The sequence below is a fragment of the Lactuca saligna genome, chromosome 7 (assembly GCF_052625555.1).
Source record: "Lactuca saligna cultivar CGN05327 chromosome 7, ASM5262555v1, whole genome shotgun sequence".
Classification (NCBI taxonomy): domain Eukaryota; kingdom Viridiplantae; phylum Streptophyta; class Magnoliopsida; order Asterales; family Asteraceae; genus Lactuca; species Lactuca saligna.
In genome coordinates this window covers 27,759,533-27,884,822 of record NC_136423.1, presented here as the reverse complement: position 1 = coordinate 27,884,822, position 125,290 = coordinate 27,759,533, and the positions used below count along the sequence as shown (strand labels likewise).

Here is a 125,290-nt window from a genome sequence, read left to right as displayed (position 1 = left end):
CCATACCTAGGATGAGGGAAGATGAGTTTGGAAACCAAGTGAGGGGAAGCTATCTCTTACTCTCTCCTTGATCAATATTTTTTTTATTTCTTTTAATATTTATTAATTTATATATATAATAAAAAATATATTAAAATTTATGATTTTTAATTCCCTATAAAAGAAGTATAATATTTGTATAAAATATATTTTTTAAAAAAAAACTAAAAATAGTAAAAGGTGACAGTTTCCTGTCTTTTAGTGAGTGAAAGAAGAATGAATAAAAAAAACTGCATTCAACTACGTTAAATGAGATGTGATATAAAATGGCTTTCGATTTCTCATTTGTGTAATGATGTGAATGTTCTCATTTTTACCATCACAAATAAAGCAATAACATACTAGAAAATTTGTGTAGTCTAATCGGTTATATCTTATGTAACAAATTGCGCAAAATATATCATGTTTAATTTGGTCCACATAAGACAAATAACATAAAGAGATGAACCAAAACTATAATTAAGAGTGACAACTAAATACCAAGGTAAAAGTAGTCATACAACTTCAAAAGAAATATTCATGAAAGACATTGAAGTACAAAAATGGTAAAAGATGGGTTGAAAGAATAGTCAAAAGCACCAACAATATTTTATACAACAATTGTGAAATCATTTGCCACTTACTAGGTTAAATTATTAATCTCAATGAACATCGAACACTAGAGAACAATTATAAATTAAAGAAAAAGTTAACCATAAAATTTATAATTAAGATGTCAAAGTCCTTGCTTCATATAAGCAAACATTAGTTTTCTTCTATATATTATGTATTTACCACCATCACCCACCTAAAAAGATATTTTGACCGAATTTTTCTAGGATCACTTTTGGAAATTTAATGTTTGTTTATACAATACCGTTCCAACTTTTCTTAATTTATGCACCAAAAATCGCTTTTTAAAATGAAATATGCAACCATACTTTATTTTATGTCCAAAAGTTACAACATTGTAAGTCATGACATGTCACTGGTTTTTCTGCTTATTTATACAATAATATTTCAAATTCTTTTCCAACTTATGTGCATAAGATAAGAATTATGCAACTATGTTTCAACCGATTAAATAAGTTAGAGCATCACTACACGGTTTGAGAAGAACTAGTGTGCAACATATATGGTTGTTTTGTGTTGCAAATATCATTAATATTTGAGATGTCAAATTTCACACATGTCACGCCTAAAGTATAACGTCTAGATACTTGAAAAAAATGATAATAAAAAACATACATGTATGTATATTATGCATCTATATTTTATACACATATGCATGTGTGACATAGTTTTCACTAGATTCCTAAGTGAAATTTGGTAGCATATTTGTGTGTACGTTGATTTTTCTCCAAGACGTCTTCGATTGTAACATTTTTTTTCTTCTTTTGGTAAAATATTATAATCATAAAGAATAATGCAAACAATGATTCTTCTCTTAACCATAACCCAATTTTTACACCCAAGAAAAAAACAAAAATAGTATTTTCATTATAATTCTTAAAAATACGCCTTCTATTTATTAGTTCTTTACAAATTTGTAGTAGGATCTTTTTGTTATAAAAACTTTACAAGTTATATAATTAAACAAATACAACCTAATAAATAATGATAATATATATATATATATATATATATATATATATATATATATATATATATATATATATATATATAGAGAGAGAGAGAGAGAGAGAGAGAGAGAGAGAGGATCGGGTGATGATTATTTTTTCAGTGAGGACATCTTAAAAATTTGAAAAATAAAAATACAAATCATAAAATCGAGCATAGAACTATATCGTAGAAAAAAATTCAAAAATAAATTTTGGATCATTAAAATTGAAGCATATATACATTTTTATGATTCATGCTTCAATTTTAATGATCCAATCTTTTTTTTCAAATTTTTTTTATCTCCGATATAATACTATGCTCGATTTTATGTTTGTATTTTTTTTATATATTTTTTCAATTTTTTTAAGGTGTCATCGCAGAGTCTTCACCGGAAAAAAAAAGGTAATCATCGGAACCGGACTATAAATATATATATATATATATATATATATATATATATATATATATATATATATATATATATATAATGTGAGAATTTATGTGAGTAATTCATAAATAACTAAGCAAACATAAGCATTTTTTTTATATATAATTAAACAAATATAACCTGATCTTGTGAGACATGCATCCGTGACCACCAATTTTTTAAGGCCCAAAAGACCGAAACATTAATATAAATTGGATACATGTTTGAGCTATGGATATTGAGGATTTGTGTTTTCTATTGCAATATTTTTACGGATATGAAATCAAATATGGACCAAAATCAACCTATTTTCAAGTAAACTATGAAAAAAGTTCGTGCTTTGTCACGGGTTTGTGTGTTTGTTAAGGTCGCGTGCTTGTAAATAAAAACAAGTAAATGCAGGAATAAGCATGCTATGCTCCAAGGGAGAAGCCGGTCCGTTCAATTTCAGTTGAAGTCAATTCACAAGGAAAAAAAAGTTGACGATATTCACTCGTCCATCACTCCCACTTGAAGTTAAGAGGTAGTACTAGCATGAGATGACGACTCATACAGAGACGAATGTTGTTAAAGATACTAAGGAATCAAAAACCCCATGAATTTTGTTCTTATTCTTATGGGGAAGAGAGAACACTATGATTGGTGGGTCCCCCTCCTTATTTGAGTTGGCACCTAAGAATCGTATCATCAAAAAGACATTGACTAGACTTGAGAGCATTCTCATTGAGTAGATATGATCGCCAATAACTTGACTTTGATTTCACTCTGTATGTTGTGTGTACTGCAAGGTACGCTGCGCGTATGCAGATATGGCCTCGATGCCTCGGATGCTTGTACGCCTCGCGTGCCTCTGGAGTATGCCCCGTGTATGAAGCTTGAGTCAACTAGGCTGAGTTGACTTGGCTGTGTTGGCTCCGCTAACTTGCTGACTTTGAGCAACATTGAGCAAGTTTGACCTAGGGGTATTTTGGTATTTTGGATTGTGTTTGAGAATTGGTCATTTGGATGGATAATGATGGTTAGAACCGAGATTCGGAGTTAGGACCTCATCAACAATTGTTCAGACTGTGAGGTGAGTCTTCTTCATTGTACTTGTGGGTCAAAGGCACCAAGCCCGGCCCATTAGATTGGATATTTTGTTATATGATAGTATGTGATTATGTTGTAGAGATATGTTAGATCGGTATCCTGGTATATAGGATGTTAGCATGCTGTAGTGATTTGTAGATCTACCTGTTGTCTGTTGGCTGGTTATATGTTTATCCATTATGTATATGTCAACATGTTATGGTTTTTTGGGTTGAGGCAGTCCTGCTTTGTGCTGAAGGCCAAGATACCCGAGGTGGTCTGGATAGGCTTTAGGCCCTGCTAGGCGGTCCAGTCATGCCGAAGGCTTGACGAGCGGTCCAGATATGTTGTAGACACTGCGAGGCGGTCCATATAGGTTGTATGCCCTACCAGGCGGTCCAGTCATGCTGAAGGCTCATTTTATACATGTTGTTGTTTGTTATGTTTATGTGATGGTACTTTGGGGAAACTCACTAAGCTTTGGCTTACGATTGTAGTTTATTATTTCAGGTAATTCTGATGATCGTGGGAAGATGAAGGTGTAACCGTATACATCCTACTGTTTTATGCCTTTATGATTTTGGGATACTCTGATATTGATAAACACTTTGAAAACAATGATTTTGTAAACATTTTATGATTATGAGTTGTTTTACAAAGTTTAAAAATTTTGTATTTTTGAGATGCTACAATTAGTGTAATTTCACCAAGGAGAATAATCATCATCTTCTCTCAGCCTTTCCTTAATCAGAAACAGACCAACCGAAATCCATGGCCTTAATCCATCATATAGCCTACCGATTTTAGAAACACAACAATTACCGATATTATGATAACATAGTCGACAAAGAAACATGAAAAATAAAATCCAAGATTCCATAATTTTCATAGAAAAATAAAGAGGATAAACAAATTACCTTTAATTAGGGTAAGTTTAACATCTCTTTCTATTCATCTTTAGAAAAACACAAAACCGACAATCAAAAACGAAAACCAAATTTTGAACAAATTATGCTGTAAAACTGAATTGTTTACCTTATTACGCAAGAAGCCAAAACAAACCTCGAAAAATGAGACTGGTAACACAGATTGTGGTGGGTTTCGGGTCTAATGTCGGTACATGTAAAAGCTTTAGAGCGTGATTGGTAGAAATGATTTAACTTTCCTTCAAAATCCTAAATCAATATGATGGTTAATTCATCAGTAAAAGAAGAGAGAATGAGGAGGGGCAGGGTTTCTGTCGAAAAACCGATGAAGGCGGTTGTGCGTACTTGAGCAACTAAATCTGTTGAAGTAGATATTTTTGATGTTGATCAAATATTTCAAAAGTGAAATCAATCCCCTCTGTTTCTAGAACTCATATTTGTTGGTGGTGGAGAGGAATAATCGGAGGAAAAGATTGGACTGAAGCACAGTCGGTTGAGAAATAGAATAGAAAGGGACATTTGATCGAAAAGGGGTGGTAGAAAATTCCTGAAGCAAAAGTCGAAGATTGGATGATATAAGAGGTGGAGGGATCAAAGTTGTGACATCCCCAAAATCTCGGCCAGAAAAGACCGATTTCATTTATGCTTTTTAAAATAATTTCAGAGTAAATCCTTTTGATTTAAAAGAGATGCGGAATTTGTTCCCAAAAACAAAATATGATAAAATAATATTTATCAAAGCATTTCATCAAGAGATGCATTTTCATTATATAATCAAAACTCGGGATGTCATGTTCCGAAATAGACCATGAAGCATAAACGATAACATTACAAGTCATTCAACAAATATATACATATACAGACTTGTAAACAAAACAACTTGATGATTCATCCAACTTATGCCCTCGCGCCACTTCCTGTAATACAAATAAACTGAGTGGGTCAGGATTGGGAGCCTGGTGAGCGTATGGGGTTTTCAACCCACGATAAATACTTATTTTTAATTTCACCAACCAACAATAATCCGATTACCCATTCCCGTTATCCTTACTTTATGTCCCTAAAACAACATCTTCTCAAGGGACCTAATCTATGATTTTCATCGCGACGAACATTACTACTAAGGGTTTCCTCAATAATAGATATCCTAAAGGCAACCATGAGGGGGATAGAGTACACCGGTGAACACATCGTTCACAACACCTACAGGTTATGAACCTGCTAGCGTTCCACTGGACTGTCTAGAAAGAGTTTGTGGTCGTCATCCATACTCCGCTAGATGACTAGGTCAACATCAACAACATCGAGGCCTCTCATTTGTTTATCACACATCAACTATCTACCCATGTTCTACCCAACATATTAGTAGATAAAAATATATATTTTTATACATAGTTTCAAACCAATATAGCATGTTCAATCAATACATATTCCATATAACAAATGAGGCATACACACATAACACGTATTTCATAGAGAATAAATCAGATCTATGAGATAGAAGAAATTGAATATATATTCACGCATATAACAACAAAATATACACCTAACACGTATTTCGTATAAAATACTTCATAATTATGTGTTAGTAGAAGGCAACTACATACTCACATGATCAGAAGATGACCGGACAGCACTACGACTTGCAGAAGTAGTATTCTTCAATAGATTTGGAAGATCTTCACAAAAACCGGGCTTCTCGCGAGCAGAGCTTCGGTTCTGGAATAGCACTTCTCGGGATCTTTGGGGCTTCGGGACTTGCTTCGGGGCTCGGGATTAATACCGGGGCTTCGGGATACTTCTGGCACGCAAAACGATGCAAAACGGGAGAGAAATAAGAGAAAAAGAGCAAAACTCTCGACTGCCCTCGCAAGCCTTTTATAGGAGGCTGAGGCATCGCATTACGCTGGGTGTAATGCTCTACGCGGGGCGTACGCCTCCGGAAACGTCACTGCATGCATCATCGGAGCACTCAAGTCTGAGGCGGTGCATGTATCGGGGTACGCTGGGCGTAGTTCAGATCAGACCAATGACTCCTTCGGATGTTATCCGAATTAAAGATTAAATAAATAAATATTAATCATTTAAAAAATTCTGAAATTCGTATCTTCTTCATACGAAATCCGTTTTCGACGTTCTTTATATTCACGCGTAGGTGAGACTACGCTCTACAACTTTCGTTTAGACATCGTCGACTAATTTTGACTTTTATTTTTATTATTTATTTTTAGTAGGCCGGGATAGGAAAACTTCGTTATAAATTCATAATTTCTTTATCCGACGTCCGTTTTCGCCTATCTTTTCATCGTTTCACTACAACAATTAACGAGATCTTCGATTCTCGTTTAGATTGTTTTGGCTAAAAACCGTTTGGTCTTAAATCGAGTATTCGGGCTGCATACTACTAAGTCGAAACTTAGAAAAATCATAACTTTCTCATACAAAGTCAGATTTGGGCGTTCTTTTTATGCACGCTCTCGGTTTAATGAACTCTACGACTTTCATTTAGATTACTAAGGCTAAATATCGCTCTAACGTAAATTTCACTTTTTAAGCCATTCAGCGTTGCCGGTTCTGTCGCGAAACTTCGATAGGTCATAACTTCTTCGTTATAACTTGGATTTTGGCATTCTTTATATATTCGTAAACCTCATTTCAACTACTATAACATTATCCATAGATATCGAGCTTATCTAACATTTCATTTTGATGCTTATTTTCATACTTACTTAAATTAAGTCACACAGTTAAGCACAAAACATATAATACTCAAATAATACATCTTTATTATTTCAAGATGGGTTACAAAGGTTAACCTAGACTATTACATCGCTATTAATGACAGGCCCAGAAACACGGGTGTTACAAAAGTTGTCAAACTATGGAAATTATCGTGACAAAAGTTTGAAGTACCAAAAGGTTACTGTTCCTATATATATATATATATATATATATATATATATATATATATATATATATATATATATATATATATATATATATATAACGCCCGATTCCCGGTACATATTTTTTTAATATAATTTTTTGCATTTTTATATTGGGACTCGACGAGTAAGGCCCCAAACTGGTTGAGTAGGGCGAGTCTTGGATGCGGGTGGAAGTGTCTACTCGACGAGTCGGAAGCCCCGACTCGATGAGTAGATCCGTCTGAATGAAACCCTAAATCTTGAGTTTTCACCATATTTAAACAACTTATATGGCCTCCACTCCAACCTCCATCACCCTCATACCCTATTCTCGAAACTCTAATTAGTTTGTAGTGTTCTTGAGCTTTTTGTGACATTTTGTGTGTTTTTGAAGCTTAATAATAAAGAGGAAGCTTGGAAGAACAAGAGGAAACAAGTAAATCCAGAGATTTTGTCACATTCCCAGCTCATTTGAGGTATAAAGTTTGTACCTTGTCCATTCCTTCATTAGATCTCTCCATGTGGTAGTTTAAGACCATTTGGAGCTCATTATGGAACCATTCATGGATGCAAGCTTGTTTTGGTGTTAGGACTTCGGATCCAGAGTCTTAGAGGGACTCCATGGCATAAAGGTGCCAACCTTATGGCCATGGGAGTCCCATGCATCTTATGGAACACTTTTTAGGACTTTATGAGCTATTTAACCCATGTATGCACGTAAAGTTTGTATTTTTACATGCTATATCGATCCTAGGAGGTCAGATCTATGTTTTGGATACATTAAGCCCGACTGAAATCGACCGGATAGACTTGGACTTTGGGGGACTCGACGAGTCGTTCATAGGACTCAGCGAGTCAGGTCTTGGTTCCCCAACCTTTTCTGTTTCCTAGCAATCTGGTTGAGTCTAGAAGAGGACTCAACAAGATGGACGTGAATATGGACTTGAAGATCAAAGAACTCGACGAGTTCAAGGATGAAATCGGCTAGTTCAAGGAAATGTCCCGACTGATATGAAGAAGAACTCGACAAGTTTAAGGAAGAACTTAGTGAACCAAGGGCTAAACGTTTAAATTTACATGAAGCAGGACTAGACGAGTTCAAAGATGAATTCGGCGAGTCATGAGCAAAAGGTCACGATTTTGTATGAAGGAGAGCTCGGTGAGTTCTTGAAAGACTCGATGAGTAGGATTGAACTTTCAGTACTTTGAGGATTATGGAACTCGATGAGTTGGTGGACTAACTCGGCGAGTTGAGTCAACCATATGTTGACTTTGACCAAGGTGTTGACCTTGACTTTGACTTTGACCTGAGTTGACCCTTGAAAGGGTTACAATTATGAAATGGTAATTAAGGAAGGTTGATATGTGTAGGATTTTGAGAGGAGTTGATCCCAGTGCTGAGGACAATTCAGTTACTGTACGACATTAAGGTGAGTTATCTTCCAGTAGAACTGGGTCTAAGGCCACAATGCCGACCCATTAGTAGGAGTGATTGTGGATGATTGTTTTCGTCATAATTGTCTGGTTTGCCACTATTTGTTATGTTTTATGTGCTAGTATGATATGACGTTATGTGATAGTAGTAGTAAGAGGAATAGTCCCCATATCCGATCGATAGGGCCAAGGGGTAGGTCGAACACCTCGAGGTGTCTGATAGTATGATTATGTTATGTTTTTATGTGGTAGTAGTAAGGGGTGAAATAGTCTCCGTAACCGGTTGAGACAAACCGGAGGGGTAGGTCAGACACCCCGGTATGTCTGACAGGGGTAGGTTAGGCACCTCGATATGCCTAGCATGGGTAAGTTGAGCACCCCGGTATGCTCAGCAGGGTAGGTCGGGAACCTAAACATGCCTGATAGTATGTATTATGTAAGGTATGTAGTATAATGAGGGAACTCACTAAGCTTCGTGCTTACAATTTTCAGTTTTGTTTTCAGGTACCTCTTCATCGAAGGGGAATGAGCCGACACGGTAGCAACACATCACACACACAGGATTCCATATTATGAGATTCTTGGGAATGTACTCTGACATTGTTACTATTTTTGTGATATGGTTTTGAGACATGCGATTATAGTTTTATGAGATAATGTGACTCGATGATGTTTTCTTGTAAATGTATTTCTAAATCGTTATATCAAAATAAAATTTTTGTTCTTGAAAATTGGGATGTTACAATATATACATATATATATATATATATATATATATATATATATATATATATATATATATATATATATATATACTAATTGGTTGAAATTATCACATACACAAGTTCTTCAAGTGTAGCATCAAAGTATCAACTCACAATCGATAAAGTTATAGAAAAAAAAAAGCTAAAGTGTAAAGTTTAAAGAAAACAGTAATTCTAGAGATACTATATACACATTACTTCATTCGCTAAAACTAAATGTTCTTTGATCGAGTATTCTTACTTAAAAGCACAATTTCAACGTAGCATCTTTTAAAACCATAATAAAGAACTTGTCAGACAACACCTTAAGAACTTTATAACGTAACAAAAATGTCATTTACTCATTTTCAATAACCTTGGAGCTGCCCAACATTGCTATGTTCTAAAAGTATCAATTGAGATGTAAATCAGGTATAAGTGGTCCGCTAGCTGGTTTTTATCCATATCTAAACAATAATATTTCACATTCTTTTCCAAACTTATACCTCTGAAATGAATTATGCAACCATGTTTCAACAAATTAAATAAGTTAGAGCATAACTACACGGTTTTAGAAGAAACATGGTGCAAAATATATAGTTATTTTATGTTGCAAGTATCATCATTCACCTACCCTTCGTGATTGGACCGTAATGTTTGAGGTGTCAAATTCCATACATGAGGTCCATAAGTTTGAACCTTGTTACATCTAAAACATTACTTCTAGACGTTACCTGAAAAAATAATTATAAAAACACATATGTATGTATATTATGCATTTATATTCTATACACATACGCATGTGTGACATAGTTTTCAATAGAAATCGCTTGATTTCTATGTGAAAATTTAAATAGTTGTAGTATATTTGTGTGTACGTTATTTTTTCTCCAAGACATCCAACCATAACATTATTTTTTTGTGCAAAAGTTATTTATAAATTACAAACAATGATTCTTCTCCTAACCATAAAGCACTTTTTACATCGAAAAAAAAGCCCAAAAACAGTCTTTTATTATAATTTATTTAGATTTTTTCATCCCTTCTATTTCTATTTATTAGTTCTTTACAATTTTGTATTGCATCTTTTTGTTATAAAATCTTTACAAACTATATAATTAAACAAATATAACCAAATAAATAATTCATATATAATACTATAATGTGAGAATGTTTGAGAGTTATCATCTATAACTAAGCAAACATAAATAAACAAAATGTATAATTAAACAAATATTACCAAATTAGAAATCATATAATTAAACAAATATAACCAAACAAAAGTTTCTTGCATCTTTCTCTTGAACACTTCAATACCACCATCACCATAAAAGACATCTTATACGACATGCATCCTTGATTGACCCACAATTTTGTAAGGCCCAAAAGGCCGAAACATTTGTATTTGAAATAGGGTTATATGCATATTTTTCATTTTCCGATACATGTTTGAGCTATGGATATCGAGGGTTTGTGTTACAAATTGCAATGGGTACATGTTTGGGCTATGGATATTGAGGATTTGTGTTAATAATTGCAAGGATTTTTAAGGATACGAAATCTGATAGTATGGACCAAAATCAACCAATTTTCATGTAAATTGGTGGAAATTATCTTAGTTCTTCAAGTATAGTATCAAAGTATCAACTCACAATGGATAAAATTATAGAAAGAAACCTAAACGAAAACCACAAATTCTAGAGAATATACAAATTACTTCTTTCACTATAACAAAATGTTCTTTACTTGAGCATACTTCCTTAAAAACACAATATGTCAATTTAATACAATTTCAAGTAGCATCTTACAAAACCATAATACAGTCAAAAATGATATTTCCAACAACCTTGGAGTTGACCAACACTGTTATGCTTCGAAAAATATCATGTGAGATGTAAATCAGGTACACAGTAGCCCACTAACTCGTGGCTCGCTCATAAGGACCTCAAATCCACATTAGAATTGAAACTTTAACCAGGCTCACAGTCAATATGAGAAAGGTAAATCACAGTGTCCCCACAACAAGATGATGCCCGAACTTGAACCTAAGATCACACTTATAGATTCTCACCTCTTTACAGCTAAAACAGCTCACAGAGAAATCTTTCCACATTCTACAAATCTTAGCATAATTTCATCCGCCTCACGTGACATCCTATAAACACACAAAATTTTCCTCAATTTCTCACATAACTTCAAATCCGGAACCAAATTTTGTCCAAACATCCAACATGCCACTTTATACGCGGACCCCGGATCGCCCTTTTTCAAATAACTTTCAATAAGCATATGACAACAGTCAACATCGGTTCTCGAACCCGTCCTCAAAACTTTACCTAAAAGTTTATACGCCTCATCAACCCTCCCAAACAAACAAAGTTTTTCAATAACTAGATTGTAAACATTCTTGTAGGGTTGCCTCGATACCATCTTATCGAGTAAAGATAAAAGTTCATCTACTCTTCCGTGTTGACAAAATCGATTTATAATAACCCTATATGTAACTAAAGTCGGGATTAAACTTTTTGCGAGCATTTTATTAATCATTTCTATCGCCTTTTCTATCAAACCCATTTTTCCTAATGTATCGATTATCGTCGTGTATGTAACCACATCCGGTTTTATGTCTTTCAAGTACATATCATCAAGAACCGAAAACGCGGATTCCAAGTCTTGATTTTTACAAAATCCATTGATCAAAGTTGTGAAATTTACCTCGTTAACCTCACATTTTTCAAGACATTCTTGGATCAACTTCTTGGCATCATTGGGTCGCCCGTTTTGACAAAAAGATTGGATCAAAAGATTGATTTCGGCTGGAGTAGGGGAGAACCCTTTTCGGATCATTTCACGGGTTATTTCATGGGCCTCGGGTAACTTTCCTTCGCGTATAAAACCGTGCATTAGAACACTATATGTGATGGAATTCGGGACCCACAATTCGTCTTCACTTGTGTTCAAAATCTCTAGAGCTTCTGATGATTTCCCATTACGACATAATCCGTTCAAGAACGCGGTATATGAAACTGTGTTTGGTTTGCAACCGAGTTTTGAGATTTCTTGAAGTAAAGTTTTGGCTTCTAGAACTTTCCCAACTCTACAAAGACCATTTATGAGATCGGTGTATGTCACAATATCAGGGGGACAACCTTTCATCTTCATCTCTTTCATAAGTTCTTTTGCTTTCTCTATGTCTCCAGATTCACAGAATGAATGGATGATTGCACTGTATTCGACTTTATCGATTGAAAAGCCGTGTTGTTCAGCTTCTTTTAGAAAAGAAATTGCAGAAACTCCATAGCCGGATTTAGAGAGCATATGAATGAGGGTATTGTAAGTAACTTGATCTGGGATTACATTACCTTCTTTCATTTTCTTCATCAAGCTCCTAATTTCTTCGATTTTATTATCCTTACAGTAGAAACCCATGATCGTATGATAACATACCTTATCAGGATAGCAATTTGTCAAAGACATGGTTTGAATCAGATTCATGGCGTCTTGAATACGACCTGCATCACAATACCCTTTAATCAAGCAATTGTATGTCACTTCATTAGGAGCGATCTCCACTAGTTTCATCCTATCCAATATCTTCATCGCCATTTCCAGTTTGTTAGATTTGACGAGAACGTAAATGGCGATGTTATATAGAAGCAAATTAGGGGAGATTTTAGCTTTTTCCATTACCGAGAAAACCTGCAACGCTTTTCTCCAATGGCCAGCACGGCTGTAGGATATCATCAAGTAACCAAACGCTTCAGGATGAAGACGGATTCTTCTTCGTGACATAAGACGAATAACCCTTTTAGCGCCTTGATACATACTAGTTTTGCTAAGGATCTCGAGCATGGAGTTGTAGACGATGGGGTGATGCTGGTATCGCCATTGTCGATCGGCCCAATAAAACAATTGAAGTGCAATTCGCGCATCCTTTTGATGCCTTAGCACGGCGGAAACTTGTTGAGGCTTCAAACTTCGAACCAATTGTTTCAATTCGCCTTCAAGGTTCGGAGTCCAATTTGAGCGTAAGTCGATCAATCTACAAACTTCCTTCACTAATGGATGTCTAATTTCATCTCCATCGTTTTCAACCCTTCTGAAACCCTCGATTTCCTGACCATTCGCATCGTAATTTCTCGAAAATTTGGAATCGATTTCCTCCCCTGATTCTTGACACGAATCATAATCCCTACGACTGCCAAAAAGATTTGAAACCCTAACGCTATTTGGCCCCGATCTTTCATCGCTAATATACCCATTTTCGTTAGGGTTTTTTGACGGCCATGAGTGGACGAGCGCTCTTCTACACACTCTTTTCGCAATGGAATCTTGACAATGAGTAGCATACTTGATTGATTTAAAGAGCATTTGAGAAATCAAGATTTGAACGCAAGAATAACAGTTTGTAAACGAAAATTCCTTGCTTGTAATTGCATTTGCGCTGCTTGTATTGACGATTAGTTGTTGCAGACCTACGGACTACAAATGGAGATGTAATCGAAGTTGGTCGAGAGATGAGCATCGGTTAACGAATACCCAAGAACCGAAATGCACTTTCTATGGGACCGAGAGCCCGACCGATTAAAGGGTACTGGTTCCGATATTCTGTAACCGGTTTCCGGTTCTAAACCCGGAACCGAAAACCAGAAAAATGGATATTTTGGAATCGGTAATCACCCGATAATACGTAATTTCAATCTGGTTCGGGTCCGGTTTGGTTAATTTTTCGGTGTGGTCCTATTCCACCGGATCAAATGCTAATCCATAGCCGAGTCATGTTCATTGTCCGAGTAGACATGTGCATAGATCGGCTTAAGATCAATTTGATTATGGTATTCAAAACCGATTTTTGTGATTTTCTTAAATCAAATTTAACTCTAATCAAGTCACATATAGATCGTTATTCAAGTGATGAAGGGATCGTTGTCCCAATCTCGAAAGGATTGACATCAAAATCACAGATGGATTAACGTATGAATCTCAAAATGATCGAAATCCAGTATTAAAAAGACCAACATCATTCGTTCGTGAAGGTGTTATAGAGTACTAATAACTTCCGTTGTCGAAGGGTTGTGTAATATGTGTTTAATAGTTAAAATATGTTAACACTAAAAAATGATCACTCATTGCCCATTGGATTTTCACCAATGATTTAATTTAAATACAATACAAGTGAATCCTAATCATATTAAACTCTTATTAAGATTCTCAATTTCTAAATCTAGTGAGTTCATAGATGTCTAATCAAAATCAAGCTTAAAACCCGAGCAAAACATCAAAAACAAAGTTTCAATTTCAATCCAATTGGAAGATTCAGCATTATGGCTTAGATTTAAAACGGATAAAATTATATATAAAACATAACATTTAACCTCGTTATCCTCTTTTAATTAATATCAATCAAATTTAATGGATATATAATCAAATTTCATCTAAAAAAATTAAGCTTCGTAATCTAAATTTGAGATTTCAACACTTGATTTGGACTTACTATAATTTGTGGTAATTCCCCTCTCCGTATCTTTCATTAATATGATGGATAATTGTTGGAAAACATGATGATCAAGTTGATCGAGACGTTGATGCCAAATGGACGGATGAAATGGTGATGAAAGCTTGAGGAGTCAGGGATTTGACATGATAGAGATCATCAGTGTTGTCACATCGAAGGAGGATTTGATGGGTACGGAAATCTTTCACAGAAAAACCAAAAGCATCAAATTCAATGATGCACATATTTTCACAAACAAATCAATGAATAGAGATAAGATTTTTAATAATTGAAGGAGTAATTAAGACATTCTTAAGATTTAGAGTATGATAGGGATTTGAAAGTGAATGGGTAGTGTGTCTCATTTTAGTTACAGGAATAGAAGATCTGTCCCCTACAAAAACGAATGAAGAAAAAATTACTATTATTATCAAAAACAGACTTGAATATACATGCATTTGAGTGGAGATGAGAGGTGACATCAGTGTCCATATACCACTCAGCTTGACCTGAATCATTTAAAGCCATAGTATAAGACATTAGCCTCAATATTGTGCTGTTGGGCTTGTGCCTATTTGGGCCCACCGTTGTCGAAAGGAAGAGATGTGAAAGGTGGGCTTGGTGACAAACCAGATTGATGAGTAAGTTTGGTAGCTTAAAATTTAAATACTTACTTTATGACTTTGATCCCTAAAATGGCATCCAATGACATTGCTAACCTAAACTTCCAATCTAAAAGCATCTCAAATGGAGATTTTTTTTATGAACTATTACTATTTTTTTAAATAAGAGTTTAACATAGTGTACAATTCATTTGTTTTTCAATATATATTAAGTGGTCAGTATATTATCTTGGTTTGAACATCTAACCTATTTTTATTTAGTAATATGCCATACTACCCGTTTAATTATATTAAAGTTAAAATATATTTGATTTTTTTAATATTTAATTATTTTATTAAATATCATAGTTGGCAATTATTATATATTACAAATGTTTATGTATTACAAATCATAATAAAGTTTAAAACAAGACATATTAAATGCATTAATACTTATAGTAACTTTTAATACATAAACGTAGGTTTATATATATATATATATATATATATATATATATATATATATATATATATATATATATATATATATATATATATAAATAGCTAGGGGACAAGTTAGTTAAATTTACAAAAAAAAAAAAAAAAAAGTTACATAAGAAATTAACCATTGAAGATGTTATTTAATTCGAGGTTAAAATTAAAGGGATGATGATGTGGCGTCTAGGTTGAGTTATAGTATATGTTAACGGTTGGAGATGCTCTAACTTACAAAATGTTAAAGTCTTATCATTTTAGGCCAAAAACCTAGTTTACTAAGTAATAAGGTATAGGAACAACCCATATACACCTCTTGGGCTAGCACAAGAGGCCCTATCAAGCCCACAAGAATTAACAAACACATCATATGAAACGTACTAGCAACGTTATCCTTTCCTACAAAGTAATCGACATTGTACACAAGAATAAATTACTCACTTGGTACAAAAGCAATATCCCAAAAATCCAAAAAAAACCCAAGAAATATTATTCTATAGAAACAACAACTGTGAGAGTATAATGTCATTAATCGAAAACACAAAACAACAAAAGTCCTCCCTTAAAGTATAAATGCTCCCCCTATTTAACAAGGAGGTATGCAACAAACAAACATCACAATACATTTTTAAGTATATCAGCATCATGATTCCAAGTTTTTGACTTTGGCATCGGAGATTATATGCTCGTGACCAAGATCTTCATTATTTTGCAGATGTGACGACTTATGAAGATCGTAGAAGAAGTCCACCCTTTGTCCATCCATTGACCTCATAAGAAGTCACTTAGCATCAATAAGTTAAGTCCAAGACAAGCTTACGTTTCAATAATTGGCGAGATTAACATTTCTAGTCTCTATTATTTTGTCTAAACCTTAAATAATAAAATTTCTTATAATTTGTAACGACCCAAAAACGATGCTAAAATTTTTCTTTTAAAAATTATTAATTTCATTCATTAACTGTACCAAAAACCATCATCCATTATAGTATTTCAAAACGTCAGAGTACAAATATATCAAGTGTAAAAATTATATGGGGAGGATGTTGTGTCATCACGCGTGCCATTTCTTTTTGAACTGGAAGTACCTGAAACCATAAACATAAACTGTAAGCATAAAGTTTAGTGAACTTCTCAAAATACCACATACAACATACATATAATATAACAACTCATGGCTGTGTCAGGTCCGTATTAACCCCCGGGTCCATATCAACCCAAAATAACAAGTAGCTGTGTCGGGTCCAAAGCAACCGTCGAGTACGTATCAACCCCGAGTCCATAATGACTTCGAGCCTAAACTAGCTCAATACATAAATCATACATTCACGTCATACAAAATCATACGACAGTGTTAACATATTGTCGCGCGCGTATTAAGCAAATAAAATTTTCACTGCTTGTTGCACTAAAATATAGCATAGGGAAGCAGGGTCGAATCCTAAGGGACACAGTCTAACGGTTAATATCTTTTTGAATCAGGCACAGTCTCGTCAAAGAAACATAGAATATAAAACATGGTTTTTAAATTAAACTAAAAACTAAAAATTGTTGTGAAAATAAACTAAACGAAAATCAATAATAAAAACATGTCCAGCTCTGTTGTGACTTTCCTAATCATGCAATCACTTCAAATCTGGTTATTTCGAATGCGTTCTATCTAAGCTGATAACGAGAAAAACTAACAAACTCTAATATAATATCTTTTACCTAAATTAGTTAACCGAAATAAGCTCTTTGAATTAACCCTAATTTTTTATTGTTCAATTAAACAAGCTCTTAATTAAATAAGAAAACTGTTAGTAAAACGTCTTCGATTTCCGTCCTTGAGAGGTTCCTGTAAAGAAAGATTAGATACAAACGATGTGGCTGAGGCTCAAGTTGGACTCGATTCCCTTAAACAGATTCGCCGTCTGTTCCCAGGGTACAACAACCTAAACAGTATTGTGTACTGCCGGAGATAACCACTTGCCTGAGAAGATCGTCGGAAGCAGGTATGCAGAGAAGGAAGAAAAAGAAGAGTAAATTCATTCGTGTGTCTGAATGAGAAGGCAATGGTCTTCTTTTATAGTCGAATTGAGAAACGGAAACAAATCACTAATTGATTGAGAAGCAGTATTGTGTACTGCCGGAGATAACCACTTGCCTGAGAAGATCGCCGGAAGCAGGTATGCAGAGAAGGAAGAAGAAAAAGAGTAAATTCATTCGTGTGTCTGAATGAGAAGGCAATGGTCTTCTTTTATAGTCGAATTGAGAAACGGAAACAAATCACTAATTGATTGAGTGTTTAATGACAATAAATGTCATTAATTACGCAATTAATGCATCCATTACAGAATTCAAAAAATAAGGACCAAAACTGTCAAGTTTAGCAAAAACAAGGGTAGCGCGCGCCCGAGTTTTCGGAGTTGCATTCGTGTCCGCAGGTCGCGCCCATGCATGAGTTCGGTGTTTTTGGTCTACGGAACCAAGATTTGCACCCCCTGCGCGCGGGTAGGAATTGTAGCATAACCATAGACACAAGTTTGTAAGCCTTCCATGCAATGAAGCTTATAAACCTTGTTGAGTTTGGTTTCTCTACCAATGTGGGACTCATTCCCACATTCCTCTCTTTTGCTAAACTTATTCTCAAATACCCATATTTGAGTATCGATATCTCATTCACTTATACTCTATTTTGGACATATAATATATCGTTTCGAAGTCCTCATGGAGGAGAACACAAACCCACTTAGAGTTCGTTATATGTACAACATATGTATATATTTATATATGTCCAAAGTTAGTAAAAAATATAAATATTTTTATTAAATTTCCAACAATCCCCCACATGAATTGAGATCGATTTCTGCACATCCAATTTCCTGACAAAATTTTCAACAGTTGAATCCTGCATAGGATAGGTAGGTATTACCCTTTGAACCTTCCCTTAAGAAGTTACAGTTAATCTCCTAGCAGTTAGTAGATCTCGATGTCTTTGAACTAACCTGCCATTTATGTAGACGACAATGTAAATCTCACAGGACTCTCCCTGACAAGGTCATATCCTCATAGACGTGTTCGTTTTGGTCATGAACACTAACCTGGTTCTGCAAGAGCTTTAGGAATTTTTGCCCCTATAATTCCCTTCGAAGCGACCCCACTTCTCTCTCACATAGGTGATTCCAAGAATCATTAAAAAACATATGTTTAGCCTAATTTGGTCACTACATAAAGGAATGGACTAGGATGAAAAGTTAACTTCCCCCACAGTGACCTGCCCCACTCATACAATTAGGTTATCCTTTTGAACCCAGATCTTGGGATCTCCAGTCTTCTGGGTAAGGTTTCCTTCGTATGAATTTATTCATTCATCGGCTTTAGTCTCATTCCTTTTGACAACTTATAAACTACATCTCTACTCAAGCCTTTTGTAAGCGGATCCGCAATGTTATCCTTTGACTTCACCCAGTCAACCGTGATAACTCCCGTAGAGATTAGTTGTCGTATCGTTTTATGTCTACGTCTAATGTGCCTTGATTTCCCATTATACATTGTACTTTGAGCTCTACCAATTGCTGATTGGTTATCACAATGTATACTTATGGCCGTTACCGGCTTAGGCCATTCGGGAATATCCTCTACAAATTGACGTAGCCACTTCGCCTCTTCAGCACAAATATCTAAGGCGATAAATTCAGATTCCATCGTAGATCTAGATATAATTGTTTGCTTGGATGATTTCCATGCTACAGCAACACCTCCAAGTGTAAACACATATCCAATTGTAGATCTGGAATCTTTTATGTCAGATATCCAATTTGCATCCGTGTATCCTTCGATAACTGCTGGATCTCTTCCGTAATGCAGTCCATATTCCCGTGTGTACCTCACATACCTCAGCAACCTAGTAATACTCTTCCAGTGTTCAGAACTGGGTTTACTAGTGTATCTACTTAGTCTACTCACAACATATGCTAAGTCAGGTCTGGTACAACTCATTAGATACATCAGACTACCAATAATTCTTGAATATTCCACTTGATTAACACTATCACCTCTATTTTTACGTAGATGGTGACTAGTGTCAATTGGAGTTCTAGCTATGCTAGTATCTCCCTTAGCAAAAATTTCAAGAATTTTATCCACATAGTGTGTTTGACTCAAAATCAAACCACTTTGGGTTCTTGTGATCTTCACTCCAAGAATCACATCTGCTAAACCCATATCTTTCATGTCGAACCTGGATTTCAACATATCCTTCGTGGATCTTATTATCTTGTCATCACTACCAATGATAAGCATATCATCAACATACAAACACAATATGACATATCCATGAGTGGTGTTTTTCACATAGATACACTTATCACAATCATTGATTCGAAAGCCACTTTCCATCATGACTTGATCAATTTTTTGATGCCATTGTTTAGGAGCTTGTTTTAATCCATATAGAGACTTAACAAGTTTACAAACCTTGTTCTCTTGTCCTGAGGCAATGAATCCCTCAGGTTGCTCCATATAAATTTCTTCTTCCAACTCCCCATTTAGGAAAGCTGTTTTCACATCCATTTGATGAACTTGCAAGTTACTGATAGCTGCAATGGCAAGAACTAATCTAATGGATGTTATCCGCGTTACCGGCGAATAGGTATCAAAGTAGTCTAGACCTTCCTTTTGTCTATAACCTTTGATTACTAGTCTTGCCTTGTATTTATCAATACTTCCATCAGGTTTCATCTTTCTCTTAAAGATCCAACGGTAACCTAGTGGCTTGCTACCTGGAAGTAGATCTACTAGTTCCCATGTATGATTTTGTAAGATAGACTCTACCTCGTTTTTGATGGCTTCTTTCCATTGAGGTCCCTCAGAAGAAGTTACCGCCTCTTGGTAGGTTTTAGGTTCACTTTCCACCACATAGGTGAAAAAATCATCACCATATGATTTTTCAACTCTAGCCCTCTTACTTCTTCTGGGTTCTATCTCTTCCTCTTCGGATTAAGCTTGTTCTTCCTCTCGAACAGCTTCGTTATTTGGTAAAGATGGGCTTTCAACTTCCTTGTTCAAACAAGGAAACACATCTTCAAAGAATGAAGTATTCCTTGATTCCATTATGGTATTCTTATGTATTTCAGGATTCTTAGAATCATGCACAAGGAACCGTTAGGCACTACTACTTTGTGCATACCCAATGAATACACAATCCACTGTTTTAGGCCCTAACTTTTGTACCTTAGGTGGTGGCACTACCACTTTAGCTAGGCACCCCCACACTCGTAAGTACTTATACGATGGCTTTCTACCCATCCAAAGTTCATACGGCGTTTCATTCTTTTCTTTGCGAGGTATCTTATTTAAAAGATAGTTAGCTGACAGAATAGCTTCCCCCCACATTGACTGGTTTACACCTGAACTAATTATCATGGCATTGACCATTTCTTTCAAGGTACAGTTCTTTCTTTCAGCAATTCCATTGGATTGAGGTGAATAGGGTGATGTGAATTCATGACGAATTCCATTTTTAGCACAAAAATCAGCATAGGGAGAAACATATTCCCCACCCCTATCACTTCTAACCATTTTAATTCTCTTGTTGAGTTGATTCTCAACTTCATTTTTGTACAAGACAAACTTGTCTATTGCTTCATCTTTACTCTTAAGTAAATATATGTAGCAATATTTCGTGCTATCATCGATGAATGTAATGAAGTATTTGTTCCCACCTTGAGTAGGAATTGACTTTAGATCACACACATCAGTGTGAATTAAATCAAGAGGTTCGGTGTTTCTTTTGATTGTTTGGAAAGACAATCTAGTATGTTTAGCTTCAACACATGTGGGGCATTTGTGATTTGAGTCAATATTAAGTTTTGGTATGTATTCTAGTTTAATTAATCGCTTAATTGAATTGTAATTTACATGTCCTAAGCGACCATGCCAAACATTTGAACACTCAAGCAAATAAGCAGAACTAGAACTTTCATTATTCATTTTGTTTGTCACAATTACATTCAATTTGAACATGCCATTCAAGGCATATCCTTTTCCCACAAACATACCATTTTTGGACAAAACAAACTTGTCCGACTCAAACACTAGCTTAAAACCAAATTGGTTCAACAAACCACCCGACACTAGATTCTTACGAAGTTCAGGAACATACAAGACATCCCTAAGCTTCACTTCTTTCCCCGAAGTCATTTTTAGAATGACATCACCAACACCTTTGATATCCGCGGTAGCAGCATTTCCCATGTAGAGCTTTTCACCATCTTCAACTTCTTTGTAAGTGTTGAAAACACTTTTTTCATGACACACATGACGAGTAGCTCCCGTGTCAATCCACCACTCCTTTGAATTTGTATTCATAAGATTCAATTCAGAAACCATAGCCGTGAGATCAGTTATCATGGCCACCAACTCCATGTTATCATTCACCATGTTTGCTTGATGGTTTTCCCTCTTAGGTTGAGGGCACTCCGAAGCCTTGTGACCCGGTTGGCCACGATTGTAGCACTTGAACTTCTTCTTGAAAGTTCCTGCCTTGGGGTCTAGGTTTTTGCCCTTTGCTTTCCCTTTGTGAGGTCCCTTGCCTTTGCTTTTGGAAGTTTAACCAGCTTCCACCATATGAACCTTAGAAGATTCAACTTCACTGCCTTTCTTCAAGGCCATTCTATTGTCTTCTTCAATGCGAAGACGCACCACCAGTTCCTCCACAGACATCTCCTTTCGCTTATGCTTAAGGTAATTTTTGAAGTCTATCCAACCAGGAGGAAGCTTTTCAACCATTGATGCAACTTGGAATGATTCATTAAGATCCATTCCTTCTGCATTGTTATCATGTATGATGACCTGAAGGTCTTGGAGTTGACTCATAACAGATTTCGAGTCAACCATTTTGTATTCCAAGAACTTAGCAACAACATGTTTCTTAGTTCCAGCATCTTCAGTCTTATACTTCCTTTCCAACGACTCCCATAGTTCCTTAGCAGTTGCAACTTTACAATAAACATTGTAAAGTGCATCTGTTAGCCCATTCAACACATAGTTGCGGCACAAAAATTCTGAATGCTTCCATGCATCCACAGATTGAGCATCAGCCTGCCCCTCAGCAATTACAGGAGCAGTTTCTGTTAGGAACCGAGCCAGGTTCAAGGTGGTCAAGTAGAACAACATCTTCTGTTGCCACCTCTTGAAGTTAAGACGGGAAAATTTTTCAGGTCTTTCAGCATGATTAGCCATGATGTTTGGAACCGGTGCATTTGGGTTCACAGCAGGGGTAGCACCAACAGCAGGAGTTTCAGTACCAACGGGAGTTGCAGACATTCTGAGAAGATCGTAACGACAATCAAATATAGTATTACAGGAAAAAAAATCGATAGAAACTCGATTTTAGAATAAAAGAACAGAAAAAATGAAGGTTTTTAGAACAAGTAATAAATCTGTTTAAGACTGTTAGTAAAACGTCTTCGATTTTCGTCCTTGAGAGGTTCCTGTAAAGAAAGATTAGATGCAAACGATGTGGCTGAGGCTCGAGTTGGACTCGATTCCCTTAAACAGATTCGCCGTCTGTTCCCAGGGTACAACAACCTAAACAATATTGTGTACTGTCGGAGATAACCACTTGCCTGAGAAGATCGCCGGAAGCAGGTATGCAGAGAAGGAAGAAGAAGAAGAGTAAATTCATTCGTGTGTCTTAATGAGAAGGCAATGGTCTTCTTTTATAGTCGAATTGAGAAACGGAAACAAATCACTAATTGATTGAGTGTTTAATGACAATAAATGTCATTAATTACGCAATTAATGCATCCGTTACAGAATTCAAAAAATAGGGACCAAAACTGTCAAGTTTAGCAAAAACGAGGGTAGCGCGCGCCCGAGTTTTCGGAGTTGCATTCGTGTCCGCAGGTCGCGCCCATGCATGAGTTCGGTGTTTTTGGTCTACGGAACCAAGATTTGCACCCCCCTGCGCGCGGGTAGGAATTGTAGCATAACCATAGACACAAGTTTGTAAACCTTCCATGCAATGAAGCTTATAAACCTTGTTGAGTTTGGTTTCTCTACCAATGTGGGACTCATTCCCACATTCCTCTCTTTTGCTAAACTTATTCTCAAATACCCATCTTTGAGTATCGATATCTCATTCACTTATACTCTATTTTGGACATATAATATATCGTTTCGAAGTCCTCATGGAGGAGAACACAAACCCACTTAGAGTTCGTTATATGTACAACATATGTATATATTTATATATGTCCAAAGTTAGTTATATATTTGTGTAAAATTCCTAGAAATGCCCAATACTTATCACAAACTCAGAAATGTAAGGATATGATTTTTGCAGTTTATATCAGAGTTAAACCCCAACACGGAACCAATCTGATACTTGTTGCTTTTTACCAGTTGACAAGAACAATTACAAATTCTATTAACTGATTAACTGGAATGATAAAAACCCTAGCTAGGTGATCAGACTAACAAGAATTAAAAATCAAACATTCATTAAGCTCAAAACTGAAAAATCCAAATAAAAACACAAAAAGAAAACCAAATATGAAACTAATCACATGAAAAGTACTAGTCTATGCACAACTGAAAACCTCGCACCAGTACGCTAAGCATACACACATGGACGTACTAGCTTCTCAGCTAGTACGCTAAGTGTACCTTATGGTATGCCCCATGTAATAACCATAAGTACCAAAAGTGAAGTGCTCATAAATAGAAGGGTTGAAGGGAACATACCAAATTCAAGTGTTACAATTCTCCCCCACTTGAATCAGACTTCGTCCTTGAAGTCCGTTGTTCCGAATAATTCCAGGTAGTGCTCCCTCATCTCCTCCTCCAACTCCCAAGTCCACTTCGAACCCTTGCGGTGCTGCCATTCATCTTCACTAACTCTACAACCTTGTTCCTCAAGGTTTTCATCTTCCGGTCAAGAATTGCCACCGGTCTCTCGAGATAGTTCAGGCGGTCGTCCACTTGAATATCCTCCAACGATACAACTGCAAAATCATCCACTAAGCACTTCCGCAACTGAGATATATGGAACATGCTATGAATATTACTGAGCTCATCCAAAAGATCCAAGTGATATGTAGCCCGGCCCACCCAATCCAAAACCCTAAAGAGACCAATATACCTGGGGCCCAAATTGCCCCTCTTCTTGAATCGGATGACACCTTTCCAAGGTTACACCTATCCCCCACCTGGAACTCTAAGTTTGACCGATGTTTGTCGGCCTAACTCTTCTGCCGACTCTGAGCTGTCTGGAGCCTACTTTGAACATGCTGAATTAGATCAGTGGTCTTAAGTTCCATGTCGGTGCTGCCTATAACCCGTTGACCGACCTCACCTTAGCAAATGGGGGTCTTTCATTTCCTCCAATAGGCATCTCGAAAGGAGGTTGATCAATGCTGACATGATACCTGTTGTTATACGAAAATTTTGTGTAACGTTCTGTTTCGAATTGACTTCGAGTATGAGGTTGTAGCTTGAAGGTCGGTCATTATAAGGATTATAGATTTTCGTAAGGTAAGATATAGGCCCATTTGGGTGTGGGTGATGTATTAGAAGTAATCCGGGTGTTCCGTTCGTGTTTTGGAGCCTACTGGTATTTCGATAAAGTGACAGTTCGGGCTTTTATGGAAAATGGAATTTTGTTCTGAAGGTCTCAAGAAAGGTTTGAGTTGTTAGAAGTGTAGGGCTTCTCTTCACCTTTTTGTGGATATAAGGATCGTCAGAATCGGGCTTATAACGAAGAAATTATGGCTTTCAGGAGTTTTGTGTTTTTCAGTCTTAGCTGAGTACACGGGGCATACACAACGAGTATGGGGGCATACTAGTGAAGAAGGTAGTACGCTAGGCGTACGTTGGGCGTACTGACCAGGATGATCGTGAATGTTCCCTGGAGTACGTTGGGCGTACCATATGTACATTGAGCGTACTCCAGTCAGATCAGAACCTTATTTTAGGGTCTTTGACCCTATTTAAGCTCCTTATCTCATAACCTAACCCTAATATCTTCAACCTCCACCCCTATAAACTCTAGAAATCGTCCTTAACCATTCATGGTGGCATTTTGAGCTTATGGAGTCCATTTTTGAAGTGTTTGGCCCATTTTCAAGAAAGTGGAGTTTGATGCAAAGATGGAGATCAAGAAGAAGCTTATGGATCTGGATTTTGTGACTCATTGTCAGGTTGATGAAGGTATAAAGCTCTGAACTTGACCATTGATATCTTAGATCTCTCATTTGTGAGTTTTAGTTCATTTTGGTCCCAAGGATTAAGCTTTATGGTTGAAATCCGATTCTTAGGCTTAGGGTTGCCGCCCTTGGTGTTATTTGAGCCCCTAAGACAGAAAGTTGCAATCTTGAAGGTCTTGATGGGTTCATGAAAGAGTTAAGACCATTTGTAGGGAAGTAGAATGCCATTTGGTCTTTTTGGAGCATGTAAAGTCATAAAGTTGCCAACTTTAAGCCTTAGGACTCATCAAACGACCTAGATCTGAGTTTGGGACGTAAAGTCTTCAAGTATGAAGCACTTAATAGATGTGGTGCATAAGTTGGTTGTACGTTGGGCGTACTATGTAGTACGCTATGTGTACAGCCTTTCGCTCAGTAATTTAAGCGTACATAGGAGATACGCTGCACGTACGCTCTTAGGAGGACTTGGGCTTTAGTGGACTTTGGACCTTTGGGCCCTAATGGTTTTGGGTCTGGATTTGTTGATAGTTGGGCCTGAATGTATCTTTGGGCCAGTAATAGAATAGTTAGGCCTATTGGGCCTTGTGGCCTAATATAGAAATGAACTTCACATTTATGGGCCTTGGTTTGGGCCAATTCTTGGACTAGGTTGTTGTGGGCCTTCGTGGGCCAGTTGGAAACATGATTACGGACTAGGGAAATTATTGAGCTTTAGGATAAGGCCCATTGGAAAGTTTTGGGCCCAATTTGGAAAGTTGGGACGTTGATGTTTTTATAAACATTATAGTGTTGGGCTTTTGTTTTAGGTTTGGGCCTTAGTTTTTGATCATACTGGACCAGGGGTAAAATGGTCATTTTACCCCATGCATGTATTAGGGTTTATGGTATGTGACCCAATTTCTAATTGGGTATATTGATTGATAGTGACAGATCGGGAAGTTGGCGGAGTAGCAACTAAGGAATTCATGCGAGAAGCTTTTGTAGTGCGAGGTAAGTCTTCTCACCATACCAATGGGTCTAAGACACCAATGCCAACACATTTTATGATATGTGGTACACTATCTGTAGTAGAGATATGTGGTATGATATTCAACTAAAGTTAAACTTGGGTCAACTAAATTCCTCGTTATTGTTTGGATTTTATTAAGGTTAGAATAATAACCTTTACATATTTAAAACTCTAAGAATATTAAGTGTTAAGAAAAGAATAAGTTTCCTTTGGATTGTACACTTCGGGCCGCAAAAGGCTCACGGCCGTGAACTCTTCGGACCATGAACCCTCGCAGTCGTGATTAACTTTGGACCACAATCTCGCAAACTGTCATAGGACCGCAAATGAGGTTCACGGCCGTGAACCCCTCCTGGTTGTGAACCCTCGCATGTATATTTGAGTGTTAACCATTTTCATCACCTTTCTCATCTTCCAGCCGTAATCCTTTTAAATCTCTCTCAAGTATCATTTTCCAAACCTTCAAATATTCTTGGATTATTGTTTGGATCTTCAAGGTATTCTTCATTCATTTAAGAACACCAAGAGCACACACAAATCTCCAGCCTAAAACACTTGAATCTTCATCATCCTTCAAGAACAGTTGGCCGTAAACTCAAGAACACAAGCTATTCTTGGGCCGTGAACACCTTCAGGTGGCCGTGAACACCTCTAGGTGGTCGTAAACCCTTCTTGCAGCCTTCAAACTTGCTTCTAACACTCTTTTGGTGAGTTATTCTAGCATCCTAGGTTGTTTCCTAAACACCTTTGTAGTTATATTCACTAACTATATACATACATGTGTGATAATATGCTAATTAGGACTCGTTTGTACCTCGGGATTTCACTCGGGAAACTTACCAATCTATACCAAATCTTCAATTGAATCCCTCAAATAACGTGAGTTCATACCCCTATATTTTCCAAGCTTTTTAATGTTTCAAGGGGGGGGGGGGATACAAGTAAAAGACAAGATTGCTTGTGTTTAAACACATAATTTACTTATTATGTTTTCTTACCGTTTAAATGTATTTGAACTTGAAACTTGTTAAAGTCATAGAAATCAACTTATAGACTATAATAGGTATGGTTTATGGATCATATGAACTATTTAAAAAAAAATCCAAGTTATAACATGGAAATGAACTTATAAACATGGCTTATGAAACGAAAGGAAATCTTTTTACAAATTTATTTGTTAATTATAAAAATGTTTTACATTTTATGTAAATAATTAATACAAGATTGTGAACCACTCGATCAGGGTACCCGTTCGAATCTTAATTATAACCAGAGTCTTCATAAGGGAGAGCGCGAGTTGGTGTATAGATTTATACGGGACTAACTTTGCATTAGTATGGTTATAATGAATATTCACAATAGTATTAACTAATTATTTACATAAAGATATACTTTTCCTAAACTTTCCCAAGGAATACTAACTATATGATTTCTTAGTATATACAATAGGTTTAGATAAAATTGAAGTTCGATAGACAGTGGAATGTGTGATTTCTGCCTCATTTCTTGTTCCTTGTTTGGTTGTGAGCTTAGGGAAGATTCACCCATTCAACTGTCTATTCGATCTCGGTGTTATATAACTCGTGTGTACTAAGTGATCATAGGAAGGTAGTATTGTCACGTAGAGTTTTCAAGTTAATTACATGTTCAGATAGGGTTACTGATAAACAAAATTGGGTATCATTAAGCTAACTATGGTAATTATACTTGTGCTTCTCGATTTTGGAGTGTTTAAAGACTACAAATCGGTTTTATAGAAAATATAGGATTTTCTATGGTTTATATCGTTATTTTGGAAGATACACTTATCTACAAAAAGGTGTAATATTATATTATTAAACAAGTATGACATAAAGAACATTTATGGTTAATTCTATAATTCCTTAGTTTATAAATTCAAATTATATATAAATAATATCCGATAGGTAGTGGAATGTGTGACTTCCGCCTCATTTCCTGTTCCTTGTTTGGTTGTAGGCTTAGGGCAGATTCACACATTCAACTGTCCGTTTGATATTAGGTTATATATAGTTAGTACAAACTAAGTAATTATAGAAGGAACTATTGATGTTACCTTTTTATTAGAGATTCGTTAATGTTAATTATGTAATTACTTGATGAATGCATTAGGATTATATATAATAAAGATCCAGTAGAGAGTGGAATGTGTGACTTTCGCCTCCTTTCCTGTTCCTTTTTTGGTTGTGGGCTTAGGGCAGATTCACACATTTAACTGTCTAATCGATTTGTATTATATATAATCAGTATTCACCGAATGATTACAGAAGGATTAACTTCAGTCATTTTACTTATTAAGAAAATATAGGATTTTCTTAAGGGATGTTTTCAAATTAAAGGATCATTAAACTTAATGTTGAATGTACTTAGTGAATATGTCAGGGTTAGATACATGAGGATCCAATAGATAGTGGAATGTGTGGAATCCACCTCATTTCATGTTCCTTGTTTGGTTGTAGGCTTGGGGAAGAACCACACAGTCGACTATCTGTTTGATCTAAATGTATATGACTTGTATTCACTAAGTACTCAAAGAAGGAAAAATCATGAATTGTGTTACTTATAATTTAACAACAGAAAATATAGGATTTTCTAGAGGAAATGGTGAACTTTTCAAAAGAATAAAGGATATACTTTCTATAACAAAAATACTTATGAACTCACCAACTTTAATTTTGACACTTTTTCAAACCACTTGTATTCTTAGGGTCGTTAGTATACAGGTACTATCTCCCAGGTGTTGCGAAGACGGAGTTTTACGTCTTATCTTTTGTTGTACTTTTGATGTAGTTTAAGTAATGTTTTGAATATAATGTAAATATTATATTATCAATACGATGGTTGTTGTTACTTTGATTACTATGATGCATGTGTTGTGATACTTAACATGGCGTCCTCCACCCTCGAACGTTTATGTTGTTCCGGTTTGGGGGTGTGACAACTTTATGCTAAGTGGTATGCTGATTATGTGATATTGGTATGGAAGACCCCGGGGGGAGCCCATGGCAGTTGGATATAAGACCATGTGGGGGAGCCCATGACATTCCTAGGTAAAGACCATGTTGCGGAGCCCATAGCATGATGGTATAAGACCTTGGGGGGGAGGGGAGCTCACTGCATCCTTATATGTTTATATACATTGTTTATATAATATGTAGTATACTAGTTGTTTATGCGGTATGTGTTATACTAGTTGTTTCTGTGATGTGTGATATGCTAGTTGTCTTTGTGATACTTGCATGGAAGACCTCGGGAGGAGCCCGTGGCAATACATATAAGACCGTGTGGGGGATCCCATGGCATTCCTAGGTAAAGACCATGGGGGGAGCCCATGACATGAAGGTATAAGACCTTGGGGGGAGCCCACGACATCATTATATGTTAGTATGCATGGCTTATATGGTAGAGATACTTTTATAGATAGTATCATATGTGGTATGTAGTAGAGATAACTTTTATAGCTAATATGATATATGCTATGTGGTAGAGAATAGTCCACTCGCTCTGACCATCGATCTGCGGATGGAATGTTGTGCTGAAATGGAGACGAGCGCCCAACTCGTCATGAAACCTCTTTCAAAACCTGGAAATAAAGCGGACATCTCCATCAGAAACCACTGAAACCGTCACCACATGACGTGCCACAATCTCCCTGATATAAATCTAAGCTAATTTCACTGCAGAAATACTCTCCTCAATTGGGATGAAATGCGCGCTCTTGGTCAATAGATCCACGATGACCCAGATTGAATCCACTCAACGCGCAATCCAGGGTAACTTCATGATGAAATCCATAGTAATATCCTCCCATTTCCATACGAGAATCTCCAACGGTTGCATATTGTCGTGAGGTTGCTGGTGCTCGACCTTGAATTTCCTACAAGTCAAGCACCACTCCACGTACCAAGCTACGTCCCGCTTCATGCAGGGCCACCAATAATCAGGATGAAGATCCTTATACATCTTCGTCACCCCGAGATGAATGGATATCCTAGATTTGTGCGCCCCCTCCATCACAAACTGACGCACACCACCCCAATACGAAACACAAACCCTCCGATGAAGAGTCAAAAACCCACGGCTATCATAGTCGAAGGAAACCACTTGACCCACAGTACGCTCACTCTTCTGGTGCTCTTCCTTCATAGCCTCAATCTGAGCCTCACGAATCTGCTCCAAAAGTGGAGTAATCACGGTCATCCATAAACATATGTCTACATCTGATGCTTGTGTTGTTTCGACCTCAACGATAATGTACTTGTTCAAGTTTCACCACCTTCCTAACCAATGGGAAAGGACAAAGCAAAAAGCAAATGAAAAGACAAAACGTCAGATTCGGATGATTTGAAAGAAATCAGAGAGGATATGAAGGGTATAAAAGAAAGAATAGACAAATGTTTGCAAATTGCTTCCAAAAGAGAGCTTTAGAAACAAATAGATAGTAACATGAAGATACTAATGATGGACACCTCGAACATAACCGAGGAGGAGCTTGAAGTTGTTATGATGATGAAAACTGACACCAAAAAACGTTATGCTAAGTAGGTTTGAAGGTGAAGTTGTTTGATGTGTGTGTGTGTTTTAAGTTTGTAGGTTTAAGATTTATATTGTTTTTCTAAGTGTTTAAGATTTTTTTTTTATAATGTTATGTTATGTTTTTTTTTTCAATTAATGGAATGTAATGATTTATTTATTTTCAAGTAATGAAATATTATGTTTTTTTTTATTAAAAACAAAGTTTTTATTTAAATTGAATTATTAAAAAAAAATGTGGCAAGAATCACATTATTATGGTAAAAAATACATAACACCTACATGACACTGAAAATGTGGTAAACGTGTTACTACTCCCTCCAGCCTTACAATACATGATTAACTCTTTTCTCTACCATTGACAAGTCATAGACGACAAATTTGTAGAAAATCAATGCTCTAAGATCGTATGATAATGATCACAAAAAGACGAATTACACTTTGACTATTTGATAGGGAGGATGTTAGTTATTTCACAAATGATTAATTTATGTATATAGTAAAAGGATGGCCTAAGGATGGACATGTCGGATCATCTCCAATATCCTATTATATTTTTCAATTATGTGTAGAAATTCAAACAAATGGAATGTATAAAATGTTGAATTTAAGCTCAAAATTGAAGACAATTTAGTGTTGACTTGGAGTTAGCAACAAGAACACGAGTCTACTAATAGGACAGTCAAAGGATTCTCCATTTTGGTTCTCGTTTTGTACTTTATTTTTATTAGTGAAATTATTTTACTCTTATTTTCAAGATTTTAATAGTTTTAGTTGGTCTAAAAATATAATAGTATATTTATTAAGATGTTTATATATATATATATATATATATATATATATATATATATATATATATATATATATATATATATATATATATATATATATAAAAAGTTCAATTGAAAAATAAAAAAAATGTTGATAATTGAGGAATTATTCTCAGCAAATTATTTATTTTTGCCTCAAAACGTTCGTCGTACCGACACAACCGAAGATGATTAATATTCATATATAAATCCACCACCACCCCTCCACCACCAACCACCGCCGCCGCCGCCTCCGCCACCAACCACCACCGTTGGTGCCATCTCCGCAACTAACCACAACCAACCACCGTCGCCAGGGGGAGCTAGAATTCTATATTAAGAGGGGCTTAACGATGAAACTAGAAAATAAATTACGCTGTGCAATGTCTATACTAGTTATCGCTGCTCACAAACATTGAAATTTATAACTTAATAAAAACATGGATCTAAAAATAGATTTATCAATACCAAAATGTTCATTGCAAGTGCACTCATAATTATCCACAAATGAAGCCTATATAAATCAAATCTTAAATTTCTAGTTTAAAATATGAATGTAAAATGAAGCAAAAAGTAACTACAATCAATTAATATGATATTAATTTAATAAAAAAAACTTATTGGTTACCTAGGTAATGTATTATGCACTATTTGAATATAAGATATATCTTTATCACTTTACGGTTTTTTTTATTTAACTTTAACAAACCAAATATTAACTTGGAGTGAAGCACTCAAAGAACAAGATGCAATGAAGACTTTAAGAAAGGAGAAGGAAAATCCGATTAGGGCTACTGGCCACACAAGATAGGCAGGGACGTAGGCTGACGAGGGAGAAACCGAGTGCGAAAGATATAGAGGGAGGGGGAATTGCTTGAGAAGGGGATGCCGGAGAGAAAAGGTTAAACAATGAGACGATATCGGAGAGGGTAATATCAATGAAGGCCATTCAAGGTTGTATGTTCTGTTGGGTAGATATTGTTGTAGTTTTAAGTTTCAATTTATGAAAGATCTTAAATATTATTAGAATAAATATTAAGGATAGCTCGGGATAGTGGTTTGAAATTTTGAATCTTGATTTTTGATTTATAAATTACTTCCCTCTTACATTTAAACGCTTATTTTTAGTAAACATATTTAATGAAGCCTAGATTAAATGATTCCACAGTTTTGAATCCCTATATACAAAACACCATATTGAGATATGCAAAGCATACATTTGATACACATATTATTTTTTCTTTAGACAATTGGTGGGGGGGGGGGGGGCTAAGCACCTACATGCCTCCTTACTCCCTCCACCACTGACTGTCGTCATGTTCACATATGAATAATCACTTCATCTATAGTTATTAATATATGAATATACATATCCATATATGTATTAATATATGAATATGATCTGTCCCATTGACCTAGTATGATGTAGCGTTTAAGTGGTAGATTCAAAATGTGTGGCCAGAATTAATTCCTTAATTCTCATTTTTTTTTTTCATTTGAACATTCCTCATATGTGTATATATATATATATATATATATATATATATATATATATATATATATATATATATATAAGGAAGATGAACAACAGAGGGCGATCACAGGTGGAATGAAAAGGCCATGATCAGAAGCTTCAACTTTCCGGGCTAACTATGGTGAGATAAAGATGCAACGACAGTCACAAGGCAAGCATAACACACAAGCAGTCAACAAAACAGCCCCAAAAACTGCAAAGATCAAGAATGAAAAGAAAGAAAAATGCAGTTACTGTCAGAGAGAAGGCCATGTGAAGGAGGGGTGTTTCAAGCTAATTGGATACCCTGGGTGGTGGCATAGAAATCGAGACAAAGGAACACAAAAAATTGCCTGCATTGAGATGATAAATAGCCCGATTCCGGGGTTAACAAATGAACAATATCATCTTTTTGTCAAGTACTTCAAGGAAAGCAGAGGCATAATTGAAAACGAATCTCATCCAAGAGCTAACATGGCAGGTAGAATTGATACATATGATGGTTGGGTGGTAGACTTAAGTGCCACCGAACACATGACTCATGGGAGTGATTTTCTTAAAACAAAACCTAAAGCCCAAAGGCAACCCCTATCATCATTCCAAATGGAGACAAAATTCCTATTTTGGGTGAGGGTGATCATGTACTTCTAGGTGGAATCAACATCAAAGGAGTTTTACTTGTACCAAGTTTTAATTATAATATACTCTCTAGTGGGAAACTATCTGATGAACTCAATTGTGTTGTAACTTTCTTTCCGGGTTTTTATGTTATGCTAGAATTAGGGATGAAGCGCTTGATTGGAGCGGGTAATCGCATAGAAGGTTTGTATCACATGGGGGTAGTGAACACTAATAAAGCTCTGTTGAACACCTTCGAGACTTGGCACAAAAGACTCGGGCACCGTTCACCAAAGAAAGTTTCTTGCTTAGATTTTATTCCAGCTTGTAAGAATGATTTAAATTGTGATGCTTGTTTTAAAGCTAAACACACTAGACTATCGTTTCCTATTAGTGACATTAAAACAAATGCTTGTTTTGACATGGTGCATTGTGACGTATGGGGGAGATATATAACTCCTTCAACAAGTAAGGCTATATATTTTTTGACTGTCGTGGACAATTTTAGTAGAGCGGTTTGGACTTTCTTACTAAAACACAAAAGTGAGGCAAGCACATGCCTCATAGATTTTTACAAAATGATCAAAACCCAATTTGGAAAACATATAAAACGGATACGATGCGAAAATGGAGGTGAATTTGTGTCTGATGTCGTGCATGATTTTTATGCAAAAGAAGGCATTCTTTTAGAAACTTCTTGTTCGTACACCCCACAACAAAACAGGGTGGTAGAGCGCAAACACTGACATTTACTAGAGACGGCTAAAGCTCTTCTTTTCCAAGCCAACCTTCCTAAAACCTTTGGGGAGAATGCGTGTTGACTGCAACGCATGTAATAAACCGAATGCCCTCAAAAGTGTTACAAGGAGCTTCACCATATGGAGTTCTTTTTGGAAGAAAGCCTACCTATGAACTGATGGGTTATATACAAACAATCCTATGTGTGCATGCAACCCTATATACAAATCTATGTTTTCACTATTAGTTACACAACATTATGAACACATAAAGAACCCTAGCATGCTCCTAGTAATTTTGAAATTCATGAAGGAGAATGGATCACATACCTCTTGTTGCTATGTTGTAATAACAACTTATATCTTGAATCTTCTTGTCTTTGAAAGCAAGCACCACAAGTGTAGTACCTCTAATGGCTCACAAACACCAAGAGAAAATGGAGAGGCAAGCGAGAGAGAGGGGAGAGACAGAAAATTGGCTCTAGGAACTTCTAGGATCTAGTGGCTAATTTTCTTATGCCAAGGGGTCCATATATAGGTGTAGAGATTAGGGTTTCAATCTTTATCTTTATCTGATTACTTGCCCACCAAGTAATCCAAAGGATAACCCTAGAAACCTTATCATGGACGAATTCTAAGGCCTTATCCCCTTGAATTCATCCACCCTATCATATAGGGCATCCTTTGCCCTACTTTGCAACTATCACATAATTACAGTTCAGCCCCCTAGTTCAGTTAATTTCTTTTGATCACAAAATTAATTATTAATTAATTCTTGACAAATGTTAACTAAACAAATATGATTTCTCTTTTAATATATTATTCTTATAATATATTATTAAACCATAACAACCTCTTTCTCTATTATTTCTCCAGTCAAGCTGCTTTGGTGAAGGCAAACCAAAAGGACCATGCACAACCGGGTCACGTACTTACCAAATATGGTTATGGGCTTAGACACTAATCCAACATGAACACATGCGAGTCTTTGGTTGTTTAACCTACCATCGCAGTACTGAAACAAGGGGAGATAAGTTCAAGCCGCGTGGAAGACCATGGATCTTTGTTGGCTACCAGAGGGTTTAGTTTGACATATTTCTTAGGTATCGAGGTATCTCGTACGAAAGAAGATTTAGTTCTAAGCCAATGGAAATATACTATGGATATCTTAGAATTGATACGTATGATGGTTGGGTGGTAGACTCAAGTGTCATCAAACACATGACTCATGGGAGTGATTTTCTTAAAACAAAACCCAAAGCCCAAAGGGAACCCCTATCGTCATTCCAAATGGAGACAAAATTCCTATTTTGGGTGAGGGTGATCATGTACTTCTAGGTGGAATCAAAATCAAAGGAGTTTTACTTGTACCAAGTTTTAATTATAATATACTCTCTATTGGGAAACTATCAGAAGAACTCAATTGTGGTGTAACTTTCTTTCCGGGTTTCTATGTCATGCAAGAATTAGGGATGAAGCGCTTGACTGGAGCGGGTAATCACATAGAAGGTTTGTATCACATGGGGGTAGTAAAGACTAATAAAGCTCTCTTGACCACCTTTGAGACGTGGCACAAATTCAACCTATCATGTCTTTGTTTTTTATTTCATTTTATTTTTATATGCATGTTTTAATTTTTGTTAATTACTTTATGTTTAGCATGTACTTAGACATATTTGATATTTACCTAGATATTCGATTCAAAAAGTTAAAAAAAATATTGATGAAAAACAATGAAATTTTGATTAGTTTCAATGTGCTACAATTTAATTATTCATTTTATTTTATATTATTGATGAAATTGTATTGTGGCAAATAAAATTGTCAATAAAATATTAAAATATGTAACTAAAAGTAGCATGAATTTTTTAAATCACATGAACTTTTAATGGCATAAAATATATGACACAAAAATTTTTCTTCTGTTGTGACATATAAAAAAAATGTCACTAATTTTTCTGGTGGTAAATTAAAAAGTACCACTAAAATCTTAAAATGTGTAACTAAAAGTAACATAAATTATCAAATCAAATCAGATTTAGTGGCACAAACTATGTGCCACAAAAGAATTTTTTTTACTGTAACAAATAAAAAGATACCACTGAAAGCCTAAAAACTGCAGCAGCAAAAACAAAAAATATCATTAAAAGGTTTTAGTGGGAGCGTTTCTAGTGATATTTATTAAGTGTGCCGCTGATTCTTTGAGAAGCCTTTAGTGGCATTTTTTGGGCTTTTAGTGGCACTTTTTGTGTGCCACTAAATGACATATTTTTTGGAGTGAACTAATGTTTGAACAAACATAGTGTGCATACTTGGTGTATGGCATGACTATTGTTTGGATAAACATAGTGTGCATGCTTAGAGCATGGCATGACTAGTGTTTTGATTCAAGTATAAAGTTGATTAGTTGTAACATTATACAATGAATAATGTGTAATCAATATGGTGATAAATAAAAAGTGCTATATTTATATTCATAAGTTCTGAGACCATATTGAATTCGATTATTCTTGTGTTTCACTTTGCATGTTTTGACTTCCAGAACAACTAGGTCATTCTTCCAGAATGACTAAGTTATTCAAACCATCCACAGTCGGTCATATGTTGGAAGTAGATATGAATCAATACTATCATGAAGTTGGCTTGTAGATGTATAAGATGTTGGACATAGCAAGAGTTGCTACAACACTCATGAGTGCTCATAAGTTATGAGTATTGGATTAAACCCACACTCATTTGACTCACTTCATGGATTTTATCACAAGTGATCATGAGACGATAATATCTTATATTCTTCAAACCTAGAGATATGAGTTGTTGACTATGAGTTGGTTATATATTGATTGCACGAAAACGCATTTGGTAACTCATTGTTATAAAACGTGCCTTTTTGTATGATTCAACAAGTAGTAGAACAAGCATATGATTCGAAGTTTATCCATTCCTTTTACCCTTGGAGGGATAAAAACGAGGCCCCTCGATGATTTGTGATGACACCCCGAAGTGCTTGGACAAGCCTGGACTAATGTGATTTGTTCAATTAGTCGGTCGTCATAAAATCGGAAATCAGGAAACAAAAAATGGACAGAGAGAATGATTATAATCCATGTCTCAATCCATATGATATCTAGAATGGAGGAATATATGATCCCTTAGTCATTGACTAAGGTCATAGTTCGACATCGGCTTTAAGAGCTACGATTGCTAGTCGGGTTTTAAAGTCATACACAATAATAGTTTTAAATTTATCCAAGTGGGAGACTGTTGGATTAGTGTCTAAGTCCATAACTATAACTGGTATGTACTTTACCCAATTTGGGATGGTCCACTTGGGTTGCACTTCACCGGAACAATTTATATGGATAGTCTTTTGAGAATAGTATGTTTATGATTTATATTAATATATTATAAGTTCTAATATATTAATATGGAATCATATTATTTAATTAGTATAGATCAAAAATTAATTTAGAATTAATTTAGTGATCAAAAGGAACTAGTTAAATATGGACTCTTATTTATATAGCATGGGCCAAGTTCATTTAGACTGGGCTAAGCTTGCATGGATAGTCCATGGAGTTTGTAACCCATAGATCCTATGGAAATGAAAGGTCATGGGTATTAGGGTTTACATGAATGTAACCCTAATCCTCCGTACTATATAAAGAGGTCTTTAGCACATGAAATGACACTAGTGTGTGTGTAAACAAGAGTGGGCCAATTTCTCGTGTGCTTATTATTCTCTCAAGTTATCAAGGTGTTTTGGTGATATGTGATTCTACTTGAGGCTTCCACACTATTGGGGCTAAGCTCTTAAAGTTCAAGACTTCAAGCTACATCAAAAGGCATGTCTAGTTTCTTGTAGTATAGTTGCTTCATATTATGCTAGTTAGGATGAAACCTTGGAATATCAAATATTTACATGTATAATAGAGAAAACATAGATCCAAGGTTTTTAGTGTTGCATGTACATCATAGAAGTGTTAGAATGCTCAAAACCCATCAATAACCAAGTTGGATCTTATCAGTTTCTTTATGGTATCAAAGCGGGTTATCCGCACCGGATAGCAAAATCGTTCGACGACCATGATAGGGGAGAAAGGTGACGAAAGCAAGAAACCAGAAGGCAGAACCATTGATGTTAATTCGCCATTCTACATTCACTGATCTGATTATCCAAAGTAGAGGCAGGTGAATGACATTCTGAATGATAACAATTACAACGAGTGGAACAGGAGTATTGGCGGATCCTTTAGGAGGCCAGGAGGGGCCATGGCCTCACTGTTTTTTAGCCTACTGACATAAATAATTCATTAATTAACTTATATTTCAGGATAATATTACTCTTGGCCTCCTGGGTTTTCTGAAATCGTTAACAAACATATGTAAATAAATCAAATAGATAAAATGAAAGATATTGCATCCATAACCCTCAAAACTCATCCTTACAAAGTCGTCACTTCATATGAAATCTCACCCTCTCCTCCGCTCTTCCATCTCACTCCGCTGCAACGCTGCTTGCCTTTGCTGACCACACACAATGATTGCTCGCTTGATGCCTCCCAGTCGCTATCTCCATCTCCCATTTGCTTCTTGTTCTGTATTTGTAGTTCGGTGTTATGAGGATGACAGTAAGGTATTTTCTTTTGGGTTAAGCTTTATTTTATTTTTAGATTAGATATTCTCCTATTCAGTTTTGATTTGGATATATCATTTAATTATATTTGTGAGTATTGATTTGTCGATTGTGCTCGATGCACCACCTACCATGTTGATACATTGGTTAATTATTGATGGGCCTTTTTCTATTTTAGAGTGTTTAGTGTTCTCAATTGAGGTCGAGCTTATGAGTCTAATTTAATTACTCTTTTGACAAGCTAAACTTTTATTAGGCATATAACGTTTTGTTTAATTGTAATGCAGTTGGATGTTTTTATATTTACATTAGTATAATTATTACTTTTAGTTGATTTTGATTACAATTTAAAATAATATAAACAAGATTTATGTATAAGTTTGCCATAGGAATCGATTTTCAAACAAATAAGTATTAACCTGCAAATCTAATTTACTTTTAAGTTGCTACTAATGTCACATATGTGTAAGATGAGAATTAAACCCTCAACTACGAAGAGGGAGGACAATACTAATACTGTTAGAGTATAAGCATTTTTGTAACAAAATATGTGTGAGAGACACTATTCTACAAAATATGTTGTTATATTGAATTAATAATTATACAAGATAATTTTTTTTAGTTAGCCCACGGTCTGAAAGTTTTTCTCGCTATGTTTTTGTTTCGGCCCCCTATTGTTGTTGCTTGTATTCCACCCCTGAGCAGGAGATGACTAACTTTCTTCTTGCGAAAAACAAGATGGGACTGATCGACGACACCATCAAGAAACCACAGAAGGAGTCGCCAATGCACATGACTTGGGTTCGAGCCGATGCCATGGTCAAAGGTTGGCTAACGGCTGCAATGGAAAAGGATATTCGCACCGGCGTAAGGTATGCCAATACCTCTTTTGAAATTTGGAAAGAACTGGGGGAGTGATTCGAAAAAGAAGGAGCACCAAGGGCTTATGAATTGAAATGGTTACTCAACGTAACACGACAAGGAAGTATATCAATTTCCAATTACTATATGAAGTTAAGGCCTCTTTGGGATGAAATTCAAGTTGTCCTACCTATGCCATGGTGTGTGTGTGTGTGTGTGTGTGTGATGGGTGCGAGTGTGCAATTGGGAAACATTCAAATGAAGTAAAGGAGAAAGAGAGGACTTATAAATTCCTCATGGGACTCGATGAAGATTTTTCAGTCCTTCGAACCCAGGTCTTGGCCATGATACCAACACCATCATTTGCAGCAACTTACCACTTGGTACCGGAAGATGAACAACAGAGGGCGATGGCAAGTGGAACAAAAAGGCCAGGATCAGAAGCTTCAGCTTTCTAGGCTAACTATGGTGAGACAAAGATGCAACGACAGTCACAAGGCAAGCAGAACACACTAGCAGTCAACAAAACAGCACCAAAAACTGCAAATATCGAGAATGAAAAGAAAGAAAAATGCAGTAACTGTCAGAGAGAAGGCTATGTGAAGGAGGGGTGTTTCAAGTTAATTGGATAGCATGGGTGGTGGCGTGGAAATCGAGACAAAGGAACACCAAAAGCTGCATGCGTTGAGATGATAGCTAGCCATATTCTGGGGTTAACAGATGAATAATATCATCTTTTTGTCAAACACTTCAAGGAAAGTGGAGGCATAACTGAAAACGAATCTCAGTCAAGGGCCAACATGGCATGTAGAATTGATACATATGATGGTTGGGTGGTAGACTCAGGTGCCACCGAACACATGACTCATAGGAGTGATTTTTTTAAAAACAAAACCCAAAGGGAACCCTTGTCGTCATTCCAATTGGAGACAAAATTCCTGTTTTGGGTGAGGGTGATCATGTACTTCCAGGTGGAATCAAAATCAAAAGAGTTTTACTTGTACTAAGTTTTAATTATAATCTACTCTCTATTGGGAAACTATCTGATATTGTGTTGTAACTTTCTTTCCGGGTTTCTATGTCATGCAGGAATTAGGGACGAAACGCTTGATTAGAGCGGGTAATCGCATAAAAGGTTTGTATCGCATGGGGGTAGTGAAGACTAATAAAGCTCACTTGACCACCTTCGAGACCTGGCACGAAAGACTCGGCACCCTTCACCGAAGAAAGTTTATTTCTTAGATTTTATTCCAGCTTGTCAGAATAATTTAAATTGTGATGCTTGTTTTAAAGCTAAACACATTAGACTACTGTTTCCTATTAGTGAAATTAAAACGAATGCTTGTTTTGACATGGTGCATTGTGACATATGGGGGAGATATAGAACTCCTTCAACAAGTAGGCTTTTTATTTTTTGACTGTCGTGGATGATTTTAGGAGAGCGGTTTGGACTTTCTTACTAAAACACAAAAGTGAGGCAAGCACATGCCTCATAGATTTTTACAAAAGGATCAAAACCCAATTTGGAAAACATATAAAACGGATACGATGCGAAAATGGAGGTGAATTTGTGTCTGACGTCGTGCATGATTTTTATGCAAAAGAAGACATTATTTTAGAAACTTTTTGTTCGTACACCCCACAACAAAACGGGGTGGTAGAGTGCAAACACCGACATTTACTAGAGACCGGCTAGAGCTCTTCGTTTCCAAACCAACCTTCCTAAAACATTTTGGGGAGAATGCGTGTTGACTGCAATGTATGTAATAAACCGAATGCCCTGAAAGTGTTACAAGGAGCTTCACCATATGGAGTTCTTTTTGGAAGAAATCCTACACAATGAACACATGCGATTCTTTGGCTGTTTAACCTACCATCGCAGTATTGAAACAAGGGGAGATAAGTTCGAGCCGCATGGAAGACCAGGGATCTTTGTTGGCTACCCGAGGGTTTAGTTTGACATATTTCTTAGGTATCGAGGTATCTCGTACGAAAGAAGGTTTAGTTCTGAGCCAACGGAAATATACTATGGATATCTTAGAAGACACGGGCATGATTGGATGTAAACCAAGCAAAATTCCCATGGAACATAATCTAAAGCTCGATAGAGGGGATAACGAAGATAGCATAGATGCCAACATCTATCGGCGTCTCATAGGTCGTCTGCTTTATTTACAAGCCACTCGTCCTGATATCACTTATTCAGTAAATGTACTAAGCCAATTTGTTTCAAATCCTCGAACAAATCATTGGCGTGCATCAATGCATGTTTTAAGATACCTCAAAACAAGCTTGGGATAGAGGATCCTCCTGCCAAAAGACGGGTCACCAAATTTGGTGGATTATAGTGATTCTGATTGGCTTGGATGCCCATATTTCCATCGTTCTAGAACGAGTTATTTGTTGCTTTTGGGTGGAGCTCATGTCTCTTGGAAGTCCAAAAAGCAATCAATCATCTCCCGATCTTCAGCGGAGGTAAAATATCGAGCAATGACTACTACTGTCAGCGAAATTCTATGGGTTCGATGGTTATTGTCAGAACTTGGTGTGAAAGTCACTACAGCTACACCACTTCTCTGTGACAATCAATCAACTCGTCACATCGCTCACAATCCTGTTTTTCACAAGAGAACGAAGCATGTAGTGCTTCTTTGTTCATGAAAGAGTAGAGTCTAAAGAGATAGCTCCGATATGGATTCATACCCGTGATCAGTTTGTTGACCTTCTTACAAAGCCACTTGGTTCAAATAAGCTACAATCCCTACATGTCAATATGAACATTGAGAACCTGCATGCTCATCTTGACGGGGAGTAAAAGATTTTATTTTATTTCTTATCCAATAGTTTATGTTCTTATCTAGATTATCCATTTGTTTAGGTAGTTTGTTAGCTTTTCTCTCTATTTAATGAACGTATTGTAAAACCTGTGATTGTGATTTTTCATCACCAAGTTGGCTCTTATCAATTTCTTTACAAAACTATAAATAAAATATGGTGTTAATCTTGGTGACTATTGGGTTTTATGCGACCAAAATTCAAAAGAAAGGATGTATTCTTTATCTTTTGGATCTTAACAGATGGGAGTTTGCAAAATGCTTTCCATTATTATTTTATTTATTTATTTTAATTATGAATGCATGGCATTAAACATTCATGCATGGAATATAATCCTTTGTCATCACCATAAACTTTATAATCTGTGTATTGAAAATTATATAATATAAATTGAGGCTTATACATAATGCTCTTGATGTTTCTACAATTCACGAGATACTAAAAGATATCGTGTATAGCATAAAAGATATCGTGTATAGCTGGGAAAATAGGCGTTGTTAACGCTAGCAGATCCAAGGTGTTCGACTACTTAAGATGTACAAGTGCCTTAGCTTGTAATATCAACTTCCAAAATCAAGAATAGAGACTAGTCGTAAATCATTAAATTTGGAATAACTATCACAAAATTCAACTACATTTTATTTTATTTTTAAAATTTGACATTGAGATAGTGACACGTCATCATACCATATCAACGACACATCATCAAATAGTAACACGTTAACATGTCATATTAACCGGCAACAGGGTAATCTTAAGATGAAAGATAAATAATCAACATCGAACAAAATTGAAAAGCATGATGTTCGAAGGATATCAAAATGGAAAAAAATTAATGTTTTTTTAGGAATCATTCCATTAAATTGTAAATATGTTATTTTATGTGTAGTTTGCTCTCATAAAACATGAAAACATAGTTTTTGATTTGATTAATCGGTGATTATAATAATTGGTTTCATGGAGGCAAAGAAGCCAAATGCGACTAGAAGAGCATTCCTTTATGGAATTCAACGGCCAGTAGTCTCCAGTGCACATCCATTTTGTTGGTCAAATTATCCACCATTTGCAATCTCCTCCTTCTATATCTCCTTCACAATTCTTTTCAGATCCAATATCACGAATTACACACCTAAACACACACACACACACATGGCTTGCTTCATGCCTTTCACCAACAAGAATCTGGACATATTCATCTGCGTTTTTAGGCCAACAGTCGCCATAATTGATGACCTTGTGGACGCATTGAAACAGTTTTCTTTTTTTACAGAAAGACTTGGCTGCATTCATTCTTCCATCTTCAACAGCATCCATGGCAACATGGTATATATCTTCCCCCACCCTCTCTCTCTCTATACACACCCACATACAAATTCATATAGGTTGAAAATCTCGATATTGTGAAATTATATTTGCTTTCAAATCCAAATTGATGAAGTAGTTTAACTGAGTTGAGCTCGAACTATGTTATAACAGTTTTGCTCATTTTATGTTTCATCTTTGAATCTAATGAGAATTCAATGTTTCATCATTTTTCTCTATTTGAGAAGGCAAACAGCCATTAATCACTATGTATATTTTAATTTAAACCAAATCCAATATATTCATTTTTTTTTTTATGGTCTTTAGATCATATGGTATGGAGCATGGATCAAGAGATCTGATGAAAACAAGGAACTCCTACACGAAGCTCTTGTAAGTTGAATGATAATAAATACTTTCATTTCACTTTTTGTTTTATACATCATCTTAATTTTAACCCGGCAGCTAATTTCATATCATCTTACGTACTTTCATTTTTTTTTTTTATTATATCATCTTACATGTTTCGAAACTTTTATCAAACTATAACAATGTTATTCAAATATAAAGCAACTTTCAATCTTATAATTGGATAGATTTTCAATGCTATAATATTTTGAGTAGCCACATCTTATTTAGATCATGACATGACTCGAATCATTCTTTCTTATTGTAGCTTTTGGCTTTGACTAATCTACAAAGCATGGCTGTCTTACTCGACCATGACTTTATGGTCGCGTATGGTGGGGAGGTTAGGGACGGGTCCCCAGCGGCAAAGTTCTCAACGGGTGACATTGTATGTTTCAACACAATCCATCTTTTGTCGGACACAAAAATGAACAAAATGAACGACCAAGATTTTGTGTACACGTGTTTTTCTGTGTTTCAATCTTATTTCCACAAGATGAATGGAACTGTGGCGGGGGTTTGCTTAAAGTATGAAAGCATATCGACAGTGATCAATTTCTACGTGTGGAAGAACTTGCAATCGTGTTATTCATTTGCACTAAATAGTGATAATCGAGAAATACTACAAAATTGTTTTCATGATGCTACGGTGTTTATGAAGTACGATGTATTCAAGGTTGTGTATGTAAGTGCGGATGATGTATCAAGCTTTCAGTACTACCCTCCTCACAAGTTGTTGGAAAACCAAGCATTAGAGGTTGTGAAGGATTTAGAGTAATTTGAGTATACAATGTATTAATTAAGTTATGTTAACTTTTTTTATGTAAATTATGGTATAGATGTGTTTTTATATCTATGGTGACATATCCAGATTTTCTAAAATGGGTATACATTATATACACTATCATTGCAAAAAGATTTTGGATGTCCAATTTATTAATTTCGTGCCCTAAAACTACTTAACTACCAAAAGTATAAAAACATATTATGTGCTTTTTATTAAACATCCGTACGAAGAGATCTAAATACTTTAGGAAAAAGCAACACTAATATATATATTTTTTTCAAAAATTAAACTTAAGTATCCATGACAAAAAATCGAGATTGCCTACATGAAGAATGTATTTGGAATGTAATAGCATTTTAGAATTCTAGGAATTGTGTAGTAACTTCCAAATTGAAGTATGGTGCCCAAAATCAACAATTGGATAACACTTACAATGAGAGAAACAATAACATAGAATGGGATTAATATAATTTTCGTTAGTGTGCCAAGAATGATGACCAAAACCGATTATTAACCCTTCTTAGAAAAAGGTAATCAAATCAAATGGCTTAATTGGTGTACTAACCCGTCTCGGGTATGCTTGTAACTTTCTCTTACCCATTCGCTAGCTTAATTTTTGTTGGTGATTTTAGTGTTACCATGTTATTTTAAGTAACTGAAACTAACATCTGAGCTAAGGGCTTCATGGTTTGTACTCTAATACATGTACGGGGTTGTGCGGAGTGCACACATATACAAGATCGAGTCAGAAGCCGATTCGACGACTAATCGGGGGTCCGGGGGCAGCGCCTCCGGGTCCGGGGTTTCGAAAGGGGCAGCGCCCTAGCGGGGTTAAGTAATGACGGCCCAACCCTAATGAAACTAACGAAACTCAATTTCTTGAGGGTGATTATGGTAAAACTAACGAAACTCGTTAGTTTTTGGTAACCCTAATCCGGATTAATATTACTTGCTTTCAAAGCAAGTAATGACGGCCCAATCCTAATGAAACCCTAATCGTGTTTAGTATATAAACAACTATTCCTTTCCAGAAGATAGTGGTTCTTTAGCTCTCGTTTTTTTCATCACACATTCACAGAACCCTTTAGCATAATAGCTTACGTTTTCTGTGCCTAGAAACGTAGGTGTCCGCTTGGATTATCTTAGACTGAATTACTTGTAACCCATACATAGGGTAGAAATATCAGTTCGGAAAGTGATATCACGATCCAAGCTGGTATCCAGATCTCCACCGCAAACCCTAATTTTCCCAACAATTTCTATAATAAAAACTTTCTTGTTGGTAAAAAAAACATTCATTATCTGAAAACCGTCACAAAACAGTTTTGTATGTCCAAAAACGATCACAAAACAGTAACCAAGGGGGTGTTTGAGATTATGTTTGAAAAATGCTTTTTGGCTTTTTGAAAAGCTAATAAGTCAAAAAAGTAGTTGGCAAACTTAAAAACACTTTTCAGAATAGTTTTTCCATAAACTTCAAAAAACACTTTTTAACAAACATGTAAAATGTGGCTTTTTGAAACTGCTTATGACTTTTCAATCAAAATAACTTCAAACAACATTTTTTAAGCCAATTACTTTTTAACTTATTGACTTATTGGCTTTTTCACTATAAAAACTTATTCAAACACTTTTTAAAAAACTCATTTTACCACCGCTATAAACAAATAATCACTTCTATCTAAAAGCACTTAGAGTTCAAAAAGCACTCCCAAACACCCCTCTAGAAGTTATAAATTCTCATAAAAACAGATTTTCAATAAGAATCAAACCAAAGTCAAAATCGGGTCATTTTTTAAGAATTTGAATTTCTAATGCATTTTTAACAAAGCAATATAACCCAAATAAAAAATTTCCAAGCTCGACCCATGTAACAGCCCGGGATTTCCAGGTATTTATTTTTGGTGCATTTTTTAGAATTGTGAGTGGACTCGGCGAGTTGGAGCTCGAACTCACCGAGTAGGATCGTGATTTTGGACGCGGGTTCGTATCTGGACTCGGCGAGTCCACGCTGTGTAATGAAACCCTAATTCCCAGGGTTTGAGACCTATTTAAAGGGCCTTATGGCCGCCATTTGTGCTCACCAGTCCATAGAGAGAAACCCTAGAGTGCTTGAACGTTTTGAGAGAGAAAGGAAGCATTTATTGACCTTTGCGTGTTGTTTAGCAAAGAAGAAGGAGGTTCTAGCCAAGAGGAAGCAAAGGAGGTTGCTATACTATGGATTTGAAGCTTAGATCATCGAACTAGAGGTATTATTTAGGCTCATCTTCTATTTTGTTAAGTATAATTGGATTTAGGGTTTCTTGTGGTCTTTGTTGGGTTGATTTGATGGCCAAATAGTCCCTTGCTAGTGATGAGGCTTTGGATTTGGATCCATAGAGGTCCAGAGAGCCTCATTCATCAAGCTTTATGAAGAACAATGGAGGTTATGACCTTAAGTTATGGTATTTGTGGCTAATTCATCATATATGGTCATATAGAGGTTATATGTACATCAAGATAACGACTTTACGTGATAAATAAGCTTGGAAGGATTGGATCTATGAGTTAGTGGAACAGATCTGACCTTAGGAGTGAGTTTGAGTCATTGCATGGCATGGAATCGCCGAGTCCGAAGAACAGACTCGGCGAGTAGCATGAAGATTGCCCAGCACCACTCAGCAAGTGGTCTTGTCGAGTTGAGGGATTGACTCAGTGAGTCAGGGAGAGTCAGAGTGGGTTCACAGGTGGACTGAGGTAAGCTGGGACTCGCCGAGTTGTTCTTGAGACTCGGCGAGTTGAGTCGTGGAGGCCCCACAACTCATGCCAAGTGGAACTCGTCGAGTTAGGAGAATACTCGACGTGTTAGGTGAGGATTTCAGGGAAATCAGTGTATGCGCTTAGACTCGCCGAGTCGTTATAGTGCACTCGCCGAGTCTGGTCAAAGTTGACCATTGACCATTGACCAGTGTTGACCTATGTTGACTTGTTTATGGATAGTCAACCTTAGTTGGGAAAGTGTTAATTAGAGATGTATTGTGTTATAGGAGGACTATAGCTCGGGAGATCGAGCACTAGTGATTTCAGGGATTTACGAATTACTGAGACACGCGAGGTGAATATTCTCACTATACTTTACCTTGAGTAGGTAAATAGAGTTATGTGATACAGTGTTTGTATGCTATATTTATATGTTATGTGTTGCGCTGCATTATTCTTTGTGATTTATGTTGTGCATGTTTACCAGAGTTAGAACCTAAGGGTTCACAGAGTTTGGGTGCACGGACCCACAGAGTTATAGCCTCGGGTGGCTAATATGTGTTATACGTGGTATTTTGGGGAACTCACTAAGCTTTGTGCTTACAGTGTTTGGTGTTATTTGTTTCAGGTACTAGTGACGACCGCGGGAAGGTGCCGGCTTGATCCCGTACACACGCATGAGATTTATGATTTTTGAGATCTTGAGATTTTTGTATTAATTGGATTGAATGTTCAAAATGGTTGTTTTATGAATATTAAGTGAATTATGTTTTATAAATTTGAAAAATTTGTTTTGAAACCAAGTCAGGAGCGCTGCCTCTCGACGCCTGTTCGTTCAGGGGCTTCGTTCCTAAATGACAGTGTACTTTGATTCTTGAACAAACTCAAATAAGTGTGCACTCTGCATCTCCTTTACTTGTTTAATGTTTATCAAGATTATTTTTAGTCAATAATGTAATCCATTACACTTAAATACTATTAGTAAAACAAATCACCAACAACAAACATATACTTATATGCTTAAAGCTTCCCAAATGGAGTCCGCTTTTGACTTCTACAAGTCAAGATGAATTGGTTTTCAACTTTTAACTTGATAAGAATGTTACTAAGGGCCATGTAGATTTGGAAATTTGAAGTTTTAGTTTGAGATTTTTTATAGAATATTAGTGGATAAATTAAACAAGAAATTGAGCAAAAACACTACTAAAAGCTATTTCAAAACATGAAATTAACTATGTAAGTACCATAATGAAACATGTAATAACCACTATAAAATTTTTGTAGTTTCAATTATGCAACAGGTACATTTCCGGTTCTAGAATAAATTCTACTATTCTGCCTTTTAATTTTATAGTAAAATTGATCAATTTATGAAGCTATTGTGCTTTAATGTGATACTTGGTAATATTCTCTAACGTGCCTTGGTAATATTTGGTAATATATAAAATACATTAAAATGGAGTAAACTCAAGTTCAAATCATACATGTTTCAACCGTTTGTTGTTGAAAAATAAAACATAAAAGGTGTATCCGAGATGTTTTTTAGTGGGGGCACAGACAATAGTAACATCTACTTGACCTTCAGACAAAATAGTTAAGATAATCAGATCGGATCATACCGGCCTACCTTCTATTCCAGTATTTATTTTTTATTTATTTATTAAACATCCACAAATAATCTACTTTAATGCATTGACTAAAAATCAAAGCAAAATGTTAGAGCACTTATTCAGTTAATTCATTATTTACAACCTGGTGTAGAAGAAGTTTAAAAAAAAAATGTTCTAACCTCTTTTCTTTTTTCTAATTTTGGACTTCAATACGGGAGATTGGGAAAGGGAAAAGAGTCAAAAGCCATTCTTTAATTTCTAAATAGGCTCACAAGTAAACCATTTAGGCCCAAAAACAAATGGTCTTCCACTAATTTCTAAATGGACTCGCAATTTTATAGGTCTATTGTATAAGAAATATATTTTAAAAGCCCTTATATAGTGTATTAATAGGGCCCTTCTTATCATCCTTACTTCCTTAGATGTCGAATAACAATTATTCCAAACTAATGTGAGACATACAGAATTTGGCAATACTGTGGGGGTCTAATTGAAATTCCTTCAATATTTGGTTAAGGATAACGTCTTCATGCTTTGGCCTTTCAAATAGTTCCTCCTCAGCTTCCCCCTTCTCGCAGCAAGAAATTCGAACCAAAAATGGAAGCAACAACAATTCATCACTGAAATCTGAATTCAGCACATCTTAATAAACAATGGTTTCCTCGATTCTTCTTCAGCAATCCATTAATTGCTTCATCTACAACTACCAGGTGCCCACTGTCCCTCTTTCTCTCCCTCCATTTTTATCTATGTACGTACCAATAAGGTTAACTGGGTTCATTTTATCGGAATTGAAACAGTTAGGAAAGAATTTGAAGAATGGATTGGCGTCAACTAAACCCAATTTGCTGCAGAAATGTACCTGTAGTAGGAGAAGTAGAGGCATTAGAGCTAGAGCTGCGTTTGATACTATTGAGACTGCTACTTCTCCTACTGCTTTCCCCTTCTTCCAAACCGATTCTCAACAAGAAGTCACACCTGCTTCTAAGGTCGAACATTGGTTTTTTTTATCTGTATTTGAGTTTCGCCCCCTTTGTGTAGGAATAAGGAATTGATATTCTGTTCTACATTGATCAACTCACATACATTTTATCAAACAGTTGGAGCTCGCAGACCCTGAATTTTATAAAATGGGATTCGTTAGAAGCATGCGAGCTTATGGGGTGGAATTCAGGGAAGGTCCAGACGGATTTGGAGTTTATGCCTCGAAAGACATTGAACCTACTAAACGTGCCAAGGTGAGTCTTGTTGCATTCATTATAGCTCTTTCCTTCGTCCAAACTCTCTTGAATTGTTCGATAAACGATGAATTCTGGAGAGCAATCATGTTTCTCCTTCATCTCTCAGGTTGTCATGGAAATCCCACTGGAATTGATGTTAACTATAAGCCAAAAAACCCCATGGATGTTTTTTCCAGATATCATACCAATCGGGCATCCTATATTTGACATTATCAACTCAACAAATCCAGAGGTATTCACCTTGTTTCTTTGTATTTCTCATCTCATTTGTACGACCTTTTGCTCACTTGTTGATTTGATTTGTTTTGCAGACGGATTGGGACCTGAGATTGGCGTGTCTTCTTTTATATGCATTTGATCACGACAAGAATTTCTGGCAACTTTATGCTGATTTTTTGCCTAGTGCTGAAGAGTGTACTAGCTTGCTTCTAGCTACAGAGGTTTGTATATATGGAATTGCTTTCAAGTTTCAACATATATAATGTTGACTGGTTACTTTTATTACAATTTTACAACTTATTACTTGCTTATCCAAATAGACTTCTTTTTTACCCTAAATCATAATCATAATCTTTTCACCCAAACACTCATTACAAGATTATTACAACATCAAAGTTGAAATATCATAACTAGTTCAATTGGCATACTACAGGATGACCTCATGGAGCTACATGATGAGAATCTTGCTTCAACCATGAGAAAAGAAAGATCACGAGTCTTAGATTTTTGGATAAAAAATTGGGTACTTTTTCATTCCTTTAATACCTTTTTCATTATGCATAAGTCATAACAAAACAAGACAAGACAAGATAAGACAACCTTGTATTGTGATCTTGATTCATGACCAATGGCAATGGGTCCCACCCAAAAAAAGTGTCTGCACAAAAGACATCAATACCCTCCTCATCCTGATCATATTTCTTGATTTCCAATGGTAGCACTCTAACATGCCCTTGAAAGTAAAACGACTTGCCCGAGATCCAGAAAGATTTGTTTGGGCAGTTAGTATGGCACAAACAAGACATATTAATTTCAGAATAAGAATTGGTTCATTAATTCAAAACGCAAATATGTTTGCTCCCTATGCAGGTATACCCTTTTTATTCTTATTTCCTTTTTTACCCTTTACTTCAAAACAGAATATCAAAACCATGTTCCTTTTTTGCAGATATGTTGAACCATTCTTGCAAGCCAAATTGCTTCTTCCATTGGAGATTCAGAGACCGAATGTTTGAGGTTATGACAAATGCTGGACAAAGGATTAAAAAAGGGGAAGAGGTCAAAAATCATCATCAGTATTACTTATTAATTCCTAATTATTCTACAATACTATAAAAATTTTAACCTTTATTTATTTATTTTTTCAGATGACAGTGAATTACATGAGTGGCCAGAGGAACACTACACTTATGCAAAGATACGGCCTTTCTTCACCCGATGTATGTTATAATTAATTCATTCTTAATTTTATAAAATTGGATAAAAATTCCAATTTTATTGTTTTTTTTTTATATTTACAGAATCCATGGGATGTGCTTCCATTCTCTGGAAATGCAAAGATTCATTTAGATTCCTTTTTATCAGTCTTCAACATATTCGGGTCTCACCAAGATTATTACCATAATGGTACGATTTATAATTCTCACTTTTATAAAAAGATTTTAATAATTCCACATCAATTTTGAAGGTGGATGATATTTATTTATTTGTCAGCTAAATTAGGAAATGAAGAAAATAGTTTTGTGGATGGAGCTGTTATAGCAGCTGCAAGAACACTGCCTACATGGTCTGAAAAAGATACCCCTCCAATCCCAAGTCAAGAGATAAAAGCTGTCAAATCACTTCAACAAGAATGTCAACAAATTCTTTCACAATATTCCACTACTTCAAAACAAGATCAACATATCCTAGGTAACCTAATTTATAATTTTATTACAACCTACTTTTCTTAATTATATCATTTTCTAAAATTTTGACTAGATTCTACTCCGGAAATGAGCTGCACACGTGAAGCTGCAATCAAGTATGTACTGTGTTTGGTTTGCATTGACGTGACACAGTCTGTCTGATGTCAATAGGACATTTTTTTTTTTTTTTTTGTTCCGGATGGTTCTTGATATCTCATCTGTGCAAAAGACGTAAATGTCCTTTCTGGTTGTGATGCAGGTATAGGTTGCATAGGAAGTTGTTTGTGAAGAAGGTGATGGAGGCTTTGGATATATACCAAGATAGGATTTTGTTTTAATTATAATTATAATTATAAAGGGCATGTAATTTTGTAGACTTGTAGGGTGTGTAGGGATGGGAGTAGGGTTAAAAGGGTCATTAAACAGCCCATTTGTTTTGAATCAAAGTACAAGTAGGGTATGTTTAGGCTTTAGACATGGATCTCTTCTTCACTTTTTTTTATTTTTCTTTTTTCTGTTTTTTTTATTGAATGCAATGTGTTTCTCATGGATAATGCATTGTTTGCATTTTAATTGTGTTATATAATTTTTTTTCATGTTTTAAATCAGTGTTCTCATAAAAATAGTATTATACCATATCTAGGTCCAATCAGATTGCTTTTTCGGTTACATGAGTATATAAAAATAGCAATGGAATATGTAATCTTTTTAAAGTAAAAATCCAAGAAAGTATAAAGAAGATAGTTGTATTTTGTGATCTATAATAGCGAAAAAACGTTTTAGAAATTTTTATCTAAAAACTTAATGGAATATATGGTTTTTATGACTTTTGTTTTCCTTAAAGTAGTATTTTGTTTTTTCGCTTTTGAAGTTACGGTTCGTTTGGTGTTGTTTTATCCGATTCGTTTTAATTTTGTAACCAATATTTCGGTGGATGATATTGATATAACAAAAAAAATTATAATGGTTGGCATTATGATGCAATTACATAAAAATATAGTAATATAACCATTTCACATTTAAACCTATAGTACACATATTCAATATAAGTTGTGACTTTTCATTTAAACCTATGCACATTCATTATAACTTTTTTTAATTGTAATTAACTAAAATATGCTTTAGTCAATTATATTAAACAACATTAATGCTGTTTTAAAATAAAACTGTATAAGTGCAATTATTAAAATAAGTTACTATAATATGAGATTTCTCACAATTTAATATTAGTCGATATACAAGAAAAAGGTTATGTATTTCACCTTTTTAAGTATATAATAATTTTTTTAATTATATATTTAAACTTTAAAATTTGGGATATTAATTTAACAGACCCTCGTGAACAAACTTATTAACACAAATAATTTTTTTTTTTAGTTTTCGAAATTCCAAAGTTTTTTTTTCTTTGTAATTATTTTTTTCAAAAAACTATTTATATTAATGTCTGAAATTTCATTTTCAAGTCTTTAATATTATCGTTTTAAAAAAATTGTCTGAGTTTAAGTTTTTGTGTTGTATATACTACATTTTGCTATGCGGCCTTAATTTTTTTTGTTAGATATTATTACAAACTTAAGCATTTCGTTGAAATTCCATGATTTTTAATTGAATTTTCGATTTGTTCTTAAAATTCTAATGTTTGTTTTTTCAAGATCCAAAATCCAAAATGCCAGTCCTTTTTTTTTTTTCATAAGAACTTTTTGAACAGTCCAGAATGAGTCATATTCGATTTGTTGCTTATTTTTGAATGGTTATTTTCTTTAATATTAATTTAAAATATTATTAGTTTTCTTAATTTCCCTTAAAATTTATATTATTATTGTTAGTGATTAGTGATATCACTTGCAATGTATTCATCATTTTAATTTTAATTTTATTATTATTAATGGATAGATATCGTAAATTGTCTAAAACTATTTGCTTTTTTTTTTTTATCAACTTTAGTATTTTAATAATTATAAAAAGAAAAATATTTTACAACCAAATACTGGGAGTATACTCGATAAGCTGCATTATATTTGAAGGCTTTTACAATAGGGTTAAAATGTCCTCCTCCGCCGCCACCGCCGCTTCTTTCCCCCCTTCTACACCGGTCTCCGATCGGTCTTCCGTTGGTCGTCGCCATACTTAACCTAAACTGATTCCCCCAATAATCGAAGCTCCAGCTGGTTTTCTCATCATCAGGTGTGTTTCTCTCAATTTTGACAACTTCAAGCCATTATTCTATAATGTATCTATGTTTTTTACATATTGCTTGTCCGCTTCACGCATTTATTATCTGTCTTGCTCACTTTTGTCTTCATCAATACTTCCACTTTTGCTTTTTAAAGGTATGTGACTTACATCCCTCTTTGTATTTCCACACAAAACCCTAATTTCTAATCAACATAACAGAATTTTTCATTTCAGTCTTCGTATGCCAAGTTACCCAATTAGCATAGACTTTTGCTTTTTACGTGATTTTTCGTTTGATTCTCTCAGGTACTACAATCGTTTTTCTTTGATTGAACTTCAAGTTCGTTTGATTCGTTCGTACGTCATTAGGCTCTTATTCTAGGCTTGTATTTGATTTCATTTTAATAAAAAGTAGATTTGAAGGGATATTCTCTGTTGGTTTTACTTGAGGCTTGATTGGTATCTTCAATGGTGACAAGCGTAAACATTTTGCATTTTTCCCCTTTCATGGACTTATGGTTGATTTGAAGATTATACTTGTATTACATATTTGATTGAATTTGACCTCAAAAGGGGTTTGATGAATACGAATTCAATATCATAGTTTGTTGTCTTTGATTTAGGGGATTATTTTGCATTGTTAAGTGAGAGGATTTAAAACCATTTTATTACTTATTATCTATCTATCATACCTCTCTTTTTGCACTTGCCATTTGTTTAGGAGGCTCTGCAAGCTGAAAGGGCTTAACCCTATTACCAAACAGTTAAATTGTACTATTGTAGTCACAAACACAGCAAGTTCTTGTATGTTTCTCTTTTATGACTGTAGTAGTGAATCAGTTCTAAAGATTTTATGTAAGCATATGATATCTTTTCTTCCACTTCTATTAGTTTTTCATTTAATACATGTGAGTATTTGACATAACATGCTTTGGATGTTGACTGACATTGATGCAACATGAATGCAGGTTGTTATATATCTGGATGAACGAGTCTTTTCATGCCTTATATGAGTAAAAGTCAAAGATGAAACCAAATACAAATGACATGTTGGGGGCACAAAGGGAAAGAAAGTTTCAGGGTCAAGGGCCAAATTGGATTCTCATAGCAGGTGGTGCTTTATTAAGTACAATATCAGTTCGTCTTGGCTACAGGCTCAAACAGGCCTTGGATTCAAAGCAACCACAAAATACCAGAAATGGGTTAAAAGGTATTGTAAGCCATGAAAGAATGGAATTGTCCATTCCATTGTTTGTTTTTCAATTTTCATCATGGAATGGAATCGACAATTCCAACCAAAGAGGATCATGGAATTTGATAACTCGTTCTTCACCTTGTATTGTTTTTTATTTTCACATTTTCTTTAAAAAATGCAGAGAATGGGAAATTTACAGGCAGAAAGAGGTCAAACTGTCGTTCACATTCACATTCAAACTTGTATTGTTTTGAACAGGATGATGGTTGCTTCAATTGCAATTCTGGTATGAAATTTTACAGCTTCATTTTTTTTTTTTATAATTATGTTTTGATACAAGACCTTGCAAGCCTTTTTATTTGTGGATTCCAGAATTCAATTCCGGATTCCTTCATTCATGGAATCCACCATTCTATTTATCAACAAATGAATGAAAGTACATTGCTATTTTTAAACAGGAACTGAAAATGAGGCAGAGGTAAAACCACAACACAATGGCCAATTACATACAGACCCTCCAATGGCACTCCCATTAGTAACAGTCTCAGCTCCCTTATACACCAAAGAAAACGGCGTAATGTGGGCGTCATCACCTGACAGACTGGAATTACCGAAGCCATTCCACCATTCAAACAGCTCCGATTCCCCTTGCGTGTCGGAATCCGGTTCCGACATCTTCAGCAAACGGGAAGTAATTCAAAAGCTACGACAGCAGTTGAAACGGCGCGACGATATGATACTGGAAATGCAAGACCAGATTGCGGAACTCCGGAATTCGTTAAGCTCCCAGCATTCCCATTCCGCCCATCTCCAATCGCAACTGGAATCGGCAAACCGGGAGTTGTTTGAATCGGAGAGGGAAATCCAGAGGCTGAGGAAGGCGATTGCGGATATCTGCGTGGGGAATCAGAACGGGTATTTGGAGGTGGAGAGCGGAATGGAATCGGAGAAAGTGGAGATGTTGAAAAGGGAAGTGGGGGAATTGAAGGAGTTGATTGAAGGGAAGGATTATTTGCTTCAGAATTATAAAGAACAGAAGTCTGAACTTTCATTGAAGGTCAAAGAGTTGCAACACAGGTTGGATTCTCATGTTCCAAATATTTTGTAGTTTTTTTTTTTTAGTTTCTTGTGTATTCTTTTCTTATTCTGATTAATCGGAAATCTTCATTTTTTTTTTTTGGTTTTTTTGGTTTTTGTTTGGGTGTTTTTGGGTGTAAGGGTTTATGATTTTGTGTGCATACGTAGAAGAAAACCATGGCTGATTATGGATACATGGAAAATCTTAGGAGATCAAAAATGAGGTGGAAATACACTTAATGTTATCGTGTTATACTTTTTGTTTTATGGTGGTTTTTGCTGGAGATGAAATACTTTTCATTTCAAGTTATTAGATTTGTTTCTTATTAATTTTTGCTTTGGATATGGTTCATGGTTGTCACGTATACTTGCTTAATTGTCGTATCAACATTCATAATCTATTTAATTCATGTAATACCTTCAACTTTTTAAAGTTTAATAGAGTTCCAAATCAACATACTATTGTTTTTTCATTTGATTGGAAATTGGGCTTTTTTTTTTTTTCATATCGCTCTCCATTCCCTCTAAAGACTTGCAAATCGCGAGTGAGCTTGGGCCTACCAACTTTTTTTCCCTTTAACCCTAATGTCTTGCAAAATGTAAAAGTTGCATAGAGAAAACAGAAGATTTGGAAAAAATAAATAAAAATAAAGATGTATTTGATTGTGAAAAAATTTTAGTTTTCTAGAAAACTTTTCTAAGAATAATGGAAAGTTAGAAAACATAATTGTTTTCTATTTTTTAATTTTTATTTTCTAAAATATAAACCACACACACCCCAATCCTCAGTTCCCCACATCTACTCCAACCGTTCACCCCAATCTATTGTGTTATTTTAAATAACAAAATTTAGAAAATGAAAAGTGATAAAAATACATATCCAAACATGTTTTCTCATTTTTTTTAAATGAAAACTTAATCAGTTTTAACCAAATGTATTTTCTAAATTTTCTACCGAAAATGAAAACTCCTCTTTTTCATAAAAACTTTTCCAAAAGAACTGAAAACTTAACTTCACATATTTGCAGTTGTTTTTCACACTTTATGTGGTGATTTTGGGATAAAAATAAACGGATGGCCACCTAGCTATATTTTTATATTAAAATATGATCATTTTGATGAATAACTCTAACCAATAATACACGAACTATGATTACAATGGTGCTAAAATTGGTGGTTTGAATAGATAACAATTAAGCCGCAATCAAACAAACTATATGATCTTAAAACTTTAATAACCAATTCAACTTTCAAATACAATGAATGCATATCCTTTTTAATCCAAAATCATTTTCTTTATTCTTGACAGAAGCCTTTTATGAAACAAAACCGCTTCAAGAATTCAAATTCTTTTGTTGAATTTGAGGAATCTTGATACCATAATCAGCAAGAACTTTAGGGATTTCTTGATGCACTTCTTGTCTGATTTCTTGACGAATTTCTTCCCTCATCTCTCCACGAATTCGTTCAAAATACTCCTTCAAAACAACAAATTCAACAATTAGTTTCAGAATTATTTCCTGAAACATACAGATGATTGTAATTTGTAACAAGACAATGATTAAGAATCTTGCAGCCATGAACAAGAGAAACAGCTGTAAACGAGTTTTAATCTCAACAACACAATGTCAAGATACTAATTTGGTGTCAGAGTTGCTTAAACATGATACATTAAAGCTTGAAAAATTACATTGTTCAAATACAAAGACAAGAAAGTTTTGCGTTGTGTGTCGTAAAATAAAGTTGAAAATGACGTCGACTTACTTGTGCAGGCGCGGCGAGGAGTGGAGGAGGCGACGATGTGCAGCGCTTCACTGGAGGCCGGCAAAAATGGCGTCGACGATTGAAAGAAAAGTCACCGGAGAGGGACACATGGGGATTCAACACAAAAGGGGAAACTTTTAAAATATAAATATAAATAACAAATAATAATATTGCTTAACTATTCTTATTTAAATCTAAAAAGAAAAAATCTTTTTGTAAGTTAAATTTATAAAAATGATTATTATGTTCATATTTTTATTTATTATTGTTTTTATTTTGATAAAATTTTAACCATTGCATAAAAATTTATTGTACAGTTTCCCGCCAAAATGATGTAGCTTTCACTACAACCACTCTTCGATCTCCAATTTCCCTCTTTATACTAAACTGATAGACACGATAAACCCTAACGCATCTTCTTCATCTGCTTTAAAGGATTTTCAGGACTCTATTCACTGTTCAAAGCACAAATCAAACCAGAAAATGAAAGGAGGGACCCTTCAGATCAATTGGCACGACACAAAACCGGTGCTAACCCTAGATTTTCACCCTATTTCTGGCATCCTCGCCACAGGTGGCGCCGATTACGACATTAAGGTTTTTTTACCTCTTTACCTTTTCCCTGAATCTATCTATGTATACGTTTATATCATGCTAAATTTGTTATCGTAAGTATTGCTACTCGCTATTTGAGCAACTTATAGCTGAGTTTGGAAGATTAAGTTGGGAATCGAGTTTTATTGTGTTTATACATGTATCCGTTACCTTCGTTTTACTTTCTGAAGAGTGTGGAGTGGTATCCTTGAATTAAATTAGGTAGTTTTGGCTGATTGAAACTGGAAATTTTGTAAATGAGAAGCTTTTCCTACCAATTGTTGTTGACATATGAACTGGAATTCCACAGCTATGGCTAATAGCTTCTGAAGAAGGTGAAAAGAAAGTTCCTACAGCTACTTACCAGAATAGCCTTTCTTACCATGGATCAGCTATCAATGTTATCCGGTTCTCCCCTTCTGGTAAACACAGTTTCCTCTCACCTATATGCATATATATATATTTATTTTTTGGTTACTACAGTATCTATTCTGCAAGATAACTGAATCAACAGAAAAGAATGGCGATTCTGTATCTTATAAAGTTATCTCCTTTTGATAAATACAGGAGAGCTGCTTGCTTCTGGTGCTGATGGTATGACTTATCAACTTCATTCATCAACCCACTATTTCCTGTCAATGATTCATAAAGAAATATCTTTATGATTGCATTTTTTTTATAAATTCAGGGGGTGAGCTAATAATATGGAAGCTACACAACACTGATTCTGGCCAAGTATGGAAGGTTCTCAAGACATTATCGTAAGGCTTTTCATTTTCATATATATAATATCAATAATTAATAAAATCCATTCATGAAGAATCCATATTTAGGGCTTCAATTAATCAAATCAACCCTACTAATGTAAGAAATTAGACAGGTTTCATCGAAAGGATGTGTTGGATTTGGAGTGGTCTACTGATGGCTTATTTCTCATTTCTGGATCAGTTGATAACTCGTGTCTCATATGGGATGTTAATAAAGGTAACAAGAAAGAATGTGATCCCTTAAACAACTATAAATATATGATTATTTGATTAAACTTTTTTTAAATTTCAGGATCTGTGCATCAGATTCTAGATGCTCATTTCCATTATGTTCAAGGTGTAGCATGGGATCCTTTAAACAAATATGCAGCATCACTTAGTTCAGATAGAACATGTCGCATATATGTCAACAAACCACAAAATAAAACAAAAGGAAGCGAGAAGCTTAATTATGTATGTCAACATGTTCTTGCAAAAGTGGAACCACAAGTGGTGGAAGAAGTCAAGGTCAACAAAAAAAATGTCTTAAATCTTAATTTTATAGTTTTTTTTTTTTTTTTTTTTCTTACACATTGTGATATAAAATTACAAACACAGTCTGCTAAACACCATCTTTTCCACGATGAGACACTCCCATCTTTCTTCAGAAGATTAGCCTGGTCACCTGATGGCTCATTTCTTCTCGTCCCAGCTGGTAAGGGTAAATTAGTCATTTACTCTTCATAATTTTTATTTATTTATGTTTTCTGATTTTGTAAATGTGATTCTTATACAGGCTCTTACAAGCTCTCACCCACTTCAGAACCTGTCAACACTGCTTATATTTTGTCACGAAAAGATCTCTCAAGGCAAGATATGTTTACTTTCATCTCCCGATTTTATTTCTGGCTTTTTTAAATTTACTAAATTACCCCTTGGCCCTTACAGGCCTGCTTTAATGCTCCCTGGTGCAAGCAAAGCTGTTGTAGCAGTGCGTTTCTGCCCTTTGGCTTTCAGTCTCCGTGGGTTGAGCACCTCATGTAAGTTTTTGATGGGTGTAAGTAAAAGACGTAAATGCCCTCAAATGAATTTAAATAACTCCAGTGATGTTTGTTGTAGGTTCTTCATCTTTCAAGCTCCCATATCGCCTGATATTTGCAGTTGCCACATTAAACTCATTATATGTTTATGACACTCAAGGCATTGAGCCAATAGCAGTTTTAGCTGGGCTTCACTATGCAGCCATTACTGATATTTCATGGTAATGTAGAAAAAACTTTTTTAACAACATTTGTCATTAAACCTTTTTTTTTTTTTTTTTAATATTATTTCATTTTAATTGAGACTTGTGAAAATATTAGGTCACCAACAGCCAAGTTTTTGGCAGTGTCTTCTCAAGATGGTTACTGTACACTGTTGGAATTTGAGAACAATGAATTGGGATCACCTGTCTCTTTCTCAGGTTCGTTTTAATTTCTTCATATTTTAAGTTTTTAACAATCCATTTTTCTTTTTTAATTATAATTTTGATTTGTCAGAAAATAATCAAGTCTCATCCGAGCAAAATATAATCAATGTTGATGATCTGGAAAGCACGGAAAGAATCGGGAAAGAGAACACCATTGTTATTGATGATACTCAGGAAACAGTGAAACCGGAATCGGAATCGGAAGCAAAACCGGAACCGGAATTGGCACAGCCAAGTGTGGTGATTCCAACGGAAGAGAAACCGGTGGTTCCAAGTAAACCAGCCAAGAGACGAATTACACCAATGGCCATAGATTAAGCTTAGTTTCTGCATCTTTTTGTATTCAGATTCAAGAGTATATTTTTATTTTTATATATTGATTTGTATAATTTTGAGGAGAGTGGATAATGGTCTTTAGATTGAAATTTGGCATACTAGCTTAGCTTGCTATCTTTAGTTCATGTTTGGTGGATTCACTGAAAATATTGTTTTTAGTTGATACACTGATGATAACTGATAAAACGTAGTTGATAAGCTAGATGTCAAATGTAAAAAGATATATAAGGGTGTATTTGGAAAACGTGTAGAAAAAGCCCAATCAGCTTATCAGTAAGCTATCTCAATTAGTTTGTTTAACCTAGGTTATAAGTTATTTTAGTCATCTTACCTAAGTTTATCTGGTGACATGATAACATTTCATGTATTTTGTATAGACCAAGTTATATATGTCTCATATCACTACTGTATGATAGTCTGTAGTGCACTTGTCAAAAAAATTATTCTTGATTGGCCACTGAGCATGAGAGTTGTAACTTGGATTATCGTCGGGCTGTCTCACAAGAAGTGAAAATGCGGGCAAGTGTATGTATCCAATGTGCTCAAAATGTAAAGTCTTATTGGTGTCCAAAATGGAAAGGGCTCCACAACTTGTGATGTGAAAATTGTGGATGTTGAACATGTTAATTCAAATTTTAACCTAATAATTGTGAGTAAACTAAGCGATAAAGAGTGTATTATAAGTTTTTTTTTTTTTTTTAAAAAGAACATATTTGCAAATATTTAAAGATAGTAAAGTAACTTTAATTGTTTGTAGTAAAACGATATGTGTGTAGTTAAAAAAAATAGTAGAATGAAGTATGTCTAACACTCCACTTTTTACACAGAGTATATTCAAAATTTTATTTATTATTATTATTTTTTAAAAATTTAAAATATGGTGTACATATATGTCAAACACCTAAATACAAGTAATAATCAATAAGGATCATATATAACAAATTTCAACAACGTTCGAAATGGGCGTTACCATATCTTCATTATGCTCTTGCAGTCTTTCTAAATTTACATAAACCTGAAAGGCACAACAACAAAAAGATTAAGTTATAAAGCTTACTGAGTAACTGATAGAACAGAGGATAATATAATAGAAAAGAGAGAGAGAGAGAGAGAGAGAGAGAGAGAGAGAGAGAGAGAGAGAGAGAGAGAGGAAAATACTTTCACTCCATTCTTAATGATTACAAGTAAAATAAATCAGCTCAAACAATACCAACAATGGAAGGTTTGCTGCCCAAGCTACAAAGCCTTATTCAAAGATAAAAAGACGTAAGGAAGGAAATATGAGAGATTTCTCTATTAAATAACATCAGCAATTTCTCTCTCTTCGGTGTTTGTTACCCCTACCTGTTGCAGCTAATCCTTTGTCACCTTTCTGGAACCTTCTCCGATACACCCTCCAAATCGGGGGCCTGTTAAGGGAGACTGTGTTGGGCTCAAATTGGGCTAGGCTAGCTGGCCTATTGTCCTTATCAATACCATCCCCTTGAAGTAGAGGCTTGTCCTCAAGCCTAAATTCAGGAAATTTGGACTGGATGGAGAAAGCATCTGCCCATGTTGAATCATCTGTGGAGCCGTGTTACCAGTGTATGAGTCATTCCAGCACTTGGCTGTTGTCCCTGTTAATGGTGCGAGTGGCTAAACATTTCAAAGGTCGGGTGAAACGAAGTATGGATGGGGGTTAGCGACCGTACACAATCTGAAACGGGGTAGTGTTCGTTGATACGTGGAAGGAGGTATTGTGCCAATATTCAACCCAAGATAGCCAATACGACCACGTCTTAGGTTGCTCGGAGGCGAAGCAACGAAGGTACGTTTCGAGACTCCGGTTGACCACCTCGGTTTGGCCATCAGTATCAGGATGATACGCAGAGCTGAACTTGAGCTTACTACCTTGCAGGGAAAAGACTTCCTTTTAGAATGTGCTCAAGAACAAAGGGTCTCGGTCACTAAGAACTGACTTTGGAAGTCCATGCAATCATATTATCTCACATAAGAACACCTTAGCCAGTGTGCAAGCGGAAAGGGGGTGTTTTAGAGGGACGAAATGGCAGTATTTGTCGGTCAACCACGACTAGAATGATTTCATACCCCTTCGATTTAGGCAGGCCTGTAATGAAATCGAGGGATATGTCATCCCATATTTGTTCGGGAATCGAAAGTGGTTGTAAGAGACCGTCAAGAAACAAAGTAGAAGCCTTATACCTCTGACAAGCATCGCAGGATCGCAAATTAATATTGTTTGATAGTTTTCGTCATGTCGGACGTGAAGCTAGGCGGCAGTAGGTACAGAAAAACCTTTAGTAGCCACCTGTTGGGCTGCTATGGAATCCTTCAAGCATTTTGGGTATCCATGGGGAAGAGGAGGGAATGGCCAAGCAACCTTTGTGGAATAGTCTGCCGTTGACCAATGAAAAACTTGGTTTAGAGGTGGGGTCGTGTAGGAGGGACTGAGCGATCTTTTGGAGTTGTGGGTCTGTTGTTACTCCTTCTAATAGTCGGTCACCGTGAAAGACCCCATTCGCTTTCATATGATCGAGAGAACCACTTTCAATAAAACTTAAAACTACATTATAATACTCCAAGTTACTCCAAATTACTTCAAAACATGCTATATGCATATTTATAAATAATATTTTACATTGATAGTTTGATTACAAACGATTAGATACGAACCGATTATGACAAAGTGTTATATATTACATAACTACCTAGGATACTATAGTTTTATACATACATGAGTACAAAATACAAAAGTAATAGTTTTAAAACTATTCAAAATCTTCTAACAGTATATGTCTATATTAGATCCTTATAACATGCAATGGTTAAACACTACAAACAAACTCCATTTTTGATGTTCTTTATATCCACACGTAGGTGAAATTATGCTCTACAATTTTCGTTTAGATTCTATCGGTTAATTTTGACCTTATTTTTATTATTATATATTTCACGGGCCGAGACAGGAAAAGTCTGTTAAAAATTCATAACTTCTTCATCCGACGTCTGTTTTCGTCTGTCTTTTTACCGTTGTACTACTATTGACGATACCTTCAATTATCGTTTAGGTTGCATAGGCTAAAAATTACTTGATCTCCATTTCGAGTTTTTAGCTGTCTACTGCTATACTGAAACTTAGAAAAATCATAACTTCCTCATACGAAGTCAGATTTGGACGTTCTTTTTATGAAAGTTCTCAGTTTAACGAATACTACAACTTTCATTTAGATTATATAGGCTAAAAAGTAGTTTATCGAAAACTCATTTTTTACGTCATACGGCGTCGTGCCGGTTTTGTCGCGAAACTTCAATAAGCCATAACTTCCTCATTATAATTTGGATTTCGATGAGGTTTTCGCCTAAATGTTTCTAACGAGATTCTTTACAACTTTTATTAACATTATTTTCACTTATTTCCAACTTCATATTTTCATTAATTTCAATAACTGACATTTGATTGGAATCTCATAAGATTTCCAATGATTCTAAACATAGTTTTACTTCAAATCTAGTAAAAACTATCTGTTAGAACTCAATACTCAAATTAATTTAATATTTCATAAAATTATTCATTATAAAACATGATAACTGAACGTGTATATTACAAATACCTCCTCCTATTGAGGATTTTATCCCCGAAATTACATTGATTTAAATAAATGGGGATATTTTGCTCTTATCTCATTCTTATTTTCCCAAGTATAATTTGGGTCTCGATGGTGTTTCTACTTGACAAGCACCAACTCTACTTATTTATTACACAATTCGGTCGTTCTTTTGTTCACGATCTCTTCAGGTTCTTCCACATATGTTAACTTATTATTCAGTTTAACCTCAGATAACGAGATCGTTTCATCATATATGCTCAAGCATTTGCGCATAGAACTCACATGAAACACATCATGAATACATATAAAATCTTCTGGTAGTTCCAAGAGGTATGCTTGTTTACCAATTCTCTGGATGATTTTGAAAGGACCAACAAATCTAGGACTTAGTTTTCCTTTCTTTCTTAATCGCATAATCCCCTTCCATGGGGATACCTTCAGCATTATAAAATCACCCACCTGGAATTCTATAGGTCGTCTCCTCTTTTCTGCATAGGATTTTTGTCGATCCTAGGTGACATTTTGATAGAAGCGTGGTAACTGTTTTTATATGAAAATTCGACAAGAGGTAAGTACTTATCCCAGTTACCACCAAACTCCAAGATACATGCACGAAGCATATCTTCTACTGTTTGGATCGTTCTCTCCGTTTGACCATCTGTCTGGGGATGATAAGTTGTGCTGAGAGCAACTCGAGATCCCAATTCACGTTGCATATTCGCCCAAAAGTGAGAAGTGAAGCAAAGTATCAAGATCAGAAATGATCTTTAGCGGCACACCATGTCTTGCAACAATTTCATCCAAGTATACTTGTGCGTATTTCTCCATTGGAGCTGTTTCACGCATGACAAGAAAATATGCACTCTTAGTCAGACGGCCGACAATTATCCAAATGTTATCGTGCTGTTTAGCAGTCTTTGGCAATTTGGTAATAAAATCCATGAATAGTTCTTCCCATTTTCCACACGGAAACACTAAGAATTTCTGGAGTTCCGTAAGGCTTTTGGTGCTCTGTTTTGACTTGTAAGCATACTAGACATTTCTGCACATATCTTCCAATGCCTTTCTTTAATCCAGACCGCCAATAATCAGCCCGTACATCATAGTACATTTTACTTGTACTAGGATGTATAGACAACTTAGACTTATAAGTTTCATCTAAAATTTTATGTCTTAATCCACTAATCTTTGGAATCCATAACCAATTCTTAAATACCTTCAATCCCCGTGGATCATCAAGTAAAACATCAGTATAATGTATCATCCCTTCTTTCTTCGCATTTTCTGGCTTTAAGGCCTTTACTTGCCATTTCTCTAATTCATCAAGAAAAGTGAGCTTTACTGTCGTATGAGTAATAGTATAACACATACTATTACGATCAACTTTTCTGCTAAGAGCATCAACAACTACATTGGCCTTTAAAGGATGATACAAGATTTCACAGTCATAGTCTTTGATCAGATCCATAGCTTGTTGTTGTCTCATATTCAGAGTTTGCTGACAGAATATATACTTGAGACTTTTATGGTCGACAAACAATTGACATTTTGTACCAAAAAGATAATGTCTCCAAAGTTTTAGGGCAAATACCATTGTAGCAAGTTCAAGGTCATGGATGGGATAATTCTTTTCATACTCTTTCTGTTGGCGTAGGCTATTACTCTACCACGTTGCATCAACACACAATTGAGTCCCAATCTTGAAGCATCGCTATACACGGAAAAATCATTATCACATTCTGGAAGTGATAAGATCGGAGCATGAGTCAAAAGATCTTTTAAAGTCGAGAAATCTTTTTCTTGGGCTTCACCCCATTCTAAATTCACTTCCTTCCGTGTAAGACTCGTGAAAGGTACAACTATACGTGAAAAATCTTTAATGAATCTCCGACAATATCCTGTGAGACCCAATAAACTGCGAATTTCAGAAGCATTACGGGGTGCTTCCCAATTCTGAATGGTTTCATGCATTTTTCCACAACAAAAGGGGAGAAAAAGTATATGTTAAAGTCTATTTTCACATTTAATATAAAAACACAATGTTTGTCATCATTAGAAGGGGTAGGGAGATTGTTGGTGCGATTTATGCATGTGACTTGCATCGAATGAAAATCTCGTTTGTTTAGATGATAACAAATATTAAACCTTAATATTCTTATTTAAATAACCATTTTATCTATCGTGTAGATATTTGTTAAAATGTATTTTGATGAACAATCGATAAAAATAAAAGGTTCAATTCAATATTGGATGATGCGATTATATGAATTGGCTATGGACTTCATTTGATAGATGAGCACAAAAAATAGCAATGAAGATTTCAATTTTGGTAACAAATTGAAAATTTGTGGAGATTTAGGACAACCTTGCACGACAAAGCACATTATTCAAGTCGCATTATCCATGTCACAAAAACTTTAAAGGTATAAATTACTATTAAGGTGGGTGTAGATTATTTTCAAACAATCTCAAATTGCAATATTACATAACTAGGTGTGAGACCCGTATGTCATACGGGTTGGATAAAACAAAAAAATTAAATATGAAGGGTTAAACAAAAATTTATTTAAATTTGAAATTTTAGATTTGAAATTTAAAATTTAAAATTTGGATTTAAAAGGAAACATATTAAATACTATATGAGTAATAATATTGTAATTTATTGGTTATTTTTAATTAAGGTAATTATTAATTAATGTGTAAATATAATATGTTAATTAAGAAAAGATTAAAAAAATGAGAAAATGACAAATAGAAAAAATATTTATTCACTAATACCAAAAAATTACATGTGTATAAGTTAATAAGAGAGTAACATGTGACAAAATTATTTTCATTTATTAGAGAGGATAGGTGTAAAACTCATGTATTACACATGTTGATTAAAGAAAATAAAATATTGAAATGTAAATAATAAGTGATTTTTAAAATAAAATTTTGAAATAAAGAACGAAGAAACATATTAATTGCAATTTATTATAATATATATTAAATTTGATACTTTACATATATAAGTATAAGATTATGTGTCCTTTTAATATTAAAAATATTAAAAATCATAAATTGACATGTAAATATTATTTATTTAAATTTAAATTTAAATAATATCACAAAATAACAAGTGTTAAAACTTATTAGAGATTAACATGTGGTAAAAAAAACATTCGTTTATTAGAGATGATATATTTATTAAAATTTTGAAAAATAGATAAAATTTAATAAAAATGTGATTTTTTGTAGAAAATAAAAAGAAATAATTTTAAAAGCAAATTGCAATAAAATCATTAAGTTAAACGAAAATTCCAATTTAACATCATGTTATTTTTCTCTAAATTATATCGTCATATTTATAATTTTGTTACAATATCAACAAAATGACTGGTTCTTACAATAACAAATTTGTCCAAATTGTAATAAAATGACTAAATTTACCGAAAATTTCAATTATAACATCATGTTTTTTTTTTTTTTTTTTAAATCATGTCATTATATTTATATTATGGATAATATTTTCATCTGTATTTTATTATGCCCAGCATCATGAATTTATCATAATATATTGAATGACCAATGATCTTAAATTAAAGTAACATCTTGGGACTATCATCGTATTTCTTATATTGATGAATAAAAGGACAAAGACTTATTTGAGAATTTTTTTGAACTTACACCGCCAACGTAAGATCTTATGTCACATTAGGTTTTGTTGTTGTTTTTTATTTTTTTTAATCTATCACTTAAAATAAAATCATTAAAAATAATTTTTAATTTAACAGTATCAGATATTGTTTGTTTTATTAACTTCTGAAATATTGATAAAATTAAAAAGATATTAGATTTGATGTTCTAAAAAATTTAAAATAAAACCCTAAAAAACCATACTATTTTCCATATTGCACTCAAAATCTGTAATAAATAAATTAGTATAAAAAAAAAATAAAATAAAATAAAATAAAAAAAAAACCTATGGATTGGAATTCAATCTTGAGCTTTTGATGGAGGCGGTTTTGTACGGTCGTGATAGAAGATGCTGGACCCCTATTCCTTTGGTGACTGCAGAATGGAGAAAGATATATAAATCCAAACTCATTCCCACCTCGCTTCCTTTTGTTTTCTTGGTTACAACAGTTTCAGTTAAAACCACGCTCATCTTCGTGGGTCTCTGTGGGCTTCTTCTTTTTCTTCTACTTTTCGCTATTTTTTTCATCATTCTTCTCTTTGACCCTTTCTTGTTCTTCACTAAATTCTATTTTTCATCAATTTTGGATCGAATTTCGTTTGTTTCTTCTTGAATTTAATCCTAGCGGTGCTCGGATATATGAAACCGCTCCTGTTTTCAGTTTCACCAAGAAAATAAATATTCGCATATCTCAGCCTTTTTTAATATACACATTTTTTTTTTCTTTATAATCCTCGAATATATTCTTTCTTTATTTGTTGAGAATTTTTTTTTTTGATTTAATTGTGCATGGTTATCTTTTTAGCATTCCCTTCCTTTTCCCCCAACGATTTTTCATGGAGTAATGATTTTTATTGTTTCTTTAATTGAATACATTATTTTCTCTTCGATTAGTAATTCGGTTATTATATACAAAACAATTCTCTCATATCAAACAATTTCCCCTTTCTTTTCTGGGATTTGTTTATCGTTTTAGGTTATTTTTACTAGTCATTGATTTGGTGCTTGGTGTTTTGTTAGTCTTGATTAGGTTGAATCCTTCCCGTTTATTTTAATTTTGTTCTTCAATTTCACCATTGTTCCTAGAAGATTGAACAATTTGGGGAACTGGGGTTTCTTTCTCAATTCGTAATATCATCCGGATATGTTCCAATTGTCAACAATTTTAGAGTATCAATCAGGTTAGGGTTCTTCTTATCGATTCTATGAATGTTTAAAATTTCTTAATTCTCTTTTCTCAATCTCTGACATAAGAAGTATATGCATTTTTGTCTCCTTATAGAAGTAGATCTATACATGCCGCCCTAATAGTTTCTTAATTATTATATTGCAAGAATCCTAATTAGATCTTACAGTTTTTGATTTTGTTTGTTAGTAGCATCTGTACATCAATCAGAGAAATGTCATATAATAGGTGCAAGATTTATTCTGATGATCATGGAAAATGTTTGTGTTGCCTTATTATTTTATATATTATAATGATCTTGGATGCCTACTTCATACTTCTTGGATTCTTTGATTAAAATGCTCTATATCTATATACAATATGGCTTATTGAACAACTTTTTTTATAATGATCTTCAAATCATGATTAGATTCTTCAAGTTGTAATAATCAGTTTGAAAATGTCATTCAATGTAGAGAACTAGAGATATGGAATATGATTATGAAGATATCAAAGGTTGACTTTGTTTTAATCAAGTGTAGTTATGACCATGTCCGATATTGGAATGTGTAATGTTTTCAAGGGCAAATCGGTCATATGACACACTACCTCATTGAAGAGTCCCTATTATTTACACCTTCCATTCATTGAACTTATTCTATAAAATTGAAATAAAGGAAAAGGGTGAAAAAGAAGTTATGACTTAATGGAGAAAGTGTTATAAGTTTTTGTATATGTTATCAGGGACATATGAAGCCACTATCATAATCAGATAAAGTTGTATGCTATGGAAACCATTGTGAATGAAGAAATAGACACAGATATTATTAGTCAATGTGAGACAGTGAAAGTCAAACGACTTGTTAGGCGTACAAGTTCACCAAGATATCAACTCTCTGATACAACCACTGAACCACAGATTTCTCATAATAAGCAAATGAAGGTTACTTTCTTTTGTTTTGTAAACTTTTCTTTATATTCTGATCAAGTTTTATAAAATTGATGTTTGACATTGAAGAAGCAAATGGTTTTGGAATCTTATTTGAATATTGTTTTTGTAGGATCGATGTTCTAAAAACACCCCGAAAGATGATCAGAGTCTTGAGTCAACAGGCAGCCCTCGGAATCAAAAGGTAGGAAGCCAATTGTTGTGATTATAGCATCCTACTTTCATTTGAAAAATCTACCTAATTATTATAGCAAAATTTTCATCCAAATATGAAGCAATATAATTTATGAGATTATATTTTGTTTTGTTAATGCAGATAACAGCTAGATGGGATCCCTCTGAGGCTTGTAGGCCTAATGTAGATGAAGCACCAATTTTTTATCCAACCACTGAGGTAATATTTTATTTGAAAATTGAAATTATATTTTTCTTTTTTCAAAAACCTTGTATTGCAATCGGTGTGCATCGGATTAGAACTGGAACTGATGTTGACATGACAAAAATTGCATTTTTTTTTTTTTTGTTTTGTCTCTCCCAAAAAGATGAGATCGTGACTCCCTCTCGATCTCTCGTCTGTGTAAAAAGACGAAAATGCCCTCATCATCGAAGATAGCCCTAGAAAAGCTTCTCTGGTCCCTTTTTGTCATTTCCCGTGCAACAAATGCAGCCTTAGGCTGCATTTATTACACGGGCCACTACCGAATGGGACTGGACAAGCTTTTCTAGGGCTGTTTTCGATGATGAGGGCATTTTCGTCTTTTTACACAGACAAGAGATTGAGAGAGAGTCACCATCTCACATCTTTTTTGGAAGGGACAAAACAAAAAAAAAATTGTAGTCCAATGCACACATCATTTTGAATGATATTTATTGAATTTTTTTCATTGATTAGGAGTTTGAAGATACAATTGGTTACATATCAAAAATAAGAGCAGTAGCAGAAGCATATGGGATATGCAGAATTGTACCTCCTTCTTCTTGGAAACCTCCATGTCCTTTAATGGAAAAAAAGTTTTGGGAAGAAGCAAGATTTTCCACAAGAATCCAACAAGTTGACTTGCTTCAAAATCGGGAGCCCATGAAGAAAAAAAGAGGGAGAAAAAGAAGAAGGAAAACATACACAAGAAGATGTCCTAATCGTTCAGAAGGAGGCTCAGAGTCGAACGCTTCTTCAGACAGTGATGACAAATTCGGGTTTCGATCGGGATCCGATTTCACATTCCAAGAGTTTGAAGAGTTTGCAAAGAAGTTCAAGGAGCATTATTTCGGAATGAAGGAAACACAGGGACTGGAACCGTCAATTGAAGAAATCGAGGGTGAATATTGGAGAATAATCGAACAGCCGACTGATGAGGTGGAGGTGTATTACGGGGCGGATCTTGAAACGGGTGTTTTCGAGAGCGGTTTCCCAAAAATTTTAGAAAATAATGAATCGGATCAATACGTGAAATCCGGTTGGAATTTGAATAATTTTCCAAGATTAGCGGGGTCCGTTTTATCTTTCGAAGGATGTGATATTTCGGGTGTTTTAGTCCCTTGGTTATATGTTGGCATGTGCTTTTCCTCTTTTTGTTGGGTAAGCTTCAACTTCTAAAATTTTAAGTTACATTTTTGGTCCCTGAATATATCTGGTTTTTTCAACTTTAACCCCAAAACAATTTATTTCCTTCATCACTATTTTTTGGACCAAAGATCAAAGAAATAAGGACCAAAAATGTATTTTACTCTTTAAGTATACGCATTTTTTAGATTACGTGTTTATTTGTTTTTGGAAAAAAGCATGTTGAAGATCACCACCTATATTCGGTAAACTATATGCATTGGGGCGACCCGAAAATGTGGTATGGAGTACCCGGAAGCCATGCGAATGCGTTGGAAGATGCAATGAGGAAGCATCTACCTGATTTATTCAAGGAACAACCAGATCTACTCCATCAACTCGTAAGATTTTTTTTTTATTTTCCATTAAATAGTGTCTGGATAAAGTGCTGGATAATGATGTAATTTTAACAGGTTACTCAATTGAGTCCTAAAGTTTTGAAGTCTGAAGGGGTCCCGGTTTATCGAGCTTCTCAGTGTTGTGGAGAATTTATTGTTACTTTTCCAAGGGCTTATCACGCGGGATTCAATTGTGGTTTTAACTGTGCGGAGGCTGTCAATGTGGCGCCTGTTGATTGGCTGGAACATGGACAAGGTGCAGTGGAGGTGTACAGTCAGCAAAGACGCAAAACATCAATATCTCATGACAAGTTGTTATTAGCAGCAGCGAGAGAAGGGATTAGGGCTTTATGGGAAGTTTCATTTTTGAATAAACAAACTTCTGAAAATTTATATTGGAAACGCGTTTGTGGGAAGAATGGGATACTCACCAATGCTGTCAAGGTAAAAAAATATATATATTAAAATTTTAATTGTTGTTTTTTTAATGTTCTTTTAATATAATAATTTCAGGGGAGAGTTGAAATGGAGATAAAAAGGATCGAGCACCTTCAAACTAGTTTTCAGTTTCAAAAAATGGAAGATGACTTTGATACAACTAATGAAAAAGAATGTTATCTATGTTTTTATGACTTGCACATGTCAGCAGCCACCTGTACATGTTTGCCAGATGGATTCGCGTGTCTAAAACATGCAAATCTTTTATGTTCTTGTGATCCCAAACAACGTGTGGTTTATCTCCGTTATACCCTCAATGAATTGACCACACTGGTGAATTCACTCGAGGGTAACTCAGATGCCCTACAAAAATGGGCATCTGAAAAGTTTCAATTAGACCCCAAGAGGGCGTTTTCAGAAGACCATAAATGTTTGTCTTCAGTTCCTGTAAAGGAAGAAGCTTTTGATATGTGTGTGAATGAAGAGATGAAAGTGGGACATGGGTGCTCGATAGATTTGAATCTTGATAACATTGGTTCAACAAAAGTGGAGAAGAATAATGATGAATTTGATGATATTAAGGTTGAAGTTGTAAACGTTGGATCAGTAGCTTTTGGGAAACTATGGTGCAATAATCAGGCGATATTTCCGAAAGGTGGTGTAGCATCATAATATGATATATCATCTTACTTTCATTTCTTTGTATTAAAGCATTGTACTTGTTCTAATTTTGTTGCATTTAAAAAATGTAATTTGTTATTTTTTTAATATGTTTTAACTGTAAATTTACATTTTCAGGATACCGAAGCCGAGTAAAATACTTGAGTTTTCTCAATCCTCGGGAAATGAGTAGCTACATTTCAGAAATTCATGATGGTGGACTAATTGGACCTCTTTTTAAGGTATCCTAATTTGACTTATAATGGCATAATTAGTTTCTTGTTATAGGCAAAAATGTAAAAAGTATATATTCAACCATTTTATGGATTTAGGCACTTATCATTTTACCATAAAAAAAAAAATTCAGGTTTTTTTAGAAGAATGTCCGAATGAGAGCTTTATGGAGGTGTCAGCAGATAAATGCTGGGAATTAGTGCTACAGAGGCTAAATCAAGAAATGTTGAAAAACAGTGAGTTGGCATCAGGTGACGTGAGGCTGCCACCTGGCGTTAATGGGCTTGAAATGTTCGGGTTATCGTCTCTAGACATTATTCAGGTACACTTATGCTCCTATAATTAAGGAAGTGGATTATTTAATGGGAAAATTGCCTATTTTATTCTATTTATTGATATGGGCAATGTACTTTATTAGCTATAATAATGGGTAAAAAATAAAGTACATTACCTATAGAGTAAAGTACATTGCTATTCCCTGCAATGTACTTTCCTTTTTATTGATTGGTGCTGACTAGGATGTATTTAACAGGCAATTGAGGGTCTTGATGTGGAGCATAGGTGTGTTGAGTATTGGAAGAATAAATTCAACTCAAATGGTAGAGAAGAATAGATGCTGATTTTGATGAGGTTGACCTTGACCATTGACTTGTTAGGATAATTCTTTCAATAGAAAAATCTTAGATCATATCCAAGTAGAAAGAAATTCAACTTATATAGGTTTTCTTGTTTTAGAACAGTTGCTAGCATTAGCATACATCTCTTTCATTTTCTCATTCATGAAACAAAATTGAATAAAAGTAAAAGAAAAAGGTACTTGGAAATTTACATATGGGATTCTTACAAGTATTTTCTTTGTTTTATGTCCCACCTAAAAAGTGAGACAAGAACTTGCTCCTCTTAATTTTTTTGTTTATATTTTGTTGATATTGTTTTCCCATGAAGCTTTAATGGTTATAGTAATATGTTATTAGTTTAGGTTGTTCAAATAACAACTTATATGTATCAATGGTTTGATCATTGAACTTTATTTCCATTACTATAATCATTAATTGCGAAGAATGCTAAAAATTATTCAGATTCAAGCTGAGAAAAAATATTCAATTTTCAAAAATCGTTGTGGAGTGAAGAGGTTACTTGTGATAATTTGATTCACGTTCCTATCCTTTGGATGAATTGTAAGTAACATATTTTTTAAGGAGGCTCACATGAAGGAGTCGTTATTCGAGTGCATAGTTGTTTCTTATACATGGATTGCAAGCTTGCAACTAGATTAAAAAGTTCAATGTTAGTTGGGCAGATTTGCTTTAATATCCATTGATTATATGAATATGAAAGTTACATTTGTAAAAGGTAAAAAAATGTTTTGGTATTTTAAGCCAGATGCTAAAAAGGTGTGAAGTAGTAACCAACAAACAAATAAAATATGTTTTTTATGGGATATTTATTAAACTAACTATTACAAACGACGTGTTTAACAAAAATAACCAAGTTTTTTTTTTTAAACAAAAATGCTCATTTTGTCCTAAATGGTTCGTTCCAGACTTGTATGTGAAATCTTAGGTGACAACACTTTCACCAAAATCACTAATCTTCAACAAAGGCTTCAAAAAGAGACCAAATCCAATGATCAAGTCCAAAATTGTTTATTGGATTTAAGACTCATTTTAGTAAAAAAAAAAATGAAGTGTTTCAGATTTGTTATTTTTAGTAACAAACCGGTGAGTTTTTTATATTCATTCTTGTTAATTTGCGACTATTTTAGATTCATTCTTTGGGTATTTCTAACTTGTTTTAACCAAATAAAAAAAACACTACAAATATCGTAAATATATGTGGAGCCTCATATTAACACTCCAAAAGAGTCATTGTGTAGAGAATAGAGACTCCAACATATATAATCACTTATAAGACCGTGTCGCACCGATGTGTGATACATAACACTCCCTCTCAGAATCGGAGGATTGATGAAGATAGACAATGATGTGCTTAGCCAACGGGTGCGAGACGCTGACTCTGATACCATGTACATATATATGTGAAGCCCAATATTGTCTCTCCAAAAGAGACATTGTTGAGAGAAGTGAACTCCAACATATATAGTCACTTAAAATACCGTAACATCAAAATATCATATTTACCCAACTTAATTTCTAAATATTATATTTACTCTTCATAAAATTTCAAAATATCATATGTCCATATCTAAAATATCCTCCATCTACAACATAATAATAATTGACAACAACAAAAACTAAACAATTAAAATATAAATTTTATAGAAAGGGGTGAACATGAATTTTTTTTTGTCTGTCAAGAGGCCGACATTCCAACAATTTAGAAGTTCATATTCTATTATCATAGACGTAAGGATAATATGGTTAAATTTCTTGATTGCTATAATAATTCTAAGGTATAAAAAATGACTATAAAATATTAAAAACATTATAAAAAAGTATTTGGGCAAATATAATATTTTGAAGGTTTATAAAAGGTAAATATGATATTGACTAATTAAGATGGGCAAATATTATATTTTGAAGTTTAAAAAAAGGCATATGAAATTCTCCTAACAAATAATTTTAAGTACGGTACTAAAAATATATATTTTGGCTGCACACACAACAAATACAAAACACATATCCTAGTCCAGAATACTATGAACCATTTTGAAAAGGTGTTTGAGATGCTTTGTTTCGGGCTTATATAGATAAATCTAAAAAAACTTTTAGTAACAAAGTAAATTACGATATAAAAATGTTATATGTTGTCATTTTGATGAATAAGCGATTAATCCAAACATGTCACGTGTAGGGCTACCAAAAATTTTCTGAAAGATGAGATGATATTGTTAATGAAAATGAAATAAACATTAAATAAGTTTCAAATGATTGTCTTAGAAGTATGGAACAACCTATTCGAAAAACTAACTTTATTTCAACTAAAGAACTTTGTCATGTCTCATCATTCCGAAACGGAACGAATCCACTTTTTAATATGTCATATTTTAGAATACATTTACATCAAATCTCATCAACTCCATAACAAATATTATAACTCTTCGTGCTCCCAAACAAGTTGGTTATTTTTTATAATAGAGATAATATTGTCATTTTTTTTTAAATATATCAATTACGCCGGTTAATATAATCAATATCCCGTTTTTTAGGGACTGGCTAAAAAGACACCTTATTACCATTTAGACAATCCTAATTAATGTTTGAAATATTTTTATTGGTTGAAATAATATTATTTTTCGAGAAAACTGATTACAAGTAGTTAGATTATAGGTTAACTTTTTATAAAAATGATTATAGGGTGTCTAGGGGTGTCTAATTAGCAGCACCTTTGCTAAAATAGAGATCATATCAAAATGATTATCATGTAATAATGACTTCAAATTTGTATGTAGAAAAAATCAAAACCAAAAATGTTCAATCAAAGTTCAAAGGGTTTTCCTACAAATCCTAGTCTTTTAGCACATCGAATAGCCAATAAGAATACCTTGCCCCTTATCAAGATCTTCTACGAATCCGATTGTCTCCTAGCTATGATGATGATGCCATTTGTAGTAAAAGGGACCCTATCCATCATCCATCACCAAATCCATATTTGGCGCTCCCACACCTTCCATTTGAAAACCATCCTCTTCTCAGTTCTCAAATGGCCAGACACTACTCGGAAGCTCATATCTGCCAGTGCTTGAGTCGGTTATCAACTTTCCGGCGTAATTCTCCGATCACAATCTACGGCAGTAGAGTTAAAACTGGACAAGAGTTTGTTAAAGGAGTTTTGGATCTCTCTTCTGGACTCATCCACTTCGGTTTGAAATCCGGTGACGTTGTAGCCATCTCTGCGTTCAACAGGTTCCTTATTCTGCTTCAATTACTCTGTTTTTCATACAAATTTAGATTGTTTTGTACTTGATGCTGCTGCTCCTCCCGTCCAAAAAGCCCAGTATGACTTCAGAATTTCAAACATTTTAGTTTCTTAATTTAACATTGACATCTCTATGTTTCAATTCGTAGCTTAACCTAAACAATCATTATCGTTCTGTGTCTAGATTTACATTGTTTTCTTGCTTGTGATATAAGTTTATAGTTCTGCACAAATGTTAATGTTGCAAATTCTGTGAACATCCCAAATGGGATTCAGAATCAGAAGAGTACACTCGTAACAGTTCCAACTGATTATATGTGATTTCGACATTCAAAACCAAATCCTGTCTACGAACAACACTATCTGTATATAATTGTCATCCATGGTTTTTGCTTTTCAAGTAGTCATTGTAGCAATTTATTGTTTTCAACTTCCACATAAATGCTTACATTACATACTCACAATTGTTTCAGCGATCTATATCTGGAGTGGTTATTGGCTATCACATTTGTTGGGGCAATAGCTGCAACCCTCAACTACCGATGGGTAAGTAAATATCAGTGGACTCCATGAGTTATTTGATTTATTGACATAACATAAATCTCATCTTGCTACACCATTGCAAACCTTATGTGTTCATAGCTTTTTTTACACATTATTAGAGCTTGGAGGAGGCTCTATTTGCTATGGAAGATGTGAAGCCAATCATGTTGATCACTGACAACGAGTATAACACTAACTGGCATTCAGATTTTCAAGCTCATTCTCTTCCTTCTCTAAAATGGCATGTTCTCATGGACACCCATAACAGATACAGCTCTACAGGGAACAACAGTATGTAACTTATAAAATATTAAAATAACACCTCAACATATAGCAACTTGAGATAATTATGTCATTAATGTCAATTTACATGCTATTGTGTTTTTATTGACAGTATTAACTACCAATATGCTTAAGATGCCTTCTCCAAAACCCCAATCATTCAACTACACTTTAACCTGTAATGGAGTAGCAATCGTGTGCTTCACTTCAGGTACTTTCTCAAAACAACAGATGGAGTCTTATCAGTTATCATTTATATTTATTAATTTTGTTATGAAAGCAGATAAATAAATAAATATATTTTTTTGTTTTGTGTTTGTAGGGACTACAGGAAGGCCAAAGGGTGTCATGTTAAGTCATTCAGCTTTGATTGTACAATCTCTTGCCAAAATTGCTGTTATTGGTTACACTGAGGATGATGTATGCAAGTTTTGATCTTTTTCCTTTCAATTTCTTGCTTTTAACCTTAAAAATTTCAAGTCTCTTGATCTTCATATATGACAGGTGTACTTACATACTGCTCCACTAGGACACGTGGGTGGACTATCATCAGCTCTAGCCATGCTTATGGTAGGAGGACGCCATGTCATGATGCCAAAATTTGAAGCTGAGTCAGCTCTTGAAGCTATTGAAAACCATCATGTCACTTCCTTCATAACAGTTCCTGCAATTATGTCTGATATGATTTCTTTCATCAGGTTTTTTTTTTCAACAAATACATATACAAACTGCATTTCCATTCGTAAGTATTCTTTCTGTATTCATTCTTCATGACTTTATATCAGATTTTCAGGGAGAAAGATACATGTAAAGAGTTGATAATGGTGAAGAAGATTCTAAATGGTGGTGGAAGCCTTTCAGCCAATCTAATCAAAGAAGCAACAAACGTTTTCTCCACAGCTGCCCTTTTCTCAGCTTATGGTTGGTTTATATTTACTTTCAGTTTTCTTTTTATGAAGAGGGTATTTACGTCTTTTTCTTTTGAAGGGATGACTGAGGGTTGTTCTTCTCTAACTTTCATGACACTTAATGATCCCACAACAACAAGTGAACAAGAAGAAGGTGTTTGTGTTGGAAAGGCTGCACCACATGTTGAGTTGAAGATTAGCACAGAGGATTCAAACTCAGATTCAGGCCATGTTGGACAGATTCTAACAAGAGGGCCCCACTTAATGATCGGATACTGGGGGGACCGGGACCACCATATTCCAATAAAATCTAGGTGGCATGAAACCGGTGATATAGGGAGAATAGATGATGATGGTAACTTATGGCTTATTGGACGCATGAAAGGGCGTATCAAAAGTGGAGGTGAAAACATCTATCCTGAAGAGGTATCAATATAGACAATCTACTTTTTTTTTTTTTTTTTTTTTTTTTTTTAATATATATACACCTGACAAGTTTGTTATATATATTTTTTTGTTAAAATGTAGGTAGAAAGTGTGATGTTAAAGCATTCTGGGATATCTGGAATTGCAGTGATTGGAATTCCGGATTTGCGTTTGAGTGAAAAGGTGGTTGCTTGCATCCAATTAAACCAAAGCTGGACATGGACAGATTCAGATTCAGATTCATCTACACACAATCAACAATGCATATCCGCTCAAATGCTCCATCAATTTTGTAGAAAAAATAATTTGACTGGGTACTTTTTATTTTAATTGCAAAATATAATTACTTTTTTTCACCATGTTACTAATTTATGTTTCTTCTGTTTTACAGGTTCAAAGTTCCTAAAATGTTTATAAGATGGAACAAGAAGTTCCCGATGACAACAAGTGGGAAATTGAGAAGAGATGAACTCAAAGCTCAAGTTTTGCTTCATTTAAACTTACTCTCAAGCAGCCTATAACATAGTTTCTTCAGTTTTACAACATTTGTTTCTTTTATATTTAAAAAAAAAAAAAAAAAAAAAAAAGGTTGATAAGAAAGCGTTTTTGTGCATAAGCTACTTAAGTTGATAGTTACCCCCACCGAAGGGTTGTTAAGTGCATGGACTTGATTGTTATCAAAGTGTCCATTAAGGACCACCGGTGTTAAAATCTCAATAAAGAAAACCAAAAGTGTTAAAAATAGACAACTACAAGGAAAAAGACTGTAATTTACTTTAAAAATAATGTTAAAAATAGATGAATTGTTTTTTAATATCATTATTGGAAGAAAAATAAACGCTGAGTTGGAAATGGTTATAATATTTAATTCGTAATAAGAAAATTTCAAAATATCTAGAAAAAAATACAAGTCAAAAGTATTTCCAAAAGAAAGTAGATACTAGTCAAACAGAATTGTAACATAACAACCCCATTTATCAAACTAGTCAATTTGTAAACAACCCTGTCACTCTTCAAGAAACCTTATCTATTTGTAATTATGTGACCTAAGCTTAAAATATACTCGATTGGGACTTTTTATGCAGTTTTCTTGAAAATAAAAAATATATACATGTTTCGGTTTTATTATACATTTATCAATACTATAATAAAATACATCAACTTTTTATAAATAAAAAAAAAAAAAAAAAAAAAAGAGGAGTTTGATGTCAACCAACTCTTCTATATATTTCTATGTATTTCAGTTTTTTTTTTTTTTTTTAATTGTAGTCAATATTTAAATATCATGTGTAAAGCATAATTTAATAATTTTTGCGTATATTTGAAAATTTTATTATAATTATGGCGTGAAAGGGGGCAGATGTTGATATGATGATGAATGAGGTTGAAATGGGTGGGAAAGGGTTGAAAAATGCAAAATGCGTGGACGATTTTCAAATCCGTATTTAAATGTCGGTCAAACATTCCATTTAAAACGTTGCCATTATTGCTATTCACATAGAGTAGGCCATAACTTATTTAACATAAATCACTTAAAACCACAATGTTTATATTATGATAACCTAGATTTTTTTATTTTTAATTTATGTAATAAGGTGGTTTCAAACTAAAAATCTAATTATAGTTTATGGTGGGAATGAAATATGCAATAGTTTACTTTAAATGAATTGATTTATGTAAAAAAAATACATTATTTTTATCTATTTTTTTGTCCTGACAATTATTATAAGAAAATACAAATACTAAGGTTTTGAGGTTGCCAATAATATAAAAAGAAAATTACAATACGAATATATAAAGTATTTTATATAAGACACGTTAGACAATACATTATGCTAGAAGTAGGATGTAACTATGGAAGACAAGAAAAATTATAGGAAGTAGTAAAGTACAACCTTGGTCATGCATTTTATGAGTATCAAATATACCCACTCAGACAAAATAATTCACGAAAAAAACTTTTTAATTCGAAGTCACGGTTCTTTTGGCAGGAGAAAGAACGGTTTTTTAAAATCGACTTGGCGAATACTTGTGCTTTACTTTAGCCTTGCACGAGTTAAACTTATATACTTATAATTTTAAAAATATGTATTGTTCAAAATAATTATTTTACCGATATTAACTATAAAATAATAATTTTTATATTAAGTTGGTAAAAATTTTAAATATTTTTGAATAGTAATATTAACTATTTTATGTTAGTCATTCTAAAAATTATTTATTTGATCATATTTTATTTTTGACAGTAATGATTATATAAAATATCAAACATAATGTAATATCTAACTTTATGTTGTATATCGTTATTATTGTTAATTCTTTCCAAATTCAGTTATCATTATTAAAGAGTTACATAATATTTTTTAAACGATATTTTCAATAAACTATTGATTTGGCTAATTTGGTGCTTCTTACCAAATGGTGGTGGCAACTAAGGAGGGGATATAATTCGTTTTGGTATTCTTTCATAAAGTCATTTCATAAGGTAATGCTTGTTGATGGTAAACATCTTGCTAAGAAATCCATAAAAGGTGTGTGATTGACTATATCTCAAATCGTCATAGAAATGGAAGCTAAAGGTATTTCTATTTCGGAGCTTGATGCGAAGTGAAGGTTATTTCTTTGGCGGGTCTCCACTTGGCGATCGAGTCCTGGAACACAAGGGAAAGAACGCCAACCGTACTCCAGGAGGAGATCTTGAGAGGACGCTCCGACGGTCAAGTTAGTGGTTAAAGTGAGAGAGTATCTCTTGAGAGTGGGAATCAAGAGGTTACCGTTAAGAAGATGATCGACGCCCTTATATAGTTGGCATGGAGGACGCTTTCCTCTCTCAAGGGACAAAGGTGTCATCCCTAATCCATGATAGGGCTGATCATTTTAGGAGATATCCTCTATCATCTGCTTTGGAATGTGATTGGTCCAAATGAGATATTGGTGGTGTGTGTACCATTAAGGTAGTCGAATGACACTGTTTTGTCGCTAGAAGATTCTCCCGCCAGAATCCAGGATGAGCACTTACCAGGAAGACTACTCTCGCGGACGTAATTTTCTGGCTGGCATCGGATCGCTCCCGTCCAGTCTCCTGCACTGGATCCGAGGCGTCTCTGTTTGTCGTGTACCTATGATTCTCTATCAAGTTTGTCTACTCTTAGCCATCATGGCATGGGCTTGCTTAGTCATGATGGTTGACTACTTTGTATAGCCATCGCTCGACGGTTGAGTATCCGTCTATCAGTTTCCTTGGATGTGACCATTATTTTCGGGTGACATCAGTTGCATTTAGCCATTATTACGGGTTTCTCTCCCATTTCTATATATATTATATATTCATTTGCCTTCTCTATCATTTTACTCTTTTCTGCCTTTCTCTTATTGTTTGTTGTTTTCCTTCTTCAAGAGTTCTTCATTGAGTCTCTTGCCGGTATTTTTCCTACTGTTTCTTAATGGGAAGGTTTTCAGAGTCGCTATGGGTTTCAGCTCGACGATGGGATCTTGATTCTGGTGGAAGGTTCTGTTATTACCCATCCTCCTCCTAGTAAGGTTGGAATCTATCTGGAACACTTCGATGATGGTTATCGTCTGCCATCCTCTGATTTTCTTCTAGAACTGTTGGATCACCATAAGATTCATATTGATCAACTTGTCCCAAATGATGTGAATAAGATTGTCACCTTAGAGTTGTTGTGCCGATGTAATGGTATTGTGCCTGATATTTGGGTATTTCGTCATTTCTTCCATCTTTCGCTTCTTCTCCTAGCGACAACTATACTTTTTGTGTGAGGATGTATAAATTCTTGTGACTGCTCGGAAGGGCTCTCCTAAGAATTGGCATAACCACTGGCTTTGGGTTGATGGTGAGAAGGTTGGTCGAATGTTTCTTCATGTCAAGTCTTCATTCGATACTGCAATAGAATTTTTTCCGGAGAAGGAGGACGTTGTTAGGGTCTTAAGGGGCTTAGAATTTGTAGTTGATGATTTTCCGAAGTATGCGTTGGATGGGGAAGGGATGAGTACTCCATGGAGGTTACGTGGAAAGATGCATGATTTATTTGTTGTTTGTCAAGGGTACGTTCTTCCTTCTTGCTTCTTTTTTCTCTATATCTTCTTCTATTCTCCTTTCATTTTGTCACACCCCCAAACCAGAGCGGCAGAAACATCCGGGGGCAGATGACGCCATTGTATAGTATCATAACAGTTGAATATAAATGAAAAATAGCAACCCAAACATCATACATTGAAAATACATGTGTTCATAGTTTACATATTGTGTTTGTTCAAAAATTACACAACAAATGATTGAAAGTAGAGTTCTAGAATGCAGCAACTAATGTTCTCAAAGATTTGGATACTTGTTTACTGGTTCCCTGAGAATACAAGTGATTTTGAAAAGTGTCAACAATAATGTTGGTGAGTTCATAAGCATTTTATATGAATAGGGTTTGTAACTGCTTTGTTTAAAAATAGTTTTGTATACTTCCAGAAAATCTATTATTTTTTATAAAATGGATTGTTAGTCTTATATCCACGACTAAAAATGTATGTAGGTCTTTTGTATCTTTTTCCTTGCAAAATGATGATGTATGTATGCGTCCAGAAAATCCAATATTTTCTTATGTGAACTGTAGTCTTAAATCCTAAGGTCAGAAATGTAAGCAATAATGTATTGAAAGGTAGTATGTAGTTTTATATTTTTATAAAACCAATGAAGTGTAAGCTTCCTGGAAACCCAGATAGTATTGTTAATCCTTATGTGAGTTATTATAACCATGCTTAATATGACTATTATGCTTTTACGACATTCTTCAGGCGTCAGAATCGATAGATATTTGTCACCCTAGACTTGCCGATCTAAGTGTAGCGAACAACTTAGGTCTGGGGTTGTCAATCCCATATATATTTATACACAACTATCTCGCTGTCCCTCCAGGAGACTCTAGCTATAATGCAAGACTTAAAGAGTACGATAGGTAGGTACAGTGAAGAGAATGTCTCACTAGAGATGAGAGTTTTCGGGGCTAGCTTCTTATGGGAAGTTGATAAACTTCTTGGAAGTGTGATTATCCTAAGAGTTTCACATGCGAATGGTGTGTAAAAATGATGGAACTTTCACAATATTGTGTTAAATCACTAGTGGGTTTCGAATATACTTACCAAAAACTCTAGTACCGACTTGATGGTGATGAATCTTGGAGAAGTTTGAGCTTGATTTAGAGAGAGTAACAAGTATGAAGTAAGAAAGGAATGGCAAGATTGGAAGAACTCCACTCTCAACCGAGAGTTAAATGGAGGTGGGAAAAGTTTTCTTTCTTGTTATTTAGTGGTCCATTATATGTCATGCATGGAGGTTTGACGTGTAATTGCGTGTAGGGTATGGATGTTTGATGATTAAAGGGATGTAAAGTTTTTTTAGTTGAACTTTGTATCATGTTTTTAACATATCTCACCATGGCTAGTCGAACTAAGTTTAAGTCTATGAGTGATAGTGATAATGATATTCGTATAGCGAACATGAGGATTTATATGATGCCTTATGAGAAAGTGATATTCTTTTATATTTTGAGTTACACTTAGATTTAAGGGTTCCATGGACAATATAATAGTAGATGAGGCTTTGATTGTCCAATAAGTCTTACATTTTGCTTCTAAACCACATCAACACATACTTCCCTTAGTTATTTGGTTATTCGGTTACGATGAATTCAATTGGGAAGGATTGTGTTGAAATATTGATTATCGAGATATTTTAGTAATTAAATTGAGTATATGATACTTTTTATATTCACATTCGTGACATCCTCTATTTTCTAGAACTGAAAAAAAAAATTCCTTTACACTTTAAAAATCATGTTAGCTTTGTTTGTGGAAAATCCCAATACAATAAAATATTTTGCAGAAACTATCTCATTTTATTAAAATATCGAGTACAGATGTTGTTTCAAAATAACAAAACCTTAAGGATGTCATAATCAATATAATACATAAGTTACAGTATAAAGACCTAATGGTCGTGTTCACTATTGCATGTTATCTCTTTAAATCACTCATTATCTTATTCAAGCTCTAGCGGCCTTAACGTCGCTACCTGTCATGCATATAATTAGAGTGGGTCAGGTTTGGGAAACACTGGTGAGATACATAGGGGTTTTAATACCATAATATTTTAATGATAATAATTCATATTCAATAAAGTTGTAAAACCAACTGTTATCAAACAATATATCATATAACATACATATTTATAAAATGGTCTACCCTTAGTTACCCATTTTGTCGATTCTCACATATTGATGGAAATTTAGTTTAGTCTATGGTTGTCATCCTACTCTGGCAGATGACTAGACTTACCCATCGGTAGCCTGATACAAACACGCCATTTTTGGTTGTCAAATACAAACACATCATTTTTGGTTATCTAAAAAGAGGAGGAATACTAGAACATTACTTCGGTATGTAACCCGTACACCAACACTAATAGTGTCATAGAACAAAGCTCTACTCCCTGTTCCAATCTCACACACACCCTTAATATGATGTTATCCAATATCCAACTTATTTGAACTAATCATTACTTTCAAGTGTTAGTTTATAACTAGACAATGCTACAATACTTGTAATCAATCTCAAACACAAATTTCCTGCTTATGCAATATCATCGCAATACAAGGTATAACTAAACACTCATTCAATTGCTTTTGAACTAAATATCCTTGACAAACCTTAGTTTGTAACTAGACCATATCACAATACTTGTAATTTTCCTTTTAATATAGTTTTTTGGTCATGCTATACTATAGGGTATGACGATACATTAATTCAACTTACTTGGAACTAAATATCCTTTATATTTCTTAGTTTAAAACTTAGATAAGACTACAGTCCATGTAATCAACTTTCAATACCAACCATGTTTGGACAACGCTATCATATATTTAACATAGAGTATCATGTATTTAATATACATTAATCTTTTAAGAAGTAATACTTTCATTAAGATTTTCATGTAATAATATCGTATATACACTTAACACATGTATAACCATATCTGGTTCGCACAATGTATGTAACATAATATTACCAAATATACATTTAACACATATTTCTGTTAATAAGTATTTAATTTACATATAGGCTTTCAACTGATAATTAATATTTTTAATAAATACTTGTATTAAAAGCATGTTCATGAAAGTAACTATGCACTCACTTGATTGAGGTGAAAGAACCACGAAAAGTTAGCTCCATGTCAAACACTTCAACTTTTCCCTTTTAAACGGCCTAAATACGAATATTACTATGTTTCAATATTCATTTATATTTATAAGGTTGTATTGAACCACTTTGGATTCTTCGATAATCCCAAGAAATATCAAGTATTATCAGATAAAGAATGTCGTGTAACATCACTCTGAAGATAGGATTCGTTTGGTAGATCCACTTTAAACACCTTACACATCTAACCTAAACATCACTCTCGTAAGTAGAATGATCAATATTCAACTGATATTATTGATAAATCTTATTTATAGGTTTATAATAATGATTATAAACACAAATATATGTTATACTTAAAGGGTACTAAGCATAGCTCAACTTACAAGTTTTATAGCGGAAAACTGAAAATTGTGCGGGCAAAACTTCAATACCGGAAACTCTTTTTATAAAGCCTTTTGTTGCTCCAGAACTTTGCTACTAATACTTGAAAACTCCTAAAGTCAGGCCTCGGGGTGCGGGAAAAGTTTCGGGAGAGTCTGGAGAAAAATTATGGAGAAATGAGCAAGAAAATCAGAGTATATATAGAAAATTTTGGAGGGCTTGCCGCGCCTGGTTACGTGGCATCCCCATGTTATGCCACGTGTCGCTTGCGTAGGAAGGGTGGAGTTCTACTAGTGTCACGTGTCACCTTCCGGGTGGGTAGAATTTCACATTTTTCAAAAAATCATAATTTTCGCATGTGATCAGCGTTTTTGACGTTCTTTATATCTTCGGTTTCATATCGACGAGTACTACAACTTTCATTTAGACTTCGTCGGCTAAATCACAATATATTTTTATTTTGTCTGTGGAGGTTATACTATAAACGACTTTGCGAAATTCATAACTTACTCATACGAGCTCCGTTCTCGATTTTCTTTATATCAACGGATTCGTATTGTTTTGGCCAACGAAGAACCTATTTTCTTTTCATATTTTATGACACACACATTGTATCGTGTCGAATGCAAAACTTTCAAAAAAATCATAATTTTTTCATATAAATTCAGATTTTGATGTTCTTTTTACTCACAACTTCGTAATTACGATTACTATAACTTTTGTTTAGATTATTTAACCTAAATAATTTTCTTTTAAAAACATTATTTATATTAGTTAAACTTGTATCCCGAATTCGCGGGCGATACACACATAATTAAAATTAAATAGATAGTCAACATTATACTTTTTAGATGAAAATAAACCAACTAACAATTGTATTATGAAACAACTAAAAGTTCTTTTTTTTTTTTATAAACATCAAAATATATTTTAATTTCTGATCATTTATCAACAAATTATAAGAAAGTATAGTATAAAAAAGAAAATAAACAAAGAGAAGCAAAATAAAATTTCAAACCCTTAAAGTACATGGAAAAAAAAATACATGTTTTAAATCTTTATTTTTTTCAAATATTGTCCAATCTTGGCAAACCGACAGTCGGTATTTATGTGGCAAATATTGCCAAGTCATGTTGTCAATTTATTTTGTATTTTTTTGTACTATGAATTTATTAAAACTAACCAAAACTATCAACTTAAATAATATATCATTTGTTTAATTTAATGAACACACCGACAAAATCCTCTACGGCCGCAATATGCTTAAAGAAACATTGTTTTGTGGTTGAATTAAGAAAAAACTCTCTAGATTATATATATTAATGGGAACTGATTTGTACACAACACTTTTTCTCCGCACACAACAATTTGTGCTTTAAAGTGTTGTATTGTACAACTCTATAATGCATAAATTGTTGTGTACAGCAAAAAATTGTTGCGTACGAATCACTTCCCTATATTAATTATCAAAAACGGTTTGTGAGACAAACCTATTGTTTATTTCTCTTGTTATTTTAAGAGAAAAATGTTTAAATTAACAAATTACTATCATGCGTAATATAATATAACATGTAAAACAAACATTTATTTGAAAATAAAGATTTTGTCTCTGACTATAATAGATTCTCATATTTGTTTATCTTTTTTTATTATTTTGAACTAACATATTCCATTCTTCATAATTCCTCTATGATATATTTTCAAGTTTTAATTTAGTCCGTCTTTTCCATACATAATTTTTTGGTTCAAAACTTTATTTTGATACTTTTGTGTTCCTCTTAATATAATCTAATCGGCGTTGTGCTATATATGAATTGTGATATTTGTAAATCACATTTTGCATACGAATCGCAAATGAGTTAACCCCACATTAAAGTTACGTTTTGGTCCATTACACAATTTCTAGTTTTGCTTTTACCATTACACAATTTCTTTTTATAGTTTTGTTTTTATTAATTGCAAACGTTTTTTCCGCCACAAACATGTTATGTGACTTAAATAATTGTTTATTTAAATTAAAAAAGTGGCAAGCTACATTGCTTTCTAAAAAATTTGGCTTATATCTTGAAAAGTTATATATATATATATATATATATATATATATATATATATATATATATATATATATATATATATATATATGGGAAAAGTGAATATACCCTTAAGGGTATATAAAGTTAGGTACCAAAACACCATATAATATATCGTTTTGTTTGATATATTAATTATAATGCTCTTAAACTTAAACTCTAACTTGATTTACTTTCAAGGTATTCGAAATTTCACTATTATCTTTCACTTAAATCACATCTTTTTGTCGAACACATACCACACTATATATATTGTAGTTGAAAATGAAAATTATATAAGAAGAAGATAAATGTGTAATTTAAAAAAACTTGGAAGTAAATCAAGTTAAAAGTAAAATTATAAGAACATTAGACAATTAGAATGTATTGTATGATACAAAACGATATAGTATGGTGAGTTTGGGTACCTAAGCTTATATACCCTTAAGGGTATATTCAACAACTATTGTGTGCATGAATGTACCAATAGAAATTTAGGAAAAAAATAAATCATTAATAATAAATATAAGGGTATAATAGTAATCTATACTATAATTAATTTGGGTAAATTGATAAAATTAAATAATATCCCCTTTTAAATTAAGATATCAGTTTTAAAACCTCACTCCCACCAGATTAGGGTTTTACGCTCCCTCTTCATCTCATACAGTACCCACACACATAGAGACCCGGTAGAACTACTCTTCTTCTTCAATAGAGACCCAATAGAACTACTCCACACACGTAATAGGTGATGATCCACTTTCCATCTTAGGCCTCCAAACACAGAAAGTTCCAGAAGATAGAGCTTCCAATTCGTCGGCTTCTGATGATGAACACGAAGAAGATTCTTCTGGTTCATCAATGAACAGCTTCCGTAATGAACTGGTGATAGAATCAGAAGATTGAATATCATTATTTTTTTATTTAACTTCATCCTTGAGGAGAAGATCGCGATTAAAAAGAGGAAAAACAATCCAGCCTTGCGAATCGATCTCTTTTGCTGAAACTGCTTCTTCACTTAAATCCAACGAAAATCTAAAATCGTCTTCATCGGAATCCCCAAATTCGTGAAATCGACCGGCCTGTTCTTCACGTATGACTTTGGCGATAGCCATGGATGTGTTCTTCGATCTATGAGAGATTCTGGAATCGGCTTCCAGGTATGCACTCTATTATCTTTTTTTATTGTAAATTTAGTCACATTCATGTATTTATTAATTACATATGTTGTATGTTTCATCAAATGGAGTATAAAGATTTGTGTATCTGATGTTGCCCACCAAATGTTTGTTAAAATGCTTGAATCAAATATTTCAGCCAATTTTTTTGTAATATTTGAACTGTCATATCTCTCTCATACTAGCTTGGAATGATATGAAATTTGTTTCTGCATATTCTCCTTTGTGTTAGCTAGAAGTTAGGTTCATAAGTCATTTAAATTTGATTAATAGTGGTTGAGTTATAGTCCTTCGAACATGCGATGTTACAACTGTATTTTTAGCACTCTTTGTTCAGAAACATTTGTGATCTTTGAACTGTCATATTTACCACATTCTAGCTTGTATGAAGTTGACCTTTTTCCAAAGTATTGTCCTTTGTGTTAGCTACAATGTAGTCATTGTAATTAGATTAAGTCGATAATTTGGATCAGATGATTTGGGGAATACTTGATCAAGTGACTCGAGTACATTCTGTTAGAATAAATTAAAAGTTTTTAATGTCTAATACATTCTGTTAGAATTATAGTTTTGTTCTGTTAGAATATACAGAAAGTTATACTATTTTAAAGTTGATTATTTTTATTTTTATTTTATTTATTTATTTATTTATTGATTTAGGTTTTGAAGGGGCTGCATTGATATGGAAAATGAAGAAAACATGGAAAACAAGAGTATTCTAGCAGAATGTTGTTATTTTTTAAGAATGTTATTCATTTTTATTGATATTCTCTTAGAATATTTATAATTATATTAAAATGTATAAGACTTTTAGTCTGTAAGAATATATATGAATTTGTATTTAAGTTCGGATGTATAAGAATATATTAGAATGTTTGTTATTTTTCAACATCTGATTCAACAATTTTGTTTTTCTTCAATAATATTCTATTATAATAAAATTCTGAAAGAGTATCATTCTAAAAAAAATATTCTGATAGAATAAAATCGGTAAAATTTTAAATTGAATTAATTATAATTTTAAGATATTTTTTTTTAAATTAGGAGAATTAATCATCCTTAAAAATCCAAAAATTTCCTTTTATAAATGTAGTTAATTGTCCAAAATACATTTTTGCTAAAAAACTATGTGATTATATAGTACATGTTACCCCATTGTAATATCATACACTCTCAAATCATGTCCATTGATTAATTTCATCCCTTGGTCCAGATCTATGAATTCTGACACACAATATTTAGTAAAAATAAAATAATCTAAGTCTATATATATATATATATATATATATATATATATATATATATATATATATATATATATATATATATATGAGAGAACTTTGTCTATATATTTTTAAAATTTAATTATTATGCTTATATCCTGTGCAACTTCAAATTACATGTATATTTTTATAAACCTAAACTTACATATATACAAAAACATTTAATTTCATGATAATTAATCTATCTAACATTTAAAAACTGTATTCTAATAAATTTCTAAAACACACATTTTTAATTGTTCTCATAATCGATCTTCTTATTCACAAACATATTCTTTGTCGCTTCATATTCTACATACTCAATTAGCAAAACTTGGTAATTGCATATTCCTAATCGATTGTAACGGCAAAACATGGTGATCATATATTCGATTAGCATAATCGAGGTGCATATTTGATTAGCAAAACCTATTAATTTCATACTCCAAATTGATTAGCAAAAACATTATCTGGTCGTGAATAACCAAATTGTGAATAAGAATATCGATTATGTTGTAAATGTGTATTTTAGTAATTTAATTATAATCTATTTTTTTAATTTGTAAATGAATTAATTATCATTAAATTAAGTATTTTGATATATATATATATATATATATATGTGTGTGTGTGTGTGTGTGTGTGTGTGTGTGAAAGAGAGAGAGAGAGAGAGAGAGAGAGAGTTTATAGTTTTATAAAGAAATACTTGTAATTTGAAATTTTACAAGGATAGAAAGATAATTATGAAAGTTTATGCGAATATAAATGAAATTCTTTTTATAAATTATGACTGAATATCATCATGAGCATAAATACAAAATCATATTTACCTAATAGATTTGCTATATAAAGCCTAGAAATTTTGAAATAGGTTTTATAATATTTTCAATCTTTATCAAGTTTTTGTTTTGCATAAGCTTACTAATCACGCAGACAATTGGGAACATATACGAAGTATAAGGCTGGAGGGAGTGGCTCGCTAGCCATGCTCGCCTCCAACTTGCTAAGAGTGCTAAACCAATTTCCTACAAATGTGTTAAAGCTCTCGCCAAAACAAAGTTGTCAGCTTCTTAGCATGAGGAAAGAAAAAGAGATTGAGAAATAAAGGTCCCTCATTGGTTAATTTTATTCTTTTGTTCTTTTTTTTCAAAATATAAATAACAAAAGATTAAATGCTACCACTTCATACCTTTTTGTTAACACTTTATTAATCTTATATGGCTCAAAAAAAATCATATGCGGTTTTAAAAAATCCTATTTGACAACATGCTAAAGATTATACCATTTCCTTCATCCTAAGGAGAAAAGATGATAAAAAAATATTAATCCATATCAAAACCAAAAATATCAGCTATAAAATCGTATAGAAAAAAGTCATAAATAAAAAATATTAATCCATTGGTCATCAAAACCAAAAATATCAACTATAAACTCATATAAAAAATGTCCTAAATCAACTTTTTCACCAACATATGTGATTAAATATAAATAAAACATATGATATGATATACAATTATACATTCACAAAAACGAAATAAACAAGAAAGCGAAAGAAATACAAACAAAAGGAGACAAAATCATTCTTACTTTGGGAAGATTCATATAAAGGTTGAGGGACCTTTTCTCATGAACAAAATAGCTATGATCATTCTGCATGATTAATTAGCATTTATGAAATTCCTCGTAAGTAAACTTTCGTACCAATTTTTACCCCTAGCCCTGAATATCGATCTATAGATACCCGTGAACCTTGTACTTTTAGAATTTCGTATTTTAAATACATTATTAAATTTATATTGGATAGAAAATATATGATATAATAGAAAGTGTATATAAAATTGCAAATGAACTGTTTATAAAATAAAATAATTAAATATAATAAAAACTCAATGAAACTCAAATAAGATTAATATATATAAAATTTATTTTCTGGTTAATAATATTTTAATTTAAGAGCTCAAATAAGATTAATATTAAATAATTTCTTTCATTTTACTATAAGATATATCATAAAATAATATTTGTTTAATAGTGAATACTTTACTATGAAACAAATTGATACAAAGTGGAATCTCAAACATATATACTTTTATGTGACTCGCCACTTTAAAAATAAAATAAATAAATAAAAGCGATTTCCTTCGATAATGACCGATTATAATGATACATCAAACAAAACAAACAAATATTTTATTTTTCATTCCAATCAAACACATCATTATCTTTCTTTTTCTTTACTGTTTGATGAGTTTAGTGTTCCAAATCGTTTTAATGTAATGAAATTTGTAAATTTGTCAAGGGGATAATCATTTAGGAGAGTAATTAGGTTTTCAGTTTGTTCGTATTAAGTCACTAATGCTTTTTTTATGCGTATTAGACAAATATAGTTGTTATTACCGTTTTGAAATAGTCCTTTTACCGGTTTTATCTAGTAAAAATGACTATTTGTAAACGGTAATAACAACCATATTGGTCTAATACGCACAAAAAAAAACCTTAGTAACCTAATACGGACAAACTGAAAACCTAATTACCCTCCTAAGTCATTAAGCCTAAATTTAAAGACATTGAGAATATATGACCATCAACAATAAACTAGTTCGTTTAGAACTCGCATCGTCCCATATAACCTGCTACTCCTCTATATGGCGAAGCTCTTCATCTATAGTCGTCCCTTTGGGGACATCAGATACAATTGGAACGATACAAAGAAGATTAGCATGACCCTTGCGCAACGATGACACACACAAATCGAGAAATGGTCCAAAAAAAATTTAAACCCTTCATCATCTTCTCTGGAACCCTAATTTCATTTTCAAATGCTAATATAATTCAATTGCAATTCTTACGTTTCGTTAGTTCATCTACTGAAGTCATGATCAGACAACATGTGGATTCTATGGTCAGATTGACATTCTTGTTGATGTCTTCAACCATTTACGGCAAGTAAGGGTGATCTTTCTTTTTATAACGTCTCCTTTAAGTTTTTTACTTTTCCTATCATTAAGTTTCATGCTTTATAAACTTCCGTTTATGTGTTGTATATAGTTTGTATGTGTTTGTTTATGTGCTGATTTTTGATTAATTTTGCAACTTCAGTTTCTTAGTTCATGTTGTAGTTTTGCTTTTTATAAAATAATTGATAATAGGCATTCTCTGCAAGTCTCTATTGGTTTTACATTTCCATTCATTATCAAATGTAGACATTGATGAGATGTATCAAAGTAAGATTGTATTTGTACATATGGATGTGTTCATGTAAACATTTAAATGAAAAAAAAAATTATTAATAAAATGTTGCATATTTATGTAATGAAGATCATCAATCATATGAGTTTTTTGACTTAGAAGTTCTGGAAGTGTTGTGAGATAAGTTTAAATGGAAGCAACTATTTTCAATCAAACAAGTCAGTCACATTGATTAGTAAGCATGTTTTCTAAATAATTAGGGTTAATGATTTAGAAGGGTAATAAGGTTTCCAGTTTGTCCGTATTAGATCACTAAGGTTTTTTTTTTTGTGTATTATACCAATATGATTGTTATTACCGTTTAGAAATAGTCTTTTTTACCGGTTTTAACCGGTAAAAAAGACTATTTCTAAACGGTAATAACAACCATATTGGTATAATACACACAAAAAAAAACCTTAGTGACCTAATATGAACAAACTGGAAACCTTATTACCCTCCTAAGTCATTATCCCTTTATCAATGTGGTTTACATTTAGATTTTATACAAGTTAGAAGGTGAACATTTTTCTAATGTCAATGTGGTTTACATTTAGATTTTATACAAGTTAGAAGGTGAACATTTTTCTAAGACTAATCGGTTTTAGGTACAATCAAATTTGTGGGGTTAAACCGTTAACGGTTCTAAGGATAGTGCCGCTAGTTTGGGGGTCCAATGATTCGGTTTGCATGGTAGAAGGAAATCTCTCTGTCTTGAAGCTGTGCTCGTTTAACCTTCTTTTTATCAACACCAATGTTTCAGTTTTAGAAATAATACTTCCTATAACTTCCATTTACTTTCCTTATCCGCCATCATTAACGAATACATTTGAGTGAGAACCAAGAAGACTCCTAGAAAAATGCAATTTACCTACAAAAATCATCAACGGAAAAATATGCCTACATAATTATCTACAGACATGGGGAGCTTAGAGGAGGGCAAAGTGGGTAGCTGCACATGATCCAAAAAAATTTTATTATATATTTTTATTTATACAAAATTATAATAAAGATAAGGGTTTTTTTTTCTTGTTCATCATGGGCCTTTAAAAATATTTCATTTTTAAGTACCAGCCATGTTTACAAAATAGCTGCAAATCAACTACAAAACTTTTCTCCTATATTACCTACAAAATAGCTATGAATTAGCGACCAAAATATTTTTTGTATGTAATCCATTAATAATTACCTACACATTACCTACATAATATATTTTTTTTTATTACAGATTAATAATCAATATGTATTCTTTAGGAAATTACCTATGGACTGACATCGAAAATTTGGAGAAACCATTTTATTCCAGTTTAATAATCCGTAGGTATTTCGTAGGAAATTACTTACGGAAGTGAAAAAAGCTGGAGATTTTTTAATTTTCGTAGGTATCCGTAGGAAATTGTTTGTTATTTCCCTCTCCTTTATTAATATTAGTTATATTTTATTATTATTATTATTTATTAATTATTATTTTTTTAATATTTTATTATTATTATTATTATTCCGTAAGCAATTGTTTTTATTTTCATTTATTTTTTTTATTATTACTATTCGTAATTATCATTAATTAATATTTATTTTAGACAAAATTTCATAATTGGTCATGTGGTTTGTAAATATCTCGCTTTGAGGACTGTAAAGGAAAATGTTACGTCATTGGTCCCTGTGGTCTGCAAAATTATATGAAAGGTCCTCTTGTTAATAAATCTAATTTTTCAGTTGTTAGATTTTAATGAAAATGCTATTTTACTCTTTTACCAAGTTTGCAATATACTACAAACTTCAAGTACCATTTGTGTAATTTGGTAAATTTGAAATATATATATATATATATATATATATATATATATATATATATATATATATATATATATATATATATATATATATATATATATATATATATAATCTCAAAAATTTGATAACTTTTTTTTTCTAATCTTTTTGACAATTTGTTTTCTATTTTATTTTATAATTTTAGTTATTTATGATTTTTTTAGTTTTTTTATTTTGATTCAAGTAAATAAACTTAAATTCGATAAAACATGTCAAAACCGTTTTTTATTAATATTTCTTATTTATGAATTGAAGCGAAGTTAATGTTTTTTTACTTGGATGTTCGTAGTTAATATATTTGGCAACTTTATATTTGCATTTATCATTATCATTATTTTACCTTTTGTTTTCTATTTTTTTGTTATTTTAGTTATTTATTATTCTGCTATTGTTTTTATATATTTTGTTTCAAAAAAGTAATGAAAAATAGAAAAACAAAAAACAAAAACTCAAACAACAAAATTTTAATATACTCTAATATATTAATACATTTTTCACTTTTCATATTTTTTTAGTTTTTTTCTTATATTTTTTTAAAAAAATTCTTATTATTTTTTTTTTTAACTTTTTTCATATTTTTTTTAATTTTTTCCTATTTTTTTCGTTTTATTGTTCATCAATTTGATAATTTTTTTGACATTTTGCAAAAAGTATAAAATGTATGAATATATTCGAGTATACTACAATTTTGGTGTTTAATTTTTTTTTTTTGGTTTTCTATATTTTTTTTTAATTTTGGTTATTTATGATTTGTGTAACTTTTATTTATTTATTTTGATTCAATTAAATAACCAAAATAATTAATAAAAAGTTACATAAAACATAAATAACTAAAATTATAAAAAAAAAAAATAGAAAACCAAAAAAGACTCAAACACCAAAATTGTAATATACTCTAATATATTCATACATTTTATACTTTTTGGAAAATGTCAAAAAAATTATCAAATTGATGAAAAATAAAACGAAACACTGAAAAAAATAAAAATAGGAAAAAACTAAAAAAATAAAACCAAAAGAATTAAAAAATAATACATAAAAACTTTAAAAAAAAAAAAAAAAAAAAAAAAGATAAAAAACATCAAATATATATATATTTGAACAAAAGATAAAAATAGAAAAATTATTCAAGAAAATGTAAACGAACAAAATATAAAAAATTAAACAATTATGTCACACCCCCACCCCAAACCAGAAGACGGAAACGTCTGAGGTTGGATGGCTTTCATGTATAGTATCATAACAAATGAATAGTAATGATCAAAACATTACAACCATCATATTGAATATTAAATAAGTTTACATTGTACTCAAAAACATTGTCTACTTGATATCAAATGTGTATGGCAAAAATAAATAGCGTGACGCAACGACGCCCCGCCCACCAAAAACTCTCGTGATTACCTGTTTATTGGTTTCCTGAGAATACAAATGATTTTGAAAAGTGTTAACAATTAAGTTTGTGAGTTCATAAGCATTTTGTATGAGATAATTCGGTAGCTTTTCCTTATAAAAAAATGGTAGAGGGTGATTTCAAAAAATCCAATATTTTCTTTAAAATGACCTGTAAGTCTTAAACCAAAGACTAAAATGTAAGTAATGTTGTATTGGAAAATAGTGTTATGAAGTTGTATCTTTTTATAAAACTATTTGAATGTATGCTAACCCTATAAACCGAATGTTTTGTTAATACCTCATGTGAGTTCTCATAACCATGCTAACAACTAGTTGGCCTGTTACGATGTTCTTTAGGCTTCGGAATGTTATGACATTTGTCACCCTAGACTGGTTGGTCTAACTATAGCTAACAGTTGAGGTGTGAGATTGTCAATCTCATATAGATCTATACACAAGTGTCGTGCTCTCCCTACAAGATACTGGTTATAATTCAGGACTTAGTGTGTACTCAGGTAGGTACGGTGAAGCCAAATGTCTCACAAAATTGTATCAACCGATTTATGTGAACCGAAAACCCCTTTTTCTTGTAAATGTATGCATTATTCTTCCATAGTGGTTACATAGTGTAAAAATAATTATACCCTTAAATAATTATGTGTTTCTTCCATAATGATAGCGTAGTGTTTTGTGACTCCTAAAATATATCTATTATAGTGTATTATGTTTGTTTGATAAGACTATTTATATAATCATTTATATGAATACATAGTAGTTATATTGACTAGTTTCAAAAGGGTGTGGTTAAAACATCATATTTTTGGGTTGTATTCTACAAGATGGTGAAATAACTTGAATGTAACTCTCTTTGTTAGAAAAACTATATGTTGGTAAAAAGTCTCAAAATCCTTGTAGTTTTGTAATCATAATTTTTCTTATGATTATATAACATAGTTTATGTTTTGTTTTTGTTAGTTTTGCATCTCAAAACTATTATATCACAAATAATTGTCCAAAAGCTAGTGATAATCATATTTCATGCAAATAAAGTTTTATTTCTAGCATAGAGATGAAACATGCAAGTATTTGTGTGATAAACCAAACTTTACTTGTATTCCCCCCTCCCCCTAAAACATGAAAAACTCGAAAATATAGGGGTATGAACTCACCTTGAGTGTGGTTGTGGTTGGATAAAGAGATGACTGTGAAGATCTCCAAGCCATGTGGTTGATGAACTCTTTGTAGGTGATATTATCCTAAGAGTTTTAACACATGTTAATGTGTGTAAATAAGATGAAACTAACATAAAAGTGTATAAAAACACTAGATAATCAAGAACTACTTACCAAAATTCTAGGAATCAACTTGGAGAATTAACCCTTGGAAGTTTGGACTTGAATCTTGAGAGCAAAATGGATTCAACAGAAAGAATTATGGAAATGGTGTAACGACCCAAATTTCAAAAGAAAATTTTCATTTTTTAAATAATCAAAACATTTCCAATAAAACACACAATCTAAAGAACAATTGTTTTCAAATTCATACATCAACAATTTTATTTCAAATATCATAGTGTCCTATAAAAATGTCTGAGGGAGAGTACATGTCGCGCCATCAAGCCTTGCCCTTTCTCTTAGGCTGAGAAGTACCTTAAACAAATCAAAAAATTGTAAGCTAATGCTTAGCGAGGTCCCCATAGCATACCCCACACAATCCACAAAATCACATAATCCATATTAGCTATAAAAGTTACATAAACCATACAAGCCATGCATACAACATATAGGGATGTCGTGGGCTCCCCAAGGGTCTTACTCCAGGATGCCATGGGCTCCCCACATGGTCTTACACCTAAGTGTCATGGGCTCCCCCATGGTCTTTAATATGAAATCCATGGGCTCTTCACATGGTTGTACATCCAGGTGTCATGGGCTCTCCCATGGTCTTTAATAAGAAAGCCACGAGATCTCCACATGGCCTTACATCCAAGTGTCATGGGATCTCTTATGGTCTTCCGTACAAGTATACCACATACCATATATACAACTAGCATACCTCCTAGCACATAACCAGCTAACATGCCACATAACACTATTTCAACTAGTGTACCACATAACATAAAATGGGTCCGCCTTGGTGACTTAGACCCATTGGTATGGTGTGGAGACTCACCTCTTAAAAATTTTGAACTGATGAAATATGATCAGATAAGTCCCAATGCGTAGCTCTATCTCAACCGCCTACAATCATTTTGTGACTTGCTTGTCAAAATCCCGAAATACCAGAAATACCCTTATGGTCAAACTTGGTCAAAGTCCATGATGACCCCAACTCGTCGAGTTCCTTAATAGTCTAGAAAATCAGGACAAAGCCTAGCCTACTCGTTGAGTTGTCTCATTAACTCAGCGAGTTCACTCAATATCCAACAAACGGGGAAACCAAATCCAACTCTTTGAGTTGCTAGGGAAACTCATCGAGTTTTCTCCCTGTTTGCTTATTCGGATGATACGTTGATTGCAAGGACTCTAGGGCTTAGATCTGAAACCTAAATGTGTCTAGAAGGACAAAGTTTCCAACTTTATCCTATAGAATCACTCTGAATGCTCTAAAGCCCTTAACAAAGGTTGGAAAGCTCAAAAGCTTAGCCATGTGGTTCAAGACTTTAGGGATCTAGAATCCCTCCTTTCCAAAACAGGTTCTAATTCTCAAAACATTCCAAAGATGGAGACTTTATGGACATGCATGTCCAATTCATGTCTTGAAGTCAAAAGGGCCAAAGAGGGGAAATATACCCTAAAATCCATGCATGGCATCCATGCTTGACCAAAAGTTGGATCTTGCCCACCATGGGACCATTTGCCCTGGAGATTCATAAAGTTGCAAACTTTATGAACCCCATGAACGCAATAAACAAGAATAATATGAAATGAAGAGTGTACTCAAGATCTAATCATATTCTAAGATAAAAATTGAATCTTGAGTGCCTACAATAGTCCACAATATGGTCAAGCTCAAGAGTGAGGGATTTGTTTGTTGGATCTTCTCCTTCTTCTCACTATCCTCTTCTTCTTAAGCTCCAAAAGTCACTCTAGCTCACAATATGAAAGAAAATGGAGATTAGGGTTTAGCACTGACGTTCTTAGGGTTTGGAGGTTGATGGAAGGTTAGCCTTAAGGTTTTAAGGGGATTATATAGGGTGCAAACCCTAAAATTTAGGGGTTTCCTTTACAACACCTCCTCGTCGAGTTAGGTCATCCAACTAGTCGAGTAGGATTTAAATCCCGCATCCAAGAATCGATCTCTACTCGACGAGTTGGGCTCCCCAAGTCATCGAGTCCTATTACAAAACCCTAAAAAACTTAGAAAATAAAATGATACATGGAACAGGCATTACAAATGGTGGGGGGGGGGGGGTTGGGGATAATCTCGGCCAAGATAAGGAGGGAAGGGTGATGGGATGTTTGCCTAGTTATTTGTTGGGTAATTACTTTGATACATGTTGGGTAATAACTCTTATGGGGAACTGATGTATCTATCACGTTTTAAAGTCAACCTCTTTCATTTTTCTTTCCAACCGAAATCCCCATAGCAACCACCGAAATCACATGTGATTCGGTCTAGCACCAACCGAGATCACCATGTGATTTAGGTCATGTACTAAACGAGATCACAGGATGATTTTGGTCTAGGTACTATCTGAAATCACAAGGTTTTGGGGTCCTAGGCCAAGAACCCTAAAGGCAGGGGTTAAATCGTGATTTACTTTCTAACTTGTTGGATTTACTTGACCTTTGTTGGCTCGTTTAACTTCTATTGTATTCAAAATTGGCAGTTGCCACATCATCCCCCTATTAGAGGGAATTTCGTCCCGAAATTAGTTATGGAGTGGGTACTCATGGGCTAGGGAAAAGATGTGGGTAATTTTGTTTCATTTGATATTCTCGTTCCTAGGTGAATTCAGGCCCTCGCTTGGCATTCCAATGGACCTTCACTATAGGTATGCAGCTTTGTTTCGTCCATTCACCTATCTGTCCATGATTTCCATTGGTTCCTCTAAAACTATCGTTTACCTCGATTTCATCGAGTGGGACTACAAGAGTCTCGTTAGACAGACATTTCTTCAGGTTAGACATGTAGAAGTTGGGGTGTACGTTACTAAGTTCTTGTGGTTGTCGAAGTTTGTAAGCGACTGGCCCGATTCTAGCAAGGAACTTGAATGGTCCGATATACCTTGGATTTAATTTCCCACATTTCCCAAAACATATCATTCCCTTCCAGGGTGAGACCTTCAACAGCACACAGTCACCAACATAGAATTCCAAGGGTTTGTATCACTTATCTGCATAACTCTTTTGCCAATCCTGGGATGCCTTTAATCGTTCACGAATTTGAACGATCTTCTTTTGTGGTTTCCCGTATGATCTCCGGTCCAGTGAGTGTGTTATTAGGCATTTGTCCCTTTTCTAGTTACGTGTCACCCACCTCAGCCCAACACAGAGGTGGTATGCACTTGCATCCGTAGAGGGCTTCGAATGGAGCGACCGTAATGCTAGGGTGATAATTGTTATTGTAGGAGAATTCAATGAGTGGTAAGTAGGTATCCCTGGCTTTACCAAAGTCTATCACTTTGACCGCATAGTTCTCTTGCTTTGACCGTCTGTTTGAGGGTGATAAGTTGTACTCATGTCGAGTTTGGTGCCTAAGGACTTCTGTAGTGACTGTCAGAACTGTAAGGTGAATCTACTATCCCTGTTGGAGATGATGGATATTGGTACTCCATAAGATCGTACAATCTCTTTGATGCACATCCTTGTTAGTTTCTCCATCTTAATGATCTCTTTTATTGGTAGGAAGTGTGCAGATTTGGTTAATCTGTCAACAATCACCCAAATGGTGTCAAGTCTACCCATCGTCTAGGGCAACTTGGTTATGAAGTCCATGGTTATCCGCTTCCACTTCCACTCTGGTATATCCGGTTGCTGAAGCAAACCCAAGGGCTTTTGGTATTCTACCTTAACCTTGGCACAAGTCAAGCACTTGCCCATATAGGTAGCGATTTCTGCCTTCATGTTTGGCCACCAATAAAGTTTCTTGAGGTTCAGATACACCTTGTCTAAATTGGAATGAATGGAGTATTTTTTTTTCTTATGAGCCTCATTCATGACTATGTCTCTGTACCCGCCGAATCTCGGTGCCCAGAATCGATCCATGAGGTAACGAGCTCCGTCAGCCTCGACTTCAAGGTTTTTATCCATTCGCCGTAATGCCTCACCTACGACGTTCTCGGGTTTCAGAGCTTCTAACTGCGCCTCCTTGATTTGTGTGGACATGTGTGAATGAATGGTCATGGTCAGTGATTTTACTCAGCGACCCGAGTATTCCTTCCGACTTAGGGTACTACGTTGGCCTTGCCCGAATGATAACGAATTTCGCATTCGTAGTCATTTAGCAGTTCAACCCATCGTCTTTGTCTCATGTTGAGCTCCTTTTGATTGAGAATGTGTTGGAGGCTCTTATGATATGTGAAGATGGTGCATTTGGTGCCGTAAATGTAATGCCTCCAGATCTTCAGGGTAAACACCACTTCTCCTAATTCGAAGTCGTGCATGGTGTAGTTGACCTCATGATCTTGAGTTGCCTTGAGGCATAGGCGATGACCTTTCCTATTTGCATAAACACACATCCTAGGCACTGCTTGGATGCATCATAGTAGACCGCAAAGTCTTCGGTCCCTTCTAAGAGAGACAAGATTGGAGCACTATGATGTTTGTGTTTTAAACTGTAAATTGATTGCATTAAACTTTGATTTTTCTTTTTAAACTACAAATTGACTGCATTAAGTTGTGACTTTTTTGTTTGCTTTGTAAATTGACTAGATTAAGCTGTGAATTATGTGTATGAAACTATGAAGTTACTCATGTTAAGCTATGAATTTTGTGTATAAATTTTGAATTGACTATATAAAGAGTGTTAAGTTGAAAATATGGTTGTGGATGCATACTTTTTGTGTATTAAACTTTGAATTTTGTGTACTAAACTGTGATTTTTTTTGTTTTAAACTGTGAATTGACTGCATTAAATTGTGAATTTTCTTCTTAAACTATGAATTGCCTATATTAAGCTATGAATTTTATGTATTAAATTATGAATTGATTTTTTATTAAGCTGTGAATAAATTGACATTAAGTTCTGATTATGTTATAATTTTTTTGTTTGCTTTTGAAATAATGTAAATTTTATTCACGACTTAATTTATTAAATTCACAATTTAAAATATGAATGATTTATGTGTGTGTGTGTGTGTATATATATATATATATATATTAATTTTCTTTTGAATATATTTACTTTTTGTGTTGTATAAATATGTAAGAATACATTAGTTTTAATAATAGTTTTGTATTGAATTCAAAATGAGTTAAATAAATGGTTTATTAAACTATGAATGCAATATTTTAGTTATTAATGCATGACTTTATTTACAAATCTGTATTAACCTATGAATGAATTAACATTAAATTGTGATTATTTTATAATTTTTTTGTTTGCTTTTGAAATAATGTAAAATTTATTCACGACTTAATATATTAAATTCACAATTTAAAATATAAATGATTTATGTATAATTTTTTTTGTTAATTTTCTTATGAATATATTTATTTTTTGTGTTGTATAAGTATGTAAGAATACATTAGTTTTAATAATAGTTTTGCATTAAATTCAAAACGAATGAAATAAATGGTTTTATTTTACTATGAATATATTATTTAAGTTATTAATGTATGACTTTATTTACAAATCTAATTTAGAAGAAAATGATGATTGCGATGCTGATACAAGTGGTTGGTGGCAACGTGTGGTGGTGGTAGTAGTAGAGTTTGAATTTTTGATTTTTTTTAGTTTGTGAATTATTGTAAAATGGTTTGTATTAAGCTGTAAATTTTGTGAACTATACTATAAATAGACTGTATAAACTTGTAATTTATATAAGTTTTATGTTCAAATATGAGAACATATAAAAATGAAAATATTATACCGTAAAAATTACAATTTTGCCCTTTTGTTTCAAAAAGGCAAAAAAAATTCACATGTTTAATAAAAATGTCATGTAAATATTTACTAACTAACGAAGGTTCTTAGGATTTTTAATCTTTTGTGGTTCTCATTTGAATATATATATATATATATATATATATATATATATATATATATATATATATATATATATATATATATATATATATATATATATATATATATTATTATTTATGTTTGATTTTGTCAGTAATCTCGAAATCGATTTGTAACCTTCATCACTTGAAATCGTTACTATTTCGGTATCAATACTATCACTGTTCGAAGCTTTTTGTCATTGTAAATAAAGAATTTGTGTTATGTTGTATGAATAAAAATAATTATCGTAGGACCACAATCCAAAAAACCTCTTTCCAACTAAAACAGATAAGAGGATAAGACGGGGAATTATGTCTCATGCTAACATTGTTTGTAGTAGTTTAGACTTTATTCAACAAAAAGAAAAATTTGTAAATGCATCATTAATATATCCTTCAAGCACTAAAAGTTGATAAAACAAATTAAAATACTTTAACATAAAACATAGAACTTAACTTCCGATATATTTAGTAAAAACTTAAATTTTGTTTATTGAACTTTTTCAATAATAATAATAACAATAATAATAATAATAATAAATCTTGTTTATTTATTATTGTAGAAAGAACATTGGAAAAATGGGTAAATAAAAGATGGGCGACGTCACAAGAGTTTAATTATTGGTGATTCGTGTCAGCCTTTTCGACTAAAAAACGAACACTCGTCTCCTCTCCACCACCGGCTCCAAGTTTCAGAATCCCTGTTGCTGTGCTCTCTCTCTCTTTCTCTCTCTCTCTCTCTCTCTCTCTCTCTCTCTCTGTAGGTCACTGTTGATTATAGAGGATCTAATGGAGTACGAGAGGATTCACAAGCTTCAGGTAAACTTCTCCTGTTCTTCTCGCTAATTTACTATGCTGCAAATGTAGTCAATGAAATCAGTAGCAGCTCCCTCTGTTCATTTTGACCTACACGCAACCTCCGTACCAACAGACTGATTTAGTCAAGAAAGATATCTTCATCAATCGTCATTATTTTGGTGCGAAAAATCGTACTTGTTTATTTTTATATTCCAATGCGTTTCTGGTTTCTGTTCATCACTCGGATTCCTCTTTCGAATCTTCTGATTTTTGTGGAATCAGTTCGTCTTCCCGTTTAATCCACATTTGTAGGGGTCCTTTTTTTGTTGAGGGGTTTTCGTAAATTAGTCTATAAAATTTGTCAGTTTCTTCAGGTATTGATCAATAACGAGAGCTAAATTAATGTGTCTTCTGTTGTTTTAATCAATCAATCGAAGATCCGTGATGAGTTTTTGTTTATTCAATCCATTTAGGTTGGGATAATATCTCCAAGTAAACTGAGGATGAAGCTGATGGGGCAGAGGAAAAAAGATGGAGGATCAAAAAGCAATTCAGCAAGAACTTCTCCTTCTAAACTTGAAGATACAGAGTTTGTGAAGAACAGTTTGTTAGCTTCAAATTCTGGAGTTTCTGATGAGGAAGGTGTGTGTTTCAAGTATTTCTCTAAACTGTAATCATTTACTTATTGAATGTGTTTTTCGATGTCGTCTTCATAAAACAAAACCCTAAAACCTTGCTGCCTAAAAATGGTGATGTTGATGCTATCAGAATGTGTTTGGATACACTTTTAAACTGAACATTATACCTTAATTAATTACGTATTTTCTGATTTCCGCATTTTCACTGCTTTAATTAGCTAGATTCTTCAAAATATCAAATGAAAATTAGAAGTATGAAGCTATACTATTTCTTCTGTTTATCCCTTTTGATGTTGAACTATCTTAATCTTTAGCTTTTAAGTAAAGTACTTTAAGCCAAAGTTTTGCTTTTTGGACTGTAAATTCATACACTTTTTATGTTCAAAATGGTCCTCAAATTTGCAGGTTCTGCCATGGCAATTTCATCACTGACATTTGACAGCACAGAAATCGGTCAGGGTCCCGGGCAGCCAAAAGAAAGTCGGGCAAAACCCCATCAATTTCAAAAAGCAGATAGCAGTAATTCGAGTTCAGTTCACCCTTTAAGATCATTAGAAGATGAAAATCTTGATTATGATAGTAATGCAAGTTCTTCAAGCTTTGAGTTTCATAAAGGCGAACAAAGATCCACCCATAATGCCATTTCAAGATCCCTTTTGAGACCCATGTCTTCTAAATGGAACGATGCTGAAAAATGGATAAGCAATAGGCAAAATTTGCATAATCATAATGCAAAAAACACCCTTCAAAACCGGGCAAACCGGGCAGCTGTTAGTTCCATCAAACGGGTCGATTTTTGTCAACAAATGGTGCCCGACAAGTTTTCTTTTACACCTTCCGAGTCACAAGATGAGCCCGTTTCTGGTCAGGCGAGTGGACTCAGTGAGTCAATCGATCCGTGTCCTGAAAGTAAAGACTTGAAAGAGGTTGACAACAGAGAGTCATCATGTGGACCGAGTTCAAACCAGGATAAAACAGGTATTTCACGTCATTTTTTCCCTTTTAATTTTGCATGTCACGGTTTAATCGTTAGTCACTTTGACCCTAGCACAGGTTTGACCGAGGGTAAAATGGTCTTTTTTTGTATACCATCTGAAATATAAAACATAGGTTATGGGTGGACCTATGTGAATGCCAGCACATATCAAAAAAAGAAATTTTATAAGATGAGGGCAAAATGGTCATTTTACATTTACTTAACAACCGGGACATACCCTTATCAAAAATATTGGAAATGGAAGTATTGTACTAGGTCCATAAAAAGTAACATAGTACATAAACGAAAATCGTAACAAGTAAAAGATTTTGTACAATAGGCAAAAAAAAATGAAACTTATTTACCATTTCCATAAAAAGAAATACCAAATTGTAATCCACTCATATTCATTTCACTTTTAAGAGTAAATTTCAAATTTGGTCCCCTCGTGATACCTTATTTTTTCAATCTTGGTCCTTATTGAAGTTTTTGTAACGTATTTGGTCCCTGATCCAATTAAAACGTCTATATTTTTATAGGGACCAAAATGTAATTTTGATTATTGAAAAATGATGGAATGTAGGTTGTCATGAAGTAAGATCGGTTTCAATGAGAGACATGGGAACGGAAATGACTCCGATTCCAAGTCAAGAGCCTTCAATGACTTCCACACCCGTGGGGGCCACAACGCCCCTTCGGAGTCCAAATTCTTCAATTCCATCAACACCCCGAAGAGGAAGAGGAAACGGAGTACACAATTCCACTCCCGTAGAGCATGAGGAGTCACGAAATCCAAAAGAGTTGACCGAGCAAGAAGTCAAACTTAGAACACGGAAGGAAATTTTACAGCTAGGGGTACAACTCGGGAAGATGAACATTGCGGCTTGGGCAAGTAAAGAGGACACAGAAAAGAAAGCGGTGGAGGGCGAAACGGACATTTTGGCCGAAGAGGCATTGCGGGTTGAGTTTGAGAAACGCGCGGTTGCGTGGGAAGATGCCGAGAAATCCAAACATAATGCAAGGTATGTGTTTTTAAACACAAGGGTAAAATGGTCATTTATTCTTTTTCGTAAATGTTTTTTTTATAAATGTTATTTATTGATGTATGATTAGATTTATACGCGAAGAGATAAAGATTCAAGCATGGGAGAGTCAACAGAAAGCAAAACTTGAAGCAGAAATGAGAAGAATAGAGGTAAATTTATTTGCTTTTTTGTTTTTTAAATGTTCAAATTTACCATAATAATTATAAATGAAGGAAGGAAATTTTTTTAAAATTAAATTAAATTTGTGATTTTTTTTAGGTTGAAGTGGAAGAAAAGAGGGCACATGCACAAGCAAAAATGTTGAAAAAGATTGCAATTTCAAGGCAGAAATCGGAAGCGAAAAGGGCGGCGGCGGAAGCCCAAAAGAGCCGACGGGCGGCACGGGCGGCGGCACAGGCGGAATACATCCGGCAAACTGGCCGGATTCCGCCATCATCACCGCACAGTTGCTGCGGTTGGTCATAAAAAAAAAAAAAAAAAAAAAGGACACCAAATTAGAGTGTGGTTTTTGATTAATGGAATTGACTTGTGTTTGATGTATAATTTGTTGTTTGGGTTTCAAGATCCGGCAAAAACCACAAGTGAAAGGGTGATTTGAATTGAAGTGGAGTGAGTTAATGGCAGTTGTTGGTGGCACCCCAATCATTTTAATTATTTTTATTCAATTTTTAAATATATAAACAATTAAATGATTAAATAAAATGGTCCCTTTCGGGAATGGTCAAAGTAGGGAAGCATGTGGGTGGGTGGGTTGTACTTTCTAGGAAAAATTCTTTTTTGACCGCCTACTTTGCTCTTTGACTACTCTCATGTTTTTTTAGAATAAAATCTCAATTTTCTAATTTCTTCCTTTATACTTTTTCAATAATTTATTACGTTTATTAGATGTATTTTAGCTTTTTAATAAATAAAAGAAAATTAGAATATTGGATTACTTAATTAATATTATAAAAAACTTAATATTCTAATTTTCTTTTATAATATTAATTAAGTAGAATGTATATATGAAAAAATTGGACATTTTTGGAAAACAATATAAATTAGAACAATATAAATTCAACCGATAAAAATATATTAAAAACTAAATAGAATGTATATATGAAAAAATTAGATATTTTTGGAAAACAATATAAATTCAACCGATAAAAATATATTAAAAACTAAATAATATATATATATATGAAAAAATTGGATATTTTTAACCAATTCCTAAAACAATTATATAAAACGATGAGACTTTTGATGATAGGGTCTGAAAATTCCGGCGGAATTAAATTGTATGATTTTGAGAAAAATAATATTAATATACGAGGATTATTGAATGGAATTTCAAATTCTAATAAATAGTTTTTTAATGTTACTTGATTATCGTGACGACGTTATATATAACGCCACAACGGGGATCTCTATACGCCTCCCTCCGTGTGTCATTTTGTAAAGCTTCACGTTAAAATTACATTTACATGGATGGAAATATCTTCTTTTTTTATATTTAATCATATAGTTACTTCTTATAAGAATATGTTAGAAGTAGTAAATACACACTTCAAAACAATTCGACTCTGAAATATAATACTATAAATTAGATGCTTTCATATCGAAATAATATAATATTATTTTTTAGGCTTTCATATATCGGCGTCCAATGTTTAGCACTTGAATTGAATGAAACAAAGGCTAGTGAGCTACCACTCTATAAGCTAGGCTAGGCCGGTGGGTGTGTAATAATGCATGGCTTTTTTATGGTTCACTCATTTACAATCATTGTTTATCAAATAGAATACAATATTTATAAGCCAGATAACAGACAAAACAATATAATTTTTTTTATAACAATGGTGAATTAGGGATAATTTTAACACTAGGCCCAACCAATACATTGAAAATCATATGAACTAGCTAGGCAAACCATTTTCAAATGTAGGCAGAAGATCGTTCAAGAGTTCAAGTTTATAGTCCTATTTTATAATTGTAACAAAACTAAATCTCAAGGAATAAAATATGAGATACACCTTACTTCAACCTCATTTTATAAACTTTTATAGATGTTTTTTTTTTTCATATTTTCTTAAATAATAAAATCATTATTAATGACACCAATCTATACAATCACTATTCTATTTAGCGATATTCACAAAATGATCGTATGATATTTTAGGACATCTCATTGGGACTTTATAGTGATTTACCATAAAGTCTGCTTAGCATAATATATTAGGAATCTCATCATAAAATGCTAAAAGGTAGGTGTATGTTTATGTTCATATATGTACTTGTACTTACGCAAACATGTCTCTGAGAATACCAATGTTACACAATGCAACATAAAATCTTAAGTGAACGTTATTATCATTATATTCTGTTCATTTGTTGACCACGTGTACATGTCATCGACAATGTTATAAGTTATTGTATTATAACGTACGCTAGGGAAGAACGTTTTTACCCATTTATCATGACCAATATTGTCAATATGTTTGAGTTGACTCAAAACTATGCATTAAAGTCTAGACAACCCCTTTTCAAAATCAGATATATGATTTGCAAGTCATGTGGATGAACTCATTTTTAGTTGGAGATAAACTACATTCGTAGTATGGTATATTAGTAATGATAAGTATGTCCAAACCTTAACAAACACATTTGTAGGAAAAAAGTTCTGAACTCTATAATGGGTGTCCGAAATATGAGTCCAAAATATGATTCTGAAACTGAAATATCAGTACAAAACAGTTTAAGTCCAATCTATGTCAGAAAAAGCAAATGTATTATCTAAATAGTTGGTCTAAAATGTTTTTAACATTTTAAGTCACATCATATAGAAACTGTCAAACTAAACTAGCTCCCATATATGGTTATGGTTATTTTCGCAAACGGCTTAAACTTTGGTCATTTTCCCTTTATTCTACAATCTCATGTGTTACTTTTGTGAATGTCCCCTCTATTTATTAAATATTATATCATCACTTTGGGAAAACATATGCGGATAACCTCCTAAAGTTATTAACTTGTAATTATTTAAAATAAATATACAGCTTTAATAGTTTTCAGATTACTAAAATTATAAATATCTAAAAGAAAACCTAAAAAGACCAACATTCAGAAATAAAGAGAGTATTCTGTATTAAAAATAATCATATTATAATATAAATTTGGATCTAGTAATTTGCTTTCAACTCATTTGAAGACTTCTTTAGTTCTTTACATGTCGGAGCAGTGTCATCTAATCAGTCCACTGTGCACTGTTAAATTGCTGGCTTTAGGAGACAAAACTATTTGTACATTTTTCATAAAATGCCATTAATTTTATTATTACTTTAAAATTAATCCATACTAAAAAAATATTCATTTACCATTTCTTAAAATATCAAGTTTATCATAATAGTAGGTATTTCGAAAAAGAAAATAAAAAATTATGAAATATCCTAATTAATTATACGTGATTTCAGTCTCATTAATTCATCCCCCACTTTGGTACTACAAAGTACAAAACCCTTAACTATTTCCATAAATATACATTATCCTTCTAGTTTCATAATATAACAACCTACCAAGGAACCCAATCCATATTGGAACTTAAACTCCCACAATAGCTACTAAGACTCAAACCCGTAACTTCCTAATTGAAACATAATACAAAGTCTTTGCATATTGTCCGCAGTCCAAACACATCGATAGAGCGATCATATTAATTACAATTTCGGTTTTCATAAGTACCTAAACCTTAAAATCAAACAATTCCCTCGTGAGAATTGTCACTAAAGTTACACACACACCATGAATCCAACATGGCGTTGCTTTAATTCGCCAGAATACTAGTATTCTAGCGAACTGACTGACGCAACGCCAGTGCTCAGATTCATAGACTCTTGTCGCGATGGAGTCCGTATCGGAACCGAGTTAAGAAGCTCGAGACCTTGTTTTCCCATTTGTTGCACCTCTTGCGGCGATAGTATCTTGATACACCATACACTGCTCACAAACTCCCTGTTTTTTTTGCATAATTCGTCAAGTTGCATAATAATAATAATAATAATAATAATTGCATAAATTGGTAAAAAGGGAACTTACGGCCAAGGGTCGTCACCGAGGAGAAGAACGTCATTCTCTCGGTCAACAAATACAAGCTGCCAGCCTGATCTCAAAGGGTCCTCCAATTGGCCTTCAAGGCCAAACATTTGTGCGAGTTCACTTCGTAGCTCATGGTAACTACTAAATTTTGCTATATCGAGTGATCTCCCAAAACACCCCGATTTATAAACCTATAAAAAGATATAAAAAAAAAACCAAATATCAAACAATAGCAAAAACCCTAAACCCTAAACCATAAACTGGTCGATCACTCATCACTACCAACATGTTGTAAAAGTTCACCTTAACGAAGGTTCGGGTGGGTGGGTTTGTTTGACCTGTGTTTTCTTGAGATTGTATAAAACCCGACCCGTCGATACAACTCGAAGGTGTCAACATCGGATTCATGGAAAAATCATTGGAAGAAGCAAACGGATTCGATAACCCTAAAAGATTTGAGTTATCGATGTTGACTCCAAACAAGATATTATTATTATGACTTTGCGGGTCGTTATTATTCGGTTCTTGATCGATGGAGCACTCTCGACCCGGAAACGGAGGTAAAGAAACCGCAGTTTGTGAAAGGTTTGTGTTTTGGGTAAGGCCCGTATTTGGCGGGCCGAGTTGCTCGACTTGGTGAAGAAGAGATTGTGAAGCTCCGGATACAAGTAACGGGTCAACCGCGACCCGTTTTGCAGGCCAACCCGTGGAAGTCAACAAGGAAGCAGAGCGAGGGATGTTAAGAAGTTGTGAGGTTTCATCGTGTGAAAACGGGCCTAAAAGGTTTCCGTTTGAGTCCGAGAAGTTTGACTGAGAAGTTGACCCGAATTGACCCATTGTGAAAGGGTTTTGGTGTTGAAGTTGGGGGAGAAGTGAAACGGGTTGGTTTTCGAGAATGAAAGCGGGTTGACTCATTGACCCGGTGGGAATGGGTTGGTGTTGTTGGAATTGTAGAAGTGACGGGTTTGACTGTTTGACCGCATCGATACTCCTCATTTCTTGGAGGGCGGCTGCCGCCATGGCTTGGTAGATATCGGTGGTGGTTTGCATACCGAGCATGCCAATGCCGCCACCGCCACCGCCACCGCCATCGAACCGTGGCTGCAACCACGGCGAACCCCCGAGTCCTTGAAAATTGAGAGATTGACCGAGATCACCACCACCACCACCACCACGAAGCCACATGATCGGTGAGTTCATTCCTAGATCTTCTTCTTTCATCCCTACACTCATAATACCAAATTATGTACATTTGCTTATGAATAATAGTAATGAAGAAATGTAAGTAGGTTTATATTACGGGTAGAGAAATATAAGTACCATTATAAGCGGGCAGTCCGGGCGGCCAAGGGCGTTTTAGTCGAAGCGGAAACTGTGAGGGGTACATTGGGAAAGTTGTGAGGGGTTCAATTTCCCAAAGGGAAACTCTCGGTTGTCTCTCTCCAGCTGTAGATTCATCCCATCCGACCTTCACGGATCTCCAATGTGAGTTCAACCATCGATTTGGATCCAAATCACAGATACCCGTTATAGTTCCCATATACCTGAAATATAAGAAAACCAAAATCATAAAGAAAACTATACAACGAGAAAAAAATAAGATTTCTTCAAATTGGAATTTGTATATACCTACGAACGCTTGATTCTTCTGTTTCAAACAACATCCGAAACCGCATGCCTACAGAAACGCGTGTATGATAAACCGCTTTGACATATTTAGCGAGCGGAATTACAAATTCCGATGGACATGCCCTGTGAATAATTAGGATTTAGAGAAGTTTTAATTGAATAAGATAAGGGTGTCGATTAATTTAAATTAATAAATAAATACCTCGGATTATAGAAAATTGTGAAGCGGCTATTAGTTGCCGCCGCATGGGCGGCGGCTGCAAGGAGGCCGAGGTGCATGCTGTCACTGGATAGAACGGAAGATGGCATGACAGTTTGAGGTCGATTTGCTCGCCGGATTCCTAACAGCAACTGGTTTTTCTCATTCCTGTGATGATGATATTTGGAAAAATCATAAAACCGAACAAGAAGGTAATCTTAATGTTCGGAAATCAGGAGGGTAAAATGGTCATTTACACATTCGTTCAATCCGAAAAAGAAACAGACTTTGTGTATACAACACACTGCTTACCATATGAATAGAACTGAATCACCTGCAACAAGTCTTTTTGCACTTACAAAAACACTCCAACCTGTTGTGAGAAGATGCCTTTTCGGCTGTCCTGGAATAGTGTAAAAAAATAGATCATCAATATGGGCAAGGGTAAATTTGTAAATTTGTAAAACAGTTGGGACTTAATGGGGAAAGCCTCCTTTCTTCCTTATCGTTCTTTTCGTTCTTTATAAGTTCATTAAGTAAAAAGTGTCTTAAAATGTTTATGAAACAAAAGAATTTGATAGTATACCACGGAATATATGTCTAAATTTCCATTCATTGTCGTGTAAATCCCTAGCGATTAATTCTTGAGCAGGAGGTTGTTGTGAAAAGTCCTACAAATTTTTCCACAAAGATAGTCAAATTAGTCAAAATTGGTCAAAATCAAACCTCAACGAAACACAATCGTTTGAACGATTAGGTTACCAATGGAGGAAACACTTTCTCAGCTGCACGACGAGGAACTGAAAATCCACCATGAGTGCTTGTGTCACTTGCTGTCAAAGTTTTACAAAAGTAATTTGTCGGTTGTTTGCTAGGGGCACCCAAATCCGCAGGAAGAAATGCTTCTTTTTGTTCATCCTATATAAATCACAAAAGAAACTTTAAGCACATAATTTGGGAAACTAAAATGTTTAAAATGTCTGAAAAGTCGAGACAACGTACAGAGTTCAATGGTTGCAGTGTCATCTGAGCGTAAACCTCATCAGTCTCCACATCTGCCTGATGAAAAATATCGAGTCAATAAAACCACAAAAATATGCATATCTATCAGGCACAATGTGTGTGATACATATAATTATATATATCATGTAAATTGTACCTAATAGGCACATTATGCATGATATTATATACAAGTATGCGTATTAGGCACATTGTGTGTAATACGTACTTGTATGTACATCTGACAAGACACAATGTATGCATGTATCATGCACATTGTATGTATCAGGCACCCTGATACATACAAATATGCATCATATGTATCAAACACATTGTGTCTTGCTTGATATACATATACGTATGTATTATGCACAATGTGCCTAATATGCACACTTGTATGTAATATCATGCATAATGTGCCTATGAGGCACAATTTGCATGATATATATAATTATATGTATCAAGCACATTTTGCCCGATATATATATATATATATAATGTGTCTGATGCTATCAGACACATTTACAAACTTGTTCCAAGAGGAACAAGAATGAAAGAAAAGAAAAAATGTATGTATGGGTGCTTACATGCATGGTCACATTGTGAAGTTGACAAACGAGTTGTGGAGGCAAGCTCGGGTAGTTGGGAGTATGAGCATCTACTTCTTTGTTTGTTGATGCAGCAACCTACATTAACGGTTTTCAAAATGAAATTAAAATGTGTACATTTTCTTTTTCTTTTTTTTATTGTGGATTATACCAAATTATTAAAACCAACCTGTTCGCTGTGACCCTGTGGGAAGTATACCACACGACTTCCAACCGTAGGCAGGGAAACAAGAGGGCCCGCACAAGCATGCCAGAGTTCAGAATTTAAACATCTTTTCTCCCCTGAAAACAAAATCACAAATCATAAATTAACTTTTAAGTCACTTGTTTGTGATATGTCAACAAAGAATCTTTAATTTATACAGATGATTAGTTATTAGAATCGAGTCCAAAAAATAGCAACATACTTTTGTTAATTTGTTTATTACAGCATTGTACTTTAAAAAATCTACTCAATTATAGCAATGTCATCCGAAAACAAATCAATTCTTATTGCTATAATTGAGTAGATTTTTCAAAGTATAATTTCCTAATAAGAGAAAAAAAAAAAAAAAAAACATACAACACAAATACATAAACTAATACTAACAATAACACTAATCAGCAAACATAATTCACAAAGCCAAAAGAGCCATGGTTCTCCATAGTGCATATTTTAAACAAAAAAACATAATTACATGTATGATCAAACTGAAAAGGAACAGACCTTCAGGCAATTGCTGACCAAAACCAACAGCAGAAAGCTTCATTTTCAGAGCTTCAAACAACAAAACTACTATAAACAATCAAGAATCTCAACAGTTAACCAGAAAAAGGGACCACTTTTTTTTTTCTTGATTCTTGCTTCTTTTTTCAACAATCCATACATATAAACCCCACTATTCCACTGAGATTTTCAACCGAAACCGGTCGTACTACAAAACAAAAACGATTTCCACTTCATTCGATCTTAATCGTCCTTACCCAAAACCCCAAATAACTCCACGAATCAACCAAAAACAACTTCATCTATGAAAATTCGTCTTTTTCTTGTTTCTTTGTAACAAACCCACCACCAAAATTAGCCGATAATCACAAACAAAAAGCTCATTCAGCTTCAACAACGACTCCAGATCTCACCCAAAGAAGAAAAAAAAACCTTAATTTTGCGAGCTTCTTGTAATCTTGAAACAGAAACCCTAAACAAAACCCAGATCTCTTTCACTAAGCTTGATCGATTCGAGTCAAAAAGTAAGCTTCTTGAAAGCTGAAAAACACTTAGGGAAACAGTGAGTTTCTTCAACAGAAAAGCGAGATTTGTAGATGAAGGTTCCTGTGTAGCATATCTGCTTACTATTGTTTTCTGTGTGTATTTTGTGGTAAAGGTTGAATGAGATCAAAGCTGAACCTTTTAGGGTTCTTCAACAGTTTTCCAGTAATGGAAATGGCTCACCTCTTTTGCTGCTATTTTGCTACTACTTTACTGTTACTAATACAAGTAGTCACTCGCCCCCATATTATTGTTATTTATTATTATTAAATCTTTTTTCTTTTTCTTTTTCTTCTCTCCCCACAATCAATCATCAAATAGAGCCATGAAACTTTTTCTTGGCCCAACACCTAACACATTCACAAAATAAAAAGTGAAATAGAAAATAAAACGTATACTGATACTGGATTGGATTGGATACCTCATGCAACATAAATTCTTGATTCGACTTTTTCCGAACATTATCAATCTCTTTGAGAAAAGTCATCTAGAAAGATTGTGTTGCGTGAATCTAATAAAAACTATTTTGATTGATTAAATGTATCAAATGTTATGTAAAAGGTTTAATCTTTTTGGTGGGGAGTGTAGAAGACTAGAGAGTGGAGAGACAAAGAGGACGTATACGTGTTTGTATTACGGAGTCGGATTTTTTCGGGCCAGAATCTCAATCTAGAGTTAGATTGGAATTGGATGTGGTCCTAGATTTTAATGTGGTACCAATACTATTCATCTTCATTTATCACAAGTCGCCAAAAAGTCATCTAAGATCTTTTTATTTGTAGCTTTAAAGAAGCACTTTTCCTTATTATTGTTTGTTATTTGAACACTATCAAATTGTGGAAATATAATCGTTTTTCATTTGCATAACTAAAGATATCTAAGCAAGCTTTAAGTCGCATGAGACTATTGGAACGATTGGATTAAAAAAAATTATACGGATTCAATTATCAAAATTGGTTATCCAAATTTTTTGGATACTATTGTATTTAAAATTATGTATATTTTAAAGTAAATACCAATGTTGTAAAAATTGGCTAGGCGTCTAGATAGTTGACACACTTTTATTATTTACAATTAATGCTAATCGATCCAATTAATTTGAGTCAGTAACTTGTTTGGCGGTCGGCAGTCTAGATGGTTCAAGTCTGTAAAAAAATAAAACTATCCGAATTTTAAAAATAAGTCTCTAATTAGTCAAACCAATGATAATGAGTCACTAAATTATAAGGATTGATGACTAAAATGTCAAAACGGTCATCGATTAGTCTAAAATTCATAATGTTTGATGGTTTAAATATATACAAACACTTGAATGTCAATTTTTATGTTTAATTACTTATTTTGTTAGGATATAGATAATAATTATTATTTAAATAAATTCTATTATAATTAAGGGTCCTCACCTAGACAGATTAGTCTATTGATCCAATCGACAACCCGACTATCGTCTAGCAACTTTTACAATCTTGGTAAATACTACTTAAAATTGTATAAAAAATAATGATATTTTTATTCAAACGGTCATTATTATACATATTAATTTTGGACATGGCTTATGAACAGTGGTCGATATTGAACCGGCTTCAATACTACCCTGTTTCAATCCATAATCCACGTCCATCATCCTCTAATCGGTAAATTGGGATCGCTCTTCTTAGGTCTCATTTATACTTTATTTATATATCTAATAAGAAGTATAAAATTGGTGACTAGAAGGTGAAAAAAGTAGAAAATAAAATATAAAGACAAAAAAAAAACAAAAAAAAAAATCAAATCGAATTAGGTGTAATAAGTAATAAAAAGCACAATAAGTAAAATTAAATATATAAAATTTAAAAATAAAAAAATAATTTGTGCTAGCATGTGTGTTGTATATGAGTATTAAGTGACTTATGTACATTCGTTCTAGCAAATCGAACAACTATTTGTGCTGTGTATAAGCGTTTTACTTATATAAAATTATAAGTTCTATAAAAGTAGGAGTTGTGAAATTAACATACAAGTGTTTATTAACACTTAATAGAATACAGGTACTTGTAAACAGTACAAGTATGCGTTCAAACTACATATAAGTATTATTTGTATTTATACGATTGCTTTTAGAGTGTATTCGATGCTACCATGAGACTATAATTGAACCATATGACTAGATCAATCCTCCTTCGGTGCCATAGTGAATGCACCACAATGCTTTTAGTGAATGCATCGCAACAAGTTCTATACAAGGCTTCATATTTATAGCATTTATTCTCATCCTTCACAAAGGGTTTGAATTAATCATCCCAAATCTTGCTCCCTTATTCATACTTTTTCTTCTTGAAATCTTGATTATTTCTTTCTCCTACACTTATTTCATGTTTCCTCTTGTTACTTGCAGTTTCGGTTCTATCCTTGTATCGTTCTTCTAAAGTTTTCTCAACTTTCATGCCTTCCTCATTGCCATAACCAAAGTAGTCGACTCTCCAAAGTTCAACTTGTAGTTCCAAGGTAGATAATTGATGTATTAATCCACTTTGGTTGCCTCATTAAGAGCTAATCTCTGCGCAAAACTCAACATAAGCACATGAATAATATGTAATACTTACAACACCAAAATTCCAAAATAATAAAATATATAATATAATGGTGTTAAAAAGAGAGACCAAAATTGAAATCAAACCCTCTCTAAGAAAACTATATTTACAAAATTAAAAATTTCTAAACTTTATTTAAAGAAAACGACAAAACTTGACTATTTTCCTATTTATTAAATATATAATAAAAATTAAACTGATAGGTCTAAGTTGATAAAAGAGTTCTTAAATCTCTTATAGGAAAATAACATAAAAGTTACTAAATTTACACTAAAATTCTAATTTGACATTGTGTTTTATTTTGTCTCAAACTAATTTGACCATGTATTTTCTAATTTGTTACAATTCTAACTACTTGATCGGTCAAACCGGTTGTCTACTTAGATGACATGATGATATGTCCGTTTAGATGACGTGACATATTGACATGATATGTTGATATATAAAATTAATTTTTTTTTCACAAAACACACTAAATTTTCATTTTTTTTTCAATTTTTACACTAAGATTTTTTTATTTCAATTTTGAAATTCTATTTTTTTGTTCCAAATCTAACATTATTTTTTTTTTCCAATTTTATTTAATATCGACCATTTTCCATTTGAAATTATATATATATATATATATATATATATATATATATATATATATATATATATATATATATATATATATGTGTGTGTGTGTGTGTGTTTGTGTGTTAAATTTTATAACCATATTTTTATATAAATACAAGGTTTTTTTTTATACCATAATGTTATGTATACATATGTATTAGTTATATTATAACCGTATTTTACATTAAATATACAACTTTAAAATGAGTTTTTAGATGTGGAGTACCGCACAATCACATAAGCTAATTTGATATTGGGAACATGAGGGTCTGATGTTCGCTTTAATTACCAATGTATCATTCGTTGTATATATTCGCACAACAAGAATTCGGAGTATTAGGGACGACGTTGTTTGGGACGACATAATCAATAGCGGCGACACCAGACTTGACGCGCTGTATGTCGCCGCTAAAACCACGCCGTCGTCGCTAATAGCGGCGTCGCTAAAGACAGACACCGGTGATCCGTCGGAGATACGCTACTTTCAATCGTGACCCTTGGTTTGGAAAATAATCCAACGGATAGGGTTTAATCCTGTGATAAGGCATTAGAGACGACGCCTTTAGCGGCGACATGTCGCCGCTAAAGGGTCCGATCCGTTAACGCACCCTAAAACGAAATCTGACCCTACAATTCCAACCAAATCCAACGGTTGGTAATCGCCAAAAAGTGCGCGTATGATTCCCTCCAATTTGTCGCCGCAAATAGCCACATGTCGCCGCTATTAGCGTCACCGCTAATAGCTTAGCCCTTTATGTTCCAGTTCGTCTTCCCCAGACGCTATTAGCGTCCCTTTTCTTTCAACCGGCGATTCCGGCGACTCCGGCGACTCCGGCGACTCCCAACGCTCTCCACCGCTGATTGGGCTACAAACCCTTCTCCCACCGGCCGATTGTCCTCCAAAACCGAGTCCCACCCACCGGCGGTTTAACTCCAAAGCGAGTGTCCTCCAATTCCGACGGGAGCTTCGATTTCGTGTTCATTTCTCCGGCGAGGTTAGTGTTCTTGCTCATATCTCCGCCCATTGTACTCCATTTAACACCACCGATTCTTATTTGAGTTGATTTCTTTTTTTTTTTTTTTTTTGTTCTTCGTTCCAGCAAGGTTAAGTTCAGCAGCTTCACCACTGAAAAGTTGTTCTAGCTTTCATTTTGCTGGCAGACAGGTTAGTTTGATTAGTATAATTTGATGTAAACTGTAAAATTGTTTATGAACCTAGAACTAGAACTGTGAATTTGATCTTTTTTTTCAATTGGTTGAATGTGTGTTTAGTTGATTAATTTGAATGTGTGTTTAGTTGATTAGTTGATTAATGTGGTTGAATATATATATATATATATATATATATATATATATATATATATATATATATATATATATATATATATATATATATATAGTTGTTGATAAATTTATATATATCATGTATGAGTTTGATAAATTTATATGTGAAATTGATATATATATATATATATATATATATATATATATATATATATATATATATATATATATATATATATATATATATATATATATATATATACTTGTTGATAAATTTATATATATCATGTATGAGTTTGATAAATTTATATGTGAAATTGATATATATATATATATATATATATATATATATATATATATATATATATATATATATATATATATATTGTGAAACTATTGTATGTTAATCATGAATTTGTATGTAAAATTTAAGAATATTCGTATGATTATTAGAAATATATTTTATTGTATATTAAAAGAATAAAATGAATACATCATAATAGATAATTTTTTCTATAAGTTAATGAAGAAACATTCGTAAAACAGGTTCTTAAAAGAAAAAAAACTAATTAAATAAATAACAAATATATAATATCATTTATCAGTAAAATTTAATAATAAAAAAAATTAAAAGTTAAAACGCTACGCTAAATCTATAAGTTATGAAAAAAAAAACGATAATATAAATAACAAATATATATACTATCGTTTAAAGTATCATTTTTTTGGATTGCATTGCTCCATCTCATGGCTGCTGTGATGGGTCATGGAGGCGACGGTGGTGACGAGCCACCACATCCGTTCGGTGGGGGTTTTGGTGATCACCAAAACGATGGTAATTAAAATCTATTCTAATTCAATGTATTTCACATTGTATGTATATAAAAAATTATTCTGACTAATATTTTTTTTATGCAGTGGTGCTTCTGAAACGAAGAGGCATGGCGGTAAATAAAAAAATGCACAAACTCTATAAAGCTAACGGTGAACGGCCTCTTAAGATAGTATTTGACGTAAATACTAACATGCCGATTGGGGAGGTGTATGAATGTTTTATTCGGGAGGTTGGGAGCTATATGTGGCGGGACATCGGTTTTGATAAAGACACATGGACAGAGGTTTCTGAAGCCGAAAGGGTTGGAATGTTGCAGTATCTTTCGGTAAATTATTTATAAAGTTATATATTTAATATTTTTAATTTTGATTTATTTTTAATTTATCTATTTTTTTTGTAGAGATGGTTTGATTTTGACGCGATTACAAATCATCCCATGGCTTCAACTTATTGGGCATCA

At 33.7% G+C, this 125,290-nt stretch overlaps 10 protein-coding genes and 1 non-coding gene across 16 annotated transcripts; 8 read left to right on the top strand and 3 right to left on the bottom strand.

Annotated features, from left to right (window-relative positions):
• Nucleotides 1-10,861: 10,861 nt before the first annotated feature.
• On the bottom strand, nucleotides 10,862-13,736 carry LOC145005206 (Tetratricopeptide repeat (TPR)-like superfamily protein). Its single transcript, XM_078964264.1, has one exon. The coding sequence runs from the start codon at nucleotides 13,535-13,537 to the stop codon at nucleotides 11,258-11,260; it is 2,280 nt and encodes a 759-aa protein (XP_078820390.1). The 5' UTR covers nucleotides 13,538-13,736; the 3' UTR covers nucleotides 10,862-11,257.
• Nucleotides 13,737-22,348: 8,612 nt separating this feature from the next.
• On the bottom strand, nucleotides 22,349-23,065 carry LOC145006773 (uncharacterized). Its single transcript, XM_078965826.1, has one exon. It carries the CDS (start codon nucleotides 23,063-23,065, stop codon nucleotides 22,349-22,351), a length of 717 nt encoding a protein of 238 aa, XP_078821952.1.
• A 21,464-nt stretch (nucleotides 23,066-44,529) lies between these two features.
• Nucleotides 44,530-46,125, top strand: LOC145005440 (uncharacterized). The gene is made up of 3 exons (XM_078964522.1): nucleotides 44,530-44,839; nucleotides 45,146-45,211; nucleotides 45,495-46,125. The coding sequence occupies exons 1-3, from the start codon at nucleotides 44,666-44,668 to the stop codon at nucleotides 46,002-46,004; spliced, it is 750 nt and encodes a 249-aa protein (XP_078820648.1). The 5' UTR covers nucleotides 44,530-44,665; the 3' UTR covers nucleotides 46,005-46,125.
• A 4,724-nt stretch (nucleotides 46,126-50,849) lies between these two features.
• PTAC14 (plastid transcriptionally active 14) lies at nucleotides 50,850-54,115 on the top strand. 2 transcript variants are annotated; one of them, XM_078965080.1, is made up of 13 exons: nucleotides 50,850-51,072; nucleotides 51,163-51,351; nucleotides 51,463-51,600; nucleotides 51,710-51,835; nucleotides 51,915-52,043; nucleotides 52,256-52,345; nucleotides 52,542-52,692; nucleotides 52,772-52,881; nucleotides 52,971-53,042; nucleotides 53,124-53,229; nucleotides 53,326-53,514; nucleotides 53,584-53,626; nucleotides 53,770-54,115. In XM_078965080.1, exons 1-13 carry the CDS (start codon nucleotides 51,016-51,018, stop codon nucleotides 53,846-53,848), a joined length of 1,479 nt encoding a protein of 492 aa, XP_078821206.1. In that variant the 5' UTR covers nucleotides 50,850-51,015; the 3' UTR covers nucleotides 53,849-54,115. The 2 variants fall into 2 exon arrangements, with proteins under 2 accessions (XP_078821206.1, XP_078821205.1); XM_078965079.1 differs by having other exon boundaries at nucleotides 50,852-51,072; nucleotides 53,317-53,514.
• Nucleotides 54,116-55,520: 1,405 nt separating this feature from the next.
• On the top strand, nucleotides 55,521-59,877 carry LOC145004304 (uncharacterized). Of its 3 annotated transcripts, none has more exons than XM_078963194.1 (5): nucleotides 55,521-55,694; nucleotides 56,654-56,895; nucleotides 57,062-57,166; nucleotides 57,339-57,957; nucleotides 59,730-59,877. In XM_078963194.1, the coding sequence occupies exons 2-5, from the start codon at nucleotides 56,712-56,714 to the stop codon at nucleotides 59,860-59,862; spliced, it is 1,041 nt and encodes a 346-aa protein (XP_078819320.1). In that variant the 5' UTR covers nucleotides 55,521-55,694; nucleotides 56,654-56,711; the 3' UTR covers nucleotides 59,863-59,877. The 3 variants fall into 3 exon arrangements, with proteins under 3 accessions (XP_078819320.1, XP_078819319.1, XP_078819321.1); XM_078963193.1 differs by lacking the exon at nucleotides 55,521-55,694 and adding an exon at nucleotides 55,849-55,991; XM_078963195.1 differs by lacking the exons at nucleotides 55,521-55,694; nucleotides 59,730-59,877 and adding an exon at nucleotides 55,849-55,991 and having other exon boundaries at nucleotides 57,339-58,267.
• A 124-nt stretch (nucleotides 59,878-60,001) lies between these two features.
• FAS2 (Transducin/WD40 repeat-like superfamily protein) lies at nucleotides 60,002-63,109 on the top strand. Its single transcript, XM_078963192.1, has 12 exons — nucleotides 60,002-60,318; nucleotides 60,626-60,737; nucleotides 60,883-60,909; nucleotides 61,004-61,076; nucleotides 61,196-61,299; nucleotides 61,375-61,589; nucleotides 61,680-61,776; nucleotides 61,858-61,930; nucleotides 62,010-62,101; nucleotides 62,181-62,322; nucleotides 62,423-62,523; nucleotides 62,600-63,109. Exons 1-12 carry the CDS (start codon nucleotides 60,205-60,207, stop codon nucleotides 62,845-62,847), a joined length of 1,398 nt encoding a protein of 465 aa, XP_078819318.1. The 5' UTR covers nucleotides 60,002-60,204; the 3' UTR covers nucleotides 62,848-63,109.
• A 7,463-nt stretch (nucleotides 63,110-70,572) lies between these two features.
• JMJ18 (Transcription factor jumonji (jmj) family protein / zinc finger (C5HC2 type) family protein) lies at nucleotides 70,573-76,366 on the top strand. The gene is made up of 11 exons (XM_078963356.1): nucleotides 70,573-71,333; nucleotides 72,062-72,260; nucleotides 72,379-72,450; nucleotides 72,583-72,660; nucleotides 73,159-73,842; nucleotides 74,046-74,207; nucleotides 74,280-74,648; nucleotides 74,718-75,297; nucleotides 75,441-75,544; nucleotides 75,670-75,858; nucleotides 76,069-76,366. Exons 2-11 carry the CDS (start codon nucleotides 72,105-72,107, stop codon nucleotides 76,147-76,149), a joined length of 2,475 nt encoding a protein of 824 aa, XP_078819482.1. The 5' UTR covers nucleotides 70,573-71,333; nucleotides 72,062-72,104; the 3' UTR covers nucleotides 76,150-76,366.
• Nucleotides 76,367-79,051: 2,685 nt separating this feature from the next.
• On the top strand, nucleotides 79,052-82,323 carry AAE14 (acyl-activating enzyme 14). 2 transcript variants are annotated; one of them, XM_078964873.1, is made up of 10 exons: nucleotides 79,058-79,402; nucleotides 79,889-79,961; nucleotides 80,078-80,249; nucleotides 80,353-80,451; nucleotides 80,563-80,660; nucleotides 80,745-80,938; nucleotides 81,034-81,161; nucleotides 81,228-81,574; nucleotides 81,677-81,888; nucleotides 81,966-82,323. In XM_078964873.1, exons 1-10 carry the CDS (start codon nucleotides 79,200-79,202, stop codon nucleotides 82,093-82,095), a joined length of 1,656 nt encoding a protein of 551 aa, XP_078820999.1. In that variant the 5' UTR covers nucleotides 79,058-79,199; the 3' UTR covers nucleotides 82,096-82,323. The 2 variants fall into 2 exon arrangements, with proteins under 2 accessions (XP_078820998.1, XP_078820999.1); XM_078964872.1 differs by having other exon boundaries at nucleotides 79,052-79,402; nucleotides 81,034-81,574.
• A 14,026-nt stretch (nucleotides 82,324-96,349) lies between these two features.
• LOC145007665 (U6 spliceosomal RNA) lies at nucleotides 96,350-96,455 on the top strand. Its single transcript, XR_013663038.1, has one exon. It is a non-coding gene; the product is annotated as a U6 spliceosomal RNA (small nuclear RNA).
• An 11,480-nt stretch (nucleotides 96,456-107,935) lies between these two features.
• Nucleotides 107,936-111,425, top strand: LOC145005625 (Remorin family protein). 2 transcript variants are annotated; one of them, XM_078964739.1, is made up of 6 exons: nucleotides 107,936-108,126; nucleotides 108,579-108,747; nucleotides 109,149-109,721; nucleotides 110,303-110,741; nucleotides 110,833-110,914; nucleotides 111,024-111,425. In XM_078964739.1, the coding sequence occupies exons 1-6, from the start codon at nucleotides 108,097-108,099 to the stop codon at nucleotides 111,228-111,230; spliced, it is 1,500 nt and encodes a 499-aa protein (XP_078820865.1). In that variant the 5' UTR covers nucleotides 107,936-108,096; the 3' UTR covers nucleotides 111,231-111,425. The 2 variants fall into 2 exon arrangements, with proteins under 2 accessions (XP_078820865.1, XP_078820866.1); XM_078964740.1 differs by lacking the exon at nucleotides 107,936-108,126 and adding an exon at nucleotides 108,159-108,479.
• Nucleotides 111,426-114,250: 2,825 nt separating this feature from the next.
• Nucleotides 114,251-119,864, bottom strand: ARF6 (auxin response factor 6). Its single transcript, XM_078964756.1, has 13 exons — nucleotides 118,978-119,864; nucleotides 118,441-118,553; nucleotides 118,251-118,349; nucleotides 117,667-117,723; nucleotides 117,427-117,582; nucleotides 117,251-117,335; nucleotides 116,977-117,067; nucleotides 116,668-116,832; nucleotides 116,466-116,588; nucleotides 116,157-116,380; nucleotides 115,140-116,059; nucleotides 114,837-115,027; nucleotides 114,251-114,752 (listed from the first exon to the last, which is right to left on the bottom strand). The coding sequence occupies exons 1-13, from the start codon at nucleotides 119,018-119,020 to the stop codon at nucleotides 114,581-114,583; spliced, it is 2,439 nt and encodes an 812-aa protein (XP_078820882.1). The 5' UTR covers nucleotides 119,021-119,864; the 3' UTR covers nucleotides 114,251-114,580.
• Nucleotides 119,865-125,290: the final 5,426 nt, after the last annotated feature.

What these genes read in the sequence shown, in the direction of transcription:
- LOC145005206 (XM_078964264.1), bottom strand. Translation starts at nt 13,537, where the DNA reads ATGCTCTTTAAATCAATCAAGTATGCTACTCATTGTCAAGATTCCATT.
- LOC145006773 (XM_078965826.1), bottom strand. Translation starts at nt 23,065, where the DNA reads ATGTCTGCAACTCCCGTTGGTACTGAAACTCCTGCTGTTGGTGCTACC.
- LOC145005440 (XM_078964522.1), top strand. Translation starts at nt 44,666, where the DNA reads ATGGCTTGCTTCATGCCTTTCACCAACAAGAATCTGGACATATTCATC. An exon ending in ACAGCATCCATGGCAACATG is followed by an intron (nt 44,840 to 45,145) that starts GTATATATCTTC and finishes TATGGTCTTTAG; the next exon opens with ATCATATGGTATGGAGCATG. An exon ending in AACTCCTACACGAAGCTCTT is followed by an intron (nt 45,212 to 45,494) that starts GTAAGTTGAATG and finishes TTCTTATTGTAG; the next exon opens with CTTTTGGCTTTGACTAATCT.
- PTAC14 (XM_078965079.1), top strand. Translation starts at nt 51,016, where the DNA reads ATGGTTTCCTCGATTCTTCTTCAGCAATCCATTAATTGCTTCATCTAC. An exon ending in AACCTACTAAACGTGCCAAG is followed by an intron (nt 51,601 to 51,709) that starts GTGAGTCTTGTT and finishes TTCATCTCTCAG; the next exon opens with GTTGTCATGGAAATCCCACT. An exon ending in GCTTGCTTCTAGCTACAGAG is followed by an intron (nt 52,044 to 52,255) that starts GTTTGTATATAT and finishes GGCATACTACAG; the next exon opens with GATGACCTCATGGAGCTACA.
- LOC145004304 (XM_078963194.1), top strand. Translation starts at nt 56,712, where the DNA reads ATGAAACCAAATACAAATGACATGTTGGGGGCACAAAGGGAAAGAAAG. An exon ending in TACCAGAAATGGGTTAAAAG is followed by an intron (nt 56,896 to 57,061) that starts GTATTGTAAGCC and finishes TAAAAAATGCAG; the next exon opens with AGAATGGGAAATTTACAGGC. An exon ending in TTGCTTCAATTGCAATTCTG is followed by an intron (nt 57,167 to 57,338) that starts GTATGAAATTTT and finishes ATTTTTAAACAG; the next exon opens with GAACTGAAAATGAGGCAGAG.
- FAS2 (XM_078963192.1), top strand. Translation starts at nt 60,205, where the DNA reads ATGAAAGGAGGGACCCTTCAGATCAATTGGCACGACACAAAACCGGTG. An exon ending in GCGCCGATTACGACATTAAG is followed by an intron (nt 60,319 to 60,625) that starts GTTTTTTTACCT and finishes GGAATTCCACAG; the next exon opens with CTATGGCTAATAGCTTCTGA. An exon ending in ATCACCTGTCTCTTTCTCAG is followed by an intron (nt 62,524 to 62,599) that starts GTTCGTTTTAAT and finishes TTGATTTGTCAG; the next exon opens with AAAATAATCAAGTCTCATCC.
- JMJ18 (XM_078963356.1), top strand. Translation starts at nt 72,105, where the DNA reads ATGGAAACCATTGTGAATGAAGAAATAGACACAGATATTATTAGTCAA. An exon ending in GCAGCCCTCGGAATCAAAAG is followed by an intron (nt 72,451 to 72,582) that starts GTAGGAAGCCAA and finishes TTGTTAATGCAG; the next exon opens with ATAACAGCTAGATGGGATCC. An exon ending in CAGATCTACTCCATCAACTC is followed by an intron (nt 74,208 to 74,279) that starts GTAAGATTTTTT and finishes TAATTTTAACAG; the next exon opens with GTTACTCAATTGAGTCCTAA.
- AAE14 (XM_078964872.1), top strand. Translation starts at nt 79,200, where the DNA reads ATGGCCAGACACTACTCGGAAGCTCATATCTGCCAGTGCTTGAGTCGG. An exon ending in GCCATCTCTGCGTTCAACAG is followed by an intron (nt 79,403 to 79,888) that starts GTTCCTTATTCT and finishes CAATTGTTTCAG; the next exon opens with CGATCTATATCTGGAGTGGT. An exon ending in AGAAAAAATAATTTGACTGG is followed by an intron (nt 81,889 to 81,965) that starts GTACTTTTTATT and finishes TCTGTTTTACAG; the next exon opens with GTTCAAAGTTCCTAAAATGT.
- LOC145005625 (XM_078964739.1), top strand. Translation starts at nt 108,097, where the DNA reads ATGGAGTACGAGAGGATTCACAAGCTTCAG. An exon ending in TGGAGTTTCTGATGAGGAAG is followed by an intron (nt 108,748 to 109,148) that starts GTGTGTGTTTCA and finishes TCAAATTTGCAG; the next exon opens with GTTCTGCCATGGCAATTTCA. An exon ending in TTCAAACCAGGATAAAACAG is followed by an intron (nt 109,722 to 110,302) that starts GTATTTCACGTC and finishes GATGGAATGTAG; the next exon opens with GTTGTCATGAAGTAAGATCG.
- ARF6 (XM_078964756.1), bottom strand. Translation starts at nt 119,020, where the DNA reads ATGAAGCTTTCTGCTGTTGGTTTTGGTCAGCAATTGCCTGAAG. An exon ending in ACAATTTTCTATAATCCGAG is followed by an intron (nt 116,589 to 116,667) that starts GTATTTATTTAT and finishes AATTATTCACAG; the next exon opens with GGCATGTCCATCGGAATTTG. An exon ending in CTCGGTGACGACCCTTGGCC is followed by an intron (nt 114,753 to 114,836) that starts GTAAGTTCCCTT and finishes CAAAAAAAACAG; the next exon opens with GGAGTTTGTGAGCAGTGTAT.